Source organism: Copadichromis virginalis, linkage group LG12 (assembly GCF_057382275.1).
Source record: "Copadichromis virginalis isolate Kocher_CV1m ecotype Utaka linkage group LG12, C_Virginalis_male_GT1.1, whole genome shotgun sequence".
Lineage (NCBI taxonomy): Eukaryota > Metazoa > Chordata > Actinopteri > Cichliformes > Cichlidae > Copadichromis > Copadichromis virginalis.
This window is the reverse complement of record NC_140629.1, coordinates 11,944,587-12,068,485: the sequence shown is the minus strand read 5'-3', so window position 1 is coordinate 12,068,485 and position 123,899 is coordinate 11,944,587. Positions and strand designations below refer to the sequence as shown.

The window sequence follows — 123,899 nt, the reverse complement described above, 5'->3', positions numbered from 1 at the left end:
ACCCTGTTGAACACCATAATTAACCTTAGTGTGTGAAGAGGACTCTCCATTTACAAAAAATAGGACTGTTAAATAACACAGACCACTGTCCACTGTCTGAGGCCATAAGAAGATTGTAACCTTGACTAATGCTTTTTCTGGACTGTACAGTACTGTTTCTGTACAGAAGAGAATGTTTAACAATCTAGTGTTTTACTCTTTGCTGCAGTTGTACATTCTATTCTGTCTTTTAATTTTTGTTTAAAACTTTTTTTGCTAATTTGTGCTTTGTTTTGGTGGTCTGGGAGGTGACACAGGCTACTTCCACACTAATGCGTTTTTGTTTGAAAACGCATAGTTTTCTCTCCGTTTTGGCCTCCCGTCCACACTGAGACAACGTTTTCACTCATGGAAAGTGCTCTATAAAATGCATACATTTGAAAACGTTGCTTTCGTGTCGCAGTGTGGACGCAGACTTTATAAAACGATGACGCATGTCAGTCATATGATGCAGTCATGTGTCCAATTAAACAGAGAAAGCGGAGGGCATTATACAGCAGTTGTTTTGTTTGCACTCAATTTTGACAGCCCTATTAAAGATTGATATCAGTCTGTACATGCTCCAGATAGCTTTTCTTAAAATTCTTTAATTCTCACTCGCTTTTGCAACTTTGTACTTTTGTGTTACTCGCAGCAACAACTCCTCCTCATTGTTAGTCCATTTAAAAAACTCGGTGGTTTTCCTGTGGGACTGTGTTCCTTGTTCCTGTGTTTCTTGTTCCTTGCGACTGTGGACGTAGCCACAGTCCCAAGGGGATGGGGTTTTGGAGGGATAATAGTCCCATAATAGTCAAACACAAAGGGGCCCGGAGGTAATCCCTGATGAAACCCTACCCCCACCTTGAATCTTTCATTTCTACGTGTGAATTTCAAATTTTTTCTAATTTATACCATTGAGACCTGCTCTTAAAAACTAACATAGATGTAGCACTGTTTTTGTAGATGTTTTAAGAAATATGTGCGCAAAGTTTTTAGAACATGTTTAATTTAGTGGCATCTTGTACAGAACGTGATTTCGCCAAGATGCGATTAGTAGAATCAGTTAGCTAACTGAATTAGTTTCTGTTAGCTAACTAGCATCAGACCCAGTTCTTCATTGTCTGACTAGCTACACTGACATGGGAAAATCCACCTGTTAGCCTTAAGGTTCAGGTTTGTAAAAAACGTTTTGAATAAGGACAATGTGGAAGACAGCCCGTTTGATTCAGGTGACAGGTGGTTTACCGGGCCAACAAGCTAGAGTCAAAAACTCTTATTTTCCTCATCTAGCAGGGTGTTCAAAGCAGCACAATCAGGTGATGCGATAAGTGGTATTTTATGGAATAAAACAATCTTTCTTTTCCCAAGCAGATCCAAACAGTTTACACTAGTGATTAATACATTCACATCACATCACAAACATAACTGTGTTTTTTTTTTTACTGAAGCAAAATCAGGAAATACATCAGCATATCTGCAGGAAAAATTGGTTAATATGTGTGGTAGGCGGAATTTCTGTTTCACTGCAACTAGCCAGACAACAGAGAGCCACTGAATGCTTAACAGTCAGAGAAAAGTGAATAGTGTATCCTTAGTTTTAACTTAAAATTCATGGTTGCAGCAAAGGGCAGCACAAAAGTGATCCACTTAAACTGATTTTTAGTTTTAGTGTCCTTTATTTACCCTGAGTTATTGTTTTTGTTAGTAGTTAGCTAACACAAACAGTGTCAGTCTATTACTAGCAACTAACCAACCCGGTGATGTCACATGTTTTAAAACCTTTAAGCACGTATTTCTTGAGTCCAGAGTTATAGTTATGTCAGTTTTTGAGAACAGGATATGTTATAAATTAGCCTTTCTACATGTATTGTCCACTTTCCTTCCATCTGTATCAAGATTTTCATATTTTAAGCACTATGGGGTATAGTCTCCATATAATGGACATAGAAGGAATGCATTAGCCTGACACACTAAGCTAATCGTTATTCGTCACCTTAAAATGTGCCTTAACGTCTCATTTGCCCTTCTCTTGTAGTTCTATGGAGCTCCAGAGTTCTATGAAGTAATGCTAAAGAACCTCAACATAGTGTTCACCACTCTCTTCTCTCTGGAATGTATTCTCAAGATCATTGCTTTTGGGCCATTGGTGGGTAGTCATTATAAAGCAACTCTAAATACTCTTAAAGGTAAAGCACAGCTCCTGATTTTATTTTTTGTTTTTTTGCTTTTTTTCTTCAGAACTACCTAAAGGATGCTTGGAACGTGTTTGACTTTGTGACAGTGTTGGGAAGCATTACTGACATCCTGGTGACGGAAATCAATGTAAGAGCACTTTTTCCCACCCACCTCACTCTCACTTAAATATTTCATGGGATACATAAAAACACTGCAGTTTAGAAAATTAACTGGGGCTTAGCAAGCAAGCTAACTAGCCAGTGGTCAGTCACATGGCAGAGTCGTGACAGAGGCTATATAGCTGGGGAAAAGGAAAGGATTTGAGGTAGTAATGTTTTGATACGATGCAATAATTACAGGACAGGTGTTTTTCTGAATCCACATTAGAGAGTAACCTTCAATGTGTGATATTTGGCTGAGTTATATTTTACAGTGTTTTTGCATATTTTGTGGGTAGTTTCTTTATTTATTCCAGACTTTTCAGTCTACTATAAGTATATCTTTATTATACTATACTATAAGTATATCTCTGTACACATGTGTGTATATGTATCTGCATACGATTATTTGCTGATTGTTATCAGTTTATGCTGTACAATATGACTGTTTGTGTTCTCTTGCCTCTCTTTCCCAACTCTTTCTGTCATTCTACACATTTGTTGTTGATTGTCGTCAATGGTGTTGGCATGCCATGGTCCAAAAACATCACTAGACTACGGTGAGTGGGTTTCTGTAAATAAAACTGTCCTATGATAAAAACATTTTCATGTTGGTGATGTAGGGAAAAGAAACCCTATAAACCTGCAGTTTACATCTTGCTAGCAGTCTAATGAACTTCTAGCAAGATTTAAACTGCATCTTAAGTCAGTAAACTTTATTTTACCCACAATATTTTTTGGATTGTCTTTAGACTTCACAAAAACATATTAGGGGACATCAGTACTTGATAGCCATGGTATCCAGGCTAAGAACATGTAACATACTTTAAATAAATAGTTTTAAATAAATAAACACTGTAAAATTCAAGTTTTTGCAATATGTGTATATATATCCACACACACACACACACATCCATTGAATGTCTCCCTAATTCTGAGTTCTCAAGGTTGGCAAGTATGGGGAATCACCCCATACTTGCTTAATTGGCGCAATTAAATTAACTTTAATGCACATGTAAAAAAAACAAAACCAAAAAACACAGAAATCAATTATTTTTATACAATAATTTAATAGATTCAACATCTTTCTTCAACAGAATTGCAGACTGCACAGATGGTACCCTACCAAAGGAAAAAGTACTATAGCTTACTAGGGTATATATTAGACTTACATTAGCTACATAGAAAAGGATCCTGTTGTAGAAAGTAATATTAAATAAATTCTAACAATTCTAACAACAGCTTATCAAGCTTAAACGTGCTGCTGTTGTTCAGCCCCTGGTTTCCTCTTTCTGGTGCAAAGTGGGCCAAAAACAAACAAGAGAGACGGGAGTCGCGAAAGAAAAACTGATCAGCTGATCATTGATCAGTTTCATGATTGAAGTAGCAACAGGAGAGGGAGGGAGAGAGAAGAGGCGCATACTGCTCCCTAAGGTTATGAGCTGAGTTATGCCATGTCTCTCATTTTGTGAGGTGCTTTTGTGATATTTAATGGATGTGATTACATTTTTTTATTTCTCTCCGATATCCAATTCAGGAATTTAGGTCAGTATCGGACCGATACGTAATATCGGATCGGTCCATCCCTAGTCGTTGATGGTCATGATAATTGCGTATTAATGATCAAGAAACTGATCCCATGAGAAAAAATATTTTCTGCTTCAAATTGATGTCATTTAGGTATCTAAAAATCTTAGACAGGTTTGAATCTCAGTGAAAATGTCGTGAATGTGATAAATAAAAAGGACGTTACCTTGGATTTTTGAATTGATAACATCGGTGGATCTACTAAATACCTTGGACAAGTTTGACTCTGGGTGGCTGTAGCTCCGGTGGTAGAGGAGGTCACGTACAAACTGGAAAATTTGCGGTTCAATCCCAGTCTGCATGCCAAATGTCGTTGGTCAAGATACTAACCCCATGTTGCTCTCCAATGCATCCATTGGAGTATGAATGCCTGTGAATGTTAGATAGTAAGCAATAAGAACCAGCTTAGAAAAAAGTGCTTGGGTGAATGTACAAGTTGTATAAAGTACTTTGAGTGCTCAGAGTAGAAAAGCGCTAAATAAGAACCAGTCAATTTACCATTCACTCCCGGTGACCTTAACCTCAAGATCAGAGAAAGTTTTCTGAAAATCTTGTGAATGTAATAACTTGAGAACAAGGTCACATAAGATTTCAAAATTGGTACCATAGGTGTGTTTACTAGGAGGCTTCCTTTGCTCCTTTGTCAACCAGTCTGTGCACTGTTGTCTAAGGTTATGAGTAAATGGAGCCATCTGGAAAACCTTTGTGCCCCCTTTTAGTGATAATTCTTAAAGCACTGTGATGAACAGCATTTAGCGAAATTGAATGTATTGACCTTGTATGCTTTTGCCACATGTGATTGTTTGTAACCAGCTGACTTCCATAAGTGTGTTTAACATTGAGCAATGATATTTGGTGGGTAAGTGCTCCCTATCTTATCTGTGTCTAACAGGACAGGCTGCTCAACCTGAGCTTTCTGAGGCTCTTTAGAGCTGCTCGACTCATAAAGCTGCTGAGGCAGGGATACACCATCCGCATTTTGCTGTGGACCTTTGTTCAGTCTTTTAAGGTGCTCATAAACAGTACAATGCTTACACATTCTTGACTAGCCCTGATATTCACATTTTCTGTACACTTCCAAAGCCACATACAGCAATTTCCTGCACACACTTCTACACTGCCTAGAAGAACTCAGAGTGGGTATTTAAAATGAAATACGTTTTGTTTCCTGTTGTTGCCTTTAGGCCCTGCCTTATGTTTGTCTACTGATTGCCATGCTGTTCTTTATCTACGCCATCATTGGAATGCAGGTGTGTGATGCTACTCGGTCAGAGAATGTGATATTCATGCAGTAATTTACCATTACAATATTGTGGCCTGAATCCATGTTTCTGCTCTAGGTGTTTGGCAACATTGAGCTGAATGAGGATACAGCTATAAATCACCACAACAACTTCCGCACATTCCTTCAGGCTCTCATGCTACTGTTCAGGTATACATAACTTAAATATATACATTGGTCCATGAGCACATTAAGCAAAGAGTTTTATCACTCAGTTGTAAATGCTGATCGGGTTTGCTGTCATCTCACCAGGCAGTTTGTCAATGTGATAGTGCCTGAAGATGGCTGTTCAATGATTGTCATTCACAGTGGACATAGATGGCCTATTTTACTTGTTTTCAAACCATCTGTCCTCTGGGTCCAAAGTATGAACATTGGTAGTGTCCTTTATCCTTTAGCTCCAGATGTACAGCTGAGTCTTGTTGTGTCGAGGGGGCTCTTATATGTTGACGCCATCCATTTATGGAGTGGCTATTTGGTTGCTCCAACGTAGAGGTCCAAGCGCTCCTCGCTGCACTGCACATAATAAATTGCAAGCTCACAAAAAAGTTTTGTCTCACTCCTATTTCTTCTTATGCATGTTGAAGCTCTACTTGGAACCTTGTTAAAGTCCAACCATCCGGGCACTTGGTTATGGCGTTCCATCTTGCATCCTGCTGTTATGTGCAGGATTGTCTCAGGGGCATCTTTACACAGCCTTCACCTGGGGTCTTGCCTGATATGGTAGACGTGAGCACGTGGTTTGTTGGGGCCATCTTCCTGATATTTGTTGTCTCATCCTGGACCGTGGTGCTAACACTCACCAGTTCCCGGCCTCCTTCCTTCCATTTAGCATACAGCTTCAGGGTGCTGGACTTGGACTGAAACCCTCCATGAATGATCAGGAGCTTCCTTGTCTTGATGTCAGTGGCCTTCTATGTCCTCCTTTCCCCAGCTTATTGTCCCAGCAGGGTTAATCATGGGCAGGGCGTAAGTGTTGATACCCCAGATCTTGTTCTTACCGTTCAGCTGACTCATCAGGACTTGCCTGACCCTCTGCAAGTACTTGATGGTTGCAGCTTTGCCAGCAGCCTCGTCATGGTTTCCATTTTCCTGTGGGATCCCCAGGTATTTGTAGTGGTCCTTTATGTCTGCATTGTTGCCTAGTTCGATCCCCCTTACTTCTGACTACCTTCCCTCTCTTTGTTATTGTTGGGTCTGTGTTTCCACAAGCCCCGCTAGTTTAGAGACTTATTCATCATGAAGAACACAAGACAATCAATTTACTTGCAAGGGAGGCCTCGTCAGTATCTCAGGAACGCACTTCGTATCCTACCACAAAATGACCCCAAATCCGGCCTCCGCTTGCTGCCTTTTATTGGGAAAACAGTTCAAACAATACACACCACAGCAAAAGCACCTCCCACCGTAAACCCCCCCAATGGTTCTAAGACAAGGCACTATGTGTGTGTATGTGTAAACATCTATATGCATGTGCAAGAACGTGTGTATGTGTATGTGAGAATGTGTGTATGTGTGTGTGTGTATGCATGTGAGAGTGTGTGTGTGTGTGTGTGTGTGTTTGAGTGAATGTGTGAGAATGTGTCTCTCTGTGTGCGTGACTTCTGTCGCGGTTCAAATTTTGAGGAAGAGACATACGACTGAAAGTCTATAGTGGGTCAACAAATTATTTTATTAAAACACCTATATGTGGTGAAGATAGGCTCTGTAAGGTTCTTTTGATTTGGAAGGAAAAACAAGTGCAGACAGAGTCCTCGGAGGTGTCTAAAAAGTGATTTATTAAACACACACAGTTTACACAGTGTGGGAAGCACTACGGTCTTCGCCTCTCTGCTCGTTACAGAAAGCTTTATAGCCATTATGACGTCAAGACAATTCCTGGACCTCTTCTCAGAACAACAACACTTTCCCAGGCTTGAAACCAGATGTTTCCAATCATCGGTATTTGGCAGCATAAACAATTGTGTACACGAGTGTGCAGTTTTGTGAGAGTGTAGGTCCAGGCCAACGAAAGTTCGGTGTCCTTATCTGACTTGGGCTGCCTGGACCTACAGCTATGCTGGTGCTATGCATGATAGAGTATTATATCTAGAATGTGTTTTATTCTGCGTGCTCTGGAATACAAGGAATACAAGATCACTCAGCAAACACCGTTAGCAGATTTACTAAATGATAAATGATACATGATAATATTGATGATAAACTGATGATAAGTGATGCAGACTAATGAAGTAATGATGAAATAATGACCGTACATGTGAATAATAACACAGTGACAGTAAAATAACATTCCTTGACCTGACAACTCCTCCTCTTGGGCTCGCTTGCGAGGCCAAAACAAATAAACACGTTATAACACTTATCAACCCCAACACCCCCGTTATTTTCCAATTTTCCCACAGTTTCATGATCACTGTTCCCAGGCTCTTTTTACCTTTACTTTAAACTTCGTGATAAGAGTATAAGGTTATGAGTATAAAAGTATGCGATTAACGTACAAAACTATTACGATTCCTTTAATCTCTTAATTATTTTAGACTAGAGCCCTAGCCTATCAGGAGCCTGGAATGAATTGATGCTTGGCGCGTGACGCTCCTCTTCTTTCTTCGTCTCCCCAGGTAGACTGCTGGGGAGAACCGCTGCACAGGGGGAGAGGATTATTCTGCCTCTATGTTCCCCCCCGTGTTACTTTGGGTGGAGCTTATTTCGAGTAAGCTCTCATCCGCCACTGCACATTGAGACCAATGGAACCAGGACTCACCCTTTCCCTTCAACCGAACCGCGCTGGTGGTACGAGCCGTCACCTCGAATGGCCCCGTCCACCTCGGATCTCTCCACTTTCGCTTAATGACCTTCAGCCACACAGCCTTGGCGTCGGGGACGGACCTGTCCACCGCATTCACCCCCACTCCAACCTGTTGTGTGAAACACAAGAGCTTTTAATTCTTTCCAACATTCCGCATGCTTTCTGTTACTTTTTATACTCTCTTCCGCCAGGACTGTTGTCCAAGGACCTGGAAACTGTCGTCCTGTCAACAGCTCATATGGTGTGAAACCTGTGGATTGATTAACACAGCATCTTATTATCATCAATGCAATTGGCAGGGCTGCAACCCAATTTAGCCCCGTCTGAGCAGAAATTTTAGCTATTTTGTTTTTCAGGTTTAGATTCATTCTTTCCACCTTCCCCTGGGACTGAGGATGATACAACGTCCCAAATTGGTGCTGCAACCCCAGCTTCTGTTCTACTTCTGCCAAATCTTTATTTTTAAAATGAGTTCCATTGTCTGACCTAATTCTTTTGGGAAAACCATGCCGGGGGATGTAATGATTGATTAAATACTTAATCACACTTTTTGCATCCTCCCTCTTTGTTGGCCACGCTTCGGGCCACCCCGTCAGAGCATCCACACTTACCAGCAAATACCGGACTCCTCCCGGTCCCACGTCGATCATGTCAGTGAAATCAATGACAATCTCTTCCCCTGGTCTTTCTGGAATGGGGAACTTACCTGCCTCTGGTTTAATCACTGGCTTTGGATCGTGCCTCCCACAGATCAGGCACGTCCTAGCTTTTTCCTTAATCATATCCCTCAAAAAGGGATGCCACCAATGGCACAGATGTCTCTCCATCTGGGCCACACCCACATGGCCAAGCCCATTTGCTTCTGCAATCTTCTGTTCCGCTAGGTTGGCAGTCAACACCGGTCGTCCGTCAGGTCCTCGCCAGAGATCTCCTTCTTCCCATGCTCCTCGACTCTTCCAGACCCCCTTCTCTTCCGGGGCCGCCTCCTCTTGGGCCTTCCTGGCCTCCTCCAACATGTTGACTCCTACTTCTTCCTCCACACTTATTTGTACCATCTGCCGTAGTGCTTTATAGCCTGCTGCCTCTTTCGCAGCTCGATCGGCTTCCTGATTTCCTCTGGCCACCATGCCAGTCCCCGAGGAGTGACCTTTACACTTTATGATACTCACCTCCTCTGGGTCTCCCCACTGAGACCTATACAAGAACGTTACACATTCTCTCTAAAACAATCTCCTGCCAAACTGTAAGCTTGTGTAAAAACATCAGTCAGCAGTTACATGTTAAGCTCATTTAACTCCCAGCTCCACCTGGAACCTGTATCCTGGAAAACAAATCTGTTAAATCAAACATCTTATTTACAACCAACTATAGATCATGAAAGTGATAAAGTATTCAGCACAACAGACAAGTATCATGTTCAGGATTTCCCAAATCATTACATCACTATTATTGCCGCAATTTATTTTATCCCGAATTTAATCAGTGACTTCCCTTAAGCAATGTCACTCCACTTGTTTTATCCCTATAAGCGCCATATTAAACTGTTCCATAGAAACTGCATCTCTTATTTGTTTTCTCATGTCACTTGTCTGTTTTCTACTGAATCCTCCGCATGCACTCTCAACCAAAGCAAAACAAACATTAGCAAACCACATTTGACCATCTCGGGTTAGGCGTCAGCCATCCACATTCCAGAGGTCCTGTAAAAACATTTCCTGTAAAAAGAATCACACTGTTTTCAAGACCGGATGTGTCTCCCCACAGTTTAATAGCATCACCCACTCATAACCTATAAACACAGTTTCCTCACACATAAGCCCAGAAATCCTGTAGTAGGAAAACATTATTAGAAAACATTAACCACTTGTCCAGTTATAAACCACATATTCAAAGCACATCAAGCACTGTCATGCTGTAGAGAAGAAAATGCAAATGTTAACGCTGCGCAGGTGTGTACACACTTTCTCACAGTTATCTCTGTGAGCAACCCAACACAAACCCCTGAACAACCACCCTAGTAGATTCACAAACACAGAAAGTAGCATTAAAAGTTAAATCGTCATGCAACCTCAGATGTCGCTGTCATCTTTCTGCTCCTGTAAAAAGAAACACACATAAATTCATCCACCCTTTTGTCCTATCTAGGTGGAGGTTAACCTTGAGTCGTGGTCAAGTCATGTCAGCTTTTACCAGTCAGTCCGTTTGTTTTATTTCCAGTCTTTCATCCATTCATTCATTCATTCATCCATTCTTTCTTTGCTGATAGTGGAAACCATCGCCGCATTTAGATTTCCGCCCTCAGCAAAATGAGCTCATTCATTTTTTATTTTCCATAGGAAAATAGTTCCTTATGTTTTGGACTGGATTGAATCGCTACAATCCTTTTAGACAGGGACTTACGACCTGATCAGATCCCCACAGGTAGCTTTCTCCTCAGCCAGTTGTAATCTGGAAAGCCCACCTTATATTTGCTCTTCCCGAGAATTTGTCAGCGCTGTTATTCACTGTTGCAGGCCTGCTTAGAACAAAAATGAGAAAAAAGAGAGCTGATTATTAGCTCATGAAAACACAAAACAAAATCACCTGACAGGTTTTCTCTAAGTGCACTGTTACAAAAATAATGGGCCCCTCTCAGACATGTCCATGTTTCCTAAAACTCCCTCTATTAAAAACAAAAACAACAACAACCCGAACCTCACTGACAGAATCAACCCATCACCACAACCTCAACAACCTTAAACACACAAATATTGGCACCGCAGTCCTGACACTCCCAGGTCAACTCACATAATTTCACCTCCTCAATACACCGAAAGTCTTGTTAAAACCACACAATTTGCACACAACAATCACCCCCTTTGTGCACTTTAACATACCTAGGTTCAACATAAGACATAACCCCCTTACGACAACATATAATCACTAAACTATAAATTTCCTATCCAAATCTGCACTCCTCTTCTGTCTGCTATGCTTAAAACTACTTTAATCACTTTTCTTTGTTCATAACTCACTCCCTTTGTCATATAGCTTCTTTGAGTTATTCCTCAACTTCAAACCCAAATGTATTTTATTAAACATTCACACCATTCTATCACTCATACAAACAGCAAGCTGTTCTTCATTGCGTATGTTTGTGTTCTTAGCCAGGTTTAATCAATGTCTATGCATTAATCATTATGAGCTTGTCCTTGTAAGGTTAATGCATTTTCTGCTTCTGTATGTGAATTTGCATATGTTGCTTTTGCAGTGTTTCAGACTCCTGCACATTTTTCCACTTAAGCCGTCAGTTTTCGTTCCCAAATTTGCTAACCCAAATTTTAAGTTCCCACCTTATTAACAGCATTCCTGGTCCTCAGCCAGAAGTTAGGGCCCACTTGTCAGGTTTATGGAGACATGGCGCTGTGAACAATTCAACCAGAAACTTGCCTTAACATACAGTGGGGCAAAAAAGTATTTAGTCAGCCACTGATTGTGCAAGTTCCCCCACTTAAAATGATGACAGAGGTCAGTAATTTGCACCAGAGGTACACTTCAACTGTGAGAGACAGAATGTGAAAAAAAAAAATCCATGAATCCACATGGTAGGATTTGTAAAGAATTTATTCATAAATCAGGGTGGAAAATAAGTATTTGGTCAATAACAAAAATACAACTCAATACTTTGTAACATAACCTTTGTTGGCAATAACAGAGGTCAAACGTTTACTATAGGTCTTTACCAGGTTTGCACACACAGTAGCTGGTATTTTGGCCCATTCCTCCATGCAGATCTTCTCGAGAGCAGTGATGTTTTGGGGCTGTCGCCGAGCAACACGGACTTTCAACTCCCGCCACAGATTTTCTATGGGGTTGAGGTCTGGAGACTGGCTAGGCCACTCCTCTGGAATACAAGGAATACAAGATCACTCAGCAAACACTGTTAGCAGATTTACTAAATGATAAATGATACATGATAATATTGATGATAAACTGATGATAAGTGATGCAGACTAATGAAGTAATGATGAAGTAATGATGAAATAATGACCGTACATGTGAATAATAACACAGTGGCAGTAAAATAACATTCCTTGACCTGACACTTCCAACTGTTTCTAACAACATTCTTAGTCATAAAATGGTAATCTCCCCCACACCCAATATATGGTTCCATTTCTGTATTGGTTCACCATGAAGAACACAGTGAAGCCACAAAAGGGCAGGAAGCTTACCACACAAGAATCAGATATTTCAGATAGGATGTATCTGCAATAAAACCTCACCCAGCACAGAGTGGCTGGAGAGGTGGTCAGAGACAAAGGAATGGCTTTGATCCTACTGCTTGAACTAAGACTTTACAAATTTAGGAACCACAATGACACATTCAACAATTTGACTTAACATTCCCCCCTTTTTGTCTTGTATACTTAATTTTCAACTTATGCACCCTTGTTTTTGGCAGTGTCAGTGTAGATTTCATTCATACACAGCTCCTCACGTCTCATTCACCTCCTATTGCAGCAAAAGTTCACAGTTAATTTCATGTAAGCAGTTAACCTGCTTCTAATTGATCTCATACACAGTAACCTACATCCTGCAAGTAAACAAATGAGTGTCAACAGTCAAACAAAAAGAATCAACATTCTCAAAAATCAAATGTCACTACAATCCAAACGTATACAGACATAGGCATTCAAACACATCAGTTGATTTTATTGTTTGTCCATGTGACTTTCAGCTAACTTCAAAGCTGTAGCCTGGTCAAAACCCTTCTTTATGACTCCTATCAACCACCCCAAATCTTCTCACTGTAGGCATCCTGTGGGGGTTAGAGTCAACTGGTGAATTATCTGCATTTACAACTCTTATCCTGACCTGTTGTCACCGCAGAAAAAGATTTTTAAAAGGAAATTGGATCAAGTTGTTTATGATCTTCTCCCCCCTTTTTGAGTCATGTCCATCCATGGCTCAAAACTTCAAACAGCTTAGGGAAGTTGACATGATGCAAATGTAGACAAAAGTCTCGTCTGTTTACATCTCTCCCTCGCATAAAGCTTCTCTGCAGTGCATCAAATCTGCATGGCAAAATGACACACTTTAGGTAATCTTTTCCCACCCTTGGGAAAAGTGGTGTCAGCCATTTCCCAGTCCCCTAGCATCTGTGCTTTACACAGAACCACAATTCCATCGTTGGACTTCCTCTGCACTGTCACTTTTGGAGCTTGGCACGCTCCCTTCATCCTCCAGGTCCTCATGTTCCAACGCTGCGGACGATTTAAGGCAGAGCACGTCGTACACCGTAGTTGTCTTCCTCAACATCAACGTCGAATCTCTATCATTTTATTTAAGATTTTGCTGTGAAAACTCTCCGCATGACAATCTCCTGGAAGCCTAATAGCACAGGTCTCTGCACGATGTCTGCTGTGCTGAAGGTGATCTCTGATCCCCCTGAAGCCTCTCTCCTGGCCTCAGCTTCCATCTTGTGGACGATCTTCCTTACTCGCTTCTTCTCATGCTACCTCACGACACCTGCAAATTAAAAAATGACACTCCTCTTGTGCCACACGGCTCTCGCCATGTGTCAACTCCCCAATGAGACATGCACAAGAATGTTGCACATTCTCTCTAAAACAATCTCCATGGTTTCCCACTTGGAGGAGCCATACTCCAACCTGTAACCCTGTGTAAAAACATTAGTCAGCAGTTACATGTTTAGCTTGTTTAACTCCCAGCTCCACCCGGAGCCTGTATCCTAGAAGATAAAGTCTTTAAGTTAAAACCACTCACATTTGCAACCAACTGCAACTCATAAGTGTAATAAAGTATTCAGCATCACAGAGACAAGGATCATTGCAGGTTTATTCTAACCTCATTAAACCCCTACTTTTTTCCATAATTTGCTCCAAATCATTAAACATCTCATCGTCATTCCACATTGTAATCAGTGACTTTCCTTAATTATGTCACTCACCATGAGCCCCAATAGTGGTGACTATTCTGTAACTACTGCACATCTGTTCAATTGTCACTTGTCCGTCTGTGCTGAATCCTTTACAAGCAGTCTTAAAGGAAACACAAACATTAGCCAAATACATGGATCATCCTGGTGGTCAGGCGTCAATCATCCAGATTCCAGAGGTGCTGTAAAAGGTCATAAAGTTAATACTCCGCTGTAAAAAGAAGTAACACTGGTGTCAAACACAGTATCACACTGTTTTCACTTTTCCCCTGTAACATTCACATTTTCTCCAACAACACAGTGTAATTTCATCACCAACATATAGCCTGTAACCACAGTTTTCTTCACACAAAAACTCAGTAATCCTGTTGTAGAAAAACATCAAGTTGTGTGTCAATACTGTAAATCACATGATCAAATCACATGATTAACCCTCTGCTGTAGAAAAGAAATGTAAATGTTAGCGCTGCACAGGTGTATACACACTTTCTCACAGTGACTTTTGTGAGCAACACAAGCCCATGAATAACACACCACTGGTAAATTCACAGACACAGAAAGTGGCATTTAAAGGTTAAATCGGCACGGCCCAAAGCTCATGCAACCTAGGATGTTGCCGTCATCTTTCTGCTCCTGTAAAAAGAAACACACATAGATTCATCCACCCTTTGTCCTGTCTAGGTGGAGGTTAACCTTAAGTAGTGGTCAAGTCAGTCAAGTCTTGTCAGCTTTCACCAGTCCAGTCAGTTTCCTTTTTTTTTCCCACTCATTCATTCACTCAGTTATTCTTTCTTTTACTGATAGAGGAAATTATCATCGCATTTCGTTTCTACCCTCAGCAAAACCGACGACATTTCAAAAAGAAAAAGAAGAATTTTAGATCGGATTGCCTTGCTGAATCCTTTTGGACAGGGACTTGTTTCCTTAATTGTCCCAGATAAGCGACTTTCTCCTGAGCCCATTTTAATTTTGGAGAAACTCTCTTTGCAACCGTTCGCAACAACATGTTGTGTAGTTCTTCCTATTCAAACGTTCAGATCTGCTTAGATGACAGAAAAATTATCAAACAAAACTTTCAGTGCACTGTGAAAGTAACAAAATAAAAAGAATAAAAGAAAGGAAAGGAAAGGAAGGAAAGGCCTTGTTAAATCATGACATGTGTTCTTCATCTCAGGGAGGAAATCATACCAAACCTAATTGGCAGACTCAACTTAGTAACAAAAGACAAATCATCAGCCAGTTTAAACTCAAACATTTATCCATTCAGCCACACGCAACATACAGCATAACCCTGTTGTCTCATCACATAATAAGTTTCTTCTCATGTAACCAAATGTGTGCCATGTTAAAACTTCTTCACACACCAGAAACTCAACAATCAGCTCACACAGCTCATTCATGCAAAACCCCTCATCAGCATTCTGTTTTCTCCCTATATGATGCAACCATCTGTCCTACTAACAATATTCAGTCCACTAGTCTATGTACCACTTTCATCTTACTAGTGACTTGGACAAGATGACAAACAGAATCTCATGCTTAAGATGATGCCTGGTCTTCATGAGTTTCATTGTATGTGTATATGCATGTAGGGTTAGTATGGTTAATGCATTTTCTGTTTGTGTGTGTTTTATGTACCTCTCTCATCACGTTTTCATTATTCTCATCACTGCTTAAACAACACACATATCTCTCTCTCTCTCTGTGTTTTTTTTTTTTTTTTGTGAACCCTCCTTTCTTCAAAACAGAAAGTGGGATTACAGTTGTTTCAGGATGAGAAACACCAAACACTCTTCATGTTATCATTCATATTTCATCCACACAACAATTTTTTTCTTTTGTGTCCATGGGGCAGGTGACCTGCAGCATCATGTCTGCCCCAGCTGGGTACCTTTTCACACACACCATGACGTCAGACACATTCACATTCACTTCTGCTTTGCGCACAATTTCACTTAATTCTTCAACGATCTACACACTACGTGCTGCCCAATAAATACTTTGCAGTGTATTTCATCCCCTTTCAAGGCAGACTTACTCAGTTTATTCTCCATTACAAGACAACAATCAGCCACACTCAAACAGACCACGTCTGGTCTGCACAAGCACACACACAAAATAGGCCTATCGCTTGCATCTGCACGCACAGCTCTCATGGACCTGCGTCCTGAACGCACAGTCCAACACACTCCCATGCTCGCGTGAAACTGCGCAGCTACGGAACCGTTTCTTTTCTTTAGTAGCCTGCGACCGTCCCGCATGGCTGGCGCACTCCCGTACCTGCGAGAAACCGCACGGTCACGTAGCCGCTCTCTATTGTTTTAGGTTCACGGGAAACCGCGCAACTAGCGCTCCCCCGGACTCGCGTCTGCACGCGCAGTCTCGGTGACGCATAAGGCCTTTTCTACTCACTGTTTGTGTTGATTTCGTTCATCAGAAAAGTCTCTGGATCCCGTCAATCGCCATCCAACCCGAGGGGAGTTCAGACACAAACTGTCTGGCCTGGCGACAAATTTAAGCACCAGGGCTTTCGTCGGGCGTTCCAGACGCTGGCTGCTAGCAGAGTGGGGCGGCATCATCTCCCTCTCCTCGTTGGATGCGATGTGTTGGGTTCCGGCTCAGAAGGACCAAATAATAATAATAATAATAATAATGCATTTTATTTGAGGGTGCCTTTCAGAAACCCAAGGTCACCTTACAAAAAACAAAATTAATAAAAGGAACAGTAGTCATAAAATACATAAAATAAGTTAAAATGACAAAACAGAGCTTGACAACAGATAAAATCAGCATTAAAGCGAATAAGCCAGCTTAAACAGATGTGCAGCATGGGGAGTAAGGAAGGGATGGAGTCGGTTAATATTACGTAAATGGAAGTAAGCAGACCGGGTTATGTAATTAATGTGAGACTGGAATGAAAGAGTATTATCAAGTATGACACCGAAACTCTTAACTTGAGGGGAGGGAAGGGTAAGATAATTTTCAATGTTAATGGAAAAACTGTGGGATTTGGTTAAGATAGATCAGGGGTGTCAAACTCAAATACACAGTGGGCCAAAATTCAAAACTGGAACAAAGTCGCGGACTAACGTTAATATTTATTGAAATATATTTATTCCTCCAGATATAAGAATGAATCTTTTCTTATGGACTCAAACACGTTTTGCTGAAAAATTGAATATGGAACAAGCAAAGCTTAATACTAAACAATATATATATTAGCTGTATAATACCAGTAGGCCAGCTCTGATAGTAATTTGGTATGGCTTCGCGGGCCAAATGTGTCAAACTCTGGCCCGCCAGAGTTTGACACCTATGAGATAGATGGTGTACCAGCTAGTGATGAGATTTCCGGCTCTTTTTAGAGATCCGGCTCTTTTGGTTCGGCTCACTAAAAAGAGCCGGTTCCGAACCGGCTCTTCAGGTTGTTTTGTTGCTTTAATTAATTTATTATTAACAATAATATAAAATTATGCACAAAAGGAATTACTAACGTAAAAAAAAGTGGTTTCATTTATATATGTTTATATATAAATATATGCGGTGGCCCCTAGAGACAAAACACGTACAAACTCCAAAACATACAGTGGGGCAAAAAAGTATTTAGTCAGCCACCGATTGTGCAAGTTCCCCCACCTAAAATGATGACAGAGGTCAGTAATTTGCACCAGAGGTACACTTCAACTGTGAGAGACAGAATGTGAAAAAAAAATCCATGAATCCACATGGTAGGATTTGTAAAGAATTTATTCGTAAATCAGGGTGGAAAATAAGTATTTGGTCAATAACAAAAATACAACTCAATACTTTGTAACATAACCTTTGTTGGCAATAACAGAGGTCAAACGTTTACTATAGGTCTTTACCAGGTTTGCACACACAGTAGCTGGTATTTTGGCCCATTCCTCCATGCAGATCTTCTCGAGAGCAGTGATGTTTTGGGGCTGTCGCCGAGCAACACGGACTTTCAACTCCCGCCACAGATTTTCTATGGGGTTGAGGTCTGGAGACTGGCTAGGCCACTCCAGGACTTTCAAATGCTTCTTACGGAGCCACTCCTTTGTTGCCCGGGCGGTGTGTTTTGGATCATTGTCATGTTGGAAGACCCAGCCTCGTTTCATCTTCAAAGTTCTCACTGATGGAAGGAGGTTTTGGCTCAAAATCTCACGATACATGGCCCCATTCATTCTGTCCTTAACACGGATCAGTCGTCCTGTCCCCTTGGCAGAAAAACAGCCCCATAGCATGATGTTTCCACCCCCATGCTTCACAGTAGGTATGGTGTTCTTGGGATGCAACTCAGTATTCTTCTTCCTCCAAACACGACGAGTTGAGTTTATACCAAAAAGTTCTACTTTGGTTTCATCTGACCACATGACATTCTCCCAATCCTCTGCTGTATCATCCATGTGCTCTCTGGCAAACTTCAGATGGGCCTGGACATGCACTGGCTTCAGCAGCGGAACACGTCTGGCACTGCGGGATTTGATTCCCTGCCGTTGTAGTGTGTTACTGATGGTGACCTTTGTTACTTTGGTCCCAGCTCTCTGCAGGTCATTCACCAGGTCCCCCCGTGTGGTTCTGGGATCTTTGCTCACCGTTCTCATGATCATTTTGACCCCACGGGATGAGATCTTGCGTGGAGCCCCAGATCGAGGGAGATTATCAGTGGTCTTGTATGTCTTCCATTTTCTGATGATTGCTCCCACAGTTGATTTTTTCACACCAAGCTGCTTGCCTATTGTAGATTCATTCTTCCCAGTCTGGTGCAGGTCTACAATACTTTTCCTGGTGTCCTTCGAAAGCTCTTTGGTCTTGGCCATGGCGGAGTTTGGAGTCTGACTGTTTGAGGCTGTGGACAGGTGTCTTTTGTACAGATGATGAGTTCAAACAGGTGCCATTCATACAGGTAACGAGTGGGGGACAGAAAAGCTTCTTACAGAAGACGTTACAGGTCTGAGAGAGCCAGAGATTTTCCTTGTTTGAGGTGACCAAATACTTATTTTCCACCCTAATTTACGAATAAATTCTTTACAAATCCTACCATGTGGATTCATGGATTTTTATTTTCACATTCTGTCTCTCACAGTTGAAGTGTACCTCTGGTGCAAATTACTGACCTCTGTCATCATTTTAGGTGGGGGAACTTGCACAATCGGTGGCTGACTAAATACTTTTTTGCCCCACTGTAAATAATGAATAAAAGAGGCCCTAATACTGAACCCTGAGGCACACCAGCAGAAACAGGATAGAGAGTTGAAGAATTATTTAACTCCCAGCTCCACCTGGAGCCTGTATCCTGGAAGACAAATCTGTTAAATCAAACTTCACATTTGCAACCAACTGTAGCCCATAAGAGTAATAAAGTATAGTATAGTATAGTGTATATATATATATATATATATATACACACACACACACACACACACACACATATATATATATATATATATATATATATATATATATATATATAGTATAAATAAACACCCAGCACGCCCCTGCGGGCGGTTTATCCCTCAAGCTCGGGTCCTCTACCAGAGGCCTGGGAGCTTGAGGGTCCTGCGCAGTATCTTAGCTGTTCCCAGGACTGCGCTCTTCTGGACAGAGATCTCCGATGTTGTTCCCGGGATGATGTGGATCAGTGAATCGATGTCTCGTTCACTCTTGGCATACAGCTTGATGTCATCCATGTACAGGAGGTGGCTGACAACTGCTCCGTTCCGTAGTCGGTATCCGTAGCCAGTCTTGTTAATGATCTCACTGAGGGGGTTCAGGCCTATGCAGAACAGCAGTGGGGACAGAGCATCTCCTTGGTAGATCCCGCACTTGATGGTGACTTGTGCTATGGGCTTGGAGTTGGCCTCTAGTGTTGTACACCACATCCCCATTGAGTTCCTGATGAAGGCTCTTAGGGTCCCATTGATCTTGTACAATTCTAGGCATTCCAGTATCCAGCTGTGGGGCATTGAGTCATAGGCCTTCTTGTAATCAATCCAGGCAGTGCACAGGTTGGTCAGTCTGGTCTTGCAGTCTCGGCTGATTGTTCTGTCTGCCAGTAGCTGGTGTTTTGCACCTCTGGTATTCTTGCCAATTCCTTTCTGTGTCCCGCTCATGTATTGACCCATGTGCCTGTTCATCTTAGCCGATATAAGATAACCTTTATTAGTCCCACACGTGGGAAATTTGTTATGGTTGCAGAGTCTAATTACTGATACGTTCGTTATAAAAAATTACGAGAAGAAAAGATAAGAAAGAAAGAAACTCAGAATGAGCAGAGCTGCTGTAACAGGCTGCCGCACACGGGGGGCGCCGGAAGTGACAATATGATGCCTGACAGGAGCTTCCATGTAGTACTGAGGCAGGTTATTGGTCGGTAGTTGGAGGGGACCGGTCCCTTCTTGGGGTCCTTGGGGATCAGGACCGTCCAGCCTTCAGTTAGCCATTCCGGGTGTCTCTCGTTAACTAGCAGCTGGTTCATTTGTGCTGCCAGACGCTCGTGGAGTGCAGTCAGGTTCTTCAGCCAGTAGGCGTGAACCATGTCGGGCCCTGGTGCTGTCCAACTCTTCATACTGGAGACCCTTTCTTGGTTACTTGATGGTTACTGAACCCTGTTCAGGGAGGTCGCTGTGGTCTGCCCTCAGATCCTCTAGCCACTGAGCATTGCCGTTATGGGTTGCATCCTTCTCCCATATGCTCTTCCAGTATTGCTCCGTCTCCAGCCTTGGTGGTGCTGTTCTCTTATTGTTCCCTTGCCACTGAGAGTACACCTTTGCTGGTTCTGTGGAGAACAGCTGGTTTATTCTCCTGCCTTCTATCTCTCTGGTGTACCTCCTCAAGTGGCTGGCCAAGGCTGTGAGTCTTTGCTTGGCAGTTTCCAAGGCCTCAGGTATGGACAGCTTGCTGTATTTCTTAGGCACCTTATTTGTCGCACCTTTCTGCAACTCCGTTAGTTGGCTAACCTCCCTCCGTGCTACTTTGATCTTGCCCTCTAGCCTCCTTCTCCATGGAGGGTACTGCCCCTTGTCGCTGTTCAACTTGTAGCCAAGCATCTCACTGATCACTGCTGCCGTATTGTAGATCAGCTTGTTAGTGTCGGTAATCGTGGTTGTAGGTATTGCCCGTAGTGCTGCATTAACATAATCTAGCAGACCTTCTGAGGGTACTTCACGTAATCTTGGTAACCGGCTACGGGGGATCCAGGTTTCAAGCTTGGCCATGATCCTATTTTTCAGGTCAGTTCCTCTCGCACTCAACGATCCTTCTCCTATCGCACTTGGGGTTATGTACCCAATCTCGGGTGGGGGTGATGATATCGCCCCCCTGACCTGGCGTCCTGACTCCTCCTTGCCGTAGCATTTGTGTTGTACCTCGTCAATCTCTAGCTGTGAGAGCAGTCCCTTCTTTCGAATGTTGGAACACTGAGCTACTAGTTGTTTCGCCGTCATTGTGGATGTTGGGTATCGAAGAATCCATAGGTCCCTCATCCTATTCATGTAGCCCCTTCCGCCGGGGTTACTTGCGTAGTAGCATTCCAACAACGCCCTGTTTTCGTCTCTTGCCCACCGATGCCTTCTTGTTCCAGTAGCCAGGGTGCCCTGGTTCCTCAACACCTGACGCGGACCTTGTTGATCCGGGCGACGTCCAAGCCGGCATGCCTTCATATTTATCTGTCTTGCTCATGTCTGCGGTAGGCTTGCTTAGCATAGGGGGTCTAGCCTTAGGACCCTTAGGACTTAGGACGCCCCCAGGCAGGAATCGAACTTGCGATCACTACGCTATCCAGCTGCTCAATATATATATATTAGGGGTGCAACGATATTCGTATCGATATTGAACCGTTCGATACAGTGCTTTCGGTTCGGTACGCATATGTATCGAACAATACAACATTTGTAATTTATTTTATCAACTTTCCTTCTGACGATGCTGTCTGTGTTGAGCGCTCAGTGAATCTGCGTTCGACTACTCCGCCTAGGCTGCACTGTCGAGCGCAGATCCACTGAGCGCTCAACACAGACAGCATAGTCAGGAGGAAGAGCGCAGGGCAAGCTAGCGAGACAGAAGTTAAGCTCTCCTTGCAAGATGGACCTCCCCCACCCTCATTCAGATCTGGCGTTTGGAATTATTTTGGTTTTCATGTGACGTATGACCCTGAAGGTAAGCGAGTCATGGACTAAAGTAAAACAGTATGTTGGATGTGCCATGCAATGCTTAATTAACTAGTGTGTTAGCGCAGTTAGCTCGTTAACGTGTTGGCCGTCTAGCCCCATGCACGGGGCGATCGGCGGTAGCTCGTTAACGGAGATTTGCCGTGTTGTGGCGTTAAGGTCATTTCAATGAGATTAACCTGAAAGCACTAGTGGGAACACAACGAATATGACTGCACATTTACGCCGACATCATCCTAGTGCAAAGTCAAAAACAACAAGCATGCTACTAACTTTAGCAGAGTCATTTAGACAGCTGTTAGCACGTGATTCTCCTTATGCTGCTGAGAATATAGCCCAGAAGAAGCGGATAGTATAGCTTTTATTTTGGAAAGAGACATTTCTCTGTAATAAACTCTCTTTTCCAAAGATGAGTGATTCCTCAATCAGATACAGGGCTTGCAAAATCGCTAGCCCGACGTCCCGGAGCTAGCGATTTTTTCAGTCGGGCTACAAAAATCTCTCTGCCCTGCCCGTCGGGCTATTGTAGGAAAAATATATGTCAATGCTTTTGCATTCTTTCAGAAATGTAGCTGGGTAATTATGTCATTGGCATCGGTGAGCCACTGTTAATATGTGACATATTGAAATCGCGTTTGAATTTGCACTTGTTTTTTTGCTTTCACTTTGCAATGACAGCACTGATCTGTGAGTGATGATAATTTGTGCACCAATTCCTCTGACATCGTCTTATTAATTGTTAGCTTACTATGCAAACATGACAAGTGAAATCTCCCGCAGCAAGCTTAAACATGTGAGAGGTTGATCGCGCAGAGAATCGCTGAGCTTATGTGAGTCCGTGTGTAAAAGTAGCAGTATATATATTTTAGTTCTGCTGAGCCAAATAAGACAGGTCGGGGTGAAGAAGTGACAGCCAAAGAAAAGCTTAGCACAAAACGGAGAAGTTATGACAAATGAGACTATAAGGCAAAAAGAAAGTGCAGCTTTATGGTTTCATGGACAAAAGAATTTCTGTGGCTGCAATATGACGAGCTAAATAACCAGGGGTGCACATAAGTGGTCCGCAGGTGCGCATTCGCTGTCAAAATAAAAAACGCGCACAAGGGTTAGGGTTAAATTTAAAAACTGTACTTTTGAGTTAAAATATATATTTATAATTTTAATAAATGACAAATTAAAAAGGCATGAACATTTTTTTGTATCGAAAAAATATCGAACTGTGACACCAAAGTAGAGATGGCACGATACCACTTTTTTATGTCCGATACCGATATCATAAATTTGGATATCTGCCGATACCGATATGAATCCGATATAGTGTTTTTTAATCAACAAAACTGTTTTTTAAATATCTTGCTGCATTTTGTATAAGTTCATACTCAAGTTTAAAACAACAACTACACTAAAGCTATTCTGTTATACCTGTATGCAAAAGAGAATATTTCATAGTTCAGCAATACTGATCAATCTAATAAACTTAAACCTACACCATCCTCCCTATTCTGGTATTTTAAAGAGTACTTAGCATAAATATTAAGCAACCTAACTAATAGGGTTCCAACTCCCAGCAACAACAAAAATAAATAAATAAAAAATAGGGAACCACCCCTCACGCGCCACCTCATGATGCTTAATCGACGTAATCAACCTTAATTTGATGCAGTGTGAAAAAAAAATGCACAGAAATCAATTATTTTTCAAGAAATATTAAATAGATTCAACAGCTTTCTTCAACAAAATTGCAGACTGCACAGATGGTACCTTCCCAAAGGGAAGTACTATAGCTTACTAGGGTATATTAGACTTAATAGTTACTATATACAGTAATTGACTTCTATTCATTTTACATCAAATTAAAACTTTGGGTGTCAGATAATTAATTATTAAAAACAAGACATTTTAAATGAGAATAAGAAAGAAAAGTATGTCTTTGTGTCCCCTTTTCCCTGTTAATGCCCTATCGGCCCCCCTGGCTAAACTTTGCTAGATCCGCCCCTGCACAGCTACCAGCGTCAGCTACGTAGAAAAAGATCCTCGAGTAGAAAGTAATATTAAATAAATTCTAACAACAGCTGATCAAGCTTAAACGTGCTGCTGTTGTTCAGCCGCTGGTTTCCTCTTTCTGGTGCAAAGTGGGCCAAAAGCAAACAAGAGACACGGACTCGCGACAGAAAAGCCGATCAGCTGATCATTGATCAGTTTCATGATTGAAGTAGCAGCAAGAAGAGGCAGTCGCTCCATATATCGCTTGTTAAGCTTAACGCAGGAATGCTTTACAAACATTCAGAGATGGACTTACACACTTGCTTTACTTCTCTCGGGGATAACTTTGTCGGAGATGAAATGCCGGGTAGCTAGCGAAGCTCCACATGCTATCCAGACCACCGACAGGTCCCGCATGCCACAGCCGCTCTATCACGTGATGCATACTGCTCCGACGTGCTAACGTTCTGAGGTGAGTTACGGCATGTTGCAAGTTTTGTGAGGTGCTTTCGTGATATTTAATGGATCGGATTACATTTTTTATTTTTCTCCGATATCCGATCCAGTAATTTAGGTCCGTATCGGACCGATACCGATACGTAATATCGGATCGGTCCATCTCTACACCAAAGTATCGAACCGAACCGAACCGTGAATTTTGTGTATCGTTGCACCCCTACTAACCACCTTGCCACCGTGCTGCCTAGTTTTATTTATTTATTTTAGTTCATTTTCTCCTATTTGATCACTTTGATTTCTTGACTATTATTATTTCACAGAAAATCAACTAATGTACTTTTCCTCCCTTTTTGTCATCAAGGAATTCACACACACACTCACAGGCTGGTCACTCGCCCCCACCTTTCTCTCTCTCTCTCTCTCACACACACACACACACCTTTTACTCCTCCTTTGTTCCACCTGTGAACCCGCCCCTCGAGGCTGGCTCACACACACCTCATGCTTCTCGCAGTCCCATTCAAACTTTTTGCGTTCCTCTGCTGATTCAGGACAACGCCCTGATCAGCACGCAGAGCAGATGCCGTCCACTCACACTTCACAAAACTAGGACAATTAGGCTCACAATCTTCGGATCGCGCCACATTTGCCTCACAAATTATTCAAACTGCGCCACGGACTTGATAACGCGGTTTCTCTTCCCCAGAAAAAAATAAAACCAAATTCAACTCCCCTATCCGGTTGTTCAGTCTGATGTCACTAGCCGTGTCTGGGTCTAAACTCCGCTGCAGGTCCATATATCAAACGATCACTGTGGCATTACTGAGAGTTGAAAAACCGTCTAAAGTCTTTCATCTTTAATAAAATGATCAGCGTTCTGCTCTACCAGGTGTAACAATTGAGTTTAACATCCAGGCATCCATGAAAACGGAATTTATGACATTTAACGGAGTTAGAAGTTAGCAGGGAGTTAGCTCGCTAGCTTCTATCTAAATACAATATAGCATGGCCTGACTGCGGGGTTTTGGAAACAAATTAAAACGTACAGCTTTCTTATCACTTCCAGCATAAATGAAGACAGAAAACTAAACAGCAGTGACGTTTGTAGGGTTACTGAAGTTGGGCTAGCTGGTATATAATGATGTGCTACGTGACCGCTAGCGACATAGCTATGTTAGCATAATATAAACAAGCTAACTTTTTTTTCCACTCGATAAAAGTTAACGTGAGTTTTCTCGGTGGTCAGAAACAAATGTAATCGCATGGCAGGATGCTGTAAAAGGACCAAACTTCAGCCAGGAGAACAACTGAGATAATCCATCCACAATACGAGGTTAGTCATTCATATACTGCTGCATGGGCTGGGCTGTAGTTACATCCTAAGGTTTTAAAAACTGAGCTTAAATAAATGATTAGCGGTAATAAAAGCCGAGGGGGGTCAACAGGGATCACTGACTGTTTTAGGAGCTTTTTGAGATCAAATAGAAGAAAATACATAACATTAAACATGTTAACAACACAAAAGCCATATTAAACGCAGACTACTTTAGACCCGGAAGTAGGATTCGTCGCGTCATCACTGAACAACCGGATTGAATTCACAGTTTGCAACAATTCGTGACACGATCTCCTGCCACGATTTCTACACACCACAAATTATTTTTGTTACTTTAATTGACTCCCGTACTTCGGACAAGACACAGACTCTAACTGCGCTATTACACACACTACACAGTCTACACAGTCTACAGCCCATCAGTGGGCTGAGCCAAGCAGTTGTACTCTCACTAACGAAGCAACTTGCCCCCACTCTCATGCAGGTTATCAACCGCGACTAGGATCCAACACCTAGCTTTAGTTATTTAAGGCATCCCCGGTGCCTAGGTAACCACCCTGGATCTCCTGCCCTCACAGGTCCTACCCCCGTGTCCGAGAATAGGGGGAGCAACCAAGCCCGGAACACACGTGTCCCTCAGCCGGCATCGAGGCCTTAAACCCCGCTTTCTAACTAATAGTAACACACGTTTCCTGCTATAACGCACGGGGACGGGTCACAACACCGCCACTTTTTTTCTAATGACTAAGACGGATCACACACCGCCGTGGATGAAACACTGATTCTACTAATCCGTAACAAACGTCTCCTGCTTTAACGCACTGAGATTTTCTTACGACGCGCTAAACATCAACCTGAAGTTCTTAGCAAAAGTCTCTTGCTTTAGTCGTGCTGGGACGGACCCTAGCCGCCTCTTTATTCTACTGAGTGAATTTACACTGCGATACGTTCAACTTAGCGAACAGATAATTTAGGCTTTAAACAATATGCACGGTTCGTAAATAAATGGGTTGTGCTTACCTTTTAATCATGTGAGCTAGCTCTCTGTTTGCCTCGTTTCACGATCTCAGCTCTGCCAATTCATCCTCTCTGGGCCTCGAGCGAATCCCCAGGTTTCACAGCACTAAAACTGTTGCGAAATCAGTTTCACCCCAGTGCTTTTTATTCCTCGGGCATCCAGAGATGGCAGCGGAACTCAGTAGTCATTTCACAAAACCCTTATTCATCTTTATTCATCTTCATTTAAGCATGCATCTTCTAGAAGGGGAGATGTACAAGGCCGGTGTCCCTCTGCAGATCTTCACTGCTTTGTCTGTGAAACACAGTTTTGTAGAAGTGACCCCATCATAAAACTCCCATGGTGTGCTGCAAACTCTGTGTCTGTGTGTATGCACGAGCATGTGAGTGCCTGTGTGTGCGTGTACTAGGGCTGCCACGATTAGTCGACTAGTCACGATTACGTCGACTATCAAAATCGCCGACGACTGATTTAATAGTCGACACGTCGTTTGAAGCTTTGTAAGATCCCAAAAGACGCAGGAATAAGTAGCAGGATTTAAGAATGTAATAACGGACTGAAACAGAAGATGGCAGCACTGCATGTACAAGGATGCCAGCTGCCGTTAAACCCCGAAGAAGAACATATTTTCAGACGAGAATGTAGCTGTGTAAACCTCAAATATCTGCTCAGTTTATCAAGACACCACATATTTTCAAAAGCGCTCCGACGTTTTCGGAGACATCTGTTACCCACTAGCTCGATAGCTAGCCGGGGGCTAGGCTCACTAGCGCCGTGAGAACACCGCACTCCCGGCTTCAAACCCACCGCCGTCTTTCGCTACTCAGGTTAAACATGATATATGAGTCACTTAGATAACTTAAAATGTTATTGTTTGGCTTTTTTCAATATTTTATTTGTTCCTGAGTAAATCGGTTTGGCTGAGATTAAAGTTTTTACACAGCTGAATAAACGTCAAGCAGACAGCTGATTATCAGAAGTATGAGATGCTCGAGAATTTACTCCGGTGTCCTGTTATATTTTAGATAGCAAGGAGTTTATTAAACTTCACCAAAACAATCTGCAAACTTCATTAAAATTTAACAAACTATCATCTTGTCTTTATTTTTAGTTAGCACATACCTTAAACACTTAAAGCTGTAAGCTAATGATAGTTATATAAGAGCAGATGCTGCTGGTGCAATAAGCTGTACGTTTTATGTCCAGTGGATGATGATCTGATTAGTCGACTAATCGCAAAAATAATCGGTGACTAGTCGACTATCAAAATAATCGTTTGTGGCAGCCCTACGTGTACCCGTGAGTGCGTGTGCGAGTGTAACAGTTTAAGCACTGTGTGTGTGTGTTTCTGCGTACGTGACTTCCTGCTGGACATAAAAGTAATCTCCTAAGCTACAAGCTTCATTCTGTATCAAGCTTCATTCCGTAGTCGGTATTCGTAGCCAGCCTCGTTAATGATCTCCTTGAGGGGATTCAGGCCTATGCATAACAGCAGTGGGGTAGATACGGGACTTGATGGCGACTTGTGCTATCAGCTTGAAGTTGGCCTCTATTGTTTTTTGCCACACCCCCATGAGTCCCTGATGAAGGCTCTTCAGGTCCTGTTGATCTTGTACAGTTCTAGGCATTCCAGGATCCAGGTGTGGGATATTGAATCATAGGCCTTCTTGTAGTCAATCCAGGTGCACAGGTTGGTCAGTCTAGTCTTGCAGTCTATGATGTCTGACAGGAGCTTCCATGTGGTACTGTTATTCAAGATTCAAGATTTTTATTTGCCATTTGCACACAGGACCAAAAGTCCATACACATTGGAATTCTTGTGCATAGCTCTCCAGGTCAAATTATTCTTTACAAAGTAAAAACAAAGCAACTAAAAAAGAGAATAGAAATAAAGAAAAGAATGGAGCAATCATTGTATTTACTATATACAAAACACACTGTACAGAGAGGGTGGTAATACACTTCTTAGCACTGAACATATAATATTGCACATTTTCACAAATCTGTTTCACAGATCTGTTTCAGTGAGTATATTGCACATTAATCAGTGATTTATCCCATTGTATATTGAAATGAGGTGAGGTAGTGCTGTGTTATTTTAAGTGTTCAGTGTTTTTTTATGTTATGCCATCAGTCTGACTGTTGTATGTTGAGTGTTATGTTGAATATTCAGTGTTTGTGTTTTGCCATCAGTCTGACAGTTGCGGGGAAAAAGCTGTTGAAAAACCTTGTTCTGTGTGTGATGATGCTCTCAGCTCTGTTGTGTCTAAGGATGTATATACACTTTTTGTGTCTGAGCAGAGGGTGAACTAGATGGTGTGGGTCCCTGGTAATTCTCTCTGCTCTTTTTCAGCAGCGTTGTGTGTACAGAGAGTCCATGGAAGGAAGTTTTGTTCCTATGATCCTCTCCGCAGACTTTATGACTCTTTACTGTTATAGGACTTTTCCCTTCTGGGGGTCCTTGGGGATCAGGACTGTCTGGCCTTCATTTAGCCATTCTGGATGTCTCTCATCAACTAGCAGCTGGTTCATTTGTACTGCCAGATGCTCGTGAAGTGCAGTCAGCTTCTTCAGCCAGTAGGCATGAACCATCCCAGGGCCTGGTGCTGTCCAACTCTTCATACTGGAGATCCTTTCTTGGATATCTGCCACTGTGCTGGTTACTGAACCCTGTTCAGGGAGGTCTCTGTGGTCTGCTCTTTGATCCACTATCCGCTGAGTATTGCTGTTATGGATGGCGTCCTTCTCCCATATGTCCTTCCAGTATTGCTCGGTTTCCAGCCTTGGTGGTGCTGTTCTTATATTATTCCCTTGCCACTGAGAGTACACCCTGGCTGGTTCTGTGGAGAAAAGCTGGTTTATTCTCCTGCCTTCAATCTATTTGGTGTACATCTTCAAGCGGCTGGCCAAGGCTGTGAGTCGTTTCTTGGCAGTTTCCAAGGCCTCAGGTATGGACAGCTTGCTGTACTTCTTAGGCACCTTCATTGCACATTTCTGCACCTCTGATAGTTGGCTAACCTCCCTCCATGCTATCTTGATCTTGGTCTCTAGTCTCCTTCTCCATGGTCTGCACTGCTTCTTGTAGCTGTTCAGCTTGTAGCCAAGCATCTAACTGATCACCGTTGCCGTGGTGTAGATCAGTTGGTTAGCCTTGGTAGTTGAGGTAGGTAAGCACTTGAGGTAGGTAAGGTTGAGGTAGGCTGTATTCACAACATCTAGTAGATCTAGGTTACTTCACGTAGGGTACCTCACGTAGTCTTGGTAACCGGCTACGGAGGATCCAGGTTTCAAACTTCACCATGATTCTAGTCGTGTCCAAATTCATGGGCTGCATCCTCCTGAGGACCCCGCCTTTGCGGTCTACGTAGGCCAGGTCCTCAGTAGGTTGGGTAGACCGGAAGTAAACGACTGTGAAATTGGACGGTCTTGCCTTCTGATGCTGTCTCGATGGAGTTTAATAAACTCGGCCGTCTGCTCCTTGCTATCTAAAATATAACAGGGCACTGGCGTAAATTCTCGACCGTCTCACACTTCTGTTTAATCAGTTTTCTGTTTGATGTTTTTTCAGCTGTGTGAAAACCACCCAGGGCATTTATAAACACACCCGAAACTCTGGCTGATTGGGTCCCACACCCAATTTCACACCTTGGCTCAGGCGATTAGAGGATCATCAGGGGGTCCTTTTGTCCCTCTGTGGGGGGTCACTCCCACTAGGTTTATATCTGGGACTCTCCACCATTTGACCTTAGAACTGAAGAAGCTTCTCGGATGAGAGGTGAAACGTCTTCAAGCAACTTAAAGAAGTCCAGACGCTTTTCTTTGCAAGCTCCTTTGACCCTGAAAACCATACATTTCACACCTGAGCCTCAACTCTCGCGGCCCAGTACCAAACGACTCACGGACCGGTACCGGTCCAAGGCCCGGGGTTTGGGGACCCCTGCTCTTAATTGTTGTGACGCGTGTTCGAAATGCAGAGAGGTGCGCTGGATTTGCCACACGGAGCAGTGCGAGAGTAAAGCATGAGGGAGGGGCTAATAATCGGCTCAGTCATTTTTAATGATCGTTGAAAGCCCAGATCGTAATCGTGATTAAAATTCAATTAATTGAGCAGCCCTACTTTGTCGCGTCGCTGTGACGTAATCGGTCTACAAATGCGTCCTCAGGAGGATGCAGCCCATGAATTTGGACACGACCTCTATCTCTCAGGTCAGTTCCTCTCGTACACCATGGGCCTCTTAGCTGCATTTTTGATCAGCGCTCTCCTTGCTCGTCCTGTGAGTTTAGGTGGACGGCCTTATCTTGGTAGGTTTACAGTTGTGCCATGCCATACTCCTTCCGCTTCCGAATGATCGGTTGAACAGTGCTCCGTGAGATGTTCAAGGCTTGGGAAATGATTTTGTAGCCAAAGCCTGCTTTAAATTTCTCAATAACTTTATACCTGACCTGTCTGGTGTGTTCTTTGGAGTTCATGGTGTTGTTGCTCCCAATTTTCTCTTAGACAACTTCTGAGGCCGTCACAGAGCAGCTATATTTGTACTGACATTAGATTACACATAGGTAGACTCTATTTAGTCATTAGCACTCATCAGGCAATGTCTATGGGCAACTGACTACACTCAGACCAAAGGGGGCTGAATAATTACGCACACCCCACTTTGCAGTTATTTATTTGTAAAAAATGTTTGGAATCATGTATGATTTTCGTTCCACTTCTCACGTGTACACCACTTTGTATTGGTCTTTCACGTGGAATTCCAATAAAATTGATTCATGTTTGTGGCTGTAATGTGACAAAATGTGGGAAAGTTCAAGGGGGCCGAATACTTTTGCAAGCCACTGTGTGTTTGTGTGTGTGTGTGTGTGTGTGTGTGTATATATATATATATATATATATATATATATATCTCGATATATCGCGCTTTAATAAGAAACACACTGTTCTTTTTTCTGCAAGACATATTAGCATCAGACTGATCTTCCTTCACTGAAAATAGTCAAAAATCAACCATGTTATTTTAAGTCAAGTCAAGTTAAAATTTGTTTTTCAATAGCACATGTAAAAGATTAGTATACATCAAAGTGCTTCACAATAATTTTAAGTTTGTTGAAGCTGAATTGGGGTGATGCACAGTGTTGTCAATGACTTTATTCTAACCATTTCTGTTTCTCTCTTTCCTCTTCTCTCTCTATAATGGATCAGGAGTGCAACTGGAGAGGCTTGGCATGAGATCATGTTATCATGCTTGAGTCACCGTACATGTGATGAGCGATCAGGGACCCACGGAAAAGAGTGTGGCAGCGATTTTGCCTATTTCTACTTTGTCTCTTTCATTTTTCTCTGCTCTTTCCTGGTCAGTACTGAAGCCTAAATGTCGCCATTGCAGCTGACACATTTGATTGTTTAACTATTGGCCAAAGAGTTTAACTGACTCTTACTTCTGCTTTTTTATAATATTTACGTCTAAATTGCTGATCACAACACAGAGTAAATATAAAACTTACTGTAAAACCTCGCAGCTGCCCATCTTTAAGCCACCTAGTCAGAAATACACATGTGCTAGTTAGTCATCACACATATATTTGGGACAGAGTAATGATCATTACTGGTCATTTCCTCAAATTTTTAATGAATGAATAAATCAACACTTGTTAATGAGTTTTTGTTAGTACAGGATTTTTGCTCCCTGAGAAGATACACATCCAGTATTCCAGCTGTTTAATTTTTTACATACATGCCAGATCCAGTATGTGTAATCAATACATGATACTTAAAAATGTGTTTTCAAGCCACTTAAAAATACAAAATACAGCATATCTTTTTTAAAGTAGCAACAGTTATATTGCTAAAATATAATATTGACCCTCCTAGGACCTGGCGTCCTCATATGTGGACATCACATTTAGGGTTATTTAGACCAACATATACTCAATTTTGCTCTACAAGGGCCTGATATCTACTTACGAGAACATTATACTGCTACTGTTATACTGAAATTTTAAACGAATATCCTCATATGTGGCTCTCATTTTTCTTAGAAAAAAAACTGGTAAAAAAAAAAAAATCTGGTAATTCTTTGTTTTTACATTAATTGGGTCCTAATCAACCCAAATATCAAAGAGAAATTAAAAATACATGCTGTGGAAGAGTTCAGGTCTTAGGAGGTTAAGATGTATGTCCTCTGTGTTTTTGGCATTATAAACTTCATTATAAACTGCTGTTCCATTTGTAATAAAACATTAAGACAGCATAAAAACAATGAAAGTGAAAAGTCATAATCAAAATATAAGAAAAGGTTCTTAAAAAATGGAAACAAGAATAAATCAGAATCCACAGAATGCATAGAGGTGGCATTAAAGTTATTGAATTAAAAACAGTCGAAACAACGGTATTAAGCTTTTTTTGAAGCAGTTTTTAAATGTAGATAGATATATTCTAAAGGGAACTGTGGGCATGTTTGCACATGTTTGCAATTACAATTAAGTGTTTTTGTTTGCTTAACATCGATAATACTGTGAAGAACTATTTCAACATGTTTACATCAGTATCTTGTCTAGTTAGATAACATTTCATCTGTGAAATCCTAGAATTTAGTGTTAGCTTTTATTAGAATATCATAAAACATAAAAATACATGTCTGTTATTTTTTATATTTCAAAACAACAGGTCTAACTACCTTATGTCTTTCTTCTAGATGCTGAACCTGTTTGTGGCAGTCATAATGGATAACTTTGAGTATCTGACCAGAGACTCGTCCATCCTGGGGCCTCATCACCTCGATGAGTTTATCCGGGTTTGGGCTGAGTACGACCCAGCTGCGTGGTATGTTCAAGCCTTCATCTGGCCCCAGAGAACAGAATGCACAGTAAAGTGAAGGAAAAACCTCTCTAGCCTTACTCCTCTCTCCCCTGTTTGTGACTACGGTGACTGAACAAGGCCTCATTCCTGTACCTTGTTGTTTGCAGTCAGCCCTCTGATAATTATTGGGATTTTGTTTTTTTGTTTATTGTTTTGTTTTGTTTTGTTTTATTTTGGAAGCTGTCCTGAACGGTTGTTTATTTATGTGCTTGTTCTTTTCCGCAGCGGACGGATTTCCTATAAGGATATGTACAATTTGTTACGCATTATCTCACCCCCCCTTGGCTTAGGGAAGAACTGCCCTAATAGGGTAGCATACAAGGTTTGCAAATACCAGACATTTCCATCACTAGGGTGCTTTGTGTACCTCTATGCCAAGAGAATTTTAACTGAATGGCTGTGCACCAATGAAATCGCCTTTACACTAGCACTTGCCCCTTCAAACTGTCTGGCTTTGATGATCCTGGAGTGGAAACAAAGTTTTCAAAGCCGTGGCACTGTCCCAACATGCTGCCTGCCATAAGACTTTCTTCTGTCTGTAATGTTTTAACTGCAGACTGCAATTTACTCTACAAACTGAGCCTTCAAAAGTCTTAAATTCAATTCAGTTATGGCAAATCAAAATCAGCAAGAACAATGTGATCTTTTTTGTACATGTCTGCCTCGTGAAAGTTAGGCTATGAGCAACCACAGCAGATTTCAGGCTGGCATTGAAACCTTTGTCTCCGTACACCCTGGTTGTAGTACCAGTGAGATGTCTGCAAGCATGCTGTGGCAGACATCCCCATTATACTGCTCTCATCTCTCTTCCCTTTCATCAGCATCCTGTGTGGGTCTGAACATTGTCCCATTTTTCTCCCCTCCTCCCCTGACTCACTCTTTACCATTCCATGTTTCCTCTCAGGAATCCTGAGCTCCATGGCGATGCATCCATCCCTGCGCCCTGACACAGTGGCCGAGGATGGCATATACCTTCCATCTCACTCAAGGAAATCTATTAACAACAGATTTCTGTTTTTCCTTTCCATTATTCTGCTGTTTTGTTGATTTCTTTTTATTTATTTTCCCCTTCTCTAACTTCCCATCCATCTCTGTTTGCATTCTATTTATGTTTTGATTTCCTACCCTGTGAAGTGGCCGTATCAAGTACCTCGATATGTATCAGATGCTGCTCCACATGTCCCCACCCTTAGGTTTGGGAAAGAAATGTCCGCCAAGAGTCGCCTACAAGGTAGACCCTCCTCTTCCGCCACTTTCTTCCCCCTTCTCAACAATCTTTTTTCCATTGGCGTGAACTCAAGCCAATGTCTTTGCTCTGCACTATTCCCACATTTCTTTGTTTTGCTAGTGCTCTGATATTTTGAGTGTAAGTCACTCATCTTTTCTGTCTTACGGTTTTGCTAATAGTATCTGCTGCTTTGGGTTAATACCCATCCCTAATTATAAGAACATAGCCCTTAATAAAGAATGCTTGATTAAGATATATAATGTATATGGAGGGAAATTGCTCCGTTGCATCACTATTTCCTTTCAGTGGTATACCCTAGTTTGGTTTTTATTTTGTGGAGCAGTGAGTTTTGCGTGCATGCGTGCGTGCGTGTGCGTATGTGTGTGCAATTATGTATGTCCAGGTGTGTGTGTGTGTGTGTGTGTGTGTGGGTATGTCTAGCTTCTGCTGCTTTTCTGTGGAAGAAATGTTTTGTATATGTGCTTTTGACTCTGTGGTTCTGTCTGTACTGCTACTACTTTTTTTTCTCTCATTTTTCTGTCATATCATCTCAGTCTGTTCACTGTGTGGAAATATCTGTTGTGTGCATGTGTCTGTGTGTGTTTCTTTCTTTCTTTTTGTGTTAGAATATTAGAGGTGCTAAACCTTGATTTAACCTCTACACTATTTCTAGCTGATCACATTATCTTTATCCGGATAGCCAATCTAAATAATGAAATTTGCATGTTAACACAGGGGCAAATGCAAACAATGTAGTCATATACAGTGACTAAGTTACATTTGAGGAAATCTTTACACTGTGGTCAACTTGTTTATAAGGTTTAAAGACATTGAACAGGAATTTCCAGCAGGATTTCTGTATTGATTACTCAATTACTCAAACATTTTCATCTTCACCAATGTGTAACACTGATGTGCGTGTTTCGAATACTCCCAGATCAAAAAAGGATTTGGCACCAAAGAGCTCAATGATTTGGACCAGTAGGTTCGGCTACGTACAGGAGAGGCGAACTGAATGAGACTCAGACAACCGCGAGTTTTGAAAAATAACCGGAATTGTATTTTTCTTCTCAATTAGAAACAACAGGACATTATGACAAACATACAAAACATTTACAAATGAAATTATCCCCTTTCGGTACCAGTACTCTCTTAATAATACCTTTTGGCAAAATCACAGTAATCACTCGATGAGAAAGAAATCTTACCTGGGTGCACCCTTTCTGGAAGTACAGTTCACATCCAACAATGAACCACAATTTCAATCATCAGCATGTAAATGTTAACACTTATTTGCATTTTCACAGACTTCGTTTACAAATAGCAACAGTTAATCAGCTGGAGGGTTATTTCCGACAGCTCACACTCACTTTTGTTCACATTCATGGAATGTACAGAGTCCGTAAAACGAGTCCTTAAAACCACCCGCCCGTGAGTCCAGGGGGATGTGTGTGAAGAAGGGGGACTACGAGTACAAAATGGCGTGGTGTGTTTCTGTTTTGTTGCATCTGGCCTACCACACTCTGATGTGCAGGACAGAACAAAGTCATTTGGTCCTTCAACGGGGTTGGCTCGCCATCAATTTCAGGATCCGTTGGAATGCACCAGGAAGATACAAACCAAAGAAACAAAAAAAAAAAACAAAACCAAACAAAAAAAACCCTGACCTGTCAACGACAGTGTCATGGGACATATTAAGTTCCTCATAAAATCACAATTCACACATTCGCTTCAACTACTGGGTTTCAGTAAATTGAACAAAGTTTCCTACAGAACATTCCTAAACAATTATCATTAAACACTGGAACATTTTACTTGCAAGGCATTCATGAAACACAGATAAATAATGAACAAGTAAAACACTTTGCTCACCGATCTCAGAATTAGAAAGACGGAGCAGCGCGAGATGGCGCACGACTCGTCTTAGCAATATACATACAGTAAAACAATCTTTCATAAACGGCGAGTGCTAGCTCTCCGTCTATATTACTCTTTTTCACACCTCGTCTCAGTAAATCGCCGTGTCTCGTTTCCTCACTAGCTTGCTCATGGAAGGTTCGCGAGCGAGAGAGAGAAGAGAAAAATCTGTGTCCTCCTAGGCAGGGGCGGCAGGCGGAGCCTGTACCACGTTTCAGCAGCTCATTGGCCTAGAGTAACACGTGTCTAAACCAGAACAGTTAACTCCTTAACTGCTGCACCTATGGTTTATTCATTACAAATGAAGTGTGCTGCTTAGATTAATGATTCTTTTCTTATTCTGGTATATTCTAGTTAAGCCATACTCAAATATGGGTTACAAATGTCACAATTATTACCAAAGACAGTCTGAGTAAACTAATAACAGAAAAGGCACATAACAGAGTGGGACTCATGTTGGAGCAAAATGACCATAAAAAAATTCTGAGATTTTTTTTTTTTTTACACATTTCAATAATTTTTTCCTGTATTTGTTAGTAAATTGGCGATCCTCGCCCCACCTTTACTCCTAAAGGACCTTTCTTGGATGCTGCTTTTGTACCAAATCATAATTACAATCACCCGTTGATATCACCTGTTTCAAATCACATCATTATTTAGCCAATTTACCTGATTACTAGCCCTAAATTGCTCCTGTCCCAACCTTTTTTGGAATGTGTTGCAGGTCTGAGTGACAGGTAAGGATGTATATTTACAAATGAAATTAAACTGACCAACCAAAACATAAAATATTTTGTGTTCATATTGTCTGCAATGAAATACAAGTCAAAGTCAATTTAGAAATCACTACTTTCTTTTTTTATTTTCTGTTTTCCTATTTTATTCCAGTTAAAACTCACCTCAGGTAGATATGCAAAAATGGACAAAATGTAGTGTGCCATTTACAAATGTTACATTACATTCATAATGGTTGTACAGTACTAGGCAAAGGTTGTAGGCACTTTAAAGAGTCTGGAATCTTTTATGCTCTACAATAACTCTAAAAGGTTGCAGTTTGTATTTGTCAGAATACTGAGTCAGGTAGCCAGCACAGTTGAATTCAGTGAAGCTTTGTTAGTTACTTCTCGCTCCAATTATAAGAGCGTGCAAATGCATAACCATGTAAACAAAAAATGAAATTAACATCTCTCACCACTTACCTTGTTGTGTGAATGCCTCACCGGCATTCACACTATTGAGATCCTGTTTCTCTTTATTCTTCCTTTTTCTTTTTCTATTTGCTTCCCTACATTTTTTGCCGCTTAACTAGTCCCTCAGTTTTTATGCCATTATCACCATTCAAATTTTTACAGTTTCTATCAATTCTGCTCTTTCCAGCTCCCATTGAAGTGAATGGCACACATCCCATAAAACGCTCTAAGTGGCATGTTTTTGAACCTTAAGTACTTCCACATACTTTCACCTAGAACCACCATTCCACCTTTAAACCATTCTCCTGTTCTTCTGCTACTGCTGTCTAATTCAGCTTTTCCATAAGTTCTACCATTTCCCTTGAATTAATTTTTAACTTTTGTATGAATTATGAGGATTTGCATGGGTTGCTATCGTTGATATGGACTGAGAGTTAGAGTGCGTGCACTCTAAGCTCTGAAACCCTTCTTCATGTACGAACAAACTCCTGTTGCTTACTCAACTTTTGCTGAACCCACACGAATTATACATCAAAACGTAGGTATTTTTGTTGGCTTTAAGACAGTGTCACTATCATTATCGTGCGAGTTACGTTTTTTTCACAATTTGCCTCGAAGTGACACAAGGTCTGAAAACTTCCCATTCAAAGTCTATGGGGAGGTTGTGAAACTTAGAGCTGAAATTCTAACTGGAGGCATTTTTGAATCGTCATATCTCCTTAACAAAGCAAAGTTAAGACATGAGGCTTGTGCCAATATATCTTCAGACACTTTGAGTGTTCTAAACAGTTTTTACAATTATCTTATCGTTGAGCGATGAATTACGTTTGTTTGAGGGGCGGAAATCTGTCCTCTCAGTTTTCAAACTCTGGAAATGAAGCCGTGTGGTCATATCTCCGCGATGGAGGTACAAAGACCTATGTACCTCCGTCACAGTGAAAGTTCACCAAAGTCTGCTGATTCACCCAGTACAAAAATTATGCTTCTATCCCACCGACTTTTTGAGTTGCACAACATTTTGTAACACCAAAAAACGGCATTTTTCGCCTCTCACCGCAATCTAATTCTGACTCCTCATCACTCTGTTTTCTGAGCCCCCCCGCCCCTGTTCCAGGTGGCACAATTGGTTATGACACGGGTCTGCAGCCCAAACGTCTTGGGTTCAATTCCACCTTGTTCCACAGGTTTTTTTTTTTTTAACTACAAATTAATACACTATCACAGTCCTGCAATTTATATTGCTAATTTATTACAATTCTGCTACGTTTTATGATTTTGGCAGCATTTCTAATATGGACCTCAGATTCTTGTTAATGCTCCATGGCAGAAATACATACAAGTACACAGCCTGATGAAGCAGACAGAAGTAGTACCTCTGATTGGTGGACTAAAATTTAGCAGAACCAGGTTGTTCTGCCTCTTTTCAGCAGAAGGTTCAGCGTTTTCACCTCTTATCAGCACAAATCTCAGCCTCTTCTGCTTTTTTTTTTTTTGTCAGAATTTTCAGCTTTTTCACCTTTTTTAGTTACGTGAGAACCAGTTTGGCTCAATGAGTAGCTGAAAAAATTTCAGCCTCTTCTGCTCTTTCAGAAGAATTTCAGCCTTTTCACCTTTTTCTAGCATACAGTTCTGCTTCTTCACCTCTTTTCACAACAATTCAGCTTCTTCAGCCCCCTGCACATTTTTTCTCTCATCATATCTCTCGTTGACACAAGAACTGCTATGGTTCAGTGAGATGAACAGCTGCTGTGAGATTTGTTGGTGCAGGTTTGAATCCTACTTGTGGCTGTTAGCACACTTCTGCTCTGCTTGCATGCACTCTGCTTTAGTGACACTGTTCAGTGTACCCTTTTTAAATAAACCAGTTTTCAGCAAACAGTTCAGCTTCTACACAGTTTTCAACAGATAGTTCTCCTTATTCTGCTGTTTTCAGATTCCACTACAAGGCATTCACACAGCATTTTCGCAGGAAATGCAACTTTTTCTAGTTTTTAACTGTTTGCCACTTTTCTGGATGGATGGACCTTTTGCGCATTAATATACCGTTTCTTTAATGATACACTGGAATGCTTTTTTTTTTCAAGATTCTTCAAAACTTAAAAATGCTCTGCCTTTAGATTTAGGTTTATGCTTTTTTTTAGCTTGTAAGCTTTGCCTTTGAGACAGCTCTGCAATAAAAAGGGGACGCGGAGATAGTGAAACAATTTTAACACTCCCTGGATTGTACTTATACCTCAAAAAGTTTGTTATGCCTAAAAATAAATGTAAAAAAAACCTCATGTTATAATTAGCCATAAAAAATTACAGCTCTATTAACTGCTAAATGCAAGAAGGGTTGAACATGACCTAATGTGCTGAAAAGCATTGGAGCGGCTCTGCTGAACAAATACCATTTTCAAATGGTTATTTTTCTGCAAAAAATATTTATTTCATTGCATAAAAGACAAAACATATGTTGCTACAGGTAAATCTTTAATAGGTCAATTACTTCTGTTATTGTTAGTGGTTTGAGTTAAGGATTTTTTCTTTCCAGCTGATTGTGCAGCCTATGATTGTGTGTGTACATTTGCTAAAGTGAGTGTGTGGCCATGTGTAAAAAGGCCTGAGTGTGTGTATATGTTTGGCCCTCAGTTCTCCATCCCCGTTTCATTCTGACTCTGGTCTTCTTATTCTCTGCACTGCCACTGATAGCACATGTAGGTGAATGCTTTTTGTGTTCAGGGGAGCTCAACTCTTACAGCAACAATCCCATAGCATCCTTTATGCAAATAGTGGTTCCATTAATGCTGTATGAACCAAGTCTTCCTGCTAAGTCTGATCAAGCTTGGTGGAATTAACTCTTTGATGCTAGTATCCACTGTACATGTAGAGCATACTCAGCTTCTCAACTCCAAACTGATGATTGCTGCGATGGCAACCACAGAGTCGAGCTCCTGCGACTGTTGAAGCACCTTCATGGTTATGTGTTACATGCCTTCTCTCGCCTTTTTTTCGGTCAATGTCAGTCTTGCACCAGTGCCCTTTGACTTGCAACATAGTGCATACTGTAGCTAGTAGCAGTGTATGTCAATGTCTAGTTTGTCTCCTGTATATTCTTGTAGAGAAGGCTTTTTGTGTGCTGAAATATATCTCTGGAGCATTTCATCAATCTAGAGAAACTTGCACATAATAAACCAAATTAAGCAAAGAACCTGAATCATTTGAGGGGATAGGATCACTTCAGCACACAGACTGATTTCTCTGGGTGAAATTTATGTTTTTATTAAACAGTTTGTTATGATCAGTGACCTAATGTCTCTTTGTCTAACCCTCAGCGCCTCGTCAAAATGAATATGCCTATTGCTGATGACAACACAGTTCACTTTACCTCCACTCTGATGGCACTGATTCGCACAGCACTGGAGATCAAGTTGGCGTCAGGTTAGAGGCACATAATTATACACTGATAACACTGTGTAGACCCAAAATGGTCTAAGTAATCTTCAATGTTAACCCTAATCCTAACCTTATCTTTGGAGCAAAGCAAAAAGGACAGTTGTGGGGGGAAAAATAAATAGTTTTTGATGTGTGTCAGTTAGAATTATTACGTTATGGTTAAGGTTATCACTATTATGACAAGAGGTTGAGTCTCTTTTAATCTCTCTTGATTTTGTACTTGTAGGAATGGTAGCCCAGCGATTATGTGATGCAGAGTTAAAAAAGGAATTGTCCACAGTGTGGCCCAACCTTTCCCAAAAGACCATGGACCTGTTGGTCACGCCACATAAACGTAAGCAAATTATCAGAATTGTAATTTTCTATTCATCTATAGATGACATACATAAAAAAGTAGTCTTTTTCTTTTTTTTAAATTGTGGCACTTAGAGTTGATGCTAAAGAGAAAATTAATTAATAATTAATAATTAATTGACTTTTAATTGAACATTATAGTACCATTCCCAGACTCTGGTGTCCTTTCATAATACTATATTCATATTATATTCATAATACTCTTTAGTACACTATAGTATTAATACTCTGACTAGCAATTTTATATGATGGATCATGCAGAAAAAATAGAATTGGGCTGAAAGGTCTATTACATTGTTAAGTATTCAGGTTGTGTGTCGTGTTTTTAAAAAGTAACTAAGTAATAAAGTAACTAATTACTTTTGAAAATAAGTAATTAGTGAATTAACAACATTTATTTGTTGGTGAAGTAATCAGTAATTAGTAATTTTTTTTCAAGCAATTTGACCAACACTGGTCATCATGACTTTAAAAATTTCTGACCCAAGGTGCAGACAGTGACTACAATCAAGTATAGGTTTAATTAAAAAAGGCAACGGGCAAACAAGGCTTAGGAGTAGGTACCAATTAGCAGGTGGAGATCTGTGGTGAGTGGCAGGTTTTCAGTGGAGAGTGGGCAGGTAGGCAATTAGCAGTTAAGTCAATGAATCCATAGGAAGTGGTGGGCTATGAGAGTGACAAAGGCTTATAACCAGCTGTGAACTACTGACTCCTCAAGGGAAGAGAGGATGGCTTTCCAAGGGATGGAGGACAGACTTCAGCTGGTCCACAGCTGGTCCTTAAATATACTGCCATAAAAAGTAGATGCACAGCAGCTTTTTCACCCAAAAAGTATCCCTAAACCACCCTATAGTGTGAGTTACTGTGTGCATGTGGCCATCCAAGACTTAACTTTACAGTTGATTTTGTTGCCACCTTTGCCAAGATGTGATCACCAGATACTGCAACTACAAAAAGGCATTTTGACTCAGAGGTGATTGTTCTGCTTTTCTTTTTTTTAGTTACTTACTATAAATTAACAAACTTGTTCACCATAAGAATTCCCTTTTCTTTAAACCATTAGGGAGACATGCAGTGCACAGAGATGCATTGAAATAAGAAGAAATGAGTCAGTTACTACTTCTTTTTATGTCTTGTCATTTCTTAAATAATTTCTTCTCACCTCCTCAGCCAATGAGCTCACAGTAGGGAAGGTTTATGCAGCCTTGATGATCTTTGACTACTATAAGCAGAATCGAGCTAGGAGACTGCAGCAGCAACAGAGCGCTTTGGGCTCCCAGGTACAACACCCTCATTACATATGCAGACATGCAAGGAAGTACACACACAATGGATGGAGTTCAAATCTAGATGCATGGGTGCACATACATGCTTGCAAACTTACACACTTTGAATGTATGCTGCATGTAAACACACATGCACAGAAGATACTTTGTGTTCACTAGTAATTCACTGGTAATTTGCAAAAGCTATCATCTGTTTTCCCAATTTATATAGAAGTACCAGGAGAGTTGTTACTTGCTGTTGTTGTATTAATCTTTTAACAGTTACAAGGCTAACATCAACCTATCTGCGGCCAGGGTCGAGTAAATTCTCATACATTTTGGCATTAATTTATCCATAAAAACCTTCTGAACCTTCTGAGTGTGCCAAGTGGGCAGAAATTCTATAGAAAAGGGACAGACATGTTCTAAGTAGGGGAAATGGTAACCTTAACCCTAACTTTTGAGGGGTCACCAGTAACCTAGTGGATGTTAAATACTTAATGACACTCTTGTCAGTTTCAGTCAGACATGAATTGGTGGAATTTGGCTGCTGACAGATGTTTATCAGCAACTTTGCACGCCTACTCTACTCGTGCATGTTTCCACACTCCCACATGCACATAGATATATTGCAAACAAGCATGACTACAAGCAAAGAATATTCTGGCCTAAGTCTCCACATCCAACTAGCCCTGAGCGCCTGTTGTCAGACCTGGGTCCAGCAATATTCTGCCTGCTGCCTCTGGATTTCTTCAGCATGTTGCCATCCATCTCTCCTCCACAGTGCAAGGTCGGGGCTCTATTTAAGCCATTGCTGCCTCTGACTCACATACAGGAGAAAGACCTCCCTAAGATGTTAAACAGTGTGGAGCCTCCCAGCATGCTTAGGTACCAGTCTAAATCCCATGCCAAGTCTCAGCCACAGACCAGACCTAGCTCCAACTCCCTCAACAATGGAGGCACTCTGTAAGTTCAATACTTCAGGAAAAACGCATAACAGATTCTTTTTTATATTCTGCTTGTGGTGTGTTGTGATCCTGTATTGAATAAACAGATAGATGGATGAATGATAGATGGAGTTGTGCTGCTTAACCCTATAATGCCCTTTGTTTCATATTTGATACATGAGTTTCTGAGACTTCTATCTAATCAACATGATCAATACTTGCCATAATTTCAATGCTATAATGTAATGGGAAAAAAAAAAAAAATTTGTGTGAAATTAACATTGTTGTTAACATAACATTGCCAAAAATGCCCAGTGTCACAAATGCGATACAAAAATATATCATAACTATATCATCAAATTATATAGTAAACAACAAGATATAGCAAAAAATGTAGGTTTTGTTATAAAGGTTATTAAACATCTCAGTTCCAAAAAATTAGAATTTTCTGGCTATTTTTGATGGGTTGGGTCTTAAACTTAGATAAAAGATCTGATTACTTCTTTCATAACTGCATGCATTTATGTTGCAGTGGCCCTGCAGAGTTTATTCTGCTATGCCAGTCTTCTATAAAATTGTGTAAAGGTCATAGTGGAGAGAAAATCAAAACTGAAATAAATGTAATACTTTTATATGCACATTCTTTTTACTCCAGTACCTTCTTTGCCTCTAGGAGGTATTTGCCAGTAAAATTAATGGCTGCATTGACAATAGCTACTTATTTTAAGTAGCTATTGTCTAATAGCTATAGCTACTTATCTAAATAAACTAATGTACTGTCTTAGTCTACTGACAAATGCAAGAAGACATTTTACTGATGAGCAAAGGGCTGTTTGTTGTGTTTTAGCATTCGTTTAGCATCATACTACAGCATCATACTCAGCTCTGTAACCCATTGTGAAGCCGGAGCTGTTAACCCACCATACAAATTTTGATGTAACCTTATGTGTATTCCTCAGCTTTTTAAACTTCTGCCACGTTTGTTATGAGCATCCCCTAGTGTAATAAGAAAAAGCATTATAGGTTTTCAGATCACCAAAATCACATTGATATATTATTAGAAGTAAGTAAATCCGGTTTACCTGTGAGTGTGTGTCAGTTCTTCAAAGTACAAATGGTGCATTGCAGACCAACTTTCTTATTTGAGACCTGGTTCTTGCAAAAAAATTAAATCTTAAAGTTAGATGTAAAGGAAGTTTTTGGATGTGAGATCTGTGATCTCATCTTCGGAAAATCTTCTAAAAATCTGATTGCTTTTACCACTTAAAGAATATAAAATGACCCAGTTGACTAAAAGGCCTGAAAGACAATGGGAAATTATAGTGGAGTTATAGCTGTTGTATAATATAGCTGTTTAATTACCAAGAAATAATGCTAATTGATCAATGTGTCAGATATCCTACAATAGTTTTACAGCTAGTTTTGAATACTTGAGACTTCAATGACAACAGGAACCGCTGATCTTGTAAAAGTTAAACTGAACTGTGATTATTACACACAGGCCAAGTCAAGATCACACCATCAAGCCATCATCTTCCTGGGTGATTGATAAACCCAAAGAAGTGCCATGGGCTAAGAATAAGAGAACGATGTCCCGGGGCCCATCTGAGGACACTTCAGACACTGCCATCAATCAGGTAAAACATACGGATGCATGTTCAACATGAGCTGTGAAAATATTTCAGTGTTTACAATATATTCCAAACATTGTGGCACAAGTGGCAGAAATAAGCTTCTTTTGGATGCTGGCTGTCCTCTTAAAGACAGGCTGAGGAGCTTGATCAGGAGTAGAGCCACTTTTTCTCCACATTGAAAGGAACCAATTTGACGTGGTTCAGACATCTGACTGGAACTCAACTGACTAGTTGAGTAATTTTAGGAAAGCCCTAGGCAGTCTCCTGGACAGGACTTGCTCGAGTTATGTCTCTCAGCTAGCTTGGGCACAACTCAGTATCCCCCCAAGATGAGGTGGCCGTGGTAAGGGAAGTCTGGGCTTCTCTGCTCAGACCCAAACCCAGATAAACAGTAGAAAAAGCATGGCCATATAGAATAATGTTTGCTATAAAATGATTACATCAATTTGATTAAATATGGTAATTCATGTCAAAGCAAGACTTCACATAGTATCCTTACTATTTGACTATTTTTATTAATACTACAGATGTGCTCATGTCCTATTCACTAGGTTCTGCTCTTCTTACTTTAACTTATAATCTTGTAATCCGTGTATAGATGATTGTTTTCATTCACAAATAATTCACTTTTGCTTTACTCTCAGTGAGAACAGCATAGTGGTTAGAATTATATTACAAATAGTACAAGTCTAGCCCATCTTTAAACCATTGAGTCATGGTGTCTGTTATCTCAATACTGAATTAAAGGAGCAGTGTGCAACCTCAGACAACAATCGTTGTTTGTTGTTGATTGTTGTTAATGACACAGTGGGTATAATTAAGCTACAGAGTAGTAGCGGGTAGAGTCTGTGTTCTGCTAGTAACATCAATTGTTGATGTCAGTGATTAGTGGACTCTGTTGCTAAGAGACCATTAGCTAATTGTGGTGTTATAGAGACACAGCGGGTCCAGAGAGTTCCAGTAGTCTTCTCAAATTGAGTCCAAATTGCTTAATGCACCTCCAAATGTCATCATTGCATGCTGATGAGGCAGGGTTTTGTTTGTATTTGTATGCTCAGGAGTCGGTAGAGATGAAGAAGATGGAGACCAGTGTGAGCAGTAGAATTCCATTCACTGGCTCCGGTCTGGAAAACCAGGGCCGAGCTGCTTCGATGCCTAGACTCAATACTGAGCTGCAGGTAACAGCTCATCTTCACCAAACTTACTTACTTACTTAATTTACTTATTGATTTCATTTCTTATCGATTCTCTTATTGATGCTTCCACTGATTTTCATTTGGTTAGAGGTATTTCCTCTCTTTTTTGTGATCAGTGTTGCGGTTGTTACTCAAGTATTTTATTACACAGAAAACCTTTCTTTAAAGTAATGCAGTACATTACATTAGCATTTCGCCAGTCTCTTATAATTACTATTTAACAATATAAAGCTATAGGTGTTGTTAATATAAACCTATACCAACGCAAATCGGTGTCCTAATGTGTAGACACAAATAGATTCTTCCTCTTAGTATCTAGGTATTGACCACAAAGGCAATGGCAACAGGTTGTTGCCATGGTGGGTCACTGCAAAAAAAACAAAATAGTATTATTTTACTATTTCAATTTCATTGTGGATTCAGTGTTTGAGTTAAGAGTGCACATGTTCGCAAATGCAGTGATCTGATTGATCAGATTTGTTTGTTTGGATTTCAGATTTGTCTAATTTCCAAAAAATTTGAAAAATCGATCTTGGTTCAAAGCAAAAATAAAATAAATGCCGCATGTTAGTACAGTCAAATTATTCGATGGGTGTGAATGGCTGCATTAAGAATACGTGAGTCTAAAAAATATGTTTAATGGACAAGGTGTGGCATATCTGTAATTAATTGATTTTTTTTTCCATCTATAGGCCACACGGGTACACAGCCCATCAATGGGGGCCAAAATTCTGGCTGGGTTGTAGTGGATTCAATACTCCTTTCACTCAGTGACATGCAAATCAATTTATAACTTTTACGTGATGTGTTTTTTCTGGAATTTTGGTTGATATCCTGTCTTAATCAGAGCTCAGTTTCGCTCAGAAATAACATTACTGTTATTTTTCTTAAAATTAATGCAGAACGTGACTTTCCGGGTTAAGTAATAGATTAGAGTATTTGTTACATTACTTTCACATTATATCTGTCTATTTTCTCAGTCATCCAGGTCATGGTAGTATTGAGAGCTTGAAAGACGGCAGTTAGACTTCTCCAGGTTTGAGAAAATGTTTTACATCTTATCCAAGAGACTTTGTTCTAATGACAAATGGTGGAGAGTCCCCCCTCTGGGGCTTGTCTCATTTGGATGTGAACCTCAGGGTTGTTGACAAACTATTAATTATATGAGTCATCACCTGAGCCCAGCTGTGAATAAATGTTTGCTGCATGACCATAGCCAGGCTTAAGGGTGAAACCCACCCCATAATGTGATTTATTGAGGACACCTGAGACAAGATGTACATGGGGTTGAGGTGCCTGGGACAAAATCTCAAAATTTCTCCGCCTCGCACCTATGTCTGTTTCAATATCTTACCCCACCCCTCCCTCTAACAGACGGGGATGAGTGCGCTAACATACCTGCAGTTGCTGTTTTAATGAGTGTTTGATGGAAAACGACAATGGCGGAGTTTGCGGTCTCCAGTCGCATGATAGCAGGGCCCAGGTAAATAATTTTCCAGCACGTGTACGTTACACATGCTATTTAAAAAAAAAAAAATTATGATTATTACTTTGCTAGCTATCAAACTCGCTGAAGAAATGATTGAAATGCACTGAGTGTGATGCAATACGGCAGCGCTATTATTTTTTTTATTTTTTGGAGTAAATTCTAGCTTTATGAAACCAGCTTGGTTTTTACAATACTGCGTCAGAACACTTTAACTATGGAACGCCAGGACTGCCACAATGAATTAATTAATACACCATTAAATAATTAATTAAATGTGTCAATAATTAATTAAAATTGGAATTAATTAATTAAATAAATAGTTATGACACATGTAATTAATTAATTAAATAAATAGTTATGACACATGTAATTAATTAATTATTGACACATTTAATTAATTATTTATGTATTTCACATTTTAATTAATTATTGACACATTTAATTAATTAATTATTGACACATTTAATTAATTATTTATGTATTTCACATTTTAATTAATTATTGACACATTTAATTAATTATTTAATGATATATTTATTTATTTCATTTTGGCAGTCCTGGCGCCTGGCTCTCATCATGAAATAATTTTATCTGTCAGCCTCACCCATCAAACTCAGGGGGCGGGGTTAACGCTGATCGAGTCAAAACCATTGCTTTGGCCTGGTAGCCATTGTTTCTAGCACACAACAACCGGCACGTGGAAGCTAACAGAACTGAGCTTTGAAAAACCCTGTTTGTGTGTCACCAAATACCGTTTTAATATTTTTTTAGCCGAGAATGTAGTGGTTTAATCTTCATGTGTCTGGTCGGTTTGTCAAGATACAGCCTCTTTGCAAAAGTGCTTCGATGATTTCGGAGATGTCTGCCCAGTCTCACGGCAAAGCGTGGGATAGACCCGCTCGCCTCGCAAGCAATCCCACCGACAAAGCGCAGGCCCCGGTACACAGCTGTAGTAACCCCCACTGACTTCTTTTACTGAGGTTATATTTATTGGTGTTTTATTTCCTGATGTTCTTATGTGTCCTACGTGTTTCAGTCGCCAATTCTGAATAACTAACATTAAAAAATGTTTAAGGAGGAGAGAGAGCAAATAAATCTGTTTAACATCTGATCTTTGGGTTTTTGTTCAGTAATCAGCGTGACCTGTGTATAAACGCATAAAAGAGATAACGTTGGTGTTTCTGTCATGTAGTAACTGCTGGTGTGCCGATAGTGTTAGGGCAGCTGTCCCTTTAAGAGTTCTGATACCTGGTGACATCACAGGAAGCAGGAAGTAATAATAATAGATACTTTATTGATCCCCATGGGGAAATTACTTGTTTTTCTCTGCATTTGACCCATTCACTCAGTGAAGCAGTGGGCAGCCCACTAAGCAGGCGCCCGGGGAGCGGTAGGGACGGTACCTTGCTCAGGGGTACCTCAGGGTAGCCATTAAGTGGATTCGAACCGCCGACCTTCCGATCATGGGGCGACCACTTTACCTACTGAGCTATCCCTGCCCCTTAGTAGTAAGTAGTAAGGTTTAGTGAAGTTTGCACATGGCCAAGGAGACTGCCATGAATCCACATGCATCTGCCTTCAATCCTTCGTCTTTTGGAGCATCGTCTGTATGTATATTGTTTATTTGATGCTTATCTGTAGTTCTGTGGTTGTATTTTGTGACATGAGGGAAGTTTAATGTGTAACTTTGATACGTTGTTGAAACCACATGTTTAGAGCACGGCTAATGCTTATTCTTGCAGCTAAAGTGCTACGCTACGTTGATTTAGATTATTGTAGACTTGTACAGTGTATATGTAAGATTTAAAGAATATACTGTAATTGTAATTGTGTTATGTTTGTTTCAGTTTCACACTTTCTACATCATTAAACCTGTGGACAAAGAGTAATGGTCTTCAGAGTCTTGATGGAAGAAAAGTGTTGAACCTTGCTGCCGGTTCCTCTTCTGTGCAGTGTGAAGAGGGAAAGACAGTACAGTGAAAAGACGTTGAGTTACAGACAAGGTAACACAGTGCATGTGACAACAGCTACTGCTACCACGCTACATAGCCTCTACTCGCCTACATTATGGATTCAAAGCCATCGTCAGTGAAGACACGGTCTTATGCTTCTATGTCAACCACACGTTCTCATGGATCGGCTACCAGCACTGCAGCTGCAAGAGCTAGGGCTAATGCTGAAGCAGCAAAGGCACGTTTAGCGTTTGCAGAGCAAGAAATGAAGTTAAAAATGGAAAAGGCTCGTCTGGAAGCTTCTATAGAAATGCTGACCACAGAAAAGGAAACTGCTGCAGCTGTAGCAAAGGCAGAAGCTTTAGAAGCAGCGGTTGGCGTTAGTGAAGGAAAACACAGTTGTAAACTTCCTCTCATTGCAACATCAGTCGACTCTGTTGAGCGTACAAAAGAGTATGTGGAGAAACAAGCTGAAGTATCAAGAGACATCCAGATGGCATCACAGGATTTACCCTTGCAGGATGAGACACAGCAGCCGCTTCCTGAGGAACCTTTGCATAATACGGTGTGCATGCCCCGTCTCAATTCGCTGAGTGATGGTCCCCCCAACGCTGCTATTACTGTCTTTGATACTCCACTGCCTCCTCCATGTAAACAAAATAGCCTTAATCCCTTTGTCAAATCAGATGTGAATCGCAACTCAGCTCAACAGACAGAGCACCACTACTACGGAGTACTCAAAGAAAATGATTATGAAGATTTTCTAAGGCCTTCATGCAGTGTAACTGCACATCAGCCACCCTGGAAGACCAACAGCGCCATGGAAGCTCTTCCCCATCACCCATCTCAGCGGCCTAGTTACTCCACTGATCCACATGTGACAGACTTTGTCAGATTTCTAGCACGACGTGAGCTCGTTACAAGTGGTCTACTACAATTTAAAGATAGACCTGAAAACTACAGGGCCTGGCGACGTTCATTCCAGAATGCGGTGAGAGACTTGAATCTAACAAGTGATGAAGAAATGGATCTTGTCAAATGGCTGGGAAGTGAATCAGCTGAGCATGCAAAGCGTATTAGGTCCATCCACATAAATCAACCAGCTAAAGGGCTGAGCATGATCTGGAACTGACTAGATGCTTCTTACGGTTCATCTGAAGCTATTGAGAAAGCTTTGTTCCAAAAACTGGATAGTTTCCCCAAAATTGGCAATAAAGACTACTCCAAGCTCCGGGACCTCAGTGATTTACTGATGGAACTAGATGCCGCCAAGGCCAAGGGAGATCTGCCTGGTCTTTTGTATCTTGATACCCCCAGAGGTGTAAATGCAATAGCCCAAAAATTACCATATGGTATACAAGAAAAATGGCTTTCTCATGGATCCAGTTACAAACAATCACATTGTGTAACATTCCCCCCATTCTCAGTGTTCGTTTCTTTCATCTACCAGCAAGCACAGATGAGGAATGATCCAAGTTTCAACTTTGTTTCTCAAACCGAGATGGTTAAAATGGAAAAACCTCCTTGGAAAAACAGTAGACAAAGGGAGATTTTAGTCAACAAAACAGAAGTGTCACCTGCTGCTCGCTCAGACAACAGAAACAAAAAGAACGTGGAGGATCCAGATAGGAGATGTCCTATACATAAGAAACCTCACACATTACAAAAGTGTCGTGCCTTTCGAGAGAAACACTTCGAAGAAAGAATGAACTTTCTCAGGGAGAATGGCATCTGTTTTAAGTGCTGCAACTCCTCAACGCACACCGCGAGGGAATGCCAAAGTATCATTAAGTGCACTGAATGCAACAGTGATAGACACTCATCTGCCCTACACCCAGGTCAGGCACCGTGGATAAAGAACATAAGCATGCCTTTGGAGCATGGCGGGGAGCCAGAACCCACACAAACTTCAGAAGTTACTGCTCAGTGTACCGAGATCTGTGGAGAGGACCGCACTGTTAAGAACTGCTCCAAGATCTGCCTGGCCAGAGTCTATCCTAAAGGAGAACGTGAAAAGGCCATAAAGGCCTATGTTATTATAGATGAGCAGAGTAATAGATCTTTGGCTCACTCAGATTTCTTTGAGAAGTTTGACTTGCAATGCCCTACTGCATCTTACACACTGAAGACATGCTCTGGTGTGACTGAGAACATGGGGAGGATAGCTTCAGGCTTCTGTATAGAGTCAATGGATTGTAAAACAGTTCAGCTACTACCAGGCCTGTTGGAGTGTAGTGAGATACCAGACAACAGAGCAGAGATTCCATCACCAAGTGCTGCTCTCCTCCATGATCATCTAAAACCAGTTGCTCACCTTATTCCAGAGTTTGAACCTGATGTTCCCATTATGCTCTTACTTGGACGTGACGTCATTAGACTTCATAAGGTTCACAAATACATCAATGGCCCCCCTGATGCCCCCTATGCTCAGAAACTTGAGTTGGGATGGGTGATTGTGGGCAATGTCTGTTTGGGACGTGTTCTTAAGCCACGCAGTGTGAACACGTACTTCACCAATGCTCTTGAACAGTCTCGTCCTACTATTTTTGAACCATGTCCGAGTGTTCTCCAGGTTAAAGAGAGATATGGTCCCGAACATTCAAAGTGTGCCTATGATGTAGAAGATGGTGGGCTAGGCTGCACAGTGTTCCAGCTTACTCGAGAGGATAATAAACCAGCACCATCGTTTGAAGATCTTGCCTTTATGGCAATAATGAAACGAGAGCTCAAGAAGGATGCCAGTAACAGCTGGGTAGCTCCTTTGCCATTTAGGCAGCCAAGACAACACCTCCCTGATAACAGACAGCAAGCTCTTAACCGCTTCAGCTCCCTCAAACGCAACTTAGCAAGGAAACCTGAGATGTCCCAACATTTCTTCTCATTCATGGGGAAAATATTCGAAAATGGTCATGCTGAAGTTGCTCCTCCTCTCACTCCAAACCAGGAACGATGGTATTTACCCATTTTTGGAGTGTACCACCCAAAGAAGCCTGGCAACATCCGTGTTGTTTTTGACTCAAGTGCACAGCATGAGGGAGTGTCTCTGAATGATGTTCTCTTGAAAGGACCTGACCTCAACAACCTACTTCTGGGAGTTCTGATGAGGTTTCGCAAGGATGCCATTGCAGTAACTGCAGACATCAAGCAGATGTTTCATTCCTTTCTTGTGAGAGAAGAAGATCGTAACTTCCTACGGTTCTTCTGGTTCAGAGACAACAGTCCTACACAGGATGTCATTGAGTACCGCATGACAGTACATGTGTTCGGTAATAGTCCTAGTCCAGCGGTTGCCATTTACTGCCTCAGGCAGTCCACGATGGATGGAGGACCACATCATGACCCCGAGGTGAAACAGTTTGTTTGCCATGACTTTTATGTCGATGATGCACTTAAATCTTTTTCAAGTGTAAAAAGTGCTGTCTGTCTGTTGAAGAAAACTCAGGATGTTCTGGCAAAGTCCAACCTGAGGCTCCACAAAATCGCCTCTAACAGCAAAGAGGTCATGGAGGCTTTCCCACCTGAAGATCGCGCAAATGACTTGAAGGATTTGGATCTGAGCTCAGATATTCTACCTGTACAGCGCAGCTTGGGACTAAATTGGAACTTGGAGTGCGACATGTTTGTTTTTAAAGTCAACAAAGAAGAGAAGCCTTTCACACGCCGAGGCATCCTATCAGTGGTAAATAGCGTGTATGACCCCTTGGGATTTGTGGCTCCCGTGACCATTCAAGGGAAGCACATTCTAAGAGAGCTCACACAACAAAGATGTGACTGGGATTCTCAGCTCCCTGAAGGGATGCAGGAACAATGGAAGTCTTGGCGGGATTCACTAAAAGACCTAAGTGGCGTGATGATCCCAAGAGCCTATACCAAAGCCTTTCTTTCAACAACAAAGACGAGAGAACTGTTTGTCTTTTCTGATGCGTCAACAATGGCTATTGCAGCAGTTGCCTATCTCAGGGTGGTGGACGAAGCAGGGAATACTCATACTGGCTTTGTTATGGGTAAGGCGAAGCTGGCACCCAGACCTGAACACACAATCCCCAGACTTGAGCTTTGTGCAGCTGTACTTGCCGTGGAGTTAGCAGATTTCATATCATCAGAGCTTGACATGCGCATCGATGCTATCACCTTCTACACTGATAGCAAAGTAGTGCTTGGATACATAAATAACGAGACAAGACGCTTTTATGTGTATGTCAGCAATCGTATTGTCCGCATCAGAAGGTCCTCTCATCCTAAGCAGTGGAAGTACGTGTCTACAGGGGAAAATCCAGCAGACTGTGCGACAAGGTCTGTACCGGCTGCCTTTCTCTCAGATACCTCTTGGCTCACTGGACCTCCTTTTCTGACTGAGCCTATGCAAGATTCTCTAGAACCAGAATCCTTTGAGCTTGTGGATGCAAACATGGACGCTGAGATCCGCCCGCAAATCTCTACTTTGCAAACACAGGCTTCTCGCACACTACTTGGGTCCCACCGTTTCTCCAAATTTTCTTCCTGGCAAGCTTTGAAACGTGCCATTGCTAATCTCCTTCACATTGTGAACAGCTTTCACACACGTAAGGTCAAAGGGACCATGCAATGCAAGGGGTGGCATTTCTGTCAGAAAGCAGGTACACCTGATCAACTCAGTTTATCAGAGCACGTCATTATTCAAACTGTGCAGGAAGAGGCATATGCTGAAGAGTTGGCCTGTCTCAAAAAGAATAAGGTGATCCCTCAGGGGAGTCCTCTTAGGACCCTGGATCCCTTCATTGACGCACACAACGTCCTCAGAGTTGGTGGTCGGATAAGACATGGAGAGGTTCCTCATGAAGAAAAGAACCCTAAGATCATTCCTTGTAAGTACCATATTGCAACATTGCTGGTCAGACATTTCCATGAACAAACCCTGCACCAGGGACGCCACTTCACAGAGGGTGCCATCCGTGCAGCAGGCTACTGGATAATAGGTATGAAGCGATTGGTGAGCACTGTCATCCACCATTGTGTCACATGTCGAAAGCTTCGCGGCCTCCCTGAACAACAAAAGATGGCTGACCTGCCATCAGATCGCCTCTCTATGGAACCTCCATTTACCTACGTTGGACTGGACGTGTTTGGCCCATGGAGTGTTGTTGCACGGCGTACAAGAGGTGGTCTCGCCCATAGTAAGAGATGGGCAGTTATATTCACTTGTATGGCCGTTAGAGCAGTCCACATAGAGGTCATAGAATCTCTGGACACCTCATGCTTCATCAATGCCCTCAGGAGGTTTCTAGCTATTCGAGGTCCTGTGAAACAAATACGTTCGGACAGAGGCACAAACTTCGTGGGTGCATCAACTGAACTAAAGATTCCATCCAATATTGATTCCACGTCTGTTGAGAAGTACCTAGCTGGAAAAGGTTGTGCATGGGTCTTTAATCCTCCACATGCGTCTCACATGGGTGGCGCATGGGAGAGGATGATAGGAATAGCCAAAAGAATCCTCGATTCAATGTTCCTGCATCTTGAGACATCAAACTTGACGCATGAGGTCCTTACTACGCTGATGGCAGAAGTGGTGGCAATTATCAATGCCAGGCCTCTCATACCAGTATCTACTGATCCAAGTGACCCAGTTCTACTAACCCCAGCCACTCTCTTAACTCAGAAGATGGGCACTCCATCAGCTCCACCTGAAGACTCCAATGTCAAAGATATGTGTAAACAACAATGGCGTCAGGTGCAGCATCTGGCCCAGACTTTCTGGAGCAAATGGAGACGACAGTATCTTTCTTCACTGCAGCCAAGAAGAAAGTGGCAGGACAGTCACCCCAATCTGGAGCCTGGGAGCATTGTACTTCTCAGAGATCAGCAGCTCAAGAGAAATGAATGGCCTCTTGGAGTAATCACCCAAGTCTTCCCTAGCCAGGACAATAAGGTCCGCACAGCGGAGGTGAAGGTATCCAGGCAAGATGGGACAAAAGTATTTTTGAGACCTGTGTCGGAGCTCATTCTTCTGTTACATCCAGACAAAGACTGAACTGTTACTCTATATCTATATACATATATAACCATGTATAACCGTTCTGTATTGTGTGTTAGTTGTGGCATTCTAACATGCCAGGTGGGGAGTGTGCCGATAGTGTTAGGGCAGCTGTCCCTTTAAGAGTTCTGATACCTGGTGACATCACAGGAAGCAGGAAGTAGTAAGGTTTAGTGAAGTTTGCACATGGCCAAGGAGACTGCCATGAATCCACATGCATCTGCCTTCAATCCTTCGTCTTTTGGAGCATCGTCTGTATGTATATTGTTTATTTGATGCTTATCTGTAGTTCTGTGGTTGTATTTTGTGACATGAGGGAAGTTTAATGTGTAACTTTGATACGTTGTTGAAACCACATGTTTAGAGCACGGCTAATGCTTATTCTTGCAGCTAAAGTGCTACGCTACGTTGATTTAGATTATTGTAGACTTGTAGGTACAGTGTATATGTAAGATTTAAAGAATATACTGTAATTGTAATTGTGTTATGTTTGTTTCAGTTTCACACTTTCTACATCATTAAACCTGTGGACAAAGAGTAATGGTCTTCAGAGTCTTGATGGAAGAAAAGTGTTGAACCTTGCTGCCGGTTCCTCTTCTGTGCAGTGTGAAGAGGGAAAGACAGTACAGCTGGCTTTAACTGTACAAAGGTTGTTCGACACTATGAAACACATACAGACTTCATGATGTTCGGCTAATATTTTTATAGTGAATATTAATCATGAGGGTAAACGGCCCTGTACACCACGGAGCGAGGTCAGCATATCCACGATATCCTCAGCTCCATGAGTTAACACAAAGTTTCCCAGCTGACTATCTAACTGCCAACTATTCCAGAGACATGAAAATATACAGCATAAAGAAAAGTGTAAGAGACTCAGCAGCAGATTAGAATAACAGTTATAGATTTAATAAATCACCAAATGAATCCAAGAAACGAGCAAACCTGTTCCGACAATTTGAGTTTGTATTCCCTCAGCTGCAGACTCGCTGCTGTTTAAATGTTTGAGAGGAAGATTAGATATAAACAAACGTCAAACATAGACTCAGTCTGCCTTCACATTTGATATGAGGCCAGCACGTATAGTGGCTGTGTCCTGTTTTAAGATCATACATGTAAAATTGTTGTCTGACCTCCGTCGATCCAGCGTTCAGAGTCCGTGGTTACCATGGTTACTGCATAAGCAGCTATAATGTTAACAGCTGGCACTGAGGAAACCTCCCGGCAGCATGGGTGTTTATGTTTTTCATTGCAAAAGAACTGTCTGAATGGTTAACTGAAGTTAACTTGGATAAATTATAGTTAAGGAGTATCACAGATAACGCCTACGTGAGCTGTGCGACTGTTCACTACACTGAAATCAGCAGGCTATTACTGAAATACACGTGCTATATCATAAACTATGATATAAATAGGGAGGTCCTATTAACATGTTTAGTTTTAAAGGACACCTTCCTGCCTTTAGTCTCCTTCATGAGCAGTATTAGTTTTCTTCTAACATCCAGAAGTCTGCACGATGTGTTTCATAGTTTGTAACAAGCCTTTGACAGGTAAACATAACATGACCGAAAAAGCCAAAAAAAAAAAAAAAAAGAGAGAGAGAGAGAGAGTGTGTTGACATAAGAAGAGAAAATGCTCTCAATTATGGAGACAGGCAAATGGTTCATTTATGTTTGATGTGTGTTTATTCCTCCCTAAATATCGTCGGTGAAGTTTGCCATGCACGTCAGATTTTCCTGCGCATTTTTATACCTCTGCCAACAGAGAGAGAAAAAAAATCACATTCTAACAGACAGCTGGTGCTTAGAATACAGTTGAATAACTATTAAAAAACAGATGATATTTAGATGATAGTTCAGTCTAACACATGTGCCAGTGAACCATTAAACGTCTGTGAAACTATGCAGTTATGAAACGTAACTTTAACCTCAGCCAAACCGATTTGCTCAGTTGTAAATAAAACAGCGAAGTAAACGTGACCCGACAGACAGAACCTGAGTGAATGAAGTCCAGCGTTTAACCACTGAGAGCTAAAACTCAGCTGAGGTTTCAAAGCTGTGTGCCGGTGATTGGACATCAGCCGCTGATTAAGCTGGTTCGCCTATAAAGTGCTCTGTAAGGAAACAAGCTCCAGCAGCTCTGCGCTCGGGAAAAACACTATATTTACTTATCTTGTGCAGAAAAATGCGCTGACATTGCTTTATATCGAGCACCGGCTGCCCAGTTAAACTGTGACTATCACCAGGTAACGTAGGCGTGTTTCTTGAATTAGCAGCAGGTGTTAAACAGCTGACAGATGAGGAGGAGGATGCATGCAGGTAAACGGAGGGTCTGTTGAGCTGATCGCTGGTTTCGTGAGAAAAATGTCAGCTCGTTCTTTATGTTACAGAAGCACAGAGACACAAGACCAGGCGGAAAGAGACGATCGTTGGTGAAAATGAGAATCTGCGAATGCAACATGTGGAACACGGAGAGTGGAATATGTAAACAAACCGGTTAACGTAACCCCCTCGGTGCACTCTGCATGCTAATTGTTAGCAGAGCTAGTGAAATCTCTGAAAACATCTGAGCACTTTTGCAAACATGTTCTATGTTGACAACCTGACCAGACATACGACGCGACATTCGTGGCTAAAACACTGTTAAAAGTGTAGCTGGTGACAGAAAAACAGGGTATTTTAAAACTACACCACCATCATTGCTGCCTGTGATTTGATCTGCATTCTGGGATACCTGGCTGCCCCAAGTCTACACAAGCAATCGATTATCTAGGATCGACCTGTTTTGACTTACTTTGCACGGCAACCAATCAAATGTTAGAGAAGCTGCATGGGCAGCGTTAATGCCGCCCCCTGAGTTTGATGGGTGAGGCTGACAGATAAAATTATTTCATGATGAGAGCCAGGCGCCAGGACTGCCAAAATGAAATAAATAAATATATCATTAAATAATTAATTAAATGTGTCAATAATTAATTAATTACATGTGTCATAACTATTTATTTAATTAATTAATTCCAATTTTAATTAATTATTGACACATTTAATTATTTAATGGTGTATTTAATTAATTCATTATGGCAGTCCTGGCGTTCCATATTTAACTTCCTTTATTCAATTTTAAGGGCTGAAACTTGTATTGAACTTTTCTGCTCTAACCTTTTTTTTTCCATTCTTTTATTTTTCAATGCCAAACTGTCATAAAACACATAGGTACATATAGAAGTAATAATCTTTTCCTTTTTCTTTTTTATAGCATACAAAAAAACCCATAGATGAGATGAGTACCTGAATACCCCCCACTCGCTCCCAATAATGTAAAAATGAATATGTTACAGAGAAAATGAATTGACTCATACAAAAAATACAAAACCCATACCAAAAAAAAAAAAAAAAAAAAAAAATCAACAATAAGATAATAGTGCGTATCCTTATAGTTTAATATTAACATTAACATCTGCTAGCCTCAAAAAACAAGGTCTTAACATTAATCAATATTGATATAAATCTTAACCAACAACAGTAACAATATTAATATTAATATTAATGGTTACTTGCTCCTCGGTCGAAACTAATTAATAATGCTGGAATATCTTTAAATAGAGTATTCTTATAAGGTAGAACAGCCACTGCCGGGAATAGCAGAAAATTTGTACAATATTGTCATATGGTGGACTACAGAGAGATTTCTCGTGCTGGTAACTTTTCTAAATATTTAAGTAATGGTTTCCAGTGAGTAAAAAGTCTATCCAATGAGCCTCTGATGGAGAATTTTCTCTTCTCCAATTTTAAGAGTCCTAAGATATCCTGTAGCCAGACTTTCATTAATGGTGGCTGAGATGGTTTCCACAACAACAAAATTATTTTTCTAGCTATGAGAGAAGCAAAGGCAATAAGGTTATTTTGAATAGCTGTAGTATGAAGGTTAATTGGTGGTTTGCCAAATATAGCGATATGTGGAGTTGGAGTCAATTTTATACCCAATATATCCAAAGTTATTTTGAAGAATTGATGCCAAAATTCAGACAACCTAGGGCACGCCCAGAACATATGAGTAAGATTGCAAGGTATCTGTGAGCATCTGTCACATTTATTATCAAATTTATCTGGATACTGTAGTGTAATCTGTGGAAAACTTTAAATTGTATTAATGAAAGTCTGGCAAAACTACAAGACGAATTAATGGCCCTTACCGCTCACTCCCAGAACAACTCAGAAAAACTCATATGGAGTTCTGACTCCCATTTCATCTTGGTCCTGTATAAAAGAGATTCACTAGGCGGAGAAGCTACTTTATAAATAAAGGTAAGAAATATGACCCTTTACCAAAGTTTTGGCTCTGAGAACCAAATCTATTCCACTGGAAGCTGGGATTTGTGGGAATAAAGTTGAACATTTCTTTGCAAAGTTTTGCAACTGGCAGTACCACAAAAAAAATTCAGATTTATTGAAATTAAAGTGAGTAACTAGTTCGTTAAAATTTGCAAAAACATCATTTACGTATTCAAAGGAGCTTGCAAAGAAAAGCGTCTGGACTTCTTTAAGTTACTTGATGACGTTTCACCTCTCATCCGAGAAGCTTCTTCAGTTCTAAGGTCAAATGGTGGGTAGTCCCAGATTTAAACCTAGTGGGAGTATCCCCCCACAGATGGACAAAAGGACCCCCTGCTGATCCTCTAATCGCCTGAGCCAAGGTGTGAAACTGGGTGCGGGTCCCAATCAGCCAGAGTTTCGAGTGAGCTTATTGTGAAACCTGGCCCCACCTTATCATGCGAATTCCTGAGGTCAGATGGCCCAGGATGTGAGTGGGCCTTAAGGCGTCTGGGAAGGGATCTCAAAACTGGATTATAGATGGCAGAGAGTTGGTGTCGTAAACCCCCGCCTCTGTTCAAAGATGGTCGCTCACAGTGGACATAGATGGCTTCTTTCACTCCTCTTTCAAACCATCTGTCCTCTCTGTCCAAAATGTGAACATTGGCATCCTCGAAAGAGTGTCCTTTATCCTTAAGATGCAGATGGACTGCTGAGTCTTGTCCTGTGGAGGTGGCTCTTCTGTGTTGTGCCATGCGCTTGTGAAGTGGCTGTTTGGTCTCTCCAATGTAGAGGTCTGGGCATTCCTCGCTGCACTGTACAGCATACACCACATTGTTAAGTTTGTGTTTTGGCGTTTTGTCTTTCGGGTGAACCAGTTTCTGTCTGAGCGTGTTGCTGGGTTGTCTTCCTTTTATGAATCTCGTCTGGTCCTCTGAGATAATTGAGGGCATAATCGATTCTAGTCGCCGGGCTAGGATTTTTGCAAGAATTTTAACGTCTACCGGGAGGAGTGATATTGGCCGATAGGATGTGCAGCTCAGTGGGTCTCTGCCTTTTTTAAAAATGAGAGAAATAGTGGCTTGCATGAGTGTAGGTGGCAGAGTTTCTTTGCTCAAACGAATAATTAAACATTTGCAGTAGAAGTGGAGCTAGCTGATCTGAAAAAACTTTATAAAACTCAACCAGGTAGCCATCTGGACCTGGTGATTTACCGCTATTCATTGATTGTATTGATTCTTTAATTTCTAAAATTGTAATAGGGGCGTCTAATTTTAAATTAATTTCAATTTAGGTAGATCCAATTTTTCAAATAAACTATATAATTGGCTTTCATCTATGAAAGATTCTGAGGTATAAAGTTGAGTAAAGAAAGATCTGAAAGTGTCATTAATTTTATCTGGATCTGAGGTTATTAAGCCTGAATCATCGGTTATCTGTATAATTTGATTTGATGCTGTTTTAGTCTTCAGTTGCTGTACCAGGAGACAGCCAGCTTTATCACCATGTTCATATACTAACCCTCGAGAGCGGAGGAGAACTTGTGCAGCTTCTGAAGTTTGAAGTCTTATTCTTTCTTTATAAAGATCAGGTGTATTTGTAAGAGAGATAGACAATTCTATCTCTTTTATGGCCTTCTCCAAATCTTTCTGCTGGGATCTACGTAGTTTATTAGAATAAGACGTAAAATAGATAATTTTACCTCTAATATAGGCTTTTAGAATAACCCATAGGATAGATGGGGAAGTTTCATTATTTTTATTAGTTTCACAAAAAAAAGTAATCGACTCAGAAATATATTTACAAAAGTTGGTCTTCGCCACCAAGAGAGGATTTAGCTTCCAATATTTAAATCTCTTTGGCTTCATTGTAAACTGAAGATCTAATACTACTGTGGCATGATCTGATACCGTTATCAGTAGATACTGAGTAGAAACAATCTCAGGAATAAACTTTTTTTATCTATCAGAAAATAATCTATTCGCGAAAATGTACGATGCACATGAGAAAAAAAGAATATTGTTTTGCAGTAGGATGAGCAAAACGCATTAAGTATGCATTAAGTCCATAGTGACTACAATAATTGCAAAAACGTGCAATAAACTACAAAAAAATTGAAAATCGTTTTTGTTTTTTTTAAATATATATTTCTACTTGGAGAAATTTAAGAGGTTTATCCCTCAAAACTTTAAATGCAAAAAAGTTGCAAAAAATAGTTTACAACAACAGGAAATTTATTTTGAGTGTCTTCATAGTTTTATTTTTGAGATACACCAATTTTTATATACTGCAGGAAAAACAAAAAAACAATCCTATGATGCAAATTTGCAAAAAAAACAGCATGTGCATCAAAATAAACTATTTCCAGCAGTGCAATTCGAGTTCTAAGCATCCCAGAAACTATTCAGAAAAGTCAAACATGACTTATAAAAACACCAGTATAGGCTTTTAAGGCCTACAAGTAAAAAACTACATTTTCCGCGAGAATGACGCCACTTCCGGTTTCGGGCAGGAAATGGCGGACATGCGATAGTTCGCGCTGACGTCTGTTTCACTGTGGGAAGTGTTACAAACAGCTGATCGGATAGGCAAAGCGTGTTTCTGGAATATTATGTTTTTGTTCCTGCAAGCGCTTTTTATGCAATTTTTGCAAAGCTTTATGTGGAAGGAAACCGTGACCTAGGACAAGCTGATGGCATAAGATGTAAGTACAACTCCTCTGGTTTCATATGCAAAAAAAATATTGCACTAGCTTACACGGTTCAGGTTCTACAGGGATTTAAAAATAGTTACACAAAACGGAGCGTGCTGCTCTGACCGGCTTTAAAGGGTTAACAATAACAATGTATTGAATAATGACTTTTAAAAAATAATATAAAATAGTGTGCAACACCACTGAAGTTTTTTTTTTTTTATCTCTCTTTTCAACCAACGGCAGTCACTCTCCTCTCCAAATAACTTCTGCTTAGCTTTCCGAGCTTCCCTCGGGTCCTCTTAATCAGCGGTCTCCAACCTTTTTTGCGCCACGGACAATATTTTCACGGACCGGCCTTTAAGGTGTCGCGGATAAATGCAACAAAATAAAACTAGTACCGGTACTGAAAAACAGACCATTTATTCATAACACACATGAAAAGACCCAGGAAAACCGAGTTAACAATCAAAACGATAACAAAATAACGCTGAAAACTGATAAAAACCCTGAAAACCATACATTTCACACCTGAGCCTCAACTCTCGCGGCCCGGTACCAAACGACTCACGGAGGCCTGGGGTTTGGGGACCGCTGCTCTTAATTGTTGTGACGCGTGTTCGAAATGCAGAGAGGTGCGCTGGATTTGCCACACGGAGCAGTGCGAGAGTAAAGCATGAGGGAGGGGCTAATAATTGGCTCAGTCATTTTTAATGATCGTTGAAAGCCCAGATCGTAATCGTGATTAAAATTCGATTAATTGAGCAGCCCTAGGGAACAGTATGTCTATCCTCTCCATCTGTCAGCTGCTACTGGCTCTTCCTCCTCCTCTTCCTCACACACACACACACACACACCAGTTTGTCCTGGTGGATCATCAGGGGTGGGTCCCTCAGTCTGTCCTCACTCTGGACACTTGTAGTTGTCACACATGGAAATCAAATGTGTGATAAGCTGCAGGATTCAAACACAAATGTAACTTATAAATACATGTTCATATGTTCATACTTTTATTACACAATCAGAGAGAAAGAAAAAGAGAGAGTGCAGGACAGAGAGACAGGTAACAATCTCAGATGTATACACTTCTACAAAACAGCACAAGAGAACGAGGATTTAGTGTAGGGCTGGGCGATATGGCCTAAAAGCCATATCACGGTATAATTTGAAGCATGTGCTGTAACTATATATATCGCGATATACTGTATTCCTTTCTTCTGTATAAGATATTTTACACACTATAAGGCACACTTAAAATCCTTTAATTTTCTCAAAAATCGACACTGCGCCTTATGTGTGAATTCTGGTTGTGCTTACTGACCTTGCACCGATTTTATGTGGTACGTGCAGAAATCTTTCAAAAATGTTTTAGTACAACTTTGGTAAGCTCTGAAGGCGCACCGCTTGATGGATTACCGGAGCATTATGACTGCCGTAGTCAGGAGCCTCACGGAGCAATTCGGGTCCAAAACTCCGTCCTCTTCAGGTCCCAAAGTCAAACGAGCACTGTGTCACGGTCTGCAGAGACAGGCCGTGCGGTGGTGTGTGTAATGGACCCAGGTGCGTACAGAACAGGAAACCAAAAACAGCTGACAGAAAACACTGGAGCACCTGACAGTAGACCAAACATAGTTCAGCGGGTCGGCCAGGAGGGCGGCAACACAACAGCCCACAGTTCATGAGGTCAGGGGGCCGACCCGGAGGTCGAGGGCACCACAGGTCACAGTTTATCAGTTCAGGGGGCCGACCCGCTAGGTTGGCAACACAACAGGCCACGCCATCGCCCATCAGGAGGCCGCCCACGCGGGAGGCAGTGGTGGTGCAGGTCAGGAGGCCGCCCCTGACGGCAATGTCCAGCCGACGGCCCGGAAAGTGGCCGGCGATCCCGGGCGTAGCAGAGGCAGAAGCCGATGGTGGCTGGGCGGGCTCCTCGGGCCCTCCAGCTGATGTGGCGTGTGGCTGGACGGGCTCCTCGGGCCCTCCAGCTGACGTGTCATGTGGCTGGTGTGGTTCTCCTGAACCTCCAGCTGACGTGGCGTGTGGCTGGTGTGGTTCTCCTGAACCACCAGCTGACGAAGAAGGCTGCTGGACGGGCTCCTCGGGCCCTCCAGCTGACGAAGAAGGCTGCTGGACGGGCTCCTCGGGCCCTCCAGCTGACGAAGAAGGCTGCTGAACGGGCTCCTCGGGCCCTCCAGCTGACGACGAGGCGTGTGGCTGGACGGGCTCCTCGGGCCCTCCAGCTGACGACGAGGCGTGTGGCTGGACGGGCTCCTCGGGCCCTCCAGCTGACGAAGAAGGCTGCTGGACGGGCTCCTCGGGCCCTCCAGCTGACGACGAGGCGTGTGGCTGGACGGGCTCCTCGGGCCCTCCAGCTGACGACGAGTGAGGCTGGACGGGCTCCTCGGGCCCTCCAGCTGACGTGACGTGAGGCTGGACGGGCTCCCCGGGCCCTCCAGCTGGCGTGGCATGAGGCTGGTGTGGTTCTCCCGAACCACCAGCTGACGAGGAAGGCTGCTGTAGAAAACAGTCTAAGGCGGAGAGAAAGCTCACGCAGCCCTTGGCACTGAAACTTAGATGTTTCACAACCATTCCCAGCAGGCTCAGAAGCAGACTGTACAGTCGACGTGTGAACCTCTTTCACTGTCACATGAACCTTGGCTTCATGTGGTGCGGCTATGGGAGCAACACTAGAAGAAGTCCTGAATTCTACAGAGTCAAGAACATGGTTTGTGATTTCATTGTGCGCTTTATCAAAACTGTTACACACAGTCCTCTCATTATCACAACACGACTCTGACTGGCCCTCAGTCTTAACCAGAGTTAGGTCGGCCACAGCATGGATGTCTATGAAATCATGATTAATGGTAGAGCAGTCTTTGGCACCAGTTTCTTTGTAGCTGGGCCCACAAAAGGGCAACCCAGTACACTCCACTATGACAGACTCATGAGATGAAAAAGCACAGTCACTCACCTCCGTTATAAGAGGAGTCTGGGACAGAACTAGGACGGGTGCTGACTGGACAGCTGCTGCCCCCACCCCTTCAGAGACTTCAGCGCAGTACAAACAGTCTTTAGTTGCTCCCTGAGGAAAGCTAGGCAGTCTCTCTTCAGACTTGGTAAATTGTTCACGCAAAGTTTCAAACCTGGCATGAGGTGGCTTGGTAATTGTTAAATTGTCTGAGGTAACAGGAGTTACTTCTTGATCACCCACACAACTAGGACTGCTCGCTGATGATTTCAACACATCAAATCGAAAGTCACATGACACAGAATACAGAACACAAAATGATGTTCGCTGCAACGACTGACCGGGAAAACATGGAGGTCAGAACACAGACGACGCGACCCAGACTGTATGAAACACAGAGACTAAATACACATGAGGGATGATCAGGGGAAGTGGCCACACATGGGAGCACAGCTGACACACATGAACCTAACGACAGGACAGGAGGAGTGAAACTGAATACACTGACAGCACTGCTACGTCCTGTCTCGCCCTCCATGGAGCATCACGAGGACGCTGTGGGGGTCCTGGATGTCGATCTCGAGGAGCAGCAGCACGCCGCAGGCTGATCATGACAGTGTATTGACAGACTTTCAAAGTAAAACAGGAAACATGGAGATTAGACATGACACATGAACCGGGGAGACTTAGTACAGGGGGAGATGACATAAACAACTAAGGAACAAAACTAAACTGCAGTCTAGAAATTAACTAGGTGAACTAAGCTAGGTGCAAATGAATACAGAAGATACATGGAACTCAAATACTGGGTCGCTTGACCCAGGACCATGACACACTGCAGGATCACTGAGAGTTAAAAACTGTCTAAATTCTTTCATCTTTAATAAAACCAGGTGTAACCATTAAGTTTAACATCCAGGCATCCATGAAAACAGAATTTATTAAATTCAACGGAGTTAGAAGCTAGCAGGAATTGAATTCACTAGTTTCCACCTAAACATGATATGCCATGTTCTGACTGAGAAATTTCTGAAAAAATTTAAGTACAGCTCTGCTATCACTTCCACCATAAATGAAAACTAAAAACTAACAGCCACGTTAGCATAACATTAGCACAGTGAAGCTGAAGGATGGCCGCTAACATTTTTCCACTCGATAAAAGTTAACGTGAGGGTTTCTTGTGGTTAGGGACAAATGCAATTGCATGGCAGGATGCTATAAATGGACCAAACAGTCAGGAGAACAACTGAGATAATCCATCCACAATATGAGGTTAGTCAGTAATATACTGCAACAACATGGGAATAGAGCAGCTGCGAGAGAATTCAGCATTAATGAATCAATGGTAGGGAAGTGGAGGAAGCACAGTTTTTGGCTTTCCCCATCTTCCAAAAGTGCTTCGTCTAATTGCTATTACTGTTGCCCGGCATAATTTGCAGATGATGTTGTTTGCAGCTGCTGCAATACCAAAATAGGCGCAGCTTGATGACACCATCAACATGCGCTGTCGCGGTAGAGCGGTATAGTCAAAATCTCTACCGTTGGCCAAATTTATATCGTTTCTACCGTGTACCGTTTATACCGCCCACCCCTAATTTAGTGTTTGTGTTATTAGGAGTGCTAAACAAGAAGAGTTCCCAGATGGTACAGTGGACACATGTGTGACTCCTGTGATTAAAGCAGCTTTCTTTCAGCTTAATAGTGAACCGTCAGCTCGTTCAAACAAACGTTAAAGTCCGAACAGAACACCACCAGAGGCAGCAGTATAACATAGCTAACATTAACAGTATAGTGAATCCTGCTTGTGCTGTGATATTCAGGACTGCAAACCGAGCAGCATTCACTAATTTTCAACTTGTTGTTTTTTTTTAAATATATCACTGACTTTAATTATCCATTAAAATTATCACATTCTCTGTAAGATTAAGGTCAACTACTGAACGGCATATATTTTAAAGTAAAGGCTTTAAAATCAAGCTGACGCTGAAAGTACTAACATCACTAATGCCACATAACTTTGCCGACATGTGGCCAACAGTAATGTTTTAATGTTCTTCATTATTAAACATTTGCACATAAATAAGTGACATCATATTCAGTACTGTTGAAAGTTTAGTCTTCGGCTGCCCCACTTCAGCCGTCTGTAGTGATGTGCGGATCGATACTGAAATATCGATTGCTGCGATACCAGTCATTTATGTTCTAGAATCGATTCTCATATTAAAATATCGATATTTTAGTAATTTAGGGTAAATTTGTAGTTTATCTTTAACAGGAACAGAGTGGAAAGAAACTATATTATTCGGATTGTCTACATTGGAAGGAACTACTTCCTATTCCACTTTTAATAGTCATGTGCGAAATAGGGCTTTATAAATTTGTGGCAGCCCTTTGGCATGCGAGACAGACGTCTCTCGCGGAGTCCTTTAGTGCTGCAGTCAGGCAACATGCTCAAATGGCACACAACTTCAGTTTTTTTTATTTCTATATGACAATTCTGCATTATTATTATTATTAAGTGATAAGAACAAGTAACCTGACGTCTTGTAATCATGATGAAGCTATAATTTGAGATACAATGAAAGATATCAGATCAGTATCGCCGATACCACTCTGAATTTTACTTGGTATTGGATCGGAAAGGAAATCAGTGGTATCGCACATCACCAGCCGTCTGCCGTATTTTTCGGCAAAATCCACCACACCCACCGCTGCGCTATGAATTGTGGGATATATGGGACCACGAAGTCTACACCAGACCACACTTCAAATTTGGGGAAATCGACGGCGCATTTGTCGACCGCAAACTAAAAGCAAACTTTTCTTTTAGTTTGTGTAAACTAAAAGCAAAGTTGTCACCAAGTACTGTTTATATTTGTGTGTATTGCTGCAGCTTTTTTAAGTATTAACTTGGTGCCTTTGGGTGAAATAATGGTAATATGAGGGACTGATCCAAACGGTCACAAAGAATAGCCACTTGTTTCTGTGCTACCAAAGTTACCCGGCTTTCATTCAAAATGTGTTTATCGTCAGCACCTACAAATTAAACTACTTAAACATTATAAATGGCTTCAAGCTCACACTGAGACTTGTGGACCACTATCAGCCACTGAGACAGTAGACACATTTATGTGTTTTTGTTTTTTTATATGAATATTTCATACTTTAAGGCTGCCTGTTTATTTAAAGGAGATGAACAAAATACATTAGAATTGTACATAATGATATCATAGATGATAGATTAAATAAATAGATTTTAAGTAGATGCTTGTGCATTCTTGAAGTCTTATATGTTGAATTGAATTATGTGCTTACCTTGAGACTACTGTGTGTGTGCGTCTATTGGAGCGTGCTTCGGCATCCTCCGTGGACGATGTATTTCTCCCTTCTTGGTCCCCTGGTAGCCCCGGTTTTCCCCTGGTATCCCTTAGCTTGGTTCCCCCTAGCTGGCCCTTGCTTCCCCTTGGTTGGTCCCCCTTCCCTGGCATGTCGCCGCGAAAAAAAACAGGCTTATGCGCTGGTCGGACCATGCTGTGCAGCTGCCGGCTAGCGAGTAGCTCGGCTACAGTGAGGAAACACAGCAGGGACACGGCTTCAACATTCAAACATACCCTGTCGCTTGGCACTGTGCGGCTCGGCTGCTATGTGTGTTAACACTGCTACTGCTGCAGCTGCAGGCTGTGTTTCCCTGGCGTATTGCCAGCGCTTCGCCGGTTTACGCACCAGCTGGACCTCGCTGTGTCTGATGCTCAGCCAGCGAGTGAATTAAAATCCCAAGATTAACAATTTTCTACCATATTAATCTGTCTTATTTGCAACAGAGTTGTGTTTTACTGCTATATTTTTTCTGGTCTTTATGAAATTGTAGACGACATTCTGTCATCATTATGATCAGATAATGTCTCTGACCACCAAGGATCATTTTGGGCAAAACCCCACTCTTTGAATGCAAGGGCCAGTCAGCAACCAACTGCTGTTCACTTAACCTAATCCTAACAGGTTACATCCAGTTAAGCATGCCAATCCAAGTTGTTCCTGTGGTGTGGCCAATGTGCATGTTGCAGCTTGTGGAGGCCCACAAGGTTTCATTATTGATCCATTCAAAGCTGAAAATCTCTAAATGAGTCTTTCACAAGAGCCTAAGAAATATTAGAAGCATCTCATTTCCTGCGTGATCTTAATCGATTCATGCATTCAAAGTGCCCTGTTCACCCACAGGGTGGGAAGAGCTGCTGTTGATTCTTTTCACAGGAGAGGTGAAGTCTAACGTAATCTGATTAGACCCTGGCTCACTGCCTGCTGTTTGTACGGTATTGTTTTTCTTCTGCTGCCAACTGAAACTTTGATAGCTCTTCCAAATAGCTTTGGATCCCAAATTTACAGAAAGAGGAATATGGTAATTGCATTACTGTGAAGAATAAAAAATTTGAAATGGAGGATTAATGGCCTTTTAGAAAGTGCCTGCTGCACATGTAGGATTACTCTTGTACCTCTGATTCTCAGTAGTATCACTTGATCTTGGTTGGAAAAGTATGTGCAGATCTGCTTTAATTTTCAGGGTATTCCCTTGCCAGCCCGACTTGACAGACAACAACAGAAGGAACAGTGGGTGGCATGTTCTTTGATATATCTGTGACAATCACAGAATGCAGGATATACTGAAGGGAGCAGACGCAATGCTGGATAGAAACACAAAAAAATATTACTGAATTCTGCTGAACGTCACTTTTTTTTAAAGTTTGTTTTAAATAGGTGTGTAATAAACAGTGATGCTTAGTGATCTTTAGTAAAAAGAAAGACATCAGAGAACATGTCCTAGCTTTTGAGTTTTGTGCATTTAGTTTTAATTATTTGAATATTAAATGATAAGGACCAGTGAGTGCAAGCTTTCTTTTATAAGTGACCAAGGGGCCTCCGTACTGTAGGGGTCGTAGCCATTTTTGTTTTGCGGTTGAGGAAATAATGGATAGGTTGACTGTGATTTTATTCCTAACATGAGCTAGCCTCAGTGTGGTTTGTATGTACAGCACCCGGCCTCTCTCTAGTTGCTTGCTTTCACCTCGCCCTTGTGATTAGATCTGTTAGTAGACATATTGTTGCCCTTTGCACCAATTTTCATTCCCCATTCCCTGTTTTTTTGCCTCTTTAGTGGATCCCTTGTTGGAGGCTCTGAGCCTACACATTTCCCCTGCTGGGCTACAGTGGACCAGCAAGGGAAACTGGATCTGTTGGGTGGGATTGCAGGGGGGGAGGTTGAGTGGGTGGTTGTTGGCCCTGCTGTTGCTCCTGGGTATCTAACCTGGTGGGATTGAACTTTACCTGTATTGCTTCTTACAATTTTTTATAATGTATAGCAAAAGCCTAGCCGATTCAAACATAAGATTCATAATGACTGTATTTATGCAAAGGAAATTAGGGCTTCCTATAGGTTTTGGGGGTTATTTGGGATGGTGGTGGGAAGTCATATCTTATGGCATGTGGAGGGTAGTGATGAGTTGATTCTCCCCTGCCCCACCTGCCTTCCAATCTAATGTAACTCAGTGATCCCTTTGCACACTTAGGTGGGGCTCACACAAAGAAATAAAAATTTGTCAACTAGAATAATATACGTAATTAGCTATAATAATTTATAGATGTTCCCCAATCGAGAAATTGGTGAACATACCTGGATAAATATTTTGTCCTCATCTGTATATCATTTCTATCTTTCTCAATATTCCTAATATTCATCTCTCCTTTCTTTTCTTTCTGTTTCTCCCTTGCATTACAGCGGAGCCATTCACGCCACTCTCCAGGGATTCATCTAGCTGTATGTACATTCTGCCAAACAGTATTCTTCTTTACTGCTATTGACAGTATGGTTAATTTATAGGCTCAGGCTTGATGGACTCTTAAAATCAGTGCTATAGGAACAAATCCAGAAACTCTGATGTTACCATCAAGAGTTACACTGACACACGTGTAGGTCAGTGTAAGTCCTGTGGAATTAGGTCATTGGAATTATCATGTGAAACACGATACATTAACCTGATATATATTAAGTACTGCTTTAAATTTGTCTCAGCAGAGTCTTAGCCAAAATGTGTTTCACTCATTAGGTAGTTCTGATTGAAACTACTCAGTTTATTTTACTTTGCATAGGTTAGGGTAGAAAAACACAATTATCCCATGAAACATACTTATGGTTAAGTATACAGAAATTGTCTGAAAACATGCTTCAGTTTTCCTGGTCAAACTTGGAAGGAGATATGTTTAGTTTCAAATAATAAAACTATTACAAAGAAAAGAAATCCCTATTGTTAGCCCCTCCATGAATCGCTATCTTATCGTGGTGGAGGGGTTTGTGTGACCCATGTTCTCGGGGGTTTCTGTAGGGGTTGGATGTATTATGTGTTAAATGGTGGACCGATTCCTCCGTACTGAGACTACCTTTTGGGACATGGGATGTCACCTCTCTGGTGGGGAAAGAGCCTGAGTAAGTGCATGAGGTCAAGAGGTATCAGTTAGATATACAGGGAGTGCAGAATTATTAGGCAAGTTGTATTTTTGAGGAATAATTTTATTATTGAACAACAACCATGTTCTCAATGAACCCAAAAAACTCATTAACATCAAAGCTGAATGTTTTTGGAAGTAGTTTTTAGTTTGTTTTTAGTTTTAGCTATTTTAGGGAGATATCTGTGTGTGCAGGTGACTATTACTGTGCATAATTATTAGGCAACTTAACAAAAAACAAATATATACCCATTTCAATTATTTATTTTTACCAGTGAAACCAATATAACATCTCCACATTCACAAATATACATTTCTGACATTCAAAAACAAAACAAAAACAAATCAGCGACCAATATAGCCACCTTTCTTTGCAAGGACACTCAAAAGCCTGCCATCCATGGATTCTGTCAGTGTTTTGATCTGTTCACCATCGACATTGCGTGCAGCAGCAACCACAGCCTCCCAGACACTGTTCAGAGAGGTGTACTGTTTTCCCTCCTCGTAAATCTCACATTTGATGATGGACCACAGGTTCTCAATGGGGTCCAGATCAGGTGAACAAGGTGGGTGTTGTAAAGGCTCACCTTTCAGCACATTCACTTCACCAGATGCACCTTGTTTCTTTTCCTCACCTTTGATTGGGTGTGGTGCTTGGCCTTAATTGCACTCACCTGTCACTCGTTATATAAGGACTGCACTCACCTACCCCTCACTCACTCCCACATGGGGCGGCAGCTGAGGTGAGTTTCTCTTTGAGTCTCCTGAGTTCATGTATCATTTTGAGTTACTTAAATCATACTTTATGTCCTTTTTAGAGAGAGCAGTCCATGTGTGTCTTTCTTTCCTTTACCTGTTATACAATAAAACTACAAAACCTGCAAATGACGACTGCTTATTCTCATTCTAATCCGATGAGCCCATGATGATGACTACTGAAACCCTGAACCTTCCTTCCTCCAAAACATGGTCCTCCGAGCCGGAGTGGTATTAGCGTCATGGATTCAAAGCAGCCATTGACTGAAGGTTTGAGAAGATCCAGTCGTGATAGTCGACCTCCTGCCTACCTGCAGCAGTATGATGTTCAGTATCCTGGAGCTAGAAGAGCTACATGTGAGACAGAGAGTCAAACAGAATGCCAGCATAGTGACACATACACACATGGGCTGCAAGATCCTGTCGGAGAGTCAGAAAGACAACCAGAGACATCCCCTGCTCCTTTACCCACCAACCAAGATGAGGTCATGAGGGAACTCCTGATGACAATGAGGGAGATTAGGCAATTCATGATTCAGTTATCTCCTCCCCATTCTCGCAGTTCCTCCAGATCTTCAATTCACACTGTCTCTGATGAAAGCAAATCCTCTGTTTGCGGTTTACAAGCCATCCCCCAAACACATCAGCAGTTCCCAGTGATTGATCCAGCAACATGTCAGTCACCCTCTCAGCCCCCCCAGGTTAGCCGTCACTCTGGTGCAGTTCTGGCTGCTAGCCCTCCTTTCCCTAATTCAACAATATTAGATGCTGCAGTTCCTTCAAGTGGTTTGCCTAGACCAGTTTTTCCTACACCAGATGAGACTCCTTTTAATTTCCTGGCCACACCACTGCAAGGTCCCCACCAGATTTCATGTGTTCAACCTGCTGTTCATCTAGATGAAGACCCCGCTCAACCTCTTGTCTGCATTCCGGAACCAAGGCAGCACCCTCCTGTAAAGCAGCAACCAGCTACATCTGATGGTTTGCATGCACAAAACCCTTCAGTACCCATTACTGCTAGTTCTAGTCACCCTGTTAGCACTAGAACACATGTGTATAAGCTTGAGGGTCCTTCTTTCCCAGACCTTACCAGAGAAGATGAAATCCAGTATAGGCTGTTACGAATGGCCCTTACTAACCTGCTTGACCCTCATGAGACAGAGCATTTCAAATATCATGTCCTTCTCGATCATCTGAAAGTAGACCAAGCTAAACGGTTAGCTATTTCCTTTTCCTATGCTCCTGACCCATACACTCAAGCCACCAAAGCTCTTGATGAGCGTTATGGGCAACCAAGACAGCTGGCATTGAAAGAGCTAAAGAATATACTGGAACTGCCTCCTATCAGAGCAGGTGATGGTCAGAGTCTTGATAATTTTGCTCTTCGTGTACAAGCTTTAGTTGGTTTGCTTAGCACTATGGGTGATCAAGGACGGACAGAACTAAATTGTGGCTCCCATGTCGATCGCCTACTTGAAAAGTTGCCCGCAGAGCATTCCAGTCGCTTCAAACGGCACATTTACAGGGAACAAGGAGATATGATGTATGACTTACCTTTGTTCTCATCCTGGTTGCCAATGGAATGCAAGTGTCAACCAAGAAAGGACAGTCCTGTTTCATCCTCTAACCAGCCACGACCTGCCCATAAGTACACCTCTCCACTCACAACAATATTACATGGGACAAATGCATCCGATCCTGTACAGGCAGCACAACCCATCATAATGACTAAGGCAAGATGTGCATATTGCCGCTCACCTGAACACCACATTAGTAAGTGTCCCGAGTTTATTCAGAAGACAAAGGATGAGAAAATAAACTGGATAAAGACAAACAAACGGTGTTGGCGTTGTGCTAGAACTCATCAGGCTGCGAAGTGTGATCTGAGGAAAGCATGTGCCACCTGCATGGAAAGACATCTACAGATCCTATGTGAGGTGAATCAGAGACCTAGAACTGAAACTAATCCTGTAGTGAGGACACTGTACTTTGATAGACCTAGCGATCGCCCTAGTGTCCTTTTAAAGGTTGTGAAAGTGCTCCTGCGTAATGGCAAAAGAACCCTGGAAACATATGCAATACTTGACGATGGCTCCCAACGTACCATGCTTCTGACATCTGCAGCTAAGCATCTCCACCTAACTGGGAAAGCTGAAAAATTATCACTCAGAACTGTCCATCAAGAAGTTGAAACCATTCAAGGTTCTTGTGTAAGTTTCCAGATTTCTCCCATCGCACATCCAGAGAAAACTTACACAATTAATAATGCCTTCGCTACAAGTCACTTAGCACTTTCAGACCACACCTACCCCGTATCCTCTCTTCAACGGAGATACAAGCATCTTCAAGGTATCCCATTAACCTTTACTAACAAAGCAGCTCCACTACTGCTCATAGGCTCTGATCATACCCACCTTATTACGCCTATTGCACCAGTTAGACATGGACCATTTGGATCTCCTGCAGCAGTCAAAACCCGCTTAGGATGGACACTCCAAGGTCCAATCACAGACTTCCAACCCCAGAGCAGTTCCACGCATGCCCAAGGTTTATTCACATCTTCCAGTTCAGGTTCAGGAGAACCGCTCCAGCACATCCTTGTGTCCGCTGATGGCTCTGAATTCATTCAGCCTCTTCATACTCTACCAGCAGCAGTACCTATGTCATCACCGGCAGTGCCACTATCACCAGTTCCACTGCCTGTGGCTGCCATTCCGCCAGTGGTCAGGGCGCTGCCTGCTCCTGCACCACCTGGTCCTGCCTCTGCCAAGCCCCGTACATTGCCCCCAGCACCTGCAAAACTGCCCAATGGTCTGCAGGTCTGGGCCTGCTGCTGCATCCCACGTGGTTGGCATTTGGACCTGCTTTGCCGCCACCGCTGGCTACATGGTCGGCCCCCTGAACTGTCTGGCCTGCATTGTCGACCTCTAGGTTGACCCCCTGAACCTATAGTAGACCTGTAGCATGTCTGATTCCTCTGCCCCCGCTTTGTGAAAAAGAGCATCTTTAATCCTTTGAACATATTTCTCAGTAGAAATATGGGGGCGGCTGTTGAAAAGGCTCACCTTTCAGCACATTCACTTCACCAGATGCACCTTGTTTCTTTTCCTCACCTTTGATTGGGTGTGGTGCTTGGCCTTAATTGCACTCACCTGTCACTCGTTATATAAGGACTGCACTCACCTACCCCTCACTCTTTCTTCACTCCCACATGGGGCGGCAGCTGAGGTGAGTTTCTCTTTGAGTCTCCTGAGTTCATGTATCATTTTGAGTTACTTAAATCATACTTTATGTCCTTTTTAGAGAGAGCAGTCCATGTGTGTCTTTCTTTCCTTTACCTGTTATACAATAAAACGACAAAACCTGCAAATGACGACTGCTTATTCTCATTCTAATCCGATGAGCCCATGATGATGACTACTGAAACCCTGAACCTTCCTTCCTCCAAAACAGTGGCCATGTCATTAGTTTTTCTTCTTTTATACCCTTTCTTGCCAGCCACGCTGTGGAGTACTTGGACGCGTGTGATGGAGCATTGTCCTGCATGAAAATCATGTTTTTCTTGAAGGATGCAGACTTCTTCCTGTACCACTGCTTGAAGAAGGTGTCTTCCAGAAACTGGCAGTAGGACTGGGAGTTGAGCTTGACTCCATCCTCAAGCCGAAAAGGCCCCACAAGCTCATCTTTGATGATACCAGCCCAAACCAGTACTCCACCTCCACCTTGCTGGCGTCTGAGTCGGACTGGAGCTCTCTGCCCTTTACCAATCCAGCCACGGGCCCATCCATCTGGCCCATCAAGACTCACTCTCATTTCATCAGTCCATAAAACCTTAGAAAAATCAGTCTTGAGATATTTCTTGGCCCAGTCTTGACGTTTCAGCTTGTGTGTCTTGTTCAGTGGTGGTCGTCTTTCAGCCTTTCTTAACTTGGCCATGTCTCTGAGTATTGCACACCTTGTGCTTTTGGGCACTCCAAAATGGACCTAAACACAAAGCGCCAATGCATCAGAATCGGTGAGCTGTCGGCTTTCAGCCCCGACCGTGTCCGTGCAACATCACACTGATTCTGATCCGTCAGCGGGTCCATGCTTTGTGTTTACATCTTTGTGCAGAATCTGTTTACCTGCTCTCATTTATTGTTTTAGCTGTTTGGTGGTTGTTGAAATTTTGCTAGGTTTAACCTTAGATTCTGGTGTTTCAGGCAAAATAAATTTATATATGAAAAAATCAATTCAGGATTTTAATGAATCGATATCACATTATCCAAGCTAGAATCGATAGTCAAAACCCACCCCTACACACAACATTGTAAAGGTGTGTCAACCAAGACAGCCCTACAACATCCAGAGCTTTCAGGAACTCAGGACGAACCTCATCCACCCCACGATCTACCTGTGATCTACCTGCACGATACACGGTGCAGTCACGAGCAGTGGGTAGAATGAAACTGCATATACAGTATTCTGAGTTTCTTGATGTATTTGTTATTCCTTTTCAGTCTAGTTTCATTTCAGTTTATCTAGTTACATTCTGCCATGCCTGGGTTACAGTTTTAATTCATGATTTATCAAGCTCCCCATTTGTCTCATCCCTGTGTTAAGTCTTCGTGTGTTTGTCTGTAATGTTTCATGTCCAAGTTTTCTTTGTTTGTCTAGTTCGAGTCATGTCTGGGTCTCGTTATGTTTCCCGTTTTATTTTGAAGGATCCTTGTGTTTATTGTATTTAGCTTCACGTCCCCTGTCCTGTCATTATGTTAATTGTTATCAGCTGCTTTCCCCATGTGATTCCGCTTTCCCTGATCAGTCAAGTCAAGTAGTCAAGTATTTATTTATTGTCATTGTCGAAGAACAATGAAATTGCGTTTGGGGCTTCCGTACAACCCGTAAAAAAAAACAACAAATACCCCTTAAAACCCAAGTGTAAATATTTAACCCAGTGTGACTTCAGTGCAATGAGACAATCCTTAGCAACAACATGAGAACAAGACAGGTAATGTTCATAGGACATTCAGACAAAGACCTGAGAAACATGACAAAATGCAACAATGCAACCCGTTCAATATTATTGTACTGTGAGATATGATGGTTGTCTATTTAAGAAAGAGGGGGGGAGAGAATAAAGATTTAATGCACCAATGCAAACCAGTTCAGTGCTATTAAGAAGTTGGATATGGTTATTGTCCGTGAGAGGGGGGCAGAGAGGGGAGGGGGGCAGAATTCAGGAGCCTCACAGCCTGTGGATACAGGCTGTTGGCCGTTCTGGCCTGTATAGACCTGTACCTTCTCCCTGAGGGCAGCAGGTGGAAAAGGTGGCGCGCAGGGTGATGTTGGTCCCGCAGGATACTGTGCACCCTCCTCAGACAGCGAGTGGGGAAGATATTACTAATCTCTGGCAGAATTGTTCCAATAATTCTGCCAGCTTCTTTCACCACCCGCTGGAGTGCTTGCTGGTCGGCCTTGGTGCAGCTGGGGAACCACACTAGAAATCCATGCGTCAGGACGCTGCTGATGGCACAGTTATAGAAGTTCAACATCAGAGGTCTGGGAATGTGTGCGCTCCGTAGTCTCCTCAGGTAGTAGAGGCGCTGTTGGGCCTTCCGTGCAACTAAGGTGATATGGTTGCCCCAGGACAGGTCCTCGGTCACAGTTACCCCCAAGAATTTAAAACTGCTCACCCTCTCCACCGCCTCACTGCCAATGAAGAGAGGCAGATGGTTGTTATGACCCTTCCTCCGGAAATCTACAATGATCTCCTTGGTCTTTTTGGTGTTTAAGACCAAGTTATTGTCGTGGCACCATGACTCTAGTTGTTGCACCTCTGTCCTGTAGTTTGTCTCATCGTTGTTGGATATAAGTCCGAGCACTGTGGTGTCATTGGCAAACTTAACAATGAGATTGGACGCGCAGGAGGAAATACAGTCATGGGTGAAGAGAGTGTATAGCAGAGGGCTCAGAACACACCCCTGAGGGGCGCCGGTGTTGACCACAAGGGTGGAAGAGGTGTTCTTACCCACTCTGACACTCTGTCTGCGGTTAGTGAGGAAGTCCATAATCCAGTTGCACAGAGAGGAGTTGAGTCCCAGTTGGTGGAGTTTGGGACGGAGTTTATATGGCCGGATGGTATTAAAAGCCGAGCTGTAGTCTACAAAGAGGAGCCGTGCATAGGTGTTCCTGTGTTCCAAGTGCTTCAATAATGTGTGCAGCACTATGGCGATCGCATCCTCAGTTGACCGGTTCTCCCTGTATGCAAACTGGTGCGGGTCCAGAGATGGTGGAAAAGCAGCTCTGATGTGTTTAATGACCAGTCTCTCCAGGCATTTGGCGGGAATGGGGGTGAGTGCCACAGGTCTGAAATCGTTCAGATCGACAGCGCACAGTGTGCTTTGAGGTAGGAGCCAAAAAGGGTGTAGTTTGTGAGTGTGAGCTCCCGTGTGTACACCCGTGAACATGGACGCGCTTGTTTTTAAAAGGTTCCTTCATGTAATGATCTGCTAGAGCAGGGGTGTCAAACTCAAATACACAGTGGGCCAAAATTCAAAACTGGAACAAAGTCGTGGGCTAACATTAATATTTATTGAAAAAAAAACTTCCTCCAGATATAAGAATGAATCTTTTCTTATGGACTCAAATAAGTTTTGCTGGAAAACTGAATATGGAACAAGCAAAGCTTAATACTAAACAATATATATATTAGCTGTATAATACCAGTAGGCCAGCTCTAATAGTAATTTGGTATGGCTTCGCGGGCCAAATGTAATTAGGCTGCGGGCCAAATTTGGCCCGTGGGCCAGAGTTTGACACCTATGTGCTAGAGGGTGTGGGGAGCCACTGCCCCGTCCTCCAGGGCATGAAGCAGGTATGGAGGAGATCAAAACTCCAGACATCCAGAGGCCCCCAGAACACAAGAGACCAAGGAAGACCAACAGAGGGGCAGCCGTCCCACTGTCCCAGAAAGAGCTGAGGAGAGTCCCAGATGAGGGGTCACTCAGCAGCCGCGGAGCAGAAGCCAGGGGGGTTGCAGTGATGCGCCCGTGAGCTCCGCCAGCAGCCAGCTGTGCCTGAGTGACCAAGCCCCAGGCCGAGAGGCCGCGGGCACCCCACCTCCGAAGTGGCCCGATGTGTACCTGGGCGCCCATCCCCGGACACAAAGAACCACCAACGCACCGATGTCTGAGGGAGTCCGCCACCGGCAGGGGAAGTGGTGGGGGGAGATAGGCCTCCAAACCTTGGAGGGCCTGATATGTCCCCAGAGAGGTGACGTCTGATACCCAACCTGACGTATAGACACAGACATACAGGCACACACAGATACAAACATCCATTCCCACCCTCATGCTCTCATATGCACTTACTCCACACTCAACCAACGTGGAGACAGACATAAAGCGTACTCTACGAACCGGGTCTAGGTACATTGCCCCTGGACGGGGGAACTGCACCCAGACCCAGGCGGTGTTACCCTTTTCCCTGCGGTGGGGAGAAGCAGACCGACCCGACTCCACAGCAGGGAGGCCCTACATTTCAGACCCCAGTCGGAGGGCCAACTCCTCCTCCTAGCCCCCCGCTCCAGCAGGCCGCAGAGAACGGGGTGAGAGAAGACTCCAAACCTCCCTCCACCCGCTTATTGTAGTGTTGATGCATGTGTGTTCTAAGGTGCATTTAAAACCCAGGAGGGCATGGAGCTACCTGTCAGAGAGCAGCAGGTAAGCGCATAGCCCCTCCTGCTAGCCCTCAATGTCTACGTGTATTTAAAATTGAGAGGTGGGCAACGACGCCAGGGGTGAGGTGTACACCCTGATGGTAATTTGGATTCCGTGTAGCGTGTCCACCCCCAAGATCCTATATGCATGTGTAATGAGAGTGTGAGTAATGTGAATGTCTAAGTTGTGGGATAAAATTGAGGCAGAGGCAGCCAGAAGGGGACAGAGGGGGGGTTGCCTCCTCCCCACCTGATCATTCCTTATGTGTACTTAATCCGTGTGTTTCTGCTCAGTCAGTGTCAGATTGTCTGTTATCCTCACCTCATCTTTTCATAGTTTCCGTTATTGTGTCACTGTTTCATAGCCTGCCTAGTTACTCTGTGTTCATAGTTTTTTCATAGTTCTTCCACAGAGTGTCAGTCTTTTTAGTTTACACAGTGTTCTCAGTCTCCTTAGTTTCTCCTTAGTGTTCTCTAGTGTTTTTGTCATGCCATCAGCCACAATAAAGGCTCGCTTTATTTTTGGAAACCTAGTTCCATCTCTTCATTTAAAAAACAGTGTTAGCTAAAGCTAGCTACACATTGTGAGACAAACTGCACACAAAGAGTTTCTGTGTTTGCTGATATTTGTTGAGCTGATAGAAACGTTGCCTTTGAAATTACCTGAAGCAAAAAAACAAACAAACAAAAAAAAACAAACAAAACACTGACACCTCTGACTTTGGCACATGTCATCTCTTTTAATGCAACATCCCCTGTTAATTAATAAATGAACAGGACTGCAATTCATTTGTTACTGTTTAGGTTCAAATTAGTTTGATGTTTGAAGACTTGCAGTGACAAAATGATAATACCCTTCAAATGTGTTAAAACAAAATTAATGAGCCTGGTTTTAAAATGTAAGGAGTAGAAAGTAAAGATATTTGTTTAAAAATGTAGGGAGTAAAAGCAAAAAAGTAGTCAAAAAAATAAATACTTAAGTAGAAATTTTAGATATCTGTACTTTACACATTAGTGTACTTTGTTATTTCTGACCTCTGAAAATCAGTTTGTTTGTTTTTTTAGCTATTGCTAAATACAGAGGGTTTTTTTTCTGGAACTAGAAGATGTCTCTTAAAAAGTCTTATTCACCCTTCACTATTAATTTTGACTTTTTTTTTTTTATAAATTTTCTGTTACAGATCATTCCAGTTGGGTGTTCCATATATGTGAAAAGTCTACAGAATGTTATAAAACCTGAAACTAATTCTATCTTAAAATAGGTTAATCAGCTGAATGAATTAGCTCCTACTGGTATGAGTGAAACACCTGGTCCTTTGCCTTTAATTTCCTCGTCGTGGGATCAATAAAGTCTTATCTTATCTTGATACTTACTTACTATTTACTAAGACAGACTTGTATGGGCAGATTGGCCCTGTGCTCCTAATACTGATGCATTCTTTAGCTAAATGTAAAATGTTTTCACTCCCTTTGTTGTGTCATGTGGGACAACAGTCAATTATTCTAAAACACAACACAAATGATTACATTTGTGCTGTAATGTATTTTCTTCATCAGATTAAGCAGTGGGCAATTACTGTGTGGATTAAATAATTAGATGCAGTTGTTACATGAAGCTGTGGGGAAAAACAACTCTAAAATGTATTGCTGACTGGCTTTCTCTATCCGTCTTTCTCCTTCAGTCTGTCCCTGATGCCAGCCCTATGAAGCGCTCAGCCTCAACTGTGACCCCACAGCGGCCCCAAGAGGTCAATTTAAGAGACTACACCCTGGAAAAACCAAGCCAGGAGAGAACCCACCACCATCACCGTCGCTGCCACCACCGTAGAGACCGAGACAGAGAGAACAGACAGAGGTTTTTAGATGCACCTTTGGCAGGTCAACCTCCCGGTTCTGCTGGTAAAGTCAGTCAGAATTTATTCACAAGCACTATCAAAATCACAGTGTACAAAGACATTCAGTATCATCTAGTCCCACTTCAGTATCATCTAGTCCCACTTAGTATTGGACTGTCCCATCATGCTATCCTATAATTTTATGTGATTGTTTTTAGTTCAGTTGCAATTCATTTATATGGTGCCAACTCACAACAATAGTTTCCTTTAAGGGGCTTTATATTATAGGACGCGTGATCTGCAATATTAGCAAGAGCCCCAGCTACTCACTAAGAACAAGGACTTGGGTGACGATGGGGTTGAAGAAGTCCCTTTTAACCAGAAAAAACCTCTAGAGCAGTAAGAGAATAAAAAAGCGGTGAAACAAAGGATCTGGAGGAGCAGTGCACAGTGGATTGTGATCCCCAGCAATCTTAGTGTCCAAGATGAAGACTCTGCTTCCCATTCTACTTTGGAATGCTCTGTGAACTACAGGTATACCTGCAGTCTGAGAGCAAAAGGATTTGGGGAGATTTATTAGGATTTATTTACGATAAATGATAACGACTTAAAATAGAGAGCCAATAAAGTGAAGCTTAAAAGGAAGACATATAGCCTCCCTCACATCCTAGTTTTTCGGCATTACTAAAATGTGTTCCTTATTTTGATAGTATTGCACAGATGAAATAAGGCAGTCTTGTTTCTTTAACATGCAAGTTAAAGGAGACAGACATTTGGGTCAAAAATAAAACTTAGAAGCAGAAAATGACACGTATTCCAGATATCCAGACTTTCATAGTCTAATCTGCATGTCAGTGGAATCACAATGTTTTCTGTTAACATCACCTAAGTAAGCTCATTGGGTGAGCATCACTTTGGTGAAGGTCAATAGGTTCACTCAACCTACTGAGTTCCTGTTTCTTTAATCTTTGACACTTAACTACTCCCACAGTTTTTGTGCTATTTTCACCATTCAAATTTTAAACTGTTCTGCTATTTCTGCTAATGCCAGCTACAGGGCTCTAGAGTGTGACCAATTTGGTCGCTTATGCGACTTAATTTCTCAATGGTGTGACTAAAAAAAATCCTAGGTCGCACTGGTGCAACCAGCTGTTTAGTACAAAAAAAGGTCTCCGCAACTCTGGAAGTCTCTGCGTGGTCAACAGCAGACACACATTATGCCCATAACATGGTTTAAACCAATCAGAGATAGTCAGTGTGTACTTTTGAAAGTGCAGGCGGATAGAGAGAGGTGAGCAGCTTGAATAAAGTGATATCGATTCATTGAATCCTGAATCAACTTTTAAATATAAATGTATTTTACCAGAAAGGCCAGAATCTCAGTTTAAACCTCACAAAACTATTTCAACAACCACCAACAAGCTAACAGTAAATGAGAACAGCTAAACGGATTCCACTCAAAGACGTAAACACAGAATGCGGCCCCGACACATCAGTGAAATGTCAGCTTTATCACCTGACGACATGTACATGGACGCGTTGATGCTGAAAGCTGACAGCTTACTGATTCTGATGCGTCAGGTCCATGCTTTGTGTTTACGTCTTTTTTTGCGCTAGATTATGATGCTGCAGGTTTTGTCACTCTCCAACCAAAATTGACTGCAGCAGCAAAAGAAGATCAAAACTTGTCTTCACATTTGATAAACATCATCATGAATTCCCTCTTACTTTTGCTGTTTTGCTTCCGCCACAATAAAATCACACTTGCTGCACAGTGCTTTTTCTCTCTCAGTGTACTTCTAGAACAGTTTTCTTTCTCAAATCTCTGTTTTCTGCATTATTCATTCGATTATTAAGCACAAGTCATGTACAGTGCTGTCGGCTGCTGTTTTGTTTTTCTCCAAAAATGACCTCCAACAAGAAAGCCAAATTTCTGCTGTTTAATAGCGAAGAAATGTAAACTTTTTTAAAATGATGCCAAATTGCAAAACAAGTGTCCCCTCTCCCCACTCCCTTTCAGCGGCAGGCAGCAGCAAACAGATCATCAGAGGCCGAGATGATGATTAAGTTTAACATTGTCTACAATGTCTACTACTGCCAAAGACTGCCAAAGCACTTTAAGAACAAGGACTTTCAGTAACTTATCTTTCTTGTAGAATGGTGCTCCAAATAAAGAACTTTGTGTTGACAAGACTGTTAGTTAATAATTTAAACATCGATATTGCCTATATCGATATTGCCTGTATTATTTTATTTTTTTTAAAGTGCACATGTAAAACTACAGTGTTAAGCGATGTTGTTGAAAAATTTGTGTGCACCTAAACTTTTGTGAAACCTTTGATTCAGAATATGAATGACTATCTGCATCTAACAAAAAAGTTAGGCGCACCAGTGTAACCATGGAAAAAGTTAGTCTAGAGCCCTGCAGCTCTATCTTTTGGTGCTCATAACTTTTATGCATTTTTAAATATTAAGCTTTTTAACTTTTCAACTCGTCATATCTTCTAAACCGGGGACTCCAGAGACATGAGCCTTGTGCCAATATCTTCAGACACTCCTGACGGTTACGGTAAAATAATTTTTTTTCATACCGTTTACCGTTTTCCCATGAATTACGTTTGTTTCAGGATAGGAAATCTGTCTTTGCCTCACTGAGATGAGCAGGTGCCCTGAGAGTGGGCAGCACAGGTTTGAATCCTACTTGTGGTTGTTGCCGCATTTCTTTCCCGCTCTCGCTCCTTCTGCTTTTTTTTTCTTTCTCGCTCCTCTTCAGTGTACCCTTTGAAATAAAGCAGATAGTTCCGCTTCTTCAGCTGTTTTTGGCACATGATTTCCACTACATGGCATTCACCCAGTATTTTTGCAGGAAATGCAACTTTTACTAGTTAACAAAGCAATTTGCAGTTCGGGAAAACGATAGATAAATGAATAAATAAACAATCAAGAAATCCTCCGATTTTCTTCGATGCCACCATCAGGTTAGCGTTTCCACTTTGCCATAAGTTTTTTGCTGCTTAGTGGCAGTTGGTTTGCACTGACTAAAGGCTCACCAAAGTAGTTCAGACTCTTGTCATCTGTCTTACAGTAGATTGCATTGCAACATAGTCACTGAAATATCTCTTCTTGACAGATATTTACCTGTTCAAATGTAAAAAGATACTCATTCATATTCTGAATCAAAGGTTTCAGATTCTGACACCTTTTGACAAGAAGGGCAGCTCTCTAGCACAGGGGTCCCCAATCCCAGTCCACGAGGGCCGGTGTCCCTGCAGGTTTTAGATGTGTGCTTGATCCATCACAGCTGATTTAAATGGCTAAATGACCTCCTCAACATGTCTTGAAGTTCTCCAGAGGCCTGGTAATGAACTAATCATGTGATTCAGATGTGTTGACCCAGGGTGAGATCTAAAACTTGTAGGGACAGCGGCCCTCATGGACTGGGATTGGGGACCCCTGCTCTAGCATCTTACCTGCTTCTTACATACTACTTCAAATATAACATGTACTGTCAGTTTAATATAGTTAAATACAAGGGGAAAACAATAAAACACATTATTGGAAAGAATATTAGGGACTTAACTTAAGTCACCTATAAAAACCTCTGATTTTAACGAAACATTTGACAAAAAAGGGTTAAAACAATTAAATTTGCACAATTAAATCCAGATACTTAGATTAAAGTGGATACTTATGTAAGTATCCACTTTTACTTGGTTGGCCAAGTAAATCATGTTAGCATCATAAAGCACTGTTTTAAACCATATTTATTTACAATTTGGAAAAAGAAATTTGGTGAATTAATTAGCAGTTATTCTGCTGTATTTGCTGTATAGCAGTAGAAATACTAAAAAAGGACACTGGAATCTTAAAGAACAGAAGAGTTCTAAAGCAACTTCTGAAACCTCTGTACTACTGTCCCATTAGTCCTGTTATATATTATCATATACCTTTTATCAATATTATCATATACCTTTTCTGAATAATTGAAAAAAACAAAAACAAAAAACGGTAGCCCCTTCTATTACTAGAACACGTTGCAAAGTTGCCTTCTGGTAGTTCAATCTCCTGACTACCTTCCCTCTCTTCGTTACCATCCGACTACACTTCTCTTCTATATATACTTCTACATGCACAGGAGTCTGATTATAATGCAGATATTGCACGTACAGTTAAGAAATGCACATTTCTGAGGTTGTGTTGTGGAAACATCCAGGTTTCAAGCTTCACTGTGATCCTCATGCACTCAAAGATCCTTTTTCCGGTGCACTTGGTACCCAATCTCGGGTGGGGGTGATGATACCTGTCGTCCTGCCTCCCCCTTGCTGTTGCAATCTCTAGCCATGAGAGTAGGTCCTTCTTCTGAATGTTGGAACACCAGTTGTTTCGCCGTCAATGCTGGATGCTGGATATCAAAGATTCCATAAGCCCCTCATCCTGTTCAAACTGCTGGGGTTACTTATGTAGTAGCATTGCAACAGCACCCTGTTTTTTATTTCTTTATTTCTTGCCCACTTACAGTAACGAATTAAAAGTAATCCCATTACTTTACTGATTACTTATTTTCAAAAGTAATTAATTACTTAGTTACTTAGTTACTTTTTAAAAACACGATTTACAACCTGAATAGGTTATAAAGCGATAGATTTTTCAGCCCAATTCTACTTTTTCTGCATAATCCATCATACAAAATGTAATCAAATGGAAAGGTCCCTTTTTTAAAACAGGTTTACCCTGGTGCAGTGTGCCGCAGCAGTCAGTGGAAGAATCCACGAGTTTCTCTGTGAATTTTCCATTACGTCGTAGCGCACTCGGTGTTTGCTTGGAAGTTTAGGGTTTTTTTTCGCTCTAAAAAGAAGTTTTCTTCCCACGCACAGCGGACACTAATGTTTTTGTCACTTTTTATGGAATCAAACTCAAAATAAGGTCAGTACTTCCACGCTTTAAATGCTGCACGCTCATACTCTCTCCCGCACTCGATATATGATCCACTGTTGATCTGCACACAGCTGTTGTCACGAACGTCGCACTCGCTTACATCACTGTCATGAGACATTCTCGCAAAAAAATCACAGTTTTAGTAACGCAGCGTTCCTACGGGAAAGTAACGGTAATCTAATTACCGTTTTTGCAATAGTAATCCCTTACTTTACTCGTTACTTGAAAAAGTAATGGATTACAGTTACAAGTAACGCGTTACTACCCATCTCTGCCCACTTATGCCTCCTTGTTCCAGTAGCCCACTACGCTATCCAGCAACTATCTGCCTCTTGGTAGAATGGTGCAGAAATGGTTGTCCTTCTGGAAGACTGTTTTCACTCAACAGAGCAACTCTGGAGCTCTGTCAGAGTCATCTCTCTGATTAAGGCCTTTCCATTCCAAACTAATTCTAACCTATTAAATGCTTAATCGTTAATTAGATTAGAAATGACCTATGCTGTTTCTGTCATGACTGTTAGAATCTTTACCCCTACTGAAACACTGTATTAAACACTGGGGAGTAAGAAAATCTTAGGACTTGTCAGAAACACCCAGCAATATTTTCTTCCTTCACAGCTGCAGTGGGTGAGCCAGCATCGGAAACAACAGCCTCCAGAGAGCGAGCCCACGACCGTGGACGCTCCCATGAAAGGAAATACCATCATTCCTCTGCAGACAAACAGCGCTACTACTCCTGTGACCGCTATTGCAGCCGGGGACAGTGCCACTCGAAATCTTCCACCGCCAGCTGTGCTGGCTCTCCAAGTGAAGGGCTGGAAACCAGCAACAAGCAGGTGGGCAAGCATGTTCTTTTTGACTAAGGTCATCTTTGAGCTTTCATTTTTTAATGTCATTCTTGTTAGTTTAGCTTAAGGCGTCTTCTTTTTTTGCAAATCCCCCCATTTTCCACCATTTCTCCTCCTACTCATCATTCAAATAGACTTGGGCTTTCCATAATGATGATTCAGGTATTTGTTGCTTTAGGGGGGCCAACACGTAGGATAATATATTTTTCTATTTTTATTCAAATCAGGCTCTTTTATCCCCATTTTTACTTTCTTTTGAAAGAATTTATAAATGCAACTATACGGTTTGGATTGTTTTATACCTATGATTTGGCCCCTGTCTTCAATGATAAGTATGGCTTGGGCAACTCACTTCTTTTAGCCATGGACATATGTCACACTCTAGAGTATTACACAGTCCAGCTTCTCGTAACATATACTCACAAGTACAGTCAATGTTACCACAGGAATATTTGACTGTAGGATCAACTTTCAGAAGACAGCCATACAGCATTTATACAACATGCCTTATCCAGCTTGGTGTTAATGTTAAATAATCTAATTTGATAACTCAGGAGGAAAAGTGTGCTATCATCCTGGGTCCATCTGCCTGTCTGTCCATCCATCTATTTTCTTCCACTTATCCGGGACTGGGTTGTGGGGACAGGAGTCTAAGCACAGATGCCCAGGTATTCCTCTCCCCAGGCACCTTCTCCAGCTTATTCTGGGGAACACCAAGATGTTTTTAGGCCAGCTAAGAGATGGAATCTCTCAAGCATATCCTGGTTCTGCCTCCAGTGGAACATGCCCGAAGAAACTCACAGAGAAGGTGCCCAGGAGGCATTCTTGACAGATGCCCAAACCACCTCAACTGGGTCATTTTGATGTGGAAGAGTAGCAGCTCTAGTCTGGGCCTCTCTCAGATGGCTGAACTCCTCACTCTATTTCTAAGGGAGAGGCCAGCTACCTTTCAGAGAAAGCTGTTTGTACCCGTGATCTCATTCTTTCGATCATAGTGCCATTCCTGGTCTTGTTGTCATTTGCCACATGAGTGTTGCAGTCTCCCAGTAGGATGACATTCACCAGATAGAGCACCATTGAGCACCCCACCTAGTGAATCCAAGAAGTCTGGATACTCTGAACAGTTGCATAAGTGCAAACGACAGTCTAGACCTGTTCCTGAGTCAATGGCACAAGGAAACAGCTCTGTAATCCACCGTTAAAACCCTATGTACCAGTAGCTAGCCAAGTGGAAATGATAATACCCACCTCAGCCTGCTGTCACTCATCAAGGGAAACTTCAGACTGGAATCGAGCCTAGTCCCTCTCCAGGAGACTGGTTCCAGAACCTGAGCAGTGCGTTGAGGTGACCCCAAATATATTTAAGTATCTCTCAACCTCTAGCACTAGTTCAGGCTCCTTCCCCACCAGAAAGGTGACATTTTGTGTTCCAATATCCAGCCTTGATAGCCAGGGATTGGACAAGCAGGGCCCCCAACCTTGACTGCTGTGTGACAGACATTGAACCCAACCCCTAGTGCGCCTCATGCAGGTAATGGACTTACAGGAAGAAACTAAAATAAGTAAACTGCAGAGTTTTTTTTTTAGCTAAAATATGTGAAGGTACATTTATAGATTGTTTCAAGTGAAGTAAAAATGTGATTAAAAGAGCCTGATATGAAAGACGTGCTGTCTAGTACGTCTGTATTGCTCCCTTAAAAGCAAGAGAGGCACAAGCTGATCTGATTGAGTAGGACATGAAATGGTGGAATTTAGAGCAATTTGAAAATAAATTAGTTGACTTAATCTGAAAAATAAAGGTTTACATTGAAAAAGTCTCTTACCACAACTTCCACTGGTAAGAAGGATGAATGAAAGAGTGCAGAACACAGTGAGAATCAATGAGGTAACAGATAAGTGAGATTAAGAAAAGCGAGAAAAAAAAAACAATGCAAACTGGAAACTTTAAAGAATAGCAAAGCATAACACTATTTATCCACATAGTGTTATCTGACAGTTTTTACATCATATACACTTAACCTGTGCATGTATTTTAGATAACTGGGAACCTTTTCCATTTCAGCTGGGTGTTACAAGTCAATTAGTGCCGGTGAAAAATATTAACTTATCAATATCAGCATTTAATATAAATACAATATATAGTAAAAGTCTTGAGCCACCCTTCATTTCTTTATATTTTGCAAGAAAATTTTAAATAAGAGTAGTAATTTATTGAAACATACAAAGATGGAAATACAGTATATATGGCAAAATAGTGTTTGTACAGTTAAAACAAGCTTAGAACTCAGTATTTTGTACTAATGTCTAAATGTTCCCTACAAAACTTGATTCTTTTCATTTCTTAAGTATTCTTCAGGAATAGTTCTCCAGCTTTCTTGACCTGTTTTTTTTTTTTTCAGTTATTTCCAAGATGATCAAACTTCACTTCAGTATTGTTGAAGTCCAGGCTCTGTGGAGGCATGGAGTCCTGCTTTGCTTTTACTGCATTGGCAGTATATCTGGGACCATTTTCATGCTAAAAGATGACGCTCTTGCCATTCAGAAGATTTTAAGATTTTGTTGCAAATTGCATCAAAATCTGGCTCTGCTTTTCTGCTCTCATAATTCCATCAGTTTTAACAAGATCTCCAACACCATTAGCTAAAATGCAACCCCAAACCATGACCATACTTTACAGATGCCTGTAGACACTTACTCTTGCAGTGAATATGTGTTCCACTGTAAACTTTGTATTACTTAAGTCAAGTTGAATTGACTCGATATATTTGAATAAAAGCAGAATAAAAGACTGCTTTTTGTCACATTACCATATATATTACAGAGCATCAGCAAATGTGTGATATAGACAAGCAGAAATTAAATGCAGACTGTTGTGATTGCTCTGCATGTTTTTAGTGCTTTCTTCTCTGTCTGCTTTCAGTATAGCCTCTCATGACCTTTCGCTTTTCTTCCCACTTTGTCTTTTTCATCATGTCCCTCTGTGATTATCTATCCATTTGTGCGTCTTTATTTTTGTCTTCTCTGTCCCTCTTATGTTTGCTGTTATCTTACCATGTACATGTATTTTGGTGTCTTTCTTTTCTTTTCTTCCCTTGGGTGGCTCTGTACTTATACATATTCTTCCCATTTTCCTTTCTTCTCTGGCATATTTTCTTTTTCCTCATCATTTCAAATTGCTTGTCCAATTTTCATCTAGGGCAGTGGTTGGGTTAAAGGCAGCCCAGTGGCACTGAGCTCCAATACTAGCACGTCAAGCCGTGGACGTCGGCAGCTCCCCAAGATCCCCCACACCCCGCGACCCGGGGTGGCTTACAAGACTGCCAATTCCTCTCCTGTGCATTTTGTGTCCAGCCAGACCTCTCTGAGTCCCAGCCGGCTAAGCCGTGGCCTCTCAGAGCACAATGGCCTCCGTTACAGCGGCTCTCACCACTTCCCCTGCCCCGTCACTCGTATCAGCTCAGAGCCCTTCCTGGGCCAGGGCAAGGCTCTGGGTAGCCTCTATGGCAGCCTCCGGGACCAGCTGCAAGTCTTCCAGGATATGGCGGCGCTGTCTCCCAGCCCCTGTGCTGGACACTCCTCTTGGAACGCACTGCCTCACATGATGGGAGCCTTGTCTCCTGCTCAACAACAGAACATTGGTATGCCCAATGGGTACCACATCAGCTTTGGGGGTAGCACCAGCCCAGGCTCTGGCATCAGGCCACCCAGGTGTTACCAGGAGGCAGTAAAGGATGAATGGTGCTAGCATGGCTTTAAACAAACCTTTTTAATGCATTTTTGAGGAATTGTGATGAGTTTTATCATCTTCTTTGAAGGCTTTAGTTTACAGCATCACTGTATGTGTTTTAATGCTTTATTGTAATCCTAACTTGGAGATCTTAAGTTATGGAGAACATCTGAGGAGAATGCTTTAAGGGGGTAATATTTGAATGTGAATAGAAAAGTATCCTCTTTATCAAAGCGCTTGTAGCAGAAAGGCAGACTTTTTGTCAATATCAAATGTCTTACAGTGTCTGTTTTTGATTTGCTACTGACACCACCATACTGATCCTGAAGCAACTTTCCATACAATATATATATATTATATGGAAAGTATATATATATATATTAGGGGTGCAACGATACACAAAATTCACGGTTCGGTTCGATACTTTGGTGTCACGGTTCGATATTTTTTCGATACAAAAAAAAATGTTCATGCCTTTTTAATTTGTCATTTATTAAAATTATAAATATATATTTTAACACAAAAGTACAGTTTTTAAATTTAACCCTAACCCTTGTGCGTGTTGTTTTTTTAGCTCGTCATATTGCAGCCACAGAAATTCTTTTGTCCATGAAACCATAAAGCTGCACTTTCTTTTTGCCTTATAGTCTGATTTGTCATAACTTCTCCGTTTTGTGGTAAGCTTTTCTTTGGCTGTCACTTCTTCACCCTGACCTGTCTTATTTGGCTCAGCAGAACTAAAATATATATCTGTCTGTGAAGGTTCTCAATCATCCAGGTCATCGTAGTGAAATATATATCCTGCCGCACTCACATAAGCTCAGTGATTCTCTGCGCGATCAACCTCTCACATGTTTAAGCTGCGGGAGATTTCACTTGTCATGTTTGCATAGTAAGCTAACAATTAATAAGACGATGTCAGAGGAATTGGTGCACAAATTATCATCACTCACAGATCAGTGCTGTCGCTCTCTATACACAGTTCGCGCGATTGCAAAGTGAAAGCAAAAAAACAAGCGCAAATTCAAACACGATTTCAATATGTCACATATTGACAGTGGCTCACCCAATGACATAATTACCCAGCTACATTTCTGAAAGAATGCAAAAGCATTGACATATATTTTTCCTTCCTACAATAGCCCGACAGGCAGGGGAGAGATAGCCCCGGGACGTCGGGCTAGCGATATTGCGAGCCCTGTATCTGATTGAGGAATCACTCATCTTTGGAAAAGAGAGTTTATTACAGAGAAATGTCTCTTTCCAAAATAAAAGCTATACTATCCGCTTCTTCTGGGCTATATTCTCAGCAGCATATTAAACATATCAGGTCTCCATAAGGAGAATCCTGTGCTAACAGCTGTCTAAATGACTCGGCTAAAGTTTGTAGCATGCATGCTTGTTGTTTTTGTCTTTGCACTAGGATGATGTCGGTGTAAATGTGCAGTCATATTCGTTGTGTTCCCACTAGTGCTTTCAGGTTAATCTCGTTGAAATAACCTTAACGCCACAACACGGCAAATCTCCGTTAACGAGCTACCCTATACAGAGGGGCTAGACGGCCAACACGTTAACGAGCTAACTGCGCTAACACACTAGCTCCCACCCATGTAATTGAGCATTGCATGGCACATCCCAACATACTGTTTTACTTTAGTCCATGACTCGCTTACCTTCAGGGTCATACGTCACATGAAAACCAAAATAATTCCAAACGCCAGATCTGAATGAGGGTGGGGAGGTCCACTTCTGTCTCGCTAGCTTGCCCTGCGCTCTTCCTTCTGACCATCCTGTCTGTGTTGAGTGCTCAGTGAATCTGCGTTCGACTACTCCGCCTAGGCTGCACTCTCGAGCCTAGGCGGAGTAGTCAAATGCAGATTCACTGAGCGCTCAACACAGACAGCATCGTCAGAAGGAAAGTTGATAAAATAAATTACAAATTTTGTATTGTTCTTTTTTTTTCTCCCCTTTGGTTTTCTTTCTTTCTCTCCCCCTCTTTCTTTCATTCTTTCCCCCTGTCCTATCCCACAGTCATGTCTGTCCCGTTTGCAACTGAAAATAAAATAAATTCATAATTATAATAAAGGTCAATCAAATGGACCAATATGATGATCCACTTAAAATATTTCCTCTTGGCATCTTTCTTGGCCTCAAGACAACAATTCTGATGGCTATAGATCCAAACGGGACACACAAAAAAAAAAGTTCTCAAGAGAGGACATCCTGGCCACTCCAATTTAGCTCCAAAGAGGCAGGGAATCACACAAAAATAAGTTAAACTGAAAGAGGTTCTCAGGAGGCTATGACCATTACTTGCTGTCAGTTGTTGCATTTCAGAGTCAGATGGTGGTGTCAACACTGTAAGTCACAGGATCAGGACAAAAATCAAGTCAGTAGTTTAATGAAATGGTATTTGAAAACCTCAGACATGACACTGTACAGATAGCTGTGCTGTCTTTAGCTTTGGACTTTACCATTCCATGATGATGCCTAATCCTTTTCAACATTCCCTCAGTGGAAAAGATGGAATTCATACCGCTGCAGAATTTAGGAATGAGATAGCGCGTGGTAGTGGAAATAGTTTTGTTTGTTTGTTTGATTGTTGTTGGGATTTTTTTTACCTCAAATTTTCCTTTCCTTTCCTTGATGTTCTTTCTCCATTGTGCACATTTTATACAATATGAGGAAAAACAAAGGAGTGTTTTATGTGAACTGCTTACAGTTTGCCATTGTTTCAGGTCTAATGTTTCTTACAGACTTCTTTGCGATGTTTTAAGACTAAGTGCCTCTCCTTTTAGATAGAAAAAGATGCAATGTCACTGTTTTCTGATGCAGCCACATGAAAATAGATGTTGGATTCATTATATATATCTAGCTCTGCAGGAAAATGTGTTGTATAGAAAGCCTTATCTGCAAGCAGAGTCAATATCTACACTTAAAAGACAGGAGTGAAAAATTAAGTTCTGGTTTTTTTTCTATGTGGTTGTTTTTGATACCATGTAGTCATGTGGGTGGGAACTTAAGGATCAGCATTGTGGAAACGCTATGCTGGGATTTAATTATGAAAACGATAAATATATCATTCAATTTAAATTAAAGTCAGAAACTTAATTTGCATGCTAAAATGTTAGAACTGGTTAACTACCTGATATAACCTCTTTGTATATTTTTGGTAACGATGTCACAGTGAGAGTCACAGTGCAAGTATCTTATTCAGGTGGTAGAGTGTGAGTTGGGTCAGCTGCAGTGGATGGGTGTAGTTGGTTGTGGCTGTTTACTACCCAAAGTAGCAAGGATTGCTACTTTTTTTTTTTAATCCATTTTTTGTCCATTTAAATGGACACAAGCTATGTCTGTGACTGTATGTCTGTGTGTGTCTGAGTGTGCGCGTATCAGTTGTTGTTGAGATACTTGACATTTCTGGGTCATTTTTTTCACCTTTTCACATGTATCAAAAAAATTATATTGTAACATCATGCCCAGTAACTACTGTATAATGCAGTTTTACAGCAGTGATCCAATTTCTTTAGAATAATCATTAGAAAAAAGGGCAGTACGGTGGCATGGTGGTTAGCACTGTTGCCGCACAGCAAGAAGGTCCTGAGTTCAATTCCACCATCATGAATGAATGTGAGTGCGAATGGTTGTCTGTCCCTGTGTGTTGGCCCTGCGACAGACTGGCGACCTGTCCAGGGTGTACCCCGCCTCTCGCCCTATGACAGCTGGGATAGGCTCCAGCGCCCCCCGCGACCCTGAAAAGGATAAGCGAAAGTGAATGGATGGATGGATGGATTAGAAAAAAGGTCTTATACCAGCCCCTATCTTCACAGAGTAAAGAAAATAAAAGAGGCAGAGTGAATTACTTTTTCTTTGTTTCTTTTCACCGAATTTCATGTCTGTGCCTTGAGCACTTGAGCATCAACTGTTGGATTGAATATGGAGAAAGATATCAGTATATATCTTTTCTGGTCAGAAGGATAAACACCACTTTTAACCCTTAATAATGTATCCAATGTTTTTCATACTAAGCCCCACAAATGCTATATGGACATTGTGGTGAGTCAGAATTAACACTGGCTGGTAAACAGTGTGACTTTTCATATGATCACCAAAACAATTTAATTAATAATTAATTGTGAATAATTCTGACCCCACACAGTGTTCTGACAGTTGTTTATAATTTTTATTTATGCTACACACAGAAGCACTCAGCTTTGGCACCAGCGTCCCAGCTTTTCACCTGACCTCACACACACCTCTCTCCTTCTGGTGTCTGACATCACTATAAAGAAGGAAAGACCTCATTAGATGAATAACCTTCACCTGTGCCTCCAACCTCCCTGGTTGAGCTCACTGCACCACACCTTCCCTGCAGCCTCCGCCACAGCCTATTAATGTGGCGGAGGATCAGACCTCCGCCACATTAATACTCAACAGTGTATGATTACAGTGTATACCATTTTGGCCTGACAAACATTCTGCACGAGCTTGTTTGCTTTCTAGTTAAGTGCAAAAGTTGCACTAAAATGATCAGCATTTCCACAGTCAAACAATTAAATTGTTTGCTTTTCAAGGCAAATTACCTTTAGGTAATTTATAGGAAAAATCTAATTTTCAAAAGAAAATCCCACATGGATGGTTTAAGGAAACATTATATCAAGGATATAGTGTCATTTGTAAAAGGGCATTGATGTTTGGAGCTCTGAAGTAAGTGTGTGTGTTTTGTTTTTGCCTTTGCTTTTTGTTTTTTAGGGGGGTGGTTGTCTACATTGTTAGATATAAAATGTATATATATTTGTCTTGTCACATTTCAACTTCACAAAGTATTTAAATTTTGCAAATACCCCTTTCTTCTGCATACAACAGACAAGGATAAACAATAAAACTTAGCTGACCTGCTCTGCATAGCCAAGAAAAATATACTGGCTTTCACTCAATATTTTAACATAGATGCAACAATAATTAAACCTCTTAAACTGCAAATATCAGGCAGTTTAACTTTTCATTTTTTCATTTTTCACGTTTCATTTTGAAACCATTAAAACATATGCCATTTTTGCAACTATGACTCCTCCTAAGACATCACTTAAGACCAGAGTTGGGCGCGTTACTGTAATCTGATTACTTTTTTCAAGTAACGAGTAAAGTAAGGGATTACTATTGCAAAAACGGTGATTAGATTACCGTTACTTTCCCGTAGTAATGCTGCGTTACTAAAACCGTGATTTTTTGCGAGAATGTCTCATGACAGTGACGTAAGCAAGTGCGCCGTTAGTGACAACAGCTGTGTGCAGATCAACAATGGATCACATATCGATTGTGGGAGAGAGTATGAGCGTGCAGCGTTTAAAGCGTGGAAGTACTGACCTTACTTTGAGTTTGATTCCATAAAAAGTGACAAAAACATTAGCGTCCATCGTGCGTGGGAAGAAAACTTCTTTTTACAGCGAAAAACTTCCAAGCAAGCACCGAGTGCGCTACGACGTAATGGGAAACTCACAGAGAAACTCGCGGATTCTTCCACTGACCGCGGCACACCTGCACCAGGGTAAACCTCCGCCTACCGCAGTCCTGCTTTACAGGTGAAAATAGAGCAACAGGACCGCTGAGTCTTTGACTTTATTTATTTTCTGCTGTGTTTTACTTGCATCTATTTGAAAGAGTGAGTGTAAACACAAAAAATACTTTATTTTATGTGCTGGAATGTGTAGAAAATAGGTTTAAATGTTAAACTAATTTATTCAAGTCAGAGAATGTTGCGTATAATTAAATCTTTGCTTGATGCATAAAGTTAAGATTAAAATTGATAAAACAAGTTAAAAAAAAGAGACTTTTCCATTTGATTACATTTTGTATGATGGATTATGTAGAAAAAGTAGAATTGGGCTGAAAGATCTATCGCTTTATCACCTCTTCAGGTTGTAAATTGTGTTTTTAAAAAGTAACTAAGTAACTAAGTAATTAATTACTTTTGAAAATAAGTAATCAGTAAAGTAACGGGATTACTTTTTTGGGGAAGTAATCAGTAATTAGATACGGATTACTTTTTTCAAGTAACTTGACCAACACTGCTCAATATTTTTGTCTAGCCCAAAAGTCAAATTTGCACAGCATACAACATAGTCAAGTACCCTTTTGCAGCAAATGTGAAGTTATTGCTTAATGATAAGCAATAACTTATCATTAAGTTATTGCTTAATGATAAGTTATTGCTTTCTCGTTTCTCACCGCCATGCTTTCTCGTTTGTCTCGTTTTGCACTGTCCGGCATCTGTCTTTTGTCAGTGACGTAAAAGATGGATTTAATGTGACATGCCCATTCAAACAGCAGTCGCTTTCTAAAACATCAGATATGTATCGGATTCAGTACCACATATGAAAGTGGACTAGGTCGGATTTGAAAATATCGGATTTGTGCTGTTTAAACTGTCATACCATGATCGGATATGGGTCGCATAGGGTCAAAAAAGTCGCATTTGATGCTCTTTCACCTGCAGTGTGAACGTAGCCTTTGTTGCAGCATCCCCAGTACCTCTACTTCCTATGGCCTTGCTTTTAATCACAATCTTAAAAAGGCTAGTGTTGCTATATTGATGCATATGCAAAAGTCTGGTGACTTCCAAATCATTCATAATCTTTGAAAGTATGCTGCTTACACATATAAATCTTGTATTTCATTTCAGGGTTGTACCCAGAGCTTGCAGATTGTTGACTAGTTGGCTTGTACAAAACACAGTGAGAGGATTGTAACCAGGCAACAGATCCACCTGACCACTGAATAATACTATCATAACCCAAAAATGCCAGATTCAAAAGAACACTTATTTTGAAATATTCAAGTAGAATCTGTATCAAACTAACAATACTTCCACATTGATAGTAACATATTAGTGTGCAATTAACCTCCTAAGACCCAAACTCTTTCATGGCATGCATTTTTAATTTAACTTTGCTATTTGGGGTGATTGGGACCTGATGCAAAACAAAGAATTATCTTTTTGCCTGACTTTTTTCTCTCTCGCAGAGCTGGATATCCACATATGAGGACATTTGTTTTAAATTTTGACAGAACAGTGGCAGTATAATATCCTTGTAAGAGTTCAGGCCCTTGTGGAGCAAAATTTAGTTTTGTGGTCTAGACAACCCAAAATGTAATGTCCACATATGTGGACACCAGGCCCTACGAGGTTAAACATAGTTTATTTCCAAACCCCATGCGTGAGATATTTTGTCCTCTGCATTTAACCAATTCATTTAATAGGAAGAAAGCTCCAGCAGACCCGGGCTCAGGGACAGGTTCAGTAACATCCCCAGCCAGTCACCACAGATGGTACACTGCACTGCACTTTGCTCTGAATTTCATATGCAGGCTGACTTACACACAAGCAATCTCTGTTTTATGCAACTTGGTGGATTGTCTCTGATGAAATGCCTATTGATGTGCTTTTACATGAAGGACAAGATGTTAAACTCTGAAGCACCTGACTGACTAGTAGAGGAAGAGAGACTTTGTCCCTTCAGCTGTTAGGAGGGAACAGCCAGGGGGTTTGTTTAACCACAGCAACACACACTACAGGGGCCTGACACAAGCTAAAGACAGTTGAGTAGGGCTATGCAACAAGAAAAACTGGTTTCTCCATCCATCCTGTAGCATTACACGCTGGTCTCTTCAGATTTAGGCTTCAGCATGATTGTGACCAAATATTTTATAAAAAATGCTATGAAAAAAAGTGAAACACAAACAAAAAAGATTTAAAATGCATAAAGGCACAAAGACTAAACAAGAATATTTAAAATTGTAGCAACTTTGTATGAATATTTGCATGCATAACATTTACCTTTACACTTTAACTGTGTCAAATGTAGATCCCATAGTTCCAAGAGGGATGAGGTGTGTCCTGTTAGGTCACCATAACAGGTTTTCGTAAATAAACACTGTCAAAGTCATTCTTTTAGTGTAAGACATATGCTTTTGCAGATACAATCATTATTTTAACAGTTTCAACATATAATGCCAAAAAGAAAAAAACATCTCAAAATACCTGTATTGTGTCTGTATTACATTAAAGAAAAATATACCTTTGACCAAGTCTGGACCAGTCAGCCTCCACACATTAGAAGCAGTCCAACAGCTTTATTCCTGAATAACACTGACGGTGTAAATGTGGGTTTTCTTCTTGAAAAAAATACAGACGTATGCATGTTCTAACAGTGTATGTGCATGTAATATACTTACTTACTTTTAGATATCATGTGTCCTTTTGTTGTTACTTTTTAATATTTGATATAAACTGTGGGGTTTGTTGAAAAGACAAATTTCTATTGGAAAAAACAGTATTGAACATTACTGGTAGTTCCACTCCTTGCAGAAGACGAGGAACATTCCTTTCTTTGGGTCTTGGGATTCAGTGAAATGTTTGTTTGCGTGAATTTATGTTTGTTGACCAGACTTTGAATTCTGTTGTTGTTTCTACATTATACATTTTGTATGAAACAAAGCTCCTTGAAATAAAAAAGATGAAATCTAAACCATGTGTTGTTATATTTGATCTGCTGGATAAACAATATAGATGCCATCAGCTGTCTTGTTCATGCCATTCAAAGATGTGCTCAAAAAGAGAAAACTTCCTTTTAACGCAGTGTAAGATATTCAATTATCCCAGTCCCCAAGAAACCCTTAATCACTGTTTATAAAGACTACAGATCAGTCTGTAGTGCTATCAGATCAGCACTACAGACAGTGCGTTTCTCACTGTTACATGCGCCGATATCATGCACATGATTGTATTGTTAGATGAGGCCATCCACATTATAACAGGGCCTGTGCTACTGGCTGAGGGCAACTACAATTCACCAGTGCTTGTCATGCCTTCTGAGGACATCTACATTTCACCAGAGCCTGCTTTGCCTGCTGATACCATCCACATTATACCAGGGCCTGTGCTACTGGCTGAGGCCAGCTAAATTTTACCAGGGCGTATGTTGCTGGCTGAGGCCATCTACATTTCACCAGGGCCTGTGTTGCTAGCTGTGGCCATCCACAATACACAAGGGAGTGTGTTGCTGGCTGTTGCTATCCACAATGAACAAGGGCCTCTGCTAGTTGCTGATGCCATCCACATTTCACCACGGCCGGTGCTCCCTGTGAGGCCAACTACATTTCACCAGGGCCTGTGCTACTCGTTGATACCATCCACATTTCACCAGGGCTTGTGTTGCTGGCTGATGCGATCCACAATACACAAGGGCCTGTGCTACTGGCTGAGAACATTGACATTACACCAGGGCCTTTGGTGCTTGCCAATACCATCCACATTTCACCAAGGTCACTGTTGTTGGCTGAGGCCATACACATTACACCAGGGCCTGTGATCCCGGCTTCTACCATCCACATTACATCACGGCCAGTGCTTCCTGTGAGGCCATCATCACCACACCAGAGCCTGTGGTGCTGGCTGAGGCCATCCACATTGCACGAGGGCCTGTGATGCTGGCACATACCATCCACATTACACCAGAGCCTGTGATGCTGGATTATACCATCCACATTAAACCAGGGCCATTGCTTCCTGGGAGTCCATCTTCACCACACCAGGGCTTTTGCTGCTCGTAGATGCCATCCACATTACACAAGGTTGTGTGGTGCTGACCAATACCATCCATATTTCACCAGGGCCAGTGTTATTAGATGAGGCTCTTCACATTACAACAGGGCCGGTGCTACTGGCTGAGGCCAACTACGTTTCACCAGGGTGTATGTTGCCAGCTGAGGCCATCTACGTTTCACCAGGGCCTGTGTTCATGGCTGAGGCCACCAACATTTCACCAGGGCGTGTGTTGCTGGCTGATCCCGTCCACAATACACAAAGGCCCCTGCTACTGGCTGATGCCATCCACACTACACCAGGGCTGGTGGTGCTGTCCGAAACCATCCACATTTCACCAAGGCTTCTGTTGCTGGCTGATGACATCCACAATACACAAGGGCCAGTGTTGTTGGCTGACGGAATCCACATTACACCACTGACAGTGCTTCCTGTGAGGCCATCATCACCACACCGGGGCCTGTGGTGCTGGCTGAGGCCATTCACATTACACCAGGGCCTGTGACACTGGCTGATGCCATCCACATTACACCAGGGCCTGTGTTGCTTGCTGATGACATCCATAATACACCAGGGCCTGTGATGCTTGCCGATACCATCCACATTTCACCAGGGCCAGTGTTGTTGGCTGAGGTGATCCACATTACACCACTGCCAGTGCTTCCTGTGAGGCCATCATCACCACACCAGGGCCTGTGCCACTGGCTGAGACCAACTACCTTTAATCAGGGTGTATGTTGCCAGGTGAGGTCATCTACATTTCACCAGGGACTGTGTTCATGGCTGAGGCCGCCAACATTTCACCAGGGCGTGTGTTTCTGTTAGGATCCCGTCCACAATACACAAAGGCCTGTGCTACTGGCTGATGCACCAAGGCCGGTGGTGCTGTCTGAAACCATCCACATTTCACCAGGGCCTGTGATACTGGCTGATGCAATCCACATTACACCAGGGCCAGTGGTGTTGGCTGGGGACATGCACATTACGCCAGGGCATTTCGTGCTGGCCAATACCATCCACATTTCACCAGGAAAAGTGTTGTTGGCTTAGGCCATCCACATTACACCAGGGACAGTGCTCCCTGTGAGGCCATATTGACTACACCAGGGCCTGTGCTGCTGGGTGATACATCCTCATTTCACCAGGGCCTGCGTTGCTGGCTGAGGCTATCCACATTTCACCAGAACTACGTTGCTGGCCCATGCCATCCACTTTACATCAGGGCCTGTGCTACTTGTTGATGGCATCCACATTACACCCGGGCCTGTGGTGCTTTCTGAAACCATCCACATTTCACCAGGAATTGTGTTGCTGGCTCATGACATCCACAAAACACAAGGGCCTGTGATACTGGCTGAGGACATTCACATTACACCAGGTGTTGTGTTTACATACACTGCTAAGATGGTGAAGGGTTGCTTACAAGGGGGACTGAATATGAACATATACTCAGTTACCAGTAGGGGGCTCTGTGACTAAGAATGATGGAAGGAGAGAAGAAGTGAAGTGTATGGTGAGATGTAAAATGGCGAACTACTGCTGAATATATACGTTCCATTACAAACCAAGCCGTCTCCGTTCTTCTGTCGAAACACCACAAATTGGCGACGAGGATGAGTGCATCAGTTCCGAGTCCACCATCTTTTCTTCCACATGTGGGCGAGCCGCCGATTCCATTTACTACATGGCGGAAAATATTCGACAATTACATGCTAGTAATCAATGCTACGGGAGACGCATGGCCGGATGCTAGGAAACGCGCTGTTTTGCTACACTGCTTGGGCCCGGAGGGACAGCGGTTATTCTACACGTTACCGGAGCAAGGTGATACATATGCTGACGCCATGAGCGCACTGGAGAAGCACTTTGTGCCGAAAGTGAATGTCGTGGCGTGCCGTCATACATTCAGACAGCGTATTCAACGAGAGGATGAGACTGTTTCTCAGTATGTGGTGGCTCTGAGAGCATTAGCTTCATCTTGTAACTTTGGACAAATGGAAAGTGAAATGATAAGAGATCAGTTGATCTCCAATGCTCATGTCAGCGTTGTGAAAGACAAACTGTTACTGGAGGATGAACTCACACTGGATAAGGCTCTAACTATTGCGAGCCAGGTAGAAGCAGCAGTCAAAAACGCTACTCTACTCTCCACACCTGGCTCGTGTCCGACCGCGCCTGTTCAGACGGTCGACGCGGCAAATTCCCACTCTCACCAGAGGAGAGGACCTCGCCCCGCTAAAGGCTGCACTCCAGACCAACGCAAACGGGGAGGTTCAAAGCAGCAGCAGCGGAAGTGCTTCAGGTGTGGTTCTCACAAGCACTTAGCTAATGATAAAAACTGCCCGGCTGCTTCTTCAAAATGCAATAACTGCGGGAAAAAGGGACATTTTGCCAAGGTATGTAAGTCGTCAGTCAGTGAAGTGAGAGAAGTAGTGGTTCCAGAATTGGCAGTACTGTGCGTGCAAGATGCTAAAATGATGGCAGCTATTCAAGATAAGCTTACCTGCACTGTCGACATTGAAACTGTACAAGGTGGCTCTAAGACAGTAGAGCTGATAGTAGACACTGGAGCTTCTGTGTCTATTCTGCCAGAAACTATCTACAGACAATATTTTGCAGACTGTTCACTGGTGCGACCTAAAGTCAAACTAGTTACTTATGCTAAAGATGAGTTGGCTGTGATGGGTTGTCTGCCTGCATCAGTTGCACTGCATGCACAGAATGAAAAAGTTCCTGCTTCCTTCTACATTGTCAAAGCTGGTTCCCCGCTATTAGGCCTCGACCTCATTAGAGCACTGAACGTCTGCATCGTCGGAGGCAAAGTGGACCGCATTCAGGATGAAACTGCAGATGATCCGGATTCGTCTAACCAGAAGTCTGCTGTGTACAATGTTGATCCTATTCCACCAGCTCAACTTGGATGTGTTAAAGGGTTCATCCATAAAATACAGGTAAACAACAATGTGCGGCCTGTACGCCAAAAGCTGAGACGCCTGCCATTAAGTGTACGTACAGAGGTGTCAGCAGAACTCTCTCGCTTACTCAAAGCTGGCATAATTGAAAGGATCGATGCAGCTGAGTGGGTGAGTCCTTTGGTCGTGGCCAGAAAGCGAAAAAAGGAGTTGAGACTGTGTGTTGACCTTCGTGAACCCAATAAGAGCATTATTGCTGACTGCCATCCTCTTCCTCATATGGAGGATCTGTTTTCTGACTTGGCAGCTGCCACTCACTACAGCCAGATTGACCTCAGCTCAGCATACCACCAATTACCTTTGCATCCGGAGAGCCGCAAGCTGACTGCTTTCATCACTCATGAGGGACTGTTCCAGTTCACACGTGTCCCATTTGGCCTAGCATCAGCACCTTCGGCGTTCCAGAAAATGATGCAAACGGTCCTGAAAGATCTGCCTGGTGTTCACAACTACTTGGATGACATCATCGTCTACGGAACATCAAAGGAGGTGCATGATACACGCCTGCAAGCTGTTCTCCAACGTCTCAGAGATGTCGGCCTGCAGATTAATGTTGGGAAAAGTTCCTTCTGCCAGTCACACATCACATTCCTGGGCCATGTAATCTCAAAGGAAGGCCTACGTCCAAGCCAACATCACCTTACTGCTATTGCCGAGGCTCCTGCTCCAAAGGATATGGCTGCATTGCGCTCGTTCCTGGGTTTGTCATCCTGGTTCAGTAAATTTATTCCAGATTATGCTACACTGGTGGAACCACTGCGACAGTTGCTGAAAACAGACATGAAAGTTGAACTCCAGTGGAACGAGGCAGCACATGAGAGCTTCAGTAACCTGAAAAAACTCCTTCTGGAAAGTCCCGCACTTGCCGTCTATGACCCTGACTTATCTGCTTTTATCACCACAGACGCATCAGACTATGGGCTAGGCGCTGTGTTGACACAGTTACACCCAGATCAAGTGGAGCGGGTTGTGGCGTTCGCCTCCCGAACACTGTCTCCTGCTGAAAGAAAGTACTCCACCACAGAAAAGGAGGCGTTAGCCTGTGTCTGGGTGGTGGAAAGGTGGCGTACATATGTATGGGGCCGCAGATTCACGCTTCGTACTGACCACCAAGCTCTTACTACCCTTCTCAGCACCAAAGGTATGAACAGAGCGGGCATGAGAATCGCACGATGGTCTGCAAGGCTGATGTGTTTTCAGTATGATGTGCAGTACCGTCCTGGTGTTCAGAATGTCATCGCAGACTGCCTCTCACGGGTTCCCCTGATGTACTCCAGCACTGACATTGATGCTGAAAAAGACCTTCTCTTGGAGATAGCTGAAGTTTCTCCTCTCTTGACAGCGACACCGTTGACGGATTTTAAAGCTGAATGTGAGGACTGCCCTGACCTTTCTCTGCTGCAACAGGTTATCCGCTCAGGCTGGCCTAAGGTGAAAAGGTCTCTCCCACCTGAGATACAGCCGTATTTCCTGGTGCGACATGAACTTGCTGTGGAATCACCGTTGGTTTTCCGGGGGACACGTCTGGTGGTCCCAAGGTCCCTGCGGGAAAAGGTGATATGTCTCACACACGAAGGTCACCAGGGCATAGTTCGCACAAAGCAGCGGCTCAGAGAGCTTTACTGGTGGCCATGCATGGATACTCAAGTCCATGCGATTCTGTCATCGTGCTCAGTCTGTCAATTGTGTGACAAAACGGCCAAAACTGCTCCTACTCCCTTACAGCCGGTTCAGTTTCCAGATGGTCCCTTTCAGCATGTGACCGTTGACATTGTTGGACCTTTTGACCGCGGGTCGCAGGACTGCAGGTTTGCCATCACACTGGTCGATTACTTCAGCAAATGGCCAGAAGTAGCCTTTACTTCACCAGCTACTACAGACACTGTGATTAGGTTCTTGTCTTCAGTTTTTGCACGGGAGGGAAACCCTTGTGAGCTTACCACAGATAATGGACCACAATTCACTTCATCTGCCTTTGCTGATTTCCTGACGGAAAGGGGCATCAAGCACATCAGAACAAGTGTGTATCACCCTCAAGCGAACGGGTGTGTTGAAAGATTCAACAGAGTGCTGAAGGACTGTGTTCAGGCTGCACAGGTGTCCCAGAAGCTGTGGAAGCCTGCCGTGACAGAGATGCTACAGAATTACCGTGCTACAGCTCATGCAACGACTGGAGCAGCTCCGTTCCAGCTTCTCAGAGGGAGACCCATGAGAACAAAGCTAAATGTCCTGCCGTTTCCCAAAGACACAGGACAGTATGACCAATGCAGGGCCAGAGTCTCTCACCAGCAACGTAAGAGTAAACGCTACACTGATGCAAAGAGGGGGGCAAAACCTCCCCAGCTTGTGGTCGGTGACAGGGTGCGGATACGTAAACCTTTCCGAGTGGGGAAGGGAGAGAGACAGTTCACTGATCCACTGTCAGTGCAGCAACAGACTGGACTGAGCACCTTCATCTTGAGTGATGGAAAGAGATGGAATGCAGCCCGTCTCTCACTCTGCCGCGCAGAGAATGCTGAGCCGTTGCAGGCTGGTGACGAGGTTGAAAATAACACAAGAGAAACTCCTAAAAGACCTTCTGTTCCTAACAGACCGAGACAGTTACCAGCTTGGACCAAGGATTATGTTATGAAATGAGTTAAAAAAAAAAAAAAATGAAAAGAAAAAAAAGTGAAAAAAACTGTTGGGTGCTAATGTTAAGTTCCATACTGCTAGTTCTGAGGTCCAAGTATAATAGAGGATTGATTTACTGTGATTTATTTGTGAGTTTTGTGACTTAAGGTTGTTAAGTTACTACAGTAACCTTAACGGTACAAGTATTCATTATAAAGGACGATTTAGGCACCATAACAAGATTGTATGTTAAGATCACGGGTATAGTTCAAACACCCAGTAATGTTATAAGTGAAATAGGTATTGAAAATGCTGTCTGGTTGCAAAGTTTACTACTGATAATGTTCTGTGCAAATAGTAATGTTGCCATGCTAAGTAAGTAATACTGAGGTAGTAGAATTCTGTGAGAATGAGGAGAGATGTTGTGTTTACATACACTGCTAAGATGGTGAAGGGTTGCTTACAAGGGGGACTGAATATGAACATATACTCAGTTACCAGTAGGGGGCTCTGTGACTAAGAATGATGGAAGGAGAGAAGAAGTGAAGTGTATGGTGAGATGTAAAATGGCGAACTACTGCTGAATATATACGTTCCATTACAAACCAAGCCGTCTCCGTTCTTCTGTCGAAACACCACAAATTGGCGACGAGGATGAGTGCATCAGTTCCGAGTCCACCATCTTTTCTTCCACATGTGGGCGAGCTGCCGATTCCATTTACTACATGGCGGAAAATATTCGACAATTACATGCTAGTAATCAATGCCACGGGAGACGCATGGCCGGATGCTAGGAAACGCGCTGTTTTGCTACACTGCTTGGGCCCGGAGGGACAGCGGTTATTCTACACGTTACCGGAGCAAGGTGATACATATGCTGACGCCATGAGCGCACTGGAGAAGCACTTTGTGCCGAAAGTGAATGTCGTGGCGTGCCGTCATACATTCAGACAGCGTATTCAACGAGCGGATGAGACTGTTTCTCAGTATGTGGTGGCTCTGAGAGCATTAGCTTCATCCTGTAACTTTGGACAAATGGAAAGTGAAATGATAAGAGATCAGTTGATCTCCAATGCTCATGTCAGCGTTGTGAAAGACAAACTGTTACTGGAGGATGAACTCACACTGGATAAGGCTCTAACTATTGCGAGCCAGGTAGAAGCAGCAGTCAAAAACGCTACTCTACTCTCCACACCCGGCTCGTGTCCGACCGCGCCTGTTCAGACGGTCGACGCGGCAAATTCCCACTCTCACCAGAGGAGAGGACCTCGCCCCGCTAAAGGCTGCACTCCAGACCAACGCAAACGGGGAGGTTCAAAGCAGCAGGAGCGGAAGTGCTTCAGGTGTGGTTCTCACAAGCACTTAGCTAATGATAAAAACTGCCCGGCTGCTTCTTCAAAATGCAATAACTGCGGGAAAAAGGGACATTTTGCCAAGGTATGTAAGTCGTCAGTCAGTGAAGTGAGAGAAGTAGTGGTTCCAGAATTGGCAGTACTGTGCGTGCAAGATGCTAAAATGATGGCAGCTATTCAAGATAAGCTTACCTGCACTGTCGACATTGAAACTGTACAAGGTGGCTCTAAGACAGTAGAGCTGATAGTAGACACTGGAGCTTCTGTGTCTATTCTGCCAGAAACTATCTACAGACAATATTTTGCAGACTGTTCACTGGTGCGACCTAAAGTCAAACTAGTTACTTATGCTAAAGATGAGTTGGCTGTGATGGGTTGTCTGCCTGCATCAGTTGCACTGCATGCACAGAATGAAAAAGTTCCTGCTTCCTTCTACATTGTCAAAGCTGGTTCCCCGCTATTAGGCCTCGACCTCATTAGAGCACTGAACGTCTGCATCGTCGGAGGCAAAGTGGACCGCATTCAGGATGAAACTGCAGATGATCCGGATTCGTCTAACCAGAAGTCTGCTGTGTACAATGTTGATCCTATTCCACCAGCTCAACTTGGATGTGTTAAAGGGTTCATCCATAAAGTACAGGTAAACAACAATGTGCGGCCTGTACACCAAAAGCTGAGACGCCTGCCATTAAGTGTACGTACAGAGGTGTCAGCAGAACTCTCTCGCTTACTCAAAGCTGGCATAATTGAAAGGATCGATGCAGCTGAGTGGATGAGTCCTTTGGTCGTGGCCAGAAAGCGAAAAAAGGAGTTGAGACTGTGTGTTGACCTTCGTGAACCCAATAAGAGCATTATTGCTGACTGCCATCCTCTTCCTCATATGGAGGATCTGTTTTCTGACTTGGCAGCTGCCACTCACTACAGCCAGATTGACCTCAGCTCAGCATACCACCAATTACCTTTGCATCCGGAGAGCCGCAAGCTGACTTCTTCTGTCGAAACACCACACCAGGGCCTGTGCTGCTGGCCAATACCATCCACATTTCACCAGTGCAAGTGTTGTTGCCTAAGGCCATTCACATTACACCAGGGTTTGTGGTGCTGACCAATACCATCCATATTTCACCAGGGACAGTGTTGTTAGATGAGGCCATCCACATTACAACAGGGCCTGTGCTACTGGCTGAGGACATTTACATTTCACCAGGGCCTCTGGTCATGGCTGGGGCCAACTACATTTCACCAGAGCCTTCGGTCATGGCTGATGCCATCCACATTACAACAGGGCCAGTGGTGTTGGCTGAGGACATTCACATTACACCAGGGACAGTGCTTCCTTTGAGGCCATCTTCACCCCACCAGGGCCTCTGCTGCTCATTAATGCCATCCACATTACACCTGGCCTGTGCTACTGGCTGAGGACATCTACATTTCACCAGGGCCTGTGTTGGTGGCTGATCCCATCCACAATATACAAAGGCCTGCGTTGCTGGCTGATACCATCCTGATTTCACCAGGGCCTGAGTTGCTGGCTCATGCCATCCACATTTCACCAGGGCTTGTATTGCTGGCTGATGACATCCACAATACGCAAGGGCCAGGGCTAGGGCAAGGGCTACTGGCTTAGGACATTCACATTACACCAGGGCCAGTGGTGCTGCCCAATATCAACCACATTTCACCAGGGCCACTGTTGTTCTCTGAGGCCATCCACATTGCATCACGGTCTTTGATGCCGGCTTCTACCATTCACATTACACCAGGGACAGTGCTTCCTGTGAGGCCATCTTCACCCCACCAGGGCCTTTGATGCTCGTTGATGCCATCCACATTACACCTGGGCCTGGGGTGCTGACAGATATCATGCACATTTCACCAGGGTCAGTGGTGTTGGCTAAGGCCATTCACATTACACAAAGGTGTGTGGTGCTGACAAATACCATCCATATTTCACCAGGGACAGTGTTGTTAGATGAGGCCATCCACATTACACCAGGGCCTGTGCTACTGGCTGAGGACATTTACATTTCACCAGGGCCTGTGGTGCTGGCCAATACCATCCACATTTCACCAGGGCCAGTGGTGTTGGCTGGGGACATGTACATTACAACAGGGACTGTGCTTCCTGTTAGGCCATCATCACTGTTGTGCTGGCTGAGGCCATCCACATTACACCAGGGCCTGTGCTACTCGTTGATACCAACCACATTTCACCAGGGCTTGTGTTGCTGGATGATGCGATCCACAATACACAAGGGCCTGTGCTTCTGGCTGAGGACATTCACATTTCACCAGGGCCAATGGTGCTGGCTGAGGACATTCACATTACACCAGGGCCTGTGGTCATGTCTGAGGCCAACTACATTTCATCAGGGCCTGTGGTCATGGCTGAGGACATTCACATTACACCAGGGCCTGTGGTGATGGCCAATACCATCCACATTACACCAGGGCCAATGGTGCTGGCCCTGGTGTAATGTAACATTCACATTACACCAGGGCCTGTGGTGCTGGCCAATAACATCCACATTTCACCAGGGCCAGTGTTGTTGGATGAGGCCAATCACAATACACCAGTGCCACTGTTGTTGGCTGAGGCCATACACTTTACATCAGGGACAGTGCTTCTTGTGAGGCCATCTTCACCACACCAGGGCCTGTACTTTTGGCTGAGGCCATCCACATTACACCAGGGCATTTCGTGCTGGCCAATACCATCCACATTTCACCAGGCCCTTTGGTGCTGTCCGAAACCATCCACATTTCACCAGGGCTTGTGTTGCTGGCTGATGACATCCACAACACAGAAGGGCCTGTGATACTGGCTGATAACATACACAGTACACCAGGGCCAGTGGTGTTGGCTGAGGCCATCCACATTACACAACGGCCTGTGGTGCTGGCCAATACCATCCATATTTCACCAGGGCCAGTGTTGTTGGATGAGGCCATCCGCATTAGATCAGGGACAGTGCTTCCTGTCTGGCCATCATCACCAAAGCAGAGCCTGTGGTGCTGGCCAATACCATCCCCATTACAACAGGGCCTGTGCTACTGGCTGAGGCCATCCATATTATACCACGGCATGTGCTCCCTGTGAGGCTATCGTCACCACACCAGGGCCTGTATTGCTGGCTTAGGCCATCCACATTGCACCTGGGCTATTCCTCCCTCTGAGGCCAACTTCACGACAGCAGGGCCTGTGCTGCTGTTTGAGGTCATCTACATTTCACCAGAGCCTGTGTTGCTGGCTGATGTGATCCACATTACACAAGGGCCTGTGCTACTCGTTGAGGCCATCATCATTAAACCAGGGCCTGTGGTGCAGGCCGAAACCATCCACATTTCACCAGGGCTTGTGTTGCTGGCTTATGCGATCCACAATACACAAGAGCCTGCGCTCCTGGCTGATGCCATCCCCATTACACCAGGGCCAGTGGTGTTGGATGAGGACATTCACATTACGCCAGGGCCTGTGGTGTTGGCCAATACCATCCACAATTAAAGACGGCCAATTTTGTTGGCTTAGGAAATACACATTACACCAGGGACGGTGCTTCCTGTGAGGCCATCTTCACCACACCAGGGCCTATGGTCATGGTTGAGGACAACTACATCTCATCAGGGCCTGTGGTCATGGCTGAGGACATTCACATTACACCAGGGACTGTGGTGCTGGCCAATACCATCCACATTTCACCTGGGCCAGTGTTGTTGGATGAGGCCATTCACAATACAACAGGGCCACTGTTGTTGGCTGAGGCCATACACTTTACATCAGGGACAGTGCTTCTTGTGAGGCCATCTTCACCACACCAGGGCCTGTACTTTTGGCTGAGGCCCTCCTCATTACACCACGGCATTTCGTGCTGGTCAATACCATCCACATTTCACCAGGGCTTGTGTTGCTGGCTGATGACATCCAAAACACAGAAGGGCCTGTGATACTGGCTGATGCCATACACATTACACCAGGGCCAGTGGTGTTGGCTGAGGCCATTCACATTACACAACGGCCTGTGGTTCTGGCCAATATCATCCACATTTCACCAGGGCCAGTGTTGTTGGATGAGGCCATCCGCATTACACCAGGGCCTGTGGTGCTGGCTGATACCATCCACATTACACAAGGGCCATTGCTGCTAGCCTTACACATTACCCAAGGGCCTGTGGTGCTGGCTGATACCATCCACATTTCACCAGGGCCATTGCTGCTAGCCTTACACATTACCCAAGGGCCTGTGTTGCTGGCTGATGCCATTCACAATACTCAAGGGCCTGTGCTACTGGCTGATGCCATCTACATTACAGCAGGGCCTGTGGTGCTGGCCAATACCATCGACATTACACCAAGGCCAGTGTTGTTTGCTGAGGCCATCCACATTACACCAGAGACTGTGATTCCTGTGAGGCCATCTTTACCCCACCAGGGCCTTTGATGCTCGTTAATGCCATCCACATTAGGGCCTGTGATGCTGGCCAATATCATGCACATTACACCAGGGCCAGTGGTGTAAGTTAAGGCCATCCACATTACACCAGGGTGTGTGGTGCTTACCAATACCATCCATATTTCACAAGGGCCAGTGTTGTTAGATTATGCCATCCACATTACACAGGGACCATGGGGTTGGATGAGGACATCCACATTACCCAAGGTCCTGTGCTGCTGGCTGAGGCCATCCACATTGCACAGGGACCATGGGGTTGGATGAGGACATTAACATTACACCAGGGACTGTGTTGCTGGCTGAGGCCATTCACATTGCAGTAGGGCCTGTGCTGCTGGCTGAGGCCACCTATATTTCACGAGGGCCTGTGTTGATGGCCGATGCCATCCACAATACACCAGGGCCAGTGATTTCTGTGAGGCCATCTTCACTAGACCAGGGTCTGTGCTGCTTGCTGATGCCATCGAAAATACACCAGGGCCAGTGATTCCTGTGAGGCCATCTTCACCAGACCAGGGCCTGTGCTGCTAGCCATCCAAATTACCCAAGGGCCTGTGTTACTGGCCGAAAACAACCACATTTCACCAGGGCCTGTGGTGTTGCTGGATGAGGCCATCCACATTACACCAGGGCCTGTGCTACTCGTTGATACCATCCACATTTCACCAGGGCTTGTGTTGCTGGCTGATGCGATCCACAGTACACAAGGGCCTGTGCTTCTGGCTGAGGACAATCACATTACACCAGGGCCTGTGGTGCTGGCCAATACCATCCACATTTCACCAGGGCCAGTGTTGTTGGATGAGGCCATCCAAATTACACCAGGGACAGTGCTTCCTGTGAGGCCATCATCACCACACCAGGGCCTGTGGTGCTGGCTGATACCATCCACATTTCACCAGGGCCATTGCTGCTAGCCTTACACATTACCCAAGGGCCTGTGTTGCTGGCTGATGCCATTCACAATACTCAAGGGCCTGTGCTACTGGCTGATGCCATCTACATTACAGCAGGGCCTGTGGTGCTGGCCAATACCATCGACATTACACCAAGGCCAGTGTTGTTTGCTGAAGCCATCCACATTACACCAGAGACTGTGATTCCTGTGAGGCCATCTTTACCCCACCAGGGCCTTTGATGCTCGTTAATGCCATCCACATTAGGGCCTGTGATGCTGGCCAATATCATGCACATTACACCAGGGCCAGTGGTGTAAGTTAAGGCCATCCACATTACACCAGGGTGTGTGGTGCTTACCAATACCATCCATATTTCACAAGGGCCAGTGTTGTTAGATTATGCCATCCACATTACACAAGGTCCTGTGCTGTTGGGTGAGGCCATCCACATTGCAGTAGGGCCTGTGCTGCTGGCTGAGGCCACCTATATTTCACGAGGGCCTGTGTTGATGGCCGATGCCATCCACAATACACCATGGCCAGTGATTTCTGTGAGGCCATCTTCAGTAGACCAGGGTCTGTGCTGCTTGCTGATGCCATCCACATTACACAAGGGCCATTGCTGCTAGCCTTACACATTACCCAAGGGCCTGTGTTGCTGGCTGATGCCATTCACAATACTCAAGGGCCTGTGCTACTGGCTGATGCCATCTACATTACAGCAGGGCCTGTGATGCTGGCCAACATCATGCACATTACACCAGGGCCAGTGGTGTAAGTTAAGGCCATCCACATTACACCAGGGTGTGTGGTGCTTACCAATACCATCCATATTTCACAAGGGCCAGTGTTGTTAGATTATGCCATCCACATTACACAAGGTCCTGTGCTGCTGGCTGAGGCCATCCACATTGCACAGGGGCCATGGGGTTGGATGAGGACATTAACATTACACCAGGGCCTGTGCTGCTGGCTGAGGCCACCTATATTTCACGAGGGCCTGTGTTGATGGCCGATGCCATCCACAATACACCAGGGCCAGTGATTTCTGTGAGGCCATCTTCACTAGACCAGGGTCTGTGCTGCTTGCTGATGCCATCGAAAATACACCAGGGCCAGTGATTCCTGTGAGGCCATCTTCACCAGACCAGGGCCTGTGCTGCTAGCCATCCAAATTACCCAAGGGCCTGTGTTACTGGCCGAAAACAACCACATTTCACCAGGGCCTGTGGTGTTGCTGGATGAGGCCATCCACATTACACCAGGGCCTGTGCTACTCGTTGATACCATCCACATTTCACCAGGGCTTGTGTTGCTGGCTGATGCGATCCACAGTACACAAGGGCCTGTGCTTCTGGCTGAGGACAATCACATTACACCAGGGCCTGTGGTGCTGGCCAATACCATCCACATTTCACCAGGGCCAGTGTTGTTGGATGAGGCCATTCACGTTACACCAGGGCCTGTGCTGCTAGCCAATACCATCCACATTACACCAGGGCCAGTGTTGTTGGATGAGGCCATCCAAATTACACCAGGGACAGTGCTTCCTGTGAGGCCATCATCACCACACCAGGGCCTGTGGTGCTGGCTGATACCATCCACATTTCACCAGGGCCATTGCTGCTAGCCTTACACATTACCCAAGGGCCTGTGTTGCTGGCTGATGCCATTCACAATACTCAAGGGCCTGTGCTACTGGCTGATGCCATCTACATTACAGCAGGGCCTGTGTTGTTTGCTGAGGCCATCCACATTACACCAGAGACTGTGATTCCTGTGAGGCCATCTTTACCCCACCAGGGCCTTTGGTGCTCGTTAATGCCATCCACATTAGGGCCTGTGATGCTGGCCAATATCATGCACATTACACCAGGGCCAGTGGTGTAAGTTAAGGCCATCCACATTACACCAGGGTGTGTGGTGCTTACCAATACCATCCATATTTCACAAGGGCCAGTGTTGTTAGATTATGCCATCCACATTACACAAGGTCCTGTGCTGCTGGGTGAGGCCATCCACATTGCAGTAGGGCCTGTGCTGCTGGCTGAGGCCACCTATATTTCACGAGGGCCTGTGTTGATGGCCGATGCCATCCACAATACACCATGGCCAGTGATTTCTGTGAGGCCATCTTCAGTAGACCAGGGTCTGTGCTGCTTGCTGATGCCATCCACATTACACAAGGGCCATTGCTGCTAGCCTTACACATTACCCAAGGGCCTGTGTTGCTGGCTGATACCATCCACATTTCACCAGGGCCATTGCTGCTAGCCTTACACATTACCCAAGGGCCTGTGTTGCTGGCTGATGCCATTCACAATACTCAAGGGCCTGTGCTACTGGCTGATGCCATCTACATTACAGCAGGGCCTGTGATGCTGGCCAATATCATGCACATTACACCAGGGCCAGTGGTGTAAGTTAAGGCCATCCACATTACACCAGGGTGTGTGGTGCTTACCAATACCATCCATATTTCACAAGGGCCAGTGTTGTTAGATTATGCCATCCACATTACACAAGGTCCTGTGCTGCTGGCTGAGGCCATCCACATTGCACAGGGGCCATGGGGTTGGATGAGGACATTAACATTACACCAGGGCCTGTGCTGCTGGCTGAGGCCACCTATATTTCACGAGGGCCTGTGTTGATGGCCGATGCCATCCACAATACACCAGGGCCAGTGATTTCTGTGAGGCCATCTTCACTAGACCAGGGTCTGTGCTGCTTGCTGATGCCATCGAAAATACACCAGGGCCAGTGATTCCTGTGAGGCCATCTTCACCAGACCAGGGCCTGTGCTGCTAGCCATCCAAATTACCCAAGGGCCTGTGTTACTGGCCGAAAACAACCACATTTCACCAGGGCCTGTGGTGTTGCTGGATGAGGCCATCCACATTACACCAGGGCCTGTGCTACTCGTTGATACCATCCACATTTCACCAGGGCTTGTGTTGCTGGCTGATGCGATCCACAGTACACAAGGGCCTGTCCTTCTGGCTGAGGACAATCACATTACACCAGGGCCTGTGGTGCTGGCCAATACCATCCACATTTCACAAGGGCCAGTGTTGTTGGATGAGGCCATTCACATTACACCAGGGCATGTGGTGCTGGCCAATACCATCCACATTACACCAAGGCCAGTGGTGTTGGCTGAGGACATTCACATTACACCAGGGCCTGTGGTGCTGGCTAATACCATCCACATTTCACCAGGGCTAGTTTTGTTGGATGAGGCCTTCTAAATTACACCAGGGACAGTGCTTCCTGTGAGGCCATCATCACCACACCTGTGGTGCTGCCTGATACCATCCACATTACACAAGGGCCATTGCTGCTAGCCTTCCACATTACCCAAGTACCTGTGTTGCTGGCCGAAACCATCCACATTTCACAAGGGCCAGTGGTGTTGCTGGCAGATGCCCTTCACAATACTCAAGGGCCTGTGCTACTGGCTGATGCCATCTACATTACAGCAGGGCCTGTACTGTTGGATGAGGCCATCCACATTACACCAGGGCCTGTGCTACTCGTTGATACCATCCACATTTCACCAGGGCTTGTGTTGCTGGCTGATGCGATCCACAGTACACAAGGGCCTGTGCTTCTGGCTGAGGACAATCACATTACACCAGGGCCTGTGGTGCTGGCCAATACCATCCACATTTCACCAGGGCCAGTGTTGTTGGATGAGGCCATTCACGTTACACCAGGGCCTGTGCTGCTAGCCAATACCATCCACATTACACAAGGGCCATTGCTGCTAGCCTTCCACATTACCCAAGTACCTGTGTTGCTGGCCGAAACCATCCACATTTCACAAGGGCCAGTGGTGTTGCTGGCAGATGCCCTTCACAATACTCAAGGGCCTGTGCTACTGGCTGATGCCATCTACATTACAGCAGGGCCTGTACTGTTGGATGAGGCCATCCACATTACACCAGGGCCTGTGCTACTCGTTGATACCATCCACATTTCACCAGGGCTTGTGTTGCTGGCTGATGCGATCCACAGTACACAAGGGCCTGTGCTTCTGGCTGAGGACAATCACATTACACCAGGGCCTGTGGTGCTGGCCAATACCATCCACATTTCACCAGGGCCAGTGTTGTTGGATGAGGCCATTCACGTTACACCAGGGCCTGTGCTGCTAGCCAATACCATCCACATTACACCAGGGCCAGTGTTGTTGGATGAGGCCATCCAAATTACACCAGGGACAGTGCTTCCTGTGAGGCCATCATCACCACACCAGGGCCTGTGGTGCTGGCTGATACCATCCACATTTCACCAGGGCCATTGCTGCTAGCCTTACACATTACCCAAGGGCCTGTGTTGCTGGCTGATGCCATTCACAATACTCAAGGGCCTGTGCTACTGGCTGATGCCATCTACATTACAGCAGGGCCTGTGGTGCTGGCCAATACCATCGACATTACACCAAGGCCAGTGTTGTTTGCTGAGGCCATCCACATTACACCAGAGACTGTGATTCCTGTGAGGCCATCTTTACCCCACCAGGGCCTTTGGTGCTCGTTAATGCCATCCACATTAGGGCCTGTGATGCTGGCCAATATCATGCACATTACACCAGGGCCAGTGGTGTAAGTTAAGGCCATCCACATTACACCAGGGTGTGTGGTGCTTACCAATACCATCCATATTTCACAAGGGCCAGTGTTGTTAGATTATGCCATCCACATTACACAAGGTCCTGTGCTGCTGGGTGAGGCCATCCACATTGCAGTAGGGCCTGTGCTGCTGGCTGAGGCCACCTATATTTCACGAGGGCCTGTGTTGATGGCCGATGCCATCCACAATACACCATGGCCAGTGATTTCTGTGAGGCCATCTTCAGTAGACCAGGGTCTGTGCTGCTTGCTGATGCCATCCACATTACACAAGGGCCATTGCTGCTAGCCTTACACATTACCCAAGGGCCTGTGTTGCTGGCTGATACCATCCACATTTCACCAGGGCCATTGCTGCTAGCCTTACACATTACCCAAGGGCCTGTGTTGCTGGCTGATGCCATTCACAATACTCAAGGGCCTGTGCTACTGGCTGATGCCATCTACATTACAGCAGGGCCTGTGATGCTGGCCAATATCATGCACATTACACCAGGGCCAGTGGTGTAAGTTAAGGCCATCCACATTACACCAGGGTGTGTGGTGCTTACCAATACCATCCATATTTCACAAGGGCCAGTGTTGTTAGATTATGCCATCCACATTACACAAGGTCCTGTGCTGCTGGCTGAGGCCATCCACATTGCACAGGGGCCATGGGGTTGGATGAGGACATTAACATTACACCAGGGCCTGTGCTGCTGGCTGAGGCCACCTATATTTCACGAGGGCCTGTGTTGATGGCCGATGCCATCCACAATACACCAGGGCCAGTGATTTCTGTGAGGCCATCTTCACTAGACCAGGGTCTGTGCTGCTTGCTGATGCCATCGAAAATACACCAGGGCCAGTGATTCCTGTGAGGCCATCTTCACCAGACCAGGGCCTGTGCTGCTAGCCATCCAAATTACCCAAGGGCCTGTGTTACTGGCCGAAAACAACCACATTTCACCAGGGCCTGTGGTGTTGCTGGATGAGGCCATCCACATTACACCAGGGCCTGTGCTACTCGTTGATACCATCCACATTTCACCAGGGCTTGTGTTGCTGGCTGATGCGATCCACAGTACACAAGGGCCTGTCCTTCTGGCTGAGGACAATCACATTACACCAGGGCCTGTGGTGCTGGCCAATACCATCCACATTTCACAAGGGCCAGTGTTGTTGGATGAGGCCATTCACATTACACCAGGGCATGTGGTGCTGGCCAATACCATCCACATTACACCAAGGCCAGTGGTGTTGGCTGAGGACATTCACATTACACCAGGGCCTGTGGTGCTGGCTAATACCATCCACATTTCACCAGGGCTAGTTTTGTTGGATGAGGCCTTCTAAATTACACCAGGGACAGTGCTTCCTGTGAGGCCATCATCACCACACCTGTGGTGCTGCCTGATACCATCCACATTACACAAGGGCCATTGCTGCTAGCCTTCCACATTACCCAAGTACCTGTGTTGCTGGCCGAAACCATCCACATTTCACAAGGGCCAGTGGTGTTGCTGGCAGATGCCCTTCACAATACTCAAGGGCCTGTGCTACTGGCTGATGCCATCTACATTACAGCAGGGCCTGTACTGTTGGATGAGGCCATCCACATTACACCAGGGCCTGTGCTACTCGTTGATACCATCCACATTTCACCAGGGCTTGTGTTGCTGGCTGATGCGATCCACAGTACACAAGGGCCTGTGCTTCTGGCTGAGGACAATCACATTACACCAGGGCCTGTGGTGCTGGCCAATACCATCCACATTTCACCAGGGCCAGTGTTGTTGGATGAGGCCATTCACGTTACACCAGGGCCTGTGCTGCTAGCCAATACCATCCACATTACACAAGGGCCATTGCTGCTAGCCTTCCACATTACCCAAGTACCTGTGTTGCTGGCCGAAACCATCCACATTTCACAAGGGCCAGTGGTGTTGCTGGCAGATGCCCTTCACAATACTCAAGGGCCTGTGCTACTGGCTGATGCCATCTACATTACAGCAGGGCCTGTGTTGTTTGCTGAGGCCATCCACATTACACCAGAGACTGTGATTCCTGTGAGGCCATCTTTACCCCACCAGGGCCTTTGGTGCTCGTTAATGCCATCCACATTAGGGCCTGTGATGCTGGCCAATATCATGCACATTACACCAGGGCCAGTGGTGTAAGTTAAGGCCATCCACATTACACCAGGGTGTGTGGTGCTTACCAATACCATCCATATTTCACAAGGGCCAGTGTTGTTAGATTATGCCATCCACATTACACAAGGTCCTGTGCTGCTGGGTGAGGCCATCCACATTGCAGTAGGGCCTGTGCTGCTGGCTGAGGCCACCTATATTTCACGAGGGCCTGTGTTGATGGCCGATGCCATCCACAATACACCATGGCCAGTGATTTCTGTGAGGCCATCTTCAGTAGACCAGGGTCTGTGCTGCTTGCTGATGCCATCCACATTACACAAGGGCCATTGCTGCTAGCCTTACACATTACCCAAGGGCCTGTGTTGCTGGCTGATACCATCCACATTTCACCAGGGCCATTGCTGCTAGCCTTACACATTACCCAAGGGCCTGTGTTGCTGGCTGATGCCATTCACAATACTCAAGGGCCTGTGCTACTGGCTGATGCCATCTACAATACACCAGGGCCAGTGATTTCTGTGAGGCCATCTTCAGTAGACCAGGGTCTGTGCTGCTTGCTGATGCCATCGAAAATACACCAGGGCCAGTGATTCCTGTGAGGCCATCTTAGCCATCTGCCTAGCCATCTGCTAGCCATCCAAATTACCCAAGGGCCTGTGTTACTGGCCGAAAACAACCACATTTCACCAGGGCCTGTGGTGTTGCTGGATGAGGCCATCCACATTACACCAGGGCCTGTGCTACTCGTTGATACCATCCACATTTCACCAGGGCTTGTGTTGCTGGCTGATGCGATCCACAGTACACAAGGGCCTGTCCTTCTGGCTGAGGACAATCACATTACACCAGGGCCTGTGGTGCTGGCCAATACCATCCACATTACACAAGGTCCTGTGCTGCTGGGTGAGGCCATCCACATTGCAGTAGGGCCTGTGCTGCTGGCTGAGGCCACCTATATTTCACGAGGGCCTGTGTTGATGGCCGATGCCATCCACAATACACCATGGCCAGTGATTTCTGTGAGGCCATCTTCAGTAGACCAGGGTCTGTGCTGCTTGCTGATGCCATCCACATTACACAAGGGCCATTGCTGCTAGCCTTACACATTACCCAAGGGCCTGTGTTGCTGGCTGATACCATCCACATTTCACCAGGGCCATTGCTGCTAGCCTTACACATTACCCAAGGGCCTGTGTTGCTGGCTGATGCCATTCACAATACTCAAGGGCCTGTGCTACTGGCTGATGCCATCTACATTACAGCAGGGCCTGTGATGCTGGCCAATATCATGCACATTACACCAGGGCCAGTGGTGTAAGTTAAGGCCATCCACATTACACCAGGGTGTGTGGTGCTTACCAATACCATCCATATTTCACAAGGGCCAGTGTTGTTAGATTATGCCATCCACATTACACAAGGTCCTGTGCTGCTGGCTGAGGCCATCCACATTGCACAGGGGCCATGGGGTTGGATGAGGACATTAACATTACACCAGGGCCTGTGCTGCTGGCTGAGGCCACCTATATTTCACGAGGGCCTGTGTTGATGGCCGATGCCATCCACAATACACCAGGGCCAGTGATTTCTGTGAGGCCATCTTCACTAGACCAGGGTCTGTGCTGCTTGCTGATGCCATCGAAAATACACCAGGGCCAGTGATTCCTGTGAGGCCATCTTCACCAGACCAGGGCCTGTGCTGCTAGCCATCCAAATTACCCAAGGGCCTGTGTTACTGGCCGAAAACAACCACATTTCACCAGGGCCTGTGGTGTTGCTGGATGAGGCCATCCACATTACACCAGGGCCTGTGCTACTCGTTGATACCATCCACATTTCACCAGGGCTTGTGTTGCTGGCTGATGCGATCCACAGTACACAAGGGCCTGTCCTTCTGGCTGAGGACAATCACATTACACCAGGGCCTGTGGTGCTGGCCAATACCATCCACATTTCACAAGGGCCAGTGTTGTTGGATGAGGCCATTCACATTACACCAGGGCATGTGGTGCTGGCCAATACCATCCACATTACACCAAGGCCAGTGGTGTTGGCTGAGGACATTCACATTACACCAGGGCCTGTGGTGCTGGCTAATACCATCCACATTTCACCAGGGCTAGTTTTGTTGGATGAGGCCTTCTAAATTACACCAGGGACAGTGCTTCCTGTGAGGCCATCATCACCACACCTGTGGTGCTGCCTGATACCATCCACATTACACAAGGGCCATTGCTGCTAGCCTTCCACATTACCCAAGTACCTGTGTTGCTGGCCGAAACCATCCACATTTCACAAGGGCCAGTGGTGTTGCTGGCAGATGCCCTTCACAATACTCAAGGGCCTGTGCTACTGGCTGATGCCATCTACATTACAGCAGGGCCTGTACTGTTGGATGAGGCCATCCACATTACACCATTTAGAGGTCTTCCTAGGTGGCAATCATCACCAAATCATGGCCTGTGGTGCTGGATGAGGTCATCCACATTTCACCAGGGATTGTGTTGCTGGCTGATGCGTTCCACAAAACACAAGGGCCTTTACTACTGGCTGAGGAT

The 123,899-nt window shown here is 43.3% G+C and overlaps 2 protein-coding genes across 6 annotated transcripts; both read left to right on the top strand.

Moving 5' to 3' along the window:
* The first annotated feature begins 2,868 nt into the window (after nt 1-2,868).
* Nucleotides 2,869-34,079, top strand: LOC146696575 (voltage-dependent N-type calcium channel subunit alpha-1B-like). Its single transcript, XM_085474071.1, has 6 exons — nt 2,869-2,925; nt 4,831-4,947; nt 5,123-5,188; nt 5,279-5,370; nt 32,135-32,285; nt 33,627-34,079. The coding sequence occupies exons 1-6, from the start codon at nt 2,869-2,871 to the stop codon at nt 33,804-33,806; spliced, it is 663 nt and encodes a 220-aa protein (XP_085330197.1). The 3' UTR covers nt 33,807-34,079.
* LOC146696574 (voltage-dependent N-type calcium channel subunit alpha-1B-like) lies at nt 33,690-101,197 on the top strand. Of its 5 annotated transcripts, none has more exons than XM_085474731.1 (12): nt 33,690-33,754; nt 34,695-35,021; nt 41,440-41,545; nt 41,787-41,894; nt 43,085-43,194; nt 44,015-44,145; nt 45,628-45,763; nt 46,819-46,938; nt 72,151-72,189; nt 83,013-83,229; nt 88,719-88,936; nt 92,145-101,197. In XM_085474731.1, the coding sequence occupies exons 2-12, from the start codon at nt 34,947-34,949 to the stop codon at nt 92,691-92,693; spliced, it is 1,809 nt and encodes a 602-aa protein (XP_085330857.1). In that variant the 5' UTR covers nt 33,690-33,754; nt 34,695-34,946; the 3' UTR covers nt 92,694-101,197. The 5 variants fall into 5 exon arrangements, with proteins under 5 accessions (XP_085330857.1, XP_085330855.1, XP_085330859.1 ...); XM_085474729.1 differs by having other exon boundaries at nt 43,964-44,145; XM_085474733.1 differs by lacking the exon at nt 92,145-101,197 and adding an exon at nt 91,348-91,796 and having other exon boundaries at nt 43,964-44,145.
* Nucleotides 101,198-123,899: the final 22,702 nt, after the last annotated feature.

Coding starts and splice junctions, on each gene's coding strand:
- LOC146696575 (XM_085474071.1), top strand. CDS start 2,869: ATGGTGTTGGCATGCCATGGTCCAAAAACATCACTAGACTACGGTGAG. Junction 5,189..5,278: donor ACGCCATCATTGGAATGCAG/GTGTGTGATGCT, acceptor TTTCTGCTCTAG/GTGTTTGGCAACATTGAGCT. Junction 32,286..33,626: donor TTTTTCTCTGCTCTTTCCTG/GTCAGTACTGAA, acceptor TCTTTCTTCTAG/ATGCTGAACCTGTTTGTGGC.
- LOC146696574 (XM_085474729.1), top strand. CDS start 34,947: ATGTATCAGATGCTGCTCCACATGTCCCCACCCTTAGGTTTGGGAAAG. Junction 43,195..43,963: donor AGAGCGCTTTGGGCTCCCAG/GTACAACACCCT, acceptor TCTCCTCCACAG/TGCAAGGTCGGGGCTCTATT. Junction 45,764..46,818: donor CAGACACTGCCATCAATCAG/GTAAAACATACG, acceptor TTGTATGCTCAG/GAGTCGGTAGAGATGAAGAA.